The sequence below is a fragment of the Protomyctophum parallelum genome (genome assembly GCF_964188405.1).
Source record: "Protomyctophum parallelum genome assembly, chromosome: 14".
NCBI lineage: Eukaryota > Metazoa > Chordata > Actinopteri > Myctophiformes > Myctophidae > Protomyctophum > Protomyctophum parallelum.
Genome location: NC_139709.1, coordinates 26494780 through 26600118, shown reverse-complemented (window position 1 = coordinate 26600118; position 105339 = coordinate 26494780). Strand labels below are relative to the sequence as shown.

The window sequence follows — 105339 nt, the reverse complement described above, 5'->3', positions numbered from 1 at the left end:
TGTTACATTTCTTAATGGGACAAATGTATTCCTATCAGCGTCAGACGAGCAGGGGATGGCTTTAAGCAGTGAGTATTTATAGACCTAAACATTTCAAAGTTTGACCAATGACGATTTCAAAAACTTGAGTTATGTAGCCACCGCTAGTGATGGTGTGTGTGTGTGTGTGTGTGTGTGTGTGTGTGTGTGTGTGTGTGTGTGTGTGTGTGTTTGTGTGTACTTGTATATTACTATACTTGTGAGGGCCAAGAATTGGTTGTTTCATGGTTTAAAAGAGTCCAGTGTGTTAGGTTTATGGCTTACGATTGGAGTTGTGCCTGATAGCTGTGAGACATTATTCACACTGACAATAGCATATTTGCAAGCTCACAACGTGTGTGTGTGTGTGTGTGTGTGTGTGACGTGTGTGTGTGTGTGGTGTGTGTGTGTGTGTGTGTGTGTGTGTGTGTGTGTGTGTGTGTGCGCGTGTGTGTGTGTGTGCGCGTGTGCGCGTGCGTGCGTGTGTGCGCGCGCGTGTGTGTTCGTGCATGCATGCGTGCGTGTGTGCGTGCTTGCGTGCGTGTGCGTGCGCTTATCTAGGATGTGCTTGGTGGTCTGCTGCTTGGTGGTTCTGCTTGGTGGCCTCTGAACTGTGGGATGCTGAGACAAGACCCATAGACTTTGTGTGTGATAGAGACTCCAGGAGGGATATGAATACTGTGGCAGAAATGGAGGCTATACTGGTGAGAAGGCTTGCTATAAACATAAACCTAAACCTAAACGTAACCTTCCCTATATGTTACCCATCTGTCTGTCGTTCTCCCTGCAATTCTGTCAGTGTGTCTGTGTGTTTCTTTCACATTGTCATTTCACTTTGTCCCTTCCACACATTTATTTGTGTCCTTCTGCGTGTCTATTCCCCTTCCCTCCGCAGAGAGATTGCAATGGTTTGACAACTCTCTCCTCCCCAGTTAAGCTACCCTGCATCAAGGTTCATAAAGCATCTTGGGAAAGTAAAACGGTAGGTTATCCTGGTTTATTTGACAATCTTTTGAACATTTTCAGTTGACATGCCCAGGTTGATACTAGGTTAAAAACCTGTGCGTGTGCATGCGTGTGTATGTGACCGTAGCAACAGGAGAAGAGAGGGGACATCATTGCGGCACTTGGTGTTCTCATTGAGGCTGTGAGGACTGCTAGAGCGCTGGGCCAGTCACAGTGTGTTCCCACCTTGCTGCAGAGACTGGAGCGAAGCATAAACAACTACCTGCATATCCTCACACACCTGGAGTTGAAGGCAATCTTTTTATTTATTTTATACAGCTAAATCCTGGTTGTTGATTTCATTTGACTCTGAAAAGGTAAAGCTACATTTACAAATGTATTTCTGTAAGTGACACCGTCATACTATAGTATGAATTAGCAGGCTCCCATTATTTACACTCTCAGAGTTAAACCGATACTCAGGATTTTACTGTGTATATATGCAGTACAACTGCAGATGCAGGCATGATTTATCTCTTACTCTCTCCCTCTCTCTTTGTCTCCCTCTCTTCCTCTCTCTCCCTCCCACTTTCTCTCTCGTTGTCCATCTCTCTCACGTGCTCTCCATCTCTCTAGCCTCCTCCCCCCATTGACAACAGGTCACATAATGTATGTGAAGACATGTTTGTGTGTGTGTGTACAGTGTGTTTCACTTTCAGTGAAGTATCCTGCATGGCTTCCAGTAAATTCCCTGCCTTCTCTCAGTGACCTGTAGTCACCCACACCCTTCCTTCCTCAGGATATAAATAACAGATAAGAGAGCATACCGGTACTTTCATTAACCCTTACGTCTTGAAGACTTGTAAGATTCATTGCTTTATTTGGAATTCAGACCTCCCTTTCCCGCTTCTCTGTTTTTGGTGTGCCCTGTGTCCTGTAACTGTATGTGTATAGCCTTACGTTGCTTGCCACTATATTACCATTCATTGTAGGGTTGGTAGCCATTATCGTCTACATTCCACATGTTCTACCACCATTCACACATCTCATCCCTTCCACATTTGTCAGGACCAGCAGGGGTCATTGGAGAGTCCAGCCTTGTCCTGTGTGACTCAGAGCACCCAGAGTCCTGGAGCCATCCTATGGACCCTTGACCGACTGATCACTGGCAAGTTGGAGTGGCTCATGGATGCTCTGGCAGATAGGTGTACTATCCAATGAAGATGGAACAAACAGACTGGCCTAAACCAATAGAACTTCACAAAGAGAGAAAGAGAGGATCAAGCCCGTTGCCATATTTGAATTGCTGTCGCCAGTCATCTACTTCTACTATGTATTTATACTTCACTGGGACAAAAGAGGACAAGTGACCCCGACTACCCATTCATCATTTTACCTTTCCTCAGTATTCCCTTTTGTCACCAATGGAAGGATTTGACAAACACTCAATGGAGGGTACCAGGCCAGGACTTTATGCAGTAAAAAGTGGAAGAACACTCACCTCTGTTGGTCATTATGAGAATCTACAGCTGCCTTCTGCAAGCAAGGACAGAGCTCTGGAACTCATGTAGGAAAATAATAATGAGAGATGCAGTGAATATATATAATAGGCCAGCCAATATCATCACACTTCATAAAGAGGAGAGTGCATCAAAACTAAGAGATATGTAGGCCGCCTATGCAGTATCTACTAAATCTTGAATCACTGCCAAACCATCTAAAGTTCAAAGGCAGATCAGATCTAATGGATTATAATGCGCATAAGCAGCTGCCTCAGTGTTCCCACTCCCCAGTGTCAATACACAGTAAATGGAGGATGTAAAAATGGACCCAAATGGACCGATTCAGTTTTACATTGAGGATTATATTGTGTGCATGAACGATTTGCTGGCCTTGCCTTGTCCTTCAACCTGTATTTTCTAGATTCAGCATTTCCCAAACAAAACATAAATACCGGTAGCACTATGTAACTTTCCTCTTCTACCCCAGATTTGAACCAATTGTTTCCTGTGCTGATTTTAATTTACCATTGAGTTAATAGAGCTGGCCTGCTTGCTTGGAGGATAACTTGAATCTTTGTGTCAGATCATGTGTCTAGGTGAGACACACGCTGGGCAAGACCTACGCTGTAGAGTGTATAAACGGAAGTGCTGGACTTTGGCGGAAATACCGCTCAAGGAAATGACGTTGACGCTTTACAAATCTGTTTACATTCTCTGTGAATGAAACAAGTGTTGTCATTGGTCGAAAAATATCGTATCCGGAGGAAATACATCTGACGGATGTTTCGACCCGACAATTCCGGCTAAACATTCTCTGCCTTAGGTTGTGACCAGGTTTTTCTCTTTGCAGATGAGTAAGGCTGGGACTGTGGCTATAGGTGAGACATGACCTTTGACATAATCTATACGTCTCAATAGAAGAGCAAGGAGACAAAATACAACCACCGCAATTGTATACGTTTTATATATATACTTATATATATATATATACTTGTATATAACTTATACAATATATAGTATTCATTTAAATATGTGAAATAATGTGAAATATGAGTATAAAAAATATATATAAAATATATTAGAAGTGTCCAGAACATCGCTATTGTATTAGCCTAGATTGTGCTTTTGTTTGCTGTCATGAAAGGATATTCTGTGGTGTAAAGGTCTGGCAAAGCGGCTCAGTTTAACAAATAATTATATTTTAATGCAAATCCTGTATATCACGATTGGTTTTTTTAAATAATAATAATAATAATAATAATAATAATAATAATAATAATAATAATAATAATAATAATAATAATAATAATAATAATAATAATAATAATAATCATCATCATCATCCATATACATATTTGTCAAACATTCCTTATTATGAATGTAGATATTGAGTATGTCCATTTGCACTTTCAACCGCCTGGTCAAAACTAGAGAATAGCTCTACTGTATGTTTTAAAAATACACAAAAGCCATTATTATGTTAGGCTATATAACTTAACCTGACTGGTTGTATAGGCCTACTTGGGTAATTTAATTGTGTCAAGCTGGGCCCTTCATTGAACCAATAGGCTACAGGTAGCCAACGTCATCTTTCCAATTAGAATGGCAACTGGTGTTTGGTGCAGGACTGGGCTGGGGAGCTTTGCATGAGGAAGACAGTCAGTGAGTGACTGAATTAGTTTAACTGCCTGTTGAAGAATTCAGACACTCACTGCACCGAAAAGGGACATATTTGTAGTCAGTTATAGACGTCGTAGAATTACCATGGCAGATGAAAAAGCACCACTTCTTAACTATCGACTCACCCTCAGCAGGGAGTCTATAAATGCATCCAGAGAGATTGTCGAAAAAGACGGTCGTTGTTGCCCACAAGGCAAAACACCAAAGAAGCTTGGCGTAATCTTTGGAGTGGTTATTCCGACCTTCCTGTCTATGTTTAGCGTGGTTGGCTTCCTACGAATAGGTGAGTAAATATATATATGACTGTTGGCCAGTGTTTGGGACATCATCAGCCTGCAGTTTAGTGATTGATTGGATTTATTAACAGAAATACAAATACAGTACATTTCAAGTAGGCCTACAACTCAATATAAAAACTGTTAACTGTGAGTGGACGACAAAAGCATTACACTTGTTTAATAGGGCCCACCATTTTCAATTCATCAAAACATTTAGAGACGCACGAATATACACAACTAATCAACTATAGTCAAAACAGGAAATCCTCATAGGAGGTAAAAAGGGAAAAGCCTATACAGTGAGCCTGAGTGAGGGGGAACAGGGAAGCTTGTCAGCTTCACTACACAAGTGTGTTGTAACTGTTGTTGTATAATTAACCTCGCGTCAGACTCATCGCCGTCATGATGATCAGACGTTCCGCTGGTTTCTATTTACTGCTCAATCAGTGCTGCTGTTCACATTCACATTCTGTGTGCGTGTCCGCCTACTGTATCCGGTGGATTGCACCCACCGCACACCCACCGCACACCCACCCACATTCATGCACGCAGTGTCCGCACCATGACCGGATCAGCAACAGCAAAAAACAAACAAAACGATGTCATCCTATCCCTATGATTTGATCCCACGGTCTAGTGTAGAATTAATCTAAAAGTAGGCTTGACATTTTGCAGGGGACTAGTGAAGCAGTAGCTTGGTAGTTTAATTACATTCATAATTGCAGAAGTAATTCAAGAAGTGTTGCATTTTTTGTGTAATTAAGTTAACTACTGACACTATAACAATATTGATCCATTAAAATAAAGGAATTATTTTGTTTATTTTACCACTCCTTAGTTATTTTTCTTGTGTGCCCAATTCTTCCTTTTTTCTGACCGCTGTACTTGTTAGGACAAGTTGGACCCCAGGAAGCTGGATTGGTCAGCTCACCTGTGAAAAATATTTGACTATATATTTTCTAATATTTTGAACCTGAATTTGTAAAGTAAACTTGAAAATGTTCATGATCATGGTCAAACTCAGAATGTTGGATTATTTCAAATGATCAGAGAAGTTATTAACATTTTAGAACAGATTTCCTGCTTCCCACCTGAACTATAGTTTCTGGAATGCAGGTACCTGTACCATCATGTATACAAAACCAAAACTGTAATTCTTTCTTATACTTTTCCATGAATAATGCTGTCGTTTAAGTTTTCTTTTATGAGGTGGGATTTTGTTCGTTTTGTAGGCCTAACACTAAATTACAAATGTTCAATAGTTTGAACAACTATTTCTAGCTAGAATTATCCTAGCCCTAGAACGGCTCTTGTTGTTACATACAGTATGTACAGTATTTCACATACAGAGCCATAGAACACGCTCCTTGATTTCATTTGTGGTAGAACGTTAACATGTGCGGCATAAATGTGATAAATGCTCCGTTTGTACTCACCCATTAAATTATTCCAAAGACGTGGAGTGAAAAATGGTCCTCTAGTTTTATATCCATGTGAAAGTTCTGGCACAAAACGCGTATTTAGTGAATTATCTCCACTTTTTCAAGAGATGCACACGGACATCTTTCTCTCCACGCGAGGGGGGGCACTGGAATATCGATGAACCGATTTTAGATACTTCCTGTTGTCATCACAAATTGACCGGAGAAACACAAAAGTTTGTGGTCACACAATTGGCAGGTGGTGTGATTAATTACCCAGCACCTATCGCAAAGCACCTGCCAATTGTGTGACCCAAACTTTTGTGTTTCCTTGGTCAATTTGTGATGACGTCTTTGGTAAACAACAGGAAGTATCTAAAATCGGTTCATCGATATTCCAGTGCCCCCCCTCGCGCGGAGAGAAAGATGTCCGTGTGCATCTCTTGAAAAAGTGGAGATAATTCACTAAATACGCGTTTTGTGCCAGAACTTTCACATGGATATAAAACTAGAGGACCATTTTTCACTCCACGTCTTTGGAATAATTTAATGGGTGAGTACAAACGGAGCATTTATCACATTTATGCCGCACATGTTAACGTTCTACCACAAATCAAGGAGCGTGTTCTATGGCTCTGTATGTGAAATACTGTACATACTGTATGTAACAACAAGAGCCGTTCTAGGGCTAGAATTATCCCTATGGTATCTTTGCTATAGTTAATCTTCTTCCAGTGTGAAGTAATTGTTAGTAGCAGCTTTTTCTTTTTTTTCTCCCGGTGTGAAGTAATTGTTGGTAGCAGCTTGAAAAGCTATGCCTTCAGTATACGTACGTGGCGCCATTTAATCTTGTCTGACTGTCTCTCTTTAGGATTTGTGGTAGGACAAGCGGGACTCTACCAATCCATTGTTATGTTCTTGGTGGCATATTTCATCATCATCATGACTGTGCTGTCTGTTTGTGCTATATCCACCAATGGAGCTTTAGCTGCTGGAGGGGCCTATTGTATCCTTTAACTTAGAAAATGTGTTCAGGAAGAGTGCATCAGGAGGCATGCTCTAATAGGCCTACATCTCAGTCTCCATCTTTCACTCTGACATAAGACTGCTCAGACTGACTTTAATGTGTGTGGACATTAAAAGACAGAAATATTAGCGTGGCGTGTGATTACCATTACCGCTTTTCCCTTCCACTTAGACCTACGCTCACATACATTGATGTATTTTAATTTATCATTTTAAATAAGATGCAGAGAGAGATTACAGGGGAAATAATTGTCTCAAGCGTTTTTCCCTTTATGTTTGGAATATTTTCTAACTGAAATGTATCACCGCCCACTTAATCTAAGCTCTTGTGTTGCGTAGGCACAGCATTTTTATGAATTATTGGTGTAGTGAGGATACTGCTCTCAATTTCCAACTTCCTTCACAGCTGTGATTTTTCTCACTTTGGATACTCAGACATGATTAGTCGAGCCCTGGGCCCAGAGTTTGGTGGCAGTATTGGGATCATGTTTTTCTTTGCCAATGTGTGTGGCAGTGCCTTCTACATTTTGGGACTGGTTGAAGCTGTCACCACCACCTTTGCCATACCAGAAGGTAAGGTGTATGGAGGACAAAGGGAAGCGGGCTGTCCATTTACATGTACTCACATTTTAATCACACTTTGTCTTTTTCCCCCAACTAATACTTCAGACTTTGAGGCAAATCTAGCAGGTCCTTACCAGGTGTTGCCGTCTGGATACTGGTGGCATGTGCTGTATGGCACTGTCCTGCTCTTCCTGTGTCTCATCGTGTGCCTGGTGGGGCTCAGTGAAGTCTTTTAAAAGTAGTAAAGGAACATCTGTGGGATCTGTCGTTTTTCTTCCTTTCTTTCCTCTGTTTTTTTTAAATTACACAACAATGATTTTTGCCGTAGACTAGCACATCTCTGTTTTTACTCAGAGAAAGTGGTTTGTCGTTTCAGGTGGGCGCTCACATCTATGCCCAAGCCACATTTGTCATCGTCATCATTGTCACCACTGTGCTGGCTTCCGTCTTGATCAGCTTCTTCATTGTGAAGCCAAAGGGTGTGATCCTGCCCATTCACCGATTTGTCAACGCTACAGGACAAATCGGTGCCAATTACACACGCCCTCAGCTCCGTACCCTAGAGAGCAACCTATGGCGTAAGCGTTCTTATTCTTTTACATGCATTGATTTGGTATTTCATACATGTCTGTGAATGCGCTTACGCGTCTATTCAACCAATGTGGGGTTTGTACAGAACTTATTTATAGCCCACATGATTGTATTGGCCTTGACTTGTCTTCTCTGACCTGCTCTGTATTTATGCAGTCTATAGGGAAGAGAAGGCTGTGGTGATGGAGAATATTATTTATCCCTGCTGTCTTCCTTTCTATAAATAACCCTGCCACTCTCTCCAGCTGACTACACAGTGGACTACACCACTGGAGCCATGATGAGCTTCACCACAGTGTTTGCTGTCATGTTCAATGGCTGCACCGGCATCATGGCCGGGTCCAACATGTCAGGTGAGATGACTGATACTGTAGGTCATGACAATAACTTGTAAATATGAGCCCTGGGTGAAAAGATGGACAAAGGGATTTGTTCATGGGGGAATTGGAGACTGTCCGTATTTACATACAGATATGAGAGAGAAAGACAGACAGACAGACCTTCCTGACTCCTTTCCTTCCTTTATTGATCCCACAGGAGAAATGCAGCTGTCATGGGATTACAGAAGTTATGAAACGGGACAATTATGGAAAAAATAGATACAGCTACGAGTAACAAATGCTAGTAATTAGTAAAAGTAAAGAATTGGGACATAGTAGGCCTACTACTAATATATTGGGTCTAATGGAAAAAAGCCATAGGCTTTCTTGGGTTTTCAACCCTCTTGGCAGACCTTGTATTGAACTATACTTTCCTTTGCTTTTTTGCAAACTGTTAATAAAGTATTGTGAGGTATATTTGTGTGCAGGTGATCTTAAAAACCCCAGCTACTCTATCCCAAGAGGGACACTTGCTGCGGTTGTCATAACCTTCATTACATACAATCTGATGGTTCTACTTGCAGCTTCGTCCTGTGAACGGTGAGATACACAGGCAACATGGGTTGCAACTAACAATTGTTCTCAAACGATTAATCTGTCAATATTTTATTATGTTTTATTCATCTATAGAATTTAATTAGGATCATGAAATTACATCACAAGTTATGTGCAACCAAACAGACATCCTGAAAATGTTTTATATGTTCACCCTGCAGTGAAAAACATAACATTTCTGTTTATAAGATGCACATTTACTTAATAGGTGAAGTTTTAAATGGCACATAAAATGTTTTTTTTGTACGAGACAATGTATGTTACGTGAACATAGTCGGCTGAACATGGTCTCTCATACATACTGTATTTAACTTTCTCATTTCCATCCATTGTCGATGATTTACAAGATAAATCCAATTATTCAGTCACTAAAATGTTACATTTGTCGATCAATGATTTGATTAGTTGATTAGTTGATACATGCAACAGGAAATTTGAATTACATTTTAATTTGTGGTAACATTCTTAGACATCAGTACAACATCATCATTTTCCGTAATCCACTATTCATTTTTCTTTTGACAATGGTCTAGATGCAACCAAGACAGTGCTGATCACAAATATATAATTCATTCAAAGTGAAGTGCTTTCAAAGTGAAGTGCTGAGCCAGCCTGACGGTGTGCCCCGGGTTCGACTCCTGATCCCGACGGCCTTTGCCACGTGTCTTCTCTCCCCATGGGGAGAGAGCCCCATTTCCTGTCAGATTACTTTCAATCTAGTCTCGCGTTGCCAGACTGTTTGCAAATGCTTCCATCATACAGTCTGGAGCAATGGAAGCGCTGTCATGAGTAAACTATAAAGCGTAAGTGGAGCCTCCTCGCCACTTCCGTTTCGTCTTTACAGTCGCGCAAATGTATCCTAATATAAATAGAAAAGCATGTTGCTTAGCAGAAATGAAAATAAAAAACTAAGATAATTTTCGTGAACAGAAATGGCAGATTCCTTACTCTGATTTCGGGAGGTGTAGTTCCAGACTATATAGCATTCGGAGATTGTGGAATAGTTGTCTGCAGGTGACTACTTTCAACCTATCAATAAAGGCAGAAAAAAACCAAAAATATCTTTGAAAAAGAACAACTTCAGTGATGTAATGTCAGTGATGTAATCCATTATTTGTCTAGAGATGTGCTCAACATGGATACAGAGAGTTCTCACTGGAGTTGTGTCCTTCATCCTCTCTAGTGGCCTGCTCCAAAAAGACTACAGTTTCCTGGCGGATATCAACATTTGGAAGCCCCTGGTCACAATAGGCATCTACTCCTCCACCATGTCTGCGGCTATGAGTAACCTCATAGGAGCCTCTCGGGTCCTCTACGCCCTGTCCAAAGATAGTCTGTTTGGTGAGATACCCTCTCTGCCTGGCTTCCTCCACTAATATACAGTTTTGTTGTTTTGTTAAACTGCCTCCCCCTGGCCAGCCGGGGTGCCTGATGGAGGGGAAAGGAACTGGTTGGAATAACGTGTTCCTTCCACGCGCTACGTCCAACCAGGGAAACTCCCCCCTGTCAGGTGTAAAGGAGCAACTTGGACACTCAGGCATGAAGGAAGCATGAGTTCAAGTCCGTTGCTCTCCCCTTGTCCCCCATATATGGGGACAGTTTTGTTTCCATGCATCGGTGTGGCAAAAGAGGGTTCTTATGAGCCTTGACTAAAGGTTTTGTTTTTGGGCACTGGTAGAATTATTTATAAAACAATTAAATGGAACCCATGGAGAAAGTAGATAACCACTATGTTTTGACAAAAATATAATGGACAACAATGTCTATTTTTGATGTGTTAGAATCATGGATGGTAAGGGGAAGTGGGCCAAAAGACACTTGACATGCACAGCACCCAGAACGTCACGCATCTGGCTACAGGAATGATCTTCATATAACTGAGGAGAAATATGTATTTTGCAGCTGAAGCCATCTTGTCACCAGCTGTTTTTGAGTGATTAAAATAAAATAGTCTGTCACAAGGATGAAAGTATAATTGTGAAGCTGAGTAAATACTTTAATTGTGGCAAGCCATCTGCTGCAAATAAGAGGCCTGCGTCTTAATGTGAGAAGTCTCATTTTCATAGAACAGACAGCACCTTTCACCTTAGAACATTTGACCTTGTATAATTGCACTGGACGGAATGTACTGAAACCCGGTGATTTGGGGGTTCTATCCAACACAGGCTGTGAGAAATTGAAAGATTCCAGGCATCATCTAGATCAGGGAAATGTATCAAGAGGGTTTTTCCAAACGCATATCAACAAGCTAGTTCTTGTGCAGTTCTTTGTAGACTGAGAATAGCTAGATGTCTGCAGTAATTTCAAGGCCTAGGTGGGACATATGTTATTCAAGTAATGCATACAACTTGTAATCAATCCAATCCACTTTATTTATATAGCACATTTCACAACTCAAGGTTTACAAAGTGCTGTACAGAAAGTTAAATACACTATAAAGCTAAAACAAAAGACGCCAACAAACCACACAGTAGAAAAGGACACATAACAAAGCCACAGAAAAACACAGAACTCTCAAACGGAATTAAAAGCCTAGATGTACAGGTGGGTCTTAAGGCGATATTTAAAAGTCTCGATGGTGGGGGCCAGTTTCACATGGGAAGGGAGCTCATTCCACAGTTTGGGGGCTATGACAGAAAACTAAAATCAATAGTGAAAATGTCATGTTGTCGACACTTTGCTAAATCATAGCAGGAAAATGAATTGGCACAAATTACTAATAAACCAAAGTTGAATGATTTAAGTAGTACTTTTTGGCTTTGGGATCAATAGTCAACTGTCAGACTATCAGCTTTTAGTCCATTTGACCCAAAACGAAAGAAACCATATCGTCATACACAAGCCTTTACTGAGGCTAAGACTTTACTGTGTGTTGTCTACAGGTGGGGTCCTCCTTGCTTTTGCAAGGAAAACGTCTCTTAGTGGGAACCCCTGGGCCTCAGTTCTCATCTCCTGGGCCCTAGCACAGGTACAGTAGTATAGTATTAATGTGTCAACAGTTACACTTGGCAGTTTTCAGTTACTTGTGTATCATGAAGTTTAGAATTACTCCTCATTGGATCCAATTAGTCAGACCTTCCCTATCTTTTAACATGGCTCATGCAACAACTCATGCATATTATTTACTCGTTTTAATTACTTATTCAGTTGAGTTCTAATGCTCATTGGATTTGTGGTTGATTTTCCCTACCATTAGGTGGTGCTGTTCTCTGGGAAACTGAACACTATCGCTGGCATTGTAACAATCTTCTTCTTGCTGGTCTATGCTGCTGTGAACCTGGCCTGTTTGGCCCTGGAATGGGCGTCGGCTCCCAACTTCAGGTGCAATAGAGTTAAAGAAACGCCATAACTGTGGATAAAAATAAATTGTACATTCCTTAGGTGTTCATTGTAAACAGGAACTATTTTTCTTAAAGGTGTATTCAGTGATTTCACTCAAAAAACCTTAGGTTTCGTTTTTGGCTGTGGGACCCAGCCTTTCGTCCAATCAGGATAGAGAGTCAAAAACGAAACCTACGTTTTTTTGACCCCCAGGGGTTAACTGGGGACAGGGAGGAACTCCTTATATGGCCAGCACACTCTATAGTAGGGAGGATTATCACAACAAAACAAAAAAATAAGTGATATTTGAATTAAGTGAAATCACTGAATATACCTTTAAGCATGTTAGTTACTGCGAGAGTGAGGTCTAGCCTATACACAAGTAAGACGCGCAAACGCGTGAAGCGAACGCAGCTCGTGTGTGTGTGGTTGTGTGTGTGTGTGTGTGCTACAGCTGCGCCCTGTGTGTGTGTGTGTGTGTGTGTGTGTGTGTGTGTGCGTGCGTGCGTGCGTGCCACAGCTGCGCCCTCTGGTGGCGGGCCGGTGGTGTAACAGCGTGACACACACACACAGCGTGACACACAGACACTCAGCCCCTGCTGTCATAGTAAGTGGCTCACTGCGTTCGCAAACACAAACTCGGAATTCCTGGATCGCTACCCTCCACAATTTCCTATCTAACATCAGGTTTTGAGTTCAGTTCAGTTTTATTTTCGGAATGGTGGACATACAGTTCATACATATCGTTTCCATTTTTTCCTACTTTTGAGTGTCCGTTGCTTACAGTATGTCCTGTCGAATATCCGAAAAAGGCCTAGGGAGAAGCCATAGGCTTGTCGGGCCCTACCCCTGGAGTCAATTTGCATATTTAGGTGCACGTGTTGTAGACTGATGGAAATCTGTCTAACTACACAGTGCATACATTCATGTTGTCCTTAGATATATTCATTCACCTACACATATTCATATATAAACATACATATGAATATGTGTAGGTGAAGGTAGTGTTGTTTAATAGCTAAGCTGTTGCGCTGCAGTATGTCTACGTAGGTGGTACGCTGCTTTCCCCTCCTGGCTTTGCCCTGGTTTGGCTCCCATAGAGTTAATTTACTTGCCTCAAGTTCTGGGTGCCTGACCAGTGCCCTGCCAGCAGGGAAGCATGAAAATACAATAAAACTCTTATTTGTGTTGAGACTACAGGCAACAAAGATTCTAAACAGTGGCCACAATGTATCAGTAGTAACAGCAAGAATAATTGTTTCCTTAATTTACTGTAGGTCAAGCCACAGACATTCAAGAGAGAGAAGTGGGAAATGGTGAAACACCTTTATAGAAAATGCATCATTTGAGTGTTGAAATTATTATTTGTAACCATTCACACAGCACTGTATACTTACATGTACAGTAGCTTCATGTTGCCAATCATTGTTATAGCAGGGGTCCCATCTCAACAGCTCTTTAGTAAACAGGAAAAAAAATCAGGTGGATTGCCAATGTTATCCAATCAAAAGAGAACCCATTTGTGTGTTTTTTTTATTCCACTTGTTTGTCCTGTATAAGTTACCTTTTCCTGATAGGATGAAATCTGTATCCCAATCTGAAAATGTATTTTTGAGCTGGAGCAGTTATTGAACAAACCCTCTCTATAGCAATGATTACTATGGGAATATAAAGACACTTATTTTAATAAACTGTTCTTTCCCTCTGACGTTTAGACCTTCATTCCGTTTATTCACATGGCATACATGTGTCCTCGGCATCTTGGGCTGCTTGGTGATGATGTTCCTGATCAGTGCAATCTATGCCTTTGCCAGCATAGCATTCATGCTGCTGCTCTTGCTGCTCATACATTACCTCTGTCCCACCAACAACTGGGGCTACATCAGCCAGGCCCTTATCTTCCACCAGGTACAGTACAGACTCCATGCAGCATGTACATTCTAGTGTAGCTACCGGTAGTACTAGAATATTGTCGCTGTTGGCTGGAAACCTTGTATGTCCAAAACTGTTACTTTCATGAAATGGAGAAACATTGTGTCCCAATGGATCAATTTTAGTTAGTTGGTCACAAGCGGTTTACTTTTCGCTTTCAAATGTTTAAAAGAAATAGTGAAAATGGCAAAACTATAAGCTCACACAGTGTCAGCTTGCATATCTGCTATTGCTTGCACGACACTCTTGTAGGACAATGTACTGTAGGTCATCAATTTAAATAGAGCTATAAGGTTGCTGCTCGACAGAAACGATATACATTGAATAACAATACTGTATTATACTTCAATTCTCATGCTCTCTGTTCTCTCAGGTGCGCAAGTACTTATTGATGCTAGATGTGCGAAAGGACCATGTCAAGTTCTGGAGACCTCAGTTGCTGCTGATGGTAGCTAATCCACGCAGTGCTACAGGTCTTATCACCTTTATCAATGACCTGAAGAAAAGTGGCCTCTTTGTCCTGGGCCATGTACAGCTGGGGTTACTGGGTGAGTGTAGGGTTGCAACTATCGATATTTTCTTCTCTTCTCTTAATTATTTTATTAATAGAATAATTAAAAATCTTGTTTTTGTTTTATTTATCAACAAATGAAAGTGTAAAAATCATGTTATGTCGATATAAGTGATAACTGTTTTTGCAGGACCCCTTATGGGTAGGAGAATCTTGTTCATTTTGTAGAGTCTGTAGACTCCGGTTCATACCGGTTATTTCACAGTACAGTTAACTTAAGGACTTCAGCGTTCCGATGAGAAGGTGGCCATGTGTGGCCGCCTCAACCATGGATGTGAATGTGTAGCACATTAAAGTGTTTTGGGGTTATAGTAGCTGACTATATTATATAGTGCAAATGGTCTGCATTGCAGACCATTTGCCATTTTCCATGATGGCATACCTTCATCTGCATTGACCTGTCCTAATGTCAAAATGATGAAAAGGATCCGTTTTATCTTGGGGAACAAAAAGACTGTTGACTACATGAGACTTGGTGACACGTGTCTGTCTGTGTGTGCGTGTGGTCGTCCTCTAGATGGGTTGCCTACTGACCCTCTGCAGAACTGTTATGACTCGTGGTTGTCATTGGTGGATCATCTGAACATCAAGGCCTTTGTCAACCTAACCCTGGCTGACTCTGTCAGACACGGAGTCCAGAACCTGCTCTTCATCACTGGCTTCGGTGAGCAAGTTTACCAAATCATCACCAGAAATGTGTGTATTTGTTTGTGTATGTGTTTTTCACTTGACGTGTTTGTGTACAGCGTGTCACCCTCACAAACATGGTTGTTTTTGCAACATATTGAAATTGTATGGATGGCAGTACAGTAGCTGAGTCGGGAATCGGAAGGTCACCTGTGTACCCCCCTGCCCTCCCAGACTACGTTAATAAATGTGTCGAAGAGTCCCTGAGCAAGATACTTAGTTAACCCCTAACTGAATTTCCCCCCCAGATCAATAATATATATAACTATCTTGACAATTGTTTATTATATTTTTATATATTTCTTTATAATAATTTGTTATTGCACTTATATATATTATAATATATATAATATTTCATTGCCTGTAGTGTTGCCACAGCTTTATTGTAAGTGCATGTGACATTAAAAACCTTGCAACCTTTAGGTGGGATGAGGCCAAACACACTTGTCCTAGGTTTCTATGATGACTGTACCCCAGAAGACCTTCTGGAAGGCAAAAGCCTGAGCCCAACAAATGTCCATGGAGAACAACGGCTGTCCTTCCCAAATCTGAGGAAGGAAACCAAACACCTCCAGGCAGAGGAATATGTGTCTGTGATCGCCGATGCCATCAAAATGGGGAAGAACGTGACTCTTGGCCGCTACTTTGACCACTTAAACCGGGAAGAGGTTGTGGGGTCAGGCCACAAGTTCTGGGCCCGCAGTCGCAGGACAGGGCCATTTGTTGATGTGTGGCCTCTGAACCTCCTTCGACCAGACAACTGTGGCTATGTTGACACCTGCTCACTCTTCCTGCTGCAGCTGGCCTCCGTGCTACACGAGTCCCGTGCCTGGAAGCAGACTCGACTCCGCCTCTTCCTGTGTGTGGAAGCTGGCTGGAGCCTGCAGGCGGAGGAGGAGGAGAAGCTGAGGGGAATGCTGAAGGAACTTAGGATCTCAGCCCAGGTTGAGACTGTGGCCTGGGACCAGGTGGTGGCTCTTCACTGGCAGAGGAGACGAGAGAATGAGACGGGGAGCAGGAAACCTGATGAACAAGTTGAGAAAGAAGTAGAGTTGATAGAAGAGGAGGAAGGCATGCACAAAGAGCAGGAGGAGGAGGCAGTAGAGGATGGTGTACAGAGGTTCCCCAACAACGCTGCTCAGCTCACGGATGAATACATCTCTGCAGTCAACTGTTTAATTCGTCAGCATGGAGCCCCACCACCTGCAGTGCGTTTCTTGTACTTGCCTCACCCACCAGCTGACACAAACCGCTACCAGGCATACCTGCAACAGCTGGAACTGTTGAGTCGAGACCTGGGACCCACACTGCTCATCCACGGAATCACTCCTGTGGTCACCACACAACTCTAGTCTCCTGAGGACTATGTATGACATCAATCGGCTTTTGAAATGTGTGTATTGTCAGTAAGGAAAATAAACCACCATCCTTTATAGCACAGATTTTGTGATTTATGATTTCAAGAGAACGGTGTAAATACAGATAAGATGGCCACCAAAGAGCTGTTCAATGATACTCTCACGTCAGCTTTAGATTTTCACAGCAACTGAGATTGATGTATTAATACTGAAGAATATCTTACGTCTTAAACTGTTGCTTGTAGGGGACAGTATATGCTCATAATAGTCATCACAAGTTACACCACATAATAAATACACTGCATAAACATACTACGGAAAATATAAATAAAACCAGTTTCTATAGTCTAGAGACACTGGTCTAGACTAGATCGGGACTCAAACCCATACCAGCCTAGGTGCCTGGACCACTAGTTCCAGGCACAAGGCACTAGGCTGTAGGCTGGCCATTTCATTCATAATAGATGCAACTATGCAGGGGACAGAACCGCAACCTACAAATGTGAGTACCACCACAAATCAATGATAAATAAACTGCTCCTAAACAATCTTCATCTGATGCAGAATAGACAATGCTCCAACTGATGTTCACAAGGGCTCTGTATGTATCGCATGGCAACGAATGGTGTCTGTTTCCTGTTTCTGCACAAGGAGGGCGAGTGCATTTCCAAACTTTTTATTTTTATACCCAACACCCTAATCAAGGGAACTTGATTCAGTTGGAGGGGCACTTCCTGACGAGGGGACTGGTTTCAAAAAGGGGATGGGGTATCCAGGTCATTGAAATATTGGGTTTAAGTGGATAATTAGTGTGGCAACCAGACTATTGTAACACTTTATTTATTATTTTTATGCTAGAGTAACCTCTAGCGGAAAAAATATTTTTGGGGTATAAATCCCCTCCAAATTACTACACATGATCACAGGGGTGACATTGTAATTGGCTAGCAAAATTTACTTCCTGTAAAGGCTTAGCAGGTTCCATACCACACTGTGATTGTGTGATGGAGGATTTGTATGCTGTGTGTGTGTGTGAGAGACAGTGCCTTATGGACTGCATCTGGGTCACTTTCTTTAGGTGGTTGTAGAATTTACACACACACACACTCACACACACACACCAGAAAACGACAAAATGTAATCAACATAAATTGTATAACAACAGTTTAGAACAGTCTGTGAGCCAAATAGACAATGAACCACCAGGCTGTGTGGCATACATTTACTACGAGCCAGTGTTTTCTCGCGCTGCTCACGCTGGCTAGTGGCTGTAGTCTTGGGATTCCACGTGAAGAAGATGACGTCCTGACTGACAGCACGACGAGCCAGTCACCGTGCGGAACGACCATTTCCGTATAATTTCCACGGAGACGACGATCATCTTAACCAATGAACGCAGAGTAGACAAGAGACGAGGGAGGAGTCAGGAACGAGGTAATCTTTAGCGGTGTTGTTCACATTCACAACTTTGTGTGCAACTTGAACTAGCAGAAGTGTGTCGGTGTCAAGTTGTCAACCCGTCTACTGCTGTGCTCTGCTGTCTGGCTACGCGTTCCTTATCACTGGGTCACTGGGTGGTGGTCAACTGATGATCAGATGACCAGTTGACCACCTACGCTACGGACGAGCATAATGCATACTGCATCTGCTTTTTGGGATACAAGATACATACAAGATACACGGGAAGGATGTAACGCCGTTACGCCCCTGGCTGGACTGGTTCTAGAGGTTTGTGCAAAATGTATTGCATCAAGTTTGGCATTGTCGTGTTTGTATTATTTGCAGGGGGCGGGGGGCGCTTGGAGGTGCTTTAGCATATCCAAAGGAGCCCATGGCACCCCAGGCCCTAGTACGTACCCCCAAGAAATTGGCATGCAGTTTTTTAGTCTTTCAATTACTTATTTCATTAAGTTCACTCTCTCATTTCATCCTGCTGCATGAGTGAACAATAAATATGGCAGTGAAAGCCCCATTTGGGAGAGTGAGTGTGATAGAAATCCTTTTGTCACAGCCCATGGTCTTTTTTGTTTTATACAACCGAAGATACTAAAATACTAAAACTGTCATTAATAAATAAATAAAATGCTGGTAAGCTGCTAGGGGCCTTAAAAGCATTGTTTTTTATGTCTCTGACTTATTTTAAGGAATATTGTTTTTTGACAGCTTATTCAAGTTCAAAGTTTGTAGAACACAGATACTCATCTCCACCTCTGGTGGGTGGCTGTTAGCTCTTGTGTGGACTTCCAAATGGCATTCCTGTGGTTAAAGAGTGGAGGATACCAACACGATATCAAGTGAAGGGTCACACTCAGAACATAAACAGTATGAGCATTGAGCACAGGTTTCGTAAAAGGCCTATTGAGTCAGGCTACACTTGGCCTCGGAAACGGCTACACTTAATTGAACCAAGCCTTTTGATTAACCTTTTAATACAAAAAACACACCCAAGAACACAGATGAAATATATGTGATAACTCAATAGAAAGATAAGGACAGGCAGACAATGTCATCCCACCCAAACCTTAATCTTTCCTCTGACTTTTTCTTTTATTGTTCCACATGTCTTAAAAGCATGACAAATGTTTCAGCTAAGTATCAAGCCTTTGTCAGTGTCAATAGGCTGAGCACTGTGGTAGAAACAAGTTTATTAAAGAATGGAGGACAAATATAACCATGACCTTATCTGCTCTTTCCAGTGGAGCACTCCTCCACTTGACATGCAGTTGTCAGTTCTGTGTACTGTTTGCATCCAGGAAGTTGGGTAGGGCCTAATGGTGTGATTAGCTGTATCTGAATCTAGGAGGTTATTATGGTTTTGAATGTTCCAATTTCAATGTCTTTTGATGTCTTAATTTAATTTAAGTTTAAATACTAGTTCATTACTTGCGCAAGCAGAGCGCGCGTAATATTTTTGCCCGGTCCGTATGCACCGTCCCAGCCAACCCGCCACTTTTGATGTGTATGCAAATAAAACAGCAAATTTGTGCCTGATTTGCTGGGACCAGATTACATACATGACCATATTTCTTACGTCATCATTGAGAGCTAGTTATACATATACTATATATATAATCTGTAAAATAAAATAGCAAATTGTGCCTGATTTGCTGGGACCAGAGTACATGGTGTGTATATGTATGACTAGCTCTCAATGATGACGTAAGAAATATGGTCATGTATGTAATCTGGTCCCAGCAAATCAGGCACAAATTTGCTGTTTTATTTGCATACGCATCAAAAGTGGCAGGTTGGCTGGGACGTTTTTTTGGCGCAAAGTAACCACAGTATACCGCTAATCAACTTACAAATTATAGTATATGTATGACTCAATGATGACGTAAGAAATATGGTCATGTATGTAATCTGGTCCCATTATATATATAGTATATGTATAACTAGCTCTCAATGATGACGTAAGAAATATGTGGATTAAAGGACCCAATGCCAGAGTGTAATTGGTTTTCGATGGTGACGTAATGACGATATGTTTTAGTGTTGGGAGGATTAAAGGTAATGCTCCTGTGTATACATGTATGTAATCTGGCACCACTGCCGTATCAGGCACAATTTGCTGGGACGGTGCATACGCATCAAAAGTGACAGTTTATAACGGTCGAAAGTACTTGCGCGCTCTGCTTGCGCACTAGTTGGCCATTTATGGCCTACTAGTGTGCAACAAGCAAGTATGCACTCAACAGAGTGCAGTTCTAGTTTAGTTTGTTTTTTATTTATCAGTTGTGTTCTGTTACTCTGAATCCCACACATTTCCGCTCATTTCCCTCTCCATTCATTTTCCTATGAGTTCACTTCAAAGTCTGATGCTTGCATCCACCCTGCAATTATGTGTTCTTCCATAATATTATGTCTTATGTCGGTGTAATTTCAGTTATCCCTCACCCTGTTTGTTCCACCTTCCATGTGTTATTTTATCCATTCGATCCATTGCTTGTTGTCAGATCTCGGAAACGTTCTGTGATCAATAATGCCAGAACTTGCTGTGTTGCCACAGTCAGGTCTTTAATAAAGTTACAATTTTCTTGAATTGTCTGCCAGAAAAATATAATTTAGTGAGAAGGTGGGCCCTTTCAATATTTGGTCATGGTCACTCACTTCACCATTAGATATAATTCATTTAAGACTCACAACCTGCTTCTGGTTGAGCTTGAGCACCCTCTTCTCACAGATACAGGAAATTAAAAGAAATTACCAAAAAGTTTGGTCATTTTGGTTTCTCCCACTTTCTTTGTTTTTATGTAGAGTGTGTCTTTAGGTGCCCTAATCATGCAATCTAAATAAATAGTCATACATCTTATCTAACTGAATGCACCACGTCTCTGTGAGTGTGTACGTACTACATACAGTACGTCTGTAATCTACGTAACTCGAGAACCGTTCGCCCCAACGACTTCAAATTCGACACACGCGTTTCACCCCACCCCACGGGTGCAGGGCCGGTCGAATCGGTCGGACCCACGGTTGTCCAGAACTGCCCCAAAAAGGCCTCTGCCAGGGATGTGGACAGGGCCCCTGCCCAGTGTCCATATATGGAGCTGGCCTGTTCTGACATCATTCTGACGTCTGCATAGACTCCATATTTGGTCATGCCTGACAGAGAACTCCAAATATGTGCATAAAAGAGACACAGACATAATATCTGGGTCGGGCATGCATTTCCAACTTGCATCGTTCCAAGTAGGCCAGTGTCCAACGGGCACCGCTGTAGAGGCTCCAACGGGCACCGCTCTAGTATCTATAAATACACCAAGTCTCTGTACGTCTGACTGTATACGTACCTCTGTAATCCACGTAACTCGAGAACCATTCGCCCCACCGACATAAAAAAAGACCAATATTGGCAATATTAAACATAAAACCATGGGAAAATACAGCCAGACTAAGCCTTGAGCATGAATGTGCTGCTTAAGCAGTGTCTTTTTTTTGGTGCTGTTCAAGGAGCTAATTGCAGAAGAGACTCAATGGTTTTTGTTTACAATCAATTATTTGGAAACTGTAGGCTACTAACCTGGGAAAGCAATACAATGGTACAGTATGGCACAGTGCTCCATATTATATTGCTGAATGATTGCTGATAAGTTATCAGCCATTTTGGTGCGGTAGACACAACCATGCAGCAAGCACTTATGCAGCACATGCACGCACACTCAAGTGCAAAATAGATAAATACACACGTGATGGTGGAGACTAGAGGCAGTTACTTGATCAGTATAATCTCTCTGCACCTCTCTACACATTCTTCTCTGCTCAGGTCTCTTGTTGTCCCCATTCTTTCCGCATCAATAAAACATGCAATACACACAAATCACAAGAAAAAGGAGGAGAGCCCAAGGTCATGAACACACCTAAAACACATGACACTGTATATATCCCACGTCACACGCACCGATGCACGCAATTCATAAATATTTCCAGCAAATATGTCATGTATATGAATCATAGGTGCCCTCTGGTAACGTGGTGCAGTACATACAGTGTGTCTGCATAGGGGTGACCCTGGCTGGCCTGTTAACCAATTCTCACGATGACAGCCCATACTGATACAGCCCAGTCAGAAACGTACTCTGTGGCCTTTAGACACCTCAGTAAAATTATATAGTTCTTGCACATCGAAACAGTGGACATGAGAAAACATTTTATTTTCATGAAGTGATTATCTGAGTTCACAATCATTAAAAACAATTATATATAGTTAGTCCACCCAGAAATCAATGACTTATGTATTCCATCAAAATGTTGGCTATGCTTCCCATTCCCAATCCATTCCCAGTGCATCTATTTGGTAGTGGTGGATATTGCTTGCAATCTCACGATGGATATGTATGACGATACAGAGGCTATATATTGATATAGATTATACGTTTATTCAAAATAATGACCATGTTGCACAAATACAATAAAGCACTTTCAGGCCCACAGAGATCTTTAAATATAAAATGTCTAAACATCCTAACAAGGGGTCTGGGAAGGGAGTGCATTGCAACTTGCAAGGGGGGCTTTGATAACGTTAAACAGAGGTACGTTTGTCAACACTGCGTTACCCAGATAATTCATGCTGTTTATTGCCGTATCGATACAGCAGCCTCGATCGATTCACCTATTGTCCGGATGTTCTATCGATATATTGCCATATTGATTAATTGAATGCACCACTATTTGGTGCATGCGTTCCATTGTGTAGAACGTGACTTTTCCTTCTTTACATAACCTTGTGTCTCATGCGTTTGTACTTTGAGTTGCTTCCTTCCTCCTGCCCCCACATTATAGTGAATGACTGCACCAGTGCTTAATCAGCAATAATCATCAATGCCTGGTGGATAAAAGACATGGAAAGTAACCCTAGTGCACTTACTATTTGGTGCAGTGCAGGGATGATCTGAAGTGCACTGCAATAATAATGTTTTTCTCATTCCAAATGAGTCAGTGAACAACATGTCCACAGAAAGAGATGTACCACTCTGTGATGGCCTGAAAGCAGACTCTAATTGTATTACCTGGGCCCTAAAATAAACCATAATATTGTTACGTATACATTTTCTACTGCCTTTGTTCGCCACTGACGAAGGCTGTATAGCCGAAATGTTTGTTCTTTAATTGACAGACAATGAGTTATTGACAAGCAAAAAGTTAATTAGCATTTTATTCAGTATGTTATTAATTCACTAAGGACAAATGCCCACATTCTTTGTTCTGCGATTTCACACTCACACAGACACAGTAACACAAAAGCAGATCTCAGCTGCACTCTTGGGTTCATGTGAGGATAACAACATAAACTTCCATCTAAACGCTTGCCAAGCCCTGCAATCCTGCATCTCACTCCAGCCTGCCTGATTTTTATTTATTTTATTTTGTTCATTTTACTTTATGCACTATGCACTCAACTCGTCTGACAGATTTTGCAAGGAAGTTGAAAGGAACTTACTGTGCACCCAGTGGAATATCAGGAGTGCTCTCACTCCTCTGCAATATGGAAAAGTCATGGCCACTCATTTGGTTTTTCAGTAAACACGGAACGGAACCACAGGTGTCACTATTCACGTCATTGAAACGTCATTGAAAGAGAAAGGTCAGGCTGAATCATGACTTGTGCATCATAATCATATTCAATTATTTGTGTTGCTATGACTCCTAAACCGAGTTGACAGCTCAATGCTAGGATGAGGGATGACGTTAATCAAGACCAGCCTGACCGGGACCCACACATGCACTGTGAGAATCTTCCATCATCCAGAAATATCATTTTCTGTCTTAGAGAAGACCTGTTACTGAATAATGTAACGTTGTGTAGCAATGACTTTCTGTGCTGAGAAAGCGAACTTTCAACACACACAGAACACAGTGGGAAGGGTTGTGTTAAGGATTTGTGTTAAACATCTGCAAAGTTCCTCTTTAAGCCTGCAGCACAGCAAATGGAGTAAAATCTTAAAAATGTTACATTCCTAAAAATACATACTGATGTGCTGTATTCTTTGTCTCTCTATAGATACATCGTTCCATGACTCCACCAAAGTAGTTCATGGAGTGATTGTCCACGCCTCTCTCGGCTCACCACCAACCAGCCATCACCAGCACCTCCTTCATGTCGGAGGCTCAGGCTTCAGGTTCCCAACCTTATTCCTACCCAGAGCTGGAGGGCCAGGTTGAGGCCTCTGGGTGCAGGGGAGCCTCCTCTTACATCTCCATGCCTAAGAGGTCATCAGGACGCAGCTCCATGGCACAGCTACACCAGATGGATGGCTACAGCCACGCTAGGCCTCACCTAGGCCTCACCTCAGAGGGCAGCGATTGCAGTAGCCAGGGCCCCCTGGCCTCCTCTCACAGCCCCTGTGAGAGCATCATCTCCCCCTCGCTCCAAGAGGAGGATGTGGAGATGAAGAGCAACGGGTCCAGTGGAAGTGGTACGGAGTCACACAGCAATGAAAGCCATGGGAATGACTGTCACGGCAACGAGAGCCATGGGGAGTCAATGACGGGTAGCTCTAACAGCAACAGCAAAGACTCCGGCCTGCTGCGGTCGTCTGAGAGCAACAAGAGGTCAGTCGCTGCAGGAGTGGATTTTACATAGAAATGTAAATGTAAAATGTCATGGTATCCTATATATATATATATATATATATATATATATATATTTATTTTTAAACATTAAACATTATTTTATAGGGATTCGTTTGATTCCTTAGGAATTTCTACGTTGGTTCCTTTGATCGAAGCCGGAACACAATCGATCGATTGATCATTAAAATAAGAATGCTCTCAAACACCCCTGGGCGGGCCAGACGGCGTGCATTTTCGCTTTAAAGATTTTCAAGTGTGCAGTGATCCAGGAAAGGTTGGGTTTGGGGTTTGTATTAGTCCTAGTCCTACAACATAAACCAGAATAAATCGAGTTGACAATCAAATGAGGCGATGGGGCGGCAGTGTCTCAGGGGTAGATTGGCCGGTAGATCGGCTGGATAGCAACCACGAGGTTCCCAGTTCGATCCCGGGCTCCTCCAGAGTTGGTGTCGAAGTGTCCTTGAGCAAGACTGAACTCCTAATTGCTCCCATTGTGCAGGTTGGTGCCTTGCATGGTTTCCTCCGCCATCGGTGTGTGAATGTGTGTGTGAATAGGTGAATGTAATGCACAATCTTTGTAAAGCGTTGGTTGGCTTTGGATAAAAGCGCTATATAAATGCTCAATTTTACAATATACTTGTAATAACAGTAGTTAGAACATCCTCAAGTATTTTTGCTGTACTGCATAGCACTGCTATTAAAGTAACCCTCAATATATGTTTAGATATTTCTGCTGACCGTAGCAGTTTAAAACTCCAAGGTATTTTGGTTTGCGGTCTAACCTGTCTGAATGAATGCACTCAATGTAGTAATCAACAATGTAGGCTACATGTTTATTCTAAACTCATGGAGGCAAATATATAATCACAGAATTGAGGCACGTATGCTTTTAACATAGCTCAGCTGTAGGATGAGCTAAGTAAATTAAGAAGGTTACATTGGCAGTCTATGATATTTCCATATCTGTTGAAAGATTTATGGCTGCCTTAGATAGTGCTAAGGCGCTATACAGCAGATAATAGGAACGATCTTTCACTTGGTGATACAAGCGTGAAATTTGGCATGAACATGCCTCTGGGTCACCTCTTTAACTTTTTTAACCGAGCCAACGAAAAATCCAATATGGCGGTCATTTTTCAAGATGGCCGCCAAATAAAAAAGGCCTTTTGTGGCGGTTCTGGACAACCATGGGTGCGGCAGATTCGAGACCGGGCACTGCACTCCCTGTGGGTGTGTGGAACGTGTGTGTCGAATTTAAAGTCGGTGGGGCGAACGGTTCTCGAGTTACGTGGATTACAGCTGTACACATGCACACAAAATTCGTGCAATATAGCAGATCATTGGAACGGTTGTTCGCTTGGTGATACAAGCGTGACATTTGTCATGAACCTTCCTTTGGGTCAACTCTTTAACTTTTTTAACCGAGCCATCCAAGAATCCAATATGGCGGTGCTATTTCAAGATGGCCGCCACATCTAATTGTTAGCCTATGTCTACATTTCTTACAAATTTTAGGAAAAATTTCACCATTATAGATAGATAGATAGATAGTTTTTTTTATTTTTTTTATATATATATTCTTTATATTATTATTATTATTTTTATTATTATTTTCTTTTTAGTTTTCATACTGAAAATGGTAGCATGCTAATGCTAACTTAATGCTAACATGGTAGCATGCTAATGCTAACATAATAATGCTAACATGGTAATATGCTAGCATGCTAACATAGCATGCTAACATGATAATGCTAACATGCTAATTAGCATTAATAATAAAAAAAAAGAAAAAAAAAAATCTATCTATCTATCTATAATGGTGAAATTTTTCCTAAAATTTGTAAGAAATGTAGACATAGGCTAAAATTTAGATGTGGCGGCCATCTTGAAATAGCACCGCCATATTGGATTCTTGGATGGCTCGGTTAAAAAAGTTAAAGAGGTGACCCAGAGGCATGTTCATGCCAAATTTCACGCTTGTATCACCAAGCGAACAACCGTTCCAATGATCTGCTATATTGCACGAATTTTGTGTGCGTGTGTACATCTGTAATCCACGTAACCCGAGAACCGTTCGCCCCACCGACTTCAAATTCGACACACACGTTCCACACACCCACAGGGAGTGCAGTGCCCGGTCTCGAGTCGGCCGCACCCATGGTTGTCCAGAACCGCCACAAAAGGCCTTTTTTATTTGGCGGCCATCTTGAAAAATGACCGCCATATTGGATTTTTCGCTGGCTCGGTTAAAAAAGTTAAAGAGGTGACCCAGAGGCATGTTCATGCCAAATTCTTTCACAATTCTCTCACAATATGGCTGTTAGCCGCTGTACTACTATAACTAGAAACCGTTAAACCGTTAAACCATATTATATGATCTGTTGCTCAGAAATAGGAAGATAAAGTTTGGCCAATGTGTGAAACAGACAGCCCGCTGGTCTAATTAAGTACACAAACTCTGCTACTATCCGCACGCTGAGGGTTCTGTTTTCCCTCAACCTTACAGGGCAAACAAGTCGTGTCCTGAAATGAACTTGGGTTGAAACATCCCTCTGTTGACACTGGAAAGGCCTGTGCCCTAGAGTGGGCCACGTTATATTAAACGAGACTTTTTGAAGTTTATTTTAGAACTGATCCCTTCTGACAGTGCAGGGATTATATCGGAGTCTGACTTGTTGGGCCAGATTTTGAAATGCTTTGTTTGCATGCCCACCACTTGTTTTTCCCTTTGGTGGTGCCATAACAGGTCGCTTTACCTTTTGGCCTATAACTCTTGAACCGTAGGTCATACAATAAAATATTTTTTTAATTTAATTTAATCATTTAAATCTCCATCGTAACATTGGAGTAATGTTGTTGACATTGTTGAATGTTCATGGCTAGATTGTCATCTTTCTTTTTGATATTGCCTAGGTCAGATGCATAAATGGGTGAGATGAAATATATTTTGTGAATTGTGCTTACCATCCTACTGACCAGAACAGAGAGAGAACAGTTTTATAAATAGTCTCTGACATAATGAGTGCAAAAGAGAGATTCAATTCAGTGACCCTGCCCAATGAAACCAATGTTTTTCTTGGTATATCTCTCTCTCTCATAGCTACCTCCGTGCCCAGCTCCGCCTGTCTATCAACTCAGTACTGTTCACTGCGTGTCATGGATTTTAGACAAAGGGCTTTGCCTACGCATCTGAAATACGGTTGACTGAAACAATATTCATAATATTAACAGAATAATGATGAATAGGAGAATAATCTCTCTGTCTCTGTTATCTCACATTCCAGCTCATCTCCTCCAGGCAGCTCTGTGGCCTTCAGTCTGCTGAGCTCGGAACAAGACAGCCCTTTTACCAGCGGCTGCAGGTTAGCATTCCATAGTCGTCTTCTTCAATTAGTAATTAGTCAGGTTCTCATTAGTCTCATAACCTAACCTTTACCTGGATCAGCTACCATTATCCTGTATTTAGGCAGTTAGCTACTTTTCAGTACATTGCAAGCCTGTGTATTTTTGTTGAGCAATTGCTTTCTTCAACAATAAATTAAGCTATAGCGAAAGGTTGTAAAATCAAATCAAATGTATTTCATCTTACTTCCTTTGTTGAACCGTTGTAAAACCTGTTTTGTTCATAAAGGGACAGTCTCTCATTTGGAATGACAGTGTGTGTGAGTTGTTTTCTGACTTGTTTTGAGATATAGCCATTGCTTGCTGCATCTACATTTATGTGCATGTGATTTGTGCATCTTGCAGTAGTGAGGAGTCCGCCAAGGCCAAAAACCAGAAGGAAATGATTAAAACTCTGAAACAACTGAAGCGTCAGCTGCCCTCCAGGAAGAGCAACAAGGACAACACGACCCTCAACACTCTCAAATACGCCCTGCACTGTGTCAAACAGGTGGAAGGTAAGCACACTCACATCTCACATCTCATGGTCGAGTATAATAAATGGACAGTCTATGATGTCAGTTATGTTTAGATTTGGCCATATGGAGAGAGACATACAGAGATTCCTAGAATTTCTAGATAGATAGAAGATTATATTAAAGGATTTCATCAGTGTATATTCACTGTATATTATTTGCACATACAGTGAAATGTGTACTATGCATTTAACCGACCCAGAGCCATCTAATAGAAGAGTTGCGGGGGCAGCAAACAGTCCGGTCACGTTGTTCATGTACTCGCGCGAGCCCATAGACTCCAATGCATTCCGTAAACTTCCGGTTATCCCCATGCTCAATGGAAGTCTATGTAGAAGAGCCGCCATTGGACTGGCCCCATGAAGTTAACAGAGTTTGCGTAACTCATTTCCCCCGTACTCTATGGCTCTGAACCGACCCAGTGGGCATCGCCCGGGGAGCAGAACAGTGTCTTACTCAAGGACACTTCAAAACATAGGCCAGTGCCGTGAGCCTTGACACAAACCAGGGACCATCTTTTTCAAAGGTGGCCTCTCTAGTCTCTACCCACTCAGCTATGGCCGCCCTTGGGCTACATGGGCTATTCTTTATCTATCAGTCAGAGGAAAGATTAAGGTTTGGGTGGAATGACATTGTCTGTCTGTCACATATATATTTTATGTGTGCTTGGGTGTGTTTTTTGTATTAAAGGTTAATCAAAAGGCTTGGTTCAATTAAGCATAGCCTGACTCAATGGGCCTTTTCACAAAACCTGTGTACAATCAGAGTTTATCCTAAAGTGCTTATACAAGTGTTTGCACAAGTATAATCTGATTCAGCGTGAGGGGCACTTAAATTCAAAAAAGTAGTGCCAAAGTAAAACGTTTAATGTGCCCAACATTTGAAAAACAAAGGGAAAGAAATCAGCTTGTTTTTGAAGTAAGGATTAATAACTGGGCTCATAGACCTAAGGCAATTTAAAGATATTTTTTTTTGCGGCTTACGCCTTTTATTGATTTTTGAAGGGACAGACAGTAGGCTGACAGGAAACGGGAGAGAGATGGGGGGATGACATGCAGTAAAGGCCGTGTCGGGTCCGGGAGTCGAACCCGCGGCACACTGCGACTGGATTACCAGTCCGGTGCCCAGACCGTTACACTACGGCCTGGGCCGACCTAAGGCAATTTTAAACTGATTCTTCAGTTGAAGCATAACAGCTGCACCGAAATGGTGTTGGCCATCTACTAGAAGAAGAGGAAAGAACTCCATAGTACACTATTAACAGTACAAATGCAAATGATTCAAACATGTTGGATTTACGAGGAGGAGGAATTCATCTCATATACAACACAAATCAAGGCTGTACACACCCTTTCATGAAAGCGACATTGGTCTTTACGTAGACACAAATCTACCTCGAAATTTAACAAGAGCTTTGCGAATGAGTCCCAATATTTACATATCAGAAAGGGTTGACAGCGGCACAAAAGCTGTGTTATTAGCAGTGTAAAGAATCAATGCGTTTTTGGCATTGGGCTGTTTCTCACTGTTTACCTACATTTCAGGTCAGGTCAGGAGATCAATATTGCACTTGAATTTCCCTCTGGGGATCAATAAAGGATTATCTTATCTTATTACTCGCTGCAGCAGCTTGTTTACAATAAGAACTACTTTCTAAATGGTAAATGGTGCATTTATATGGCGCCTAATTCTGAGCTTTGTACCAAACAATTATCAGAATTAACAGTGACGCTAATTCTGACCGTTGTACCAAAGGTTATCATTATCAGTCTGTTTAGTAAGGAAATGTGGTTTTATTTCTGGGTAAGGTTCAGGCAAAACAAACACATACAGACGTGTGTTTGTCTGTCTGACTGTCCTCCGCATATCTCGACCAATCAACGTCAAACTTGCCATGAGTATCGGCAAGGACTCGACTGTGCGACGTGGGAAGTCTGTCGGATCGACGGCTGTCCAGAAATGTCTATATAACTAATTATTTAGGCCCCGTGACAATTATAAGAACTCTTCGTCTCTGGGTACAACTGGTAAAATGGTAATCGGCATAGTCTATCTATAAATTGCGTAATCTCTGCGTATCTGTCTGTCTGTGTTTCCACCACAATGGGTACTCAACAACAGGTAAGATGTGTACAGTAGGTACACTGACAACGGGTATAATGAGTAATGCATAATCGGAGGGGAATGCATTCTTGGGTATCATCATCTCCCATGTAATTTAGATAACTAACAGAATAAAAAAAAAAAAAAAAGGGGAAACACAATACGACGTCGTAGAAAAACAGACACTCGGCATGTATTTGTAAACTATGACGTTGTGCTCTACTTGTGTTTCAGCAAATGAGGAATATCATCAGCTGCTTATGAGTGGTGACAGCCAGCCGACGGGCCTGGACGTGTCTCGTTACACCATACAGGAGATTGACAGTATTACCTCTGAATACACCCTCAAAAACAACGTAAGTCACTGCAATCAATCCCACGCAACCTGTCTGTCTGTACAAGAAAGAAAGAAATGGGTCATATATCCTTTCTAACAATATGGTTTTACTGAAAACATTGCACCTGGCTACAGCTGCTATTGACAATGAATCTAAACAGTACCACAAATTAGCAAGATAGTTTCTCACTGCTCCACTTAAAACATTTTCTTCTAATCTAAACAAAAACATCCTTTATACCTGGATTGTTGAAATTAATATACCGGTAATCTGAAAAGAAGAACAAACACGCTTTTGGAATATGTAACGGTAATTTGCTATATCATATATATATTGCGCATGTTGATATTGCCATGATGATATATTTTGGATATATTGTGCAGCTCTATTGAATACACTTCTTTACATGTATTTCACATTGAGGTCAGGATCAAAATCACTGCCAGTTTCTGGCAATGTATTTTAAAATTAAAAGTCTGCTTCCGTCTCCCCGACAGGATATTTTCGCTGTGGCCGTGTCTCTCATCACGGGGAGGATTGTGTACATCTCTGACCAGGCTGCCTCCATCCTCAACTCTAAGAGGGACCTGTTTAAGAGTGCCAAACTGGTGGAGTTCCTGGCACCACAGGATGTCAGCGTGTTCTACAGCTTCACCACGCCTTACCGCCTGCCCTCCTGGAGTAGTGGAGCAGGTGATGGATGGCACCTGGGATAAGATATACCCGATCCTCTGCCTGGGTAGACTTTATAATCGGGTGATAATGCCCAATAAAGTGGGATTATTACATAAAGATTGACTTAGATGATGGGTCAGGATATTTCCAGACGAGAGGCAGACTGGAGCCGCATCACTGGATATAATCTACAATAATCTTTAAAGCATGCTTGCTAGCTTGTCTTGGCTTTCTTTTGGCGATCAGTTTAAATTTTCAAAGCACCGCTAGCCAATGCTCTCACCATTCTTGTGTGAATGAGGTGACATTTCTTTGCAATTCCAGTCTGTTTGCGTAGCTAGCGCTGGTTAAACTGAACACCCAAACTCGCTGAATCACTCGATATTAACAACCATGACTGGAACCCTGTCGGCTAGCTAGCCTATACCAAAGAAGAATAGACTCCTTCATTTTCCACCTAGATTGTTTCCCCCTTATTTTAATTCATGAAGCCAGGACTTGAGCTGTGAATCTCTGCTATGCGAGGGAGCAGGAGACTCAGCTGCCTGATAACTACTGGTATTTACTGTAGCTGGGTAATTTTCCACTTCCTCTCTGACTTTTGAATTTAACCTTGTCTGTTTCCCGCATCATAGAGTCCTCCCCACCAGACTGCATGCAGGAGAAGTCCTTCTTCTGTCGTATCAGGTGGGTGATTTTGCCAGGCCATCTGCTCCTCATGCGTAGTGTTTATTCACTGTCTCTTCCACTCTAAATGCTTTTCATTATTTTGTCCCATCTTACTGCATGTGAAAGGCAACCCAATTATTCTTCCAGGAGAGGGATATCCGGACGTGCATACATACAGACAGACATGTGCGCACACGCGTACTTACACAAACACACACCCACATCCACCCACAGACACGCTTAATTATACATCTCCAGTTCTCCACTCAATTTTTAAGTTGTTTTTATCACAAGTTGTTTTTTATCACAAGCCAAGTTCACCTTGTGGTGCACTTGGCTTAGCTGGTAAGCCGAGTGGAACCAGGTGAAACACCTGTTTTTCAGGAAATTCCAATAACACCTAGACAAGTGGCTTTTTTAAGATGTTTCTTTTGGCTTTCGCCTTTTTTCTTTTTTTTATTGATAGAGGGATAGGTGAAAGTAGGCTGATATGGTCTGTGTCTGCGGGTACAAAAATGGTGTGTGCAAATTACCACATACAGAAAGGCTTTAGACAGGATCAAACTGCTTTATTCAAAACAATAAACTGGATTTCCGGCTAAGCCTGTTGACATGAGTTTAGTAAACACCAGTTCAATTAATATCCGTATCCTGCACTAGCTCTTATGTTTTTACAGGAAGCAAATAGAAATACAGAATCTAATACCATGGCTGTTAGCCATTTCATTTGGGGAAAATAGCTTCACAGTTCCCCCTTGAGTCCAACAACTTGATATCCTAATTATAAAACTATTGAATTGTTTTTTTTAAAGTACACAGTGCAACAATTAAAAAAAAGCCAAAATTGATGAAATCACAAAAACGCTATAGGCTCGTTTATATTGCGGTCCATTTAAAACATTCAACATCTAGACAAACATCAGTGCAAAAAATGGCAACTATGTAAGACAAGAGTAGAATACTGTCATACCGTGTAGCTGTCCTTACAATTGTCTGAATCTCTGCTCTTGTCTCTATCCAGTGGCAGTAAGGACTGTGATGGAGACCGGCACTACTATCCGTTCCGTATCACACCCTACCTGATGAAGGTCCAGGACAGAGAGCATGCTGAGGAACAGTTCTGCTGCCTCCTGCTGGCAGAGCGGGCTCACTCGGGTTACGAAGGTAAGCACCCCAACCTGCCTTGTACCACCCTTAGAGTATAGAGACGGCACCGGATTTCTCCTCCCATCCACTTGCATTAAGTTGCTCAAAAGCGCATGAGGCGATTTCACTCCTCCTTCCGGGTAGGAACGGAGCGCATTCTGGGATTGATTGGGCCAAACACATGAAAGCGCTGGCCGTTGACTATCATTGCATGCGGTCACGTATGAAACGGCGTTCACGTGTCATCATGAACGTGCGCAATGATAGTCAACCTATATCATTGCACATTGAACCAGCACATTCATGTGTTTGGCCCAGCGCTGCAATGCCAAATTCGGCCACTATGTCCATTTTGCCTCAGGGATTCCTCCGGGTGCCGTCTCTATTAATATATACTCTAAGGTACCACCACACACTACAGTGTTAATTTAACTCTGTGGGCTCTGTCTTATACCTGGCAAAATACAGCGCACAGTGCAGTTAACCCCACTTTATTTAACCTCCTTTCTGTATGTTTTCAACTTGAGAGGGAAGGCATCTTTAAACTCATTACCTGCCTTTTTTTCTAATGTCATTTCCTGCCGATGAAGTCTTTGACACCTTTTGGGGATTATTATTCATCCAGAATAGCCTCTTATTTCCTGTTCAATAAAAAATCTGCGATACCTTGCGGTTACTATAATGCCTCTGATGAAAACGAAAGTGTCCAGCGGTAGATCGGTAATGGACGATAACTACTTATGGTTTACCAGGGTGAATTTTCGGGGGTTTTCAAAATAAAACTTCCGTCTGGAATCTCCGGCAGGGAGCGCCTTTAGACTGAGCAAACCGCAGCAGCCAATGAGATGTTTAACCTCTAAAGTAATCCTGGTGTACTGCTGACCACATAACTGCTAGAGAACTTGAATACTTTCTGTTTCCTTTCCAGCTCCAAGAATCCTACCAGACAAACGCATCTTCACTACCACGCACACTCCAAGTTGCCTGTTCCAGGATGTTGATGAGAGGTAAGACATAGTGTGAACTGTTTTCTTACCCTTGACCCAAAGTCCTTGACATTTTGCACAGAGATCGATCACAGACTTCCTTGGGGACTTGCTCATTCACTGATTTTCCTTATTGTCTCCACCAGCCGAAGGCATGGGGGAGAGTATGTTTTGCACTCCGTCCGTGTGTCCGTCCGTCCGTCCGTCCGTGTGTCCGTCCGTGAGCAGCTAATCTCGGCCACCGTTAACCCGGTCGATGCCACATTTTGCACACACACTCCCTGGATGCCAACCATGAACCTCTGCCCCAAACATTCCAGAACGGCCTGTAATAGCGCCACCAGGAGGCCGCTTTGTGCAAAACAAGTTTTTGCACAGTACACCTACAGATTTTGTCCAAACATCACGCAAATTGGTACACAGTCTCTCTAGAGCCATTCAACCAAACCGGTCTTTCACATTTACTCAGACTCCATCCTGATTGGTTAAGATTGGCTTCCAAAATTCACAAGAGTGCTCAGTTTCAAACAAAATGCTGCAAATCATGAACACATCGCGTGATTTCCGTGAAATTGTGCACCCACATTCCCACTATGCCGAGGACGAAATGCCACATGAACAATTTCAACTCAGCCTCAAGGTGGCGCTATAACTGGCCCAAAAGTGTTTTACCTCTAACTGCACGGATCTGTGGATAACTTTGTATGCCAACTCCCTAGAGGCCAAGGAAAAACCTTTGCCTGGAATTTTTCACATCTGCTCTTTATAGCGCCACCAGGAGGCCGACATATGTAAAACACATTTTCTATTATTACTCCTTCACATTTTATCCAAATTTCACGCAAATCGGTACACATGATCTCCATAGTCATGTGATCAAGACAGGTTTGTTTGATTTCTCATATTCCATCCTGATTGGCCACGATTGGCTCCTACAGTTTGGTCCGATTGCGATGAAACTGTGCACGCATATTCCCACTAGGCTGAGAAAGAATCCTGGTGGAGACCTGTGCCGATTGGCACTTTATCTAGTTTATTTTCAGTTTATTTTGTTATTGTTTGTTTACTCTATTATATTGTTCTCTATACTGTTTCAGGGCTGTTCCACTCCTCGGCTATCTCCCCCAGGACCTCATTGGTACCCCAATCCTCACGCACTTTCATCCCAGTGACCGACCGATCATGTTGGCCATTCACAGGAACGGTGAGTGGGGGTTTGGGTGAAACCATTGATGAAACAGAGAAAAGCTTAACCACATGGTCTAAGTAAGGGTCAAAAATGTAAATTAATTACCGGTAATTAATATACAAAGCAAAGAAAACCTTTGTTTTAACTGTTTTTAAATGATCCATTCGTTCCAAACAAATGTGCATATCACAGTTAGAGCTATAATTACCATGCACCTCTAAATGAACATAGAATTTATGATGATAAATGCTTCAAATATTTAGTTATTAGTATTATATGGCAATATTATTGTCTCCACCAGGCCGAAGGCATGTGGGGAGAGTATGTTTTGCACTCCGTCCGTCCGTGTGTCCGTCCGTCCGTCCGTCCATCCGTCCGTCCGTGTGTGTGTCCGTCCGTCCGTCCGTGTGTCCGTGAGCAGCTAATCTCGGCCACCGTTAACCCGGTCGATGCCAAATTTTGCACACACACTCCCTGGATGCCAACGATGAACCTCTGCCCCAAACTTTCCAAAACGGCCTGTTATAGCGCCACCAGGAGGCCGCTTTGTGCAAAACAAGTTTTTGCACAGTACACCTACAGATTTTGTCCAAACATCATGCAAATTGGTACACAGTCTCTCTAGAGCCATTCAACGAAACCGGTCTTTCAGATTTCTCACACTCCATCCTGATTGGTTAACATTGGCTTCCAAAGTTCACAGGAGTGCTCAGTTTCAAACAAAATGCTGCAAATCATGAACACATCGCGTGCACCCACATTCCCACTAGGCCGAGGACGAAATGCCACATGAACAATTTCAACTCAGCCTCAATGTGGCGCTATAACTGGCCGAAAAGTGTTTTTACCTCTAACTGCACGGATCTGTGGATAACTTTGTATGCCAACTCCCTAGAGGCCAAGGAAAAACCTTTGCCTGGAATTTTTCACATCTGCTCTTTATAGCGCCACCAGGAGGCCGACATATGTAAAACACATTTTCTATTATTACTCCTTCAGATTTTATCCGAATTTCACGCAAATCGGTACACATGATCTCCAATCATAGTCATGTGATCAAGACAGGTTTTTTTTATTTCTCATATTCCATCCTGATTGGCCACGATTGGCTCCTACACTTTGCAGGAGTAGCCCGCTTTGTACAAATCGCCACAACTCCTCAACGCAGCGTCCGATTGCGATGAAACTGTGCATGCATATTCCCACTAGGCTGAGGAAGAAATGCCACTTGACAGTTTTCAACAGCCTGATGGTGGCGCTACAACAAGCCAAGTCGCGTCATGCACTCGCACACACACACACACACACACACACACACAACCGGTCGATGCCACATTTTGCACACACACTCCCTGGATGCCAACGATGAACCTCTGCCCCAAACTTTCCAGAACGGCCTGTTATAGCGCCACCAGGAGGCCACAACCTGACCTGCCCTGGTGGAGACCTGTGCCGATTGGCACTTTATCTAGTTGGGCTTGTTTTGGCTTGTTTTTCGAGGGAAGATTTGGCTTATTTCTCTCGCCAAGAGTTGGCTTGTTTTGGGCTTGTTTTTGGAGGTGGGTTGGCTTATTTCTCTCACAAGAGTTGGCAACACTGATCTTCTCTGATCATGAGCATTACACACATAATGATAAGCAGACTGGGGAACCATAGTCCCATAGTGATGGAAAGGGACCTGGTCTGGACCGAATAATAGACCATAATAAATCATGAACCTGAACCTGTGTGTCTTGGGTATTGTCTCTGTTTTTTGTTTCAGGTGGACCTGTGAAGACCTATCTATGCTGTGCATCTGCAGAGGAAAATGGCTTATGCCATATCATTTGACCGTTTGTTTCATGTCCTTCCGTAGTCCTTCAGTATGCCGGCCAGCCGTTTGACCACTCATCCATCCGGTTCTGTGTTCGAAATGGAGAGTACATCGTCCTCGACACCAGCTGGTCGAGCTTTGTCGACCCGTGGAGTCGCAAGGTCTCCTTTGTCATCGGGAGGCACAAAGTCTGCATGTTTGTACCACTCTCCTATCTTTTTGCAATATAGGGTTATTATTACAGTGTCATAGTTTGCCAAGCCACTCTTTCTCTTTATTGCAGTAATGCCTTATTCCTCTGGCTTCCGTTTGTCTACTTTTCCCAGGGGCCCATTGAATGAGGATGTTTTTGTGGCACCAGCCACTGCCCCGGGCGAGACAAAGAGCACAGATTGTGACATTCAGGAGATCACAGAGCAGATCCATAAGCTTCTGCTGCAGGTAAGAAGATACAGAACAGGAACAAGAGGAAGCAAGAAAGTATATGAGACACAGTACATAAATTGTGCAATGTTCTATGCCTTCAGCTGTAATGCTGAATTCACACCAGCAGCAGTGAGTAAGTTTCCATAGTGCAACATCCTTAAATAAGCAAATTGAGGCCCAGCGAGCAGCTGCACCCAGCAGGAGAGCTCAAAAATGGAGGGAGGGGAATAAGTGTATGGACTCAGAGACAAAATGTTTTTATAATCGTCATGGGGGCCTGATCCGATCGTCCGCCCCCAAGAGGGGGAAAAAAGAGGTGTTAAGGTGCCAGACTTGGATGGTTAGAGCGGCGCAATTACATACAAAGTCAATGCAAGACGAGAATTGCGCGACCTGGTGAGTTACGGGACGAACCGAGTCGAATATAGGCTATATATATCCAGGTCCAATTCCTCATGGGGTCTGAGATCCCTGGTCCAATTCCTCATGGGGGCCCTGGCCCCCGGCCCCCACAGACTACGTCACTGTATGGACTGAATTCATAAAGTGCCTTTATTCAAAGCATTGTATAATGTATTTCACATTCACACACTGATGAAAATCATAAGGGGCACCAACCTGCTCCATCTCAAATAGTTGAGTGTTTACACTTATCTCGTACAACACCACGCTTCCAATAGGCTGCCGCTCTGTCTCACCGCACTACGGCAGCCACAAACATTTCTCAAATGTGCCATTTTGCTTTTTGATAGCTTCACCTCCTTGCATGGTGGGCAGTCGTCTCACTCCGTTGACAATGCATTTTCCTGTACTCTGTGTGTGCATGCATGCGTGTGTGTATGTGTGACAGCCGGTTCATAACACCAGCTCCAGTGGCTATGGTAGCCTCTGCAGCAATGATCATGTCACTGCAGCGCCCCCTTGTGGTGAGAGCACCAACAATGGCACTGGGAACAAGATGAGGCCAGAGGACAAGGGAGAGACCAGCAATGTCAAACCAGTAGGTGGAACCATGTATGGTTAAAGTTTTTTGTTGACAAAGCACAAATGACATACATTTGTCAGTCATTATAACTTAACTTATAATTTGAACAGACCGTAAAACTAGACAGGGCGAGAGCCGAGCCCTGTATGCAGATTCAAACAAACTACTACAGCAAACAACCTTTACAATTGTATTAGTTGCCTTAGGTTCGAGATTCATATTTCATAACTTGTAATATGCTATTGGCTGTTTGTATTCTTTTTGGAAAAATATAAAAAGATACTTCTATGGAAAGGCTATATTACTTATATATGTAAGGTTTTACCCACTCAAATGGTACCTCGTCAGATAATCCCCACATAGCCCCAACAACTTCCTGAACCGACTTAACTGTAATAGCCTTTTCATGAATTATATTTGTACTTAAGCTGTCTGCTGTCGTGAAGGTTTATAGTTAGAGAAATGTAAAGTTTCAATACCAAAGTAGTAGTAGTTGTTGTGAATTAGCAAACTGGACATCTGGACTGAATGCTTCCATTATCCTCGTGTTGCGCTTCGGTTTTCGCCGAAGATTCGATTTTTGCGCACATCCGTTGTACCGTTAAGTAAAGTTCCACAGCCCCTCTGCCGCCCCTCCCACCCCTCACTGCATGGGGAAAACGGGGATGCGGGCTGAAAGGGCATATGGCCTTGCAGAGCACGTCAGTGCAAAATCTCTGCATTAAGATGGGGCACTGAGCTGTAGTTTTTGCGGTCTCTCTGTATTAGATATGGAAGTCCTGCTGACATTGGCATGTGTCTGTCTCTCTGTTCTCCTTCCAGGAGCTTTGCAAAGGCATTCAGCTCCAAAAGGGCCTAGAGCAGCAGGTCTGCCTAGCACCGCATAGCAAGGATGGCAGTAAGTCTAACCAACCTCTCTCTCTTTGTGTGTGTGTGTGTGTGTGCATGTGCATGTGCGTGTGCGTGTGTGCGTGTGCGAGAGAGTTTCTCATTTATTCTAACAAATGCCCTTGCACTTAAATATTGCATTATGCAAAAAACAATGTATTTTAAATGGAAATGAATGCGATTAGAGTTGTCACAGGACACGGATCACGTTCTCAGAACAGTATACATTTGCCTTAACTCTTGGCCGTTTCCCCAGCAGAGTCACTCGAGAAGAGCTCAACCGTGGTGAGGCCCAAGGACTCAGCCTTGCCTCTCAGCTGGAGGCAAACAGGGGCCATGATGGATCAGAGCAGGGCCTTTCTCCAGGAGGGTCTGGCCTTCAACGACCAGACCGTCTACTCCTACCAGCACATCAACTGTCTGGACAGTGTAACTAGGTCAGTGGTTTTCAACCCTTTTCACATCAAGGCCCATTATTGTCTCCACCAGGCCGAAGGCATGTGGGGAGAGTATGTTTTGCACTCCGTCCGTCCGTCCGTCCGTCCGTCCGTCCGTGTGTCCGTGTGTCCGTGAACAGCTAATCTCGGCCACCGTTAACCCGGTCGATGCCATATTTTGCACACACACTCCCTGGATGCCAACCATGAACCTCTGCCCCAAACTTTCCAGAACGGCCTGTTATAGCGCCACCAGGAGGCCGCTTTGTGCAAAACAAGTTTTTGCACAGTACACCTACAGATTTTGTCCAAACATCACGCAAATTGGTACACAGTCTCTCTAGAGCCATTCAACGAAACGGGTCTTTCAGATTTATCAGACTCCATCCTGATTGGTTAAGATTGGCTTCCAAAGTTCACAGGAGTGCTCAGTTTCAAACAAAATGCTGCAAATCATGAACTCATCACGTGATTTCCGTGAAATTGTGCACCCACATTCCCACTAGGCCGAGGACGAAATGCCACATGAACAATTTCAACTCAGCCTCAAGGTGGCGCTATAACTGGCCGAAAAGTGTTTTTTCCTCTAACTGCACGGATCTGTGGATAACCTGGTGGAGACCTGTGCCCGGAAGGGCACTTTTTCTAGTTTATTCTGCATTTGAGCCACGGACCACCATTTGATGACATTCAGTCTCTGACTCAGACCCAAAACTAAAGAATATATTAGGTGTCGTTGGATAAGATTTTGTCCACAATTCCATGCTGTATTGATGTTGGTACCATTCGGAGAGATAACAGGCATTATCTACATTCTCTGATTGTGTAGACTTCTTGTAAATTTTGTATGTTCAACAATAATTTTACTCTTGAGGATGTAAAATGTTTACACCCTCAAGAGTTAAAGATCTATAAGGGTTCATTTGGTTACCAACTCCATCATTTAGCTGGGGACCACCTGGAACCCCCTCAGGGACCACTGGTGGTCCCCAGACCACTGGTTGAAACCACTGAACTAGGTAAATAGTAAACAAAAGTCATTTTGTGTGTGCCTTTCTGCATTTTATCATTGTACACATTATCGGTATGCTTATTCATTCTGGTCCTGCCACACTGCATCAGTATCCTGCTGTATTGCTGCAGTATTTCTTTCAGAACCTTTCCTCTTTAAGAATGGGTGCAGCCTTGCAGCGGCACTGTCTCAAACATGTGATTTTCTCTGATGTGCTGTTATGTCTGTACTCATTATGTCCTCATGATTGATAGTGAAGGAACTTGACTAAAGGGCTGAAGGAAGCAACTGGAAAGGTCAAGGAGACAAAATAAAGCATGTTTAGAAATGGAATATAGAATAGAAAGGTTGAGGTTAATATGTGTGCCATTGTGTTCAGGTACCTGGAGAGCTGTAATTTACCCCTCACCATGAAGAGGAAGTGTCCATTATCCTCCAACACCTCCTCCTCCAACTCAGACAAATACAAGCAGAAGAGGAGCAATGCCATGCAGGCATCCGTAGGTAGGTCCTTCTGCAGGAATTATAATATCATTAAAAGATACCGGCAACATATTGAATATAATATAATATAAATCACAGGTTGTGATTGCCAAAGAAAAAGCTCTAGCTCAAAAATAGTTTGCCTTATTCCCCCGGGAATCTCTCTCTTCTCTGTGGCAGAGCCAGTTTTGTTAAAGGATCGGTCTGACCTTCCTCCTTTGGACGAGGCAAACAAAAGCCAGCGTGACACGGCCACAGCAGTGGTGGGCACCTCCCTGCCCCTGCCTGTATCCAGTAAACCACAGAGTGTGGTGTCAGTAACCAGCCAATGCAGCTACAGTAGCACCATTGTGCACGTAGGAGACAAGAAACCCCGACGTGAGTCAGGTTAGCACTTGTGCTTTCAGATGAGTGTGAGCATGTGCCTTTGTGTACTACAGTTACCTTTCAGGAAAGAACCTGTGTTCCAATGGATAAAATGTCGCATCCTAATTCCCAAGTTAACGTCGCATGACCATGTGTTGTGAGCGTATAGATTAGCAATTTTCAATATTTTGGACAACACTTCCATACAACAATATATACAATTGGACATTAACAGTTTTAATGCCGTGATTAAACAATTGTGTTCCAGATCTCCCTGCCGTGTTTTCACTAAAAAGAGCCACTGCACCGACTTGATATTTGCTTGTCATGAAAATCCACTTTAAAACGGTGTAAACCGTGGCCATTGTAATGCAATTGGCCTTAATATCCCATAATTTAAAACAAAAAACTGAAACAGAAACACGAAATATGAAATATGGAGATACAAGTTTTCTGCTCGACAGCAACTGTATGCATAATTCTACCAGCATAAGCCATAGCTCTGATTGCAGTTCATTATACACCTCTGCCTCATTTGCCTGATTTCTGAATCCAACTATTCCCTTTAAAGGATACACGTTAGTAAGTCTAACATTGATAAAACAGTATAATGGCAATTAATTATTGCTTTCAAACTAATAACAGTTGTACTAGTAAGGTGTTTGATTTAATTTTAATTAAGACTTTAAGACAGATCAGAGTTTATCAATGTTTTATCATTAATAATAAGTTAGTAACATATTTTTGTTTCCATTTTCCACTTCCTCTCACGTACCCCGTGTAGTACCTCTGTGTGCCCTACACATACGGTACCCCGATATGAAAAACACTGCCATACAAAACAATAGTCCATATATTTAGCCATGTTAGCAAAGATTATGGTATGAAGTATGTGTGCTAGGCTAGCTTATATATGTATGTATATATATATATATATATATATATATATATATATATATATATATATATATATATGTACTTTGGTGATTCACATCATGTGTGACACTCATTGGCACCAGTCTAATTGTACTCCACTCTGTTTTCCATGCAGAGATCGCCGAGGATGTGTATGGAGTAGTAGGGGATACGACAGAGGGAAACCAGACCACTGGGCCTTCCCTCAGTGCTGTTTCACCGCCCATCCAGGAGAGGGAGCCCTATAAGAAACTAGGGTTGACCAAGCAAGTTCTGGCAGCTCATACTCAGAAAGAGGAGCAGGACTTCCTGCACCGCTTCAGAGAGATTAGAGGAGTCTGGGCCTTCAAGTTCGACTGCTCTCAGTACCTGGAGCGCCACAGGGGACCGATGCCAAGTGATGGTAATGCTGACCATGCCACAAACACAAACCTGCTGTATCCACCATTCACACACAAGATAGGACAGTTAACCACTTAAACCACTCGATATATTTCGTTGACCGCAGTCCCCCGGGTTCTGTACTTGTTTCCCTCCCTTTTCCCCCGCTACACCAAATCTACAGCCAATCCACAAGCTCACAACGTGTCTGGTTGTGATGCATTGTGAGCTCGTAGATCCGCTGTTTTCGCCAAATGTTACCCTGTTACGACAGAATAGGGATGCTACATGTGATTCATTGATTTTAGTTTGCTTTAATTAACCTGATCCTCTCATGCCAATAGCCGTGCCTGCTGCAAGGTCCTTCAAGCACGGTGCAGAGCCCATCACCCGCAGTGGCGCCCGCAACAAGAAGACCAGGTCTAAACGTGTGAAGCACACAGAGTCGTCAGACAGCACGGCGTCCCACCACAGACGGCAGCGGCTCCGACCTCCGCTTCTCAACCAGGGCCTCAACCAGACTTCCTGGTCTGCCTCCGACACATCCCAGTCCACCTTCCCCATGTCCTATACTACTATTATGCCAGGATATCCTCTACATGTGTACTCCAGAGAAAACACTTTGACAGAATTGACGCCCTGTCTAGACCCTTCGTTAACGGGCCTCGGACACAGCCAGTGCAGCCACGTTCTTGCTGGTATCCCAGCAACTCACCTCACTCCCTACGCGGCATCCATGGTGAGCCCTGTTGTGGCCCTTGTGCTGCCTAACTATGTGTTTCCTCAGGTGGGCAACGGACTTCCACCACCGCCTCCACAACTGCCTTTTTACCAGCAAGAGACTGGTGGCTTTCCTGTGCAGCCCCAGCCCTTTGATCAGACTGGCTTCCCAGGGCAGGGCGCCATCCCAAGTCTGCCTGCCTTCGCAGACCAGTGTAGTCCTCAGAATCCCATCTGTCCTCAGGCGTGGTGCCTGTCTCCCTTGTTCTCCTTTCCCATGGCCTCTGAAATGCCTATAGCCCCCACGAAGGGCTTGTCTCGCTCCTCCACGCCACAGTCTGGGGTTGGGGGCCAGGCGAGCCCTCCGCTGTTCCAGTCCAGATGCAGCTCTCTGCTGCAGCTCAACCTGTTGCAGCTGGAGGACAGTCAGAGGTCCCTGGAGAGACAGGACAGTACGGTGCTCTGTAGTGGAGGCCAGGGGAACAGCACTGCGGAAAGGGAGAAAGTTTCAAGCGGCAGCCAGGCCATGGGAACAGAACCGCAACAGGTAAATTACTGTGTGTGTGTGTGTGTGTGTGTGTGTGTGTGTGTGTGTGTGTGTGTGTGTGTGTGTGTGTGTGTGTGTGTGTGTGTGTGTGTGTGTGTGTGTGTGTGTGTGTGTGTGTGTGTGTGTGTGTGTGTGCGTGCGCTAAAATTAAAGATGGTAGATCTGGCCTGTGATATTCGTTGTGCGCCACAGGGTGTTAATCTAGGATGCCATTATCCCCTTACCCAATAGCCTTCTGTCAGTGTCCCTGGTCCACCTGGACCCTTGTATACTTACTGACTACATAACCTGCTTCTGTGAGAATTTGTCTTGGGATAACGTGTACTGTAGGAGACAGAAGCAGGAGACATGGGGGCATGAGGAAGCAGGAGAGACATGGGGGACATGTGCGTGAAAATCCCAGTAGATCAGTTTCTTATGTACTACTCAGTCTCATACCAGCCCATTTGGTGCTAACAAGTGTTCATAGTCATTTATATAGCTTTTATTCCCCATTATAATGCACAGTGCAGATCGTTTTGATCTGTGTCTAAGTGGACGGTGTTATGGAACTGCACTGAAGTGTACAGTCAGTGTGACACAGGTTTGCATCATGGGGTTAATGGTGTGATGGAGAATATTCTACTCAGTGAGAAGAAACATTAATTTGAGTCTAAAGAGATGTCACCATTCGGAATGCACACAGTAAGGTAGTCTGTCTGGAGCAGGTAGAGTCATGACTGATTCAGTACAGTTGGAGGTTGTGTTTACTAGAGCCTCCTCATGAATTCCTCTTTTACAGGCGAGCTCACTCAACGACGGGAACAACAGCGATGTCAACTCGTCCTCGTCTTCCATGTTGGACGTACTTCTCCATGCAGACTCGCATTCAGGCACTAGCTCGGCCACCTCAGGTTCCATGGGCTCTGGTGGACACTATTCCAGTGGAGCCTCCAGCAACGGAAAAGGTCTTTGGACTTCTCTGATGTTTACATACACATGTTTACATAGTGTGTGTGTGTGTGTGTGTGTGTGTGTGTGTGTGTGTGTGTGTGTGTGTGTGTGTGTGTGTGTGTGTGTGTGTGTGTGTGTGTGTGTGTGTGTGTGTGTGTGTGTGTGTGTGTGCGCGTGCATGCATGCATGCGTGTGTGTGTGCGCGTGAGTATACTTCATACTGTATGAAAACAATTACCTTTGTTCGGTTTGTAATGCGTGCCAATCCGAAAGCCTCGTACAGAACGGTTCAATATTATGTGTACCATTACACCCCTAAGATTTATGGGATATACTGTACAGTTTATACTGTATTCTTAAAGACTCACATACTGTACAGGTTTTTGGGGGCGTGGTTGAGTTTGCCATAATTGTCTTGTAGGTACAAACAACACAGATATCAGCATTGAGTTTTTGAGAGGGATTGTATACAGTGATGGATTTTTCTCTCCTAGCACAGAATTATAGTTGATAATTTCTGTAGCACAGGGACTTGGATCAACTGGCATCTTATGACATATGAAGACGGGGGACTAAATTGTCATTTTAAAGCTTCTGTGTCCCACAAACACATGGAAGAAGCACCTTTTGTTTGCACTTCCAACACAATCGCGAGATGTTGATTCCCTTCATTTGCACATAGGTTGTGACATCATTGTAGCTAAAATAATATAATTTAGAAAGCATGTGTACCAGTGTACAGTGTGCCATCAGTTCAAATTGAATGATATCCAACTTATTTGTGGGGCCCCCAGGAAGCAACGGCAGCAGTATCTACTTTGGCAGTGAGGACTCATCGCAGAACAGCCAGCAGGTCAAAGGTCATTTAAGCAGCAACGAGAGAAAGCCCATGGAGGTGGATCAGAGTGAAGACATAATCAAGGATGGACTGCAGGACCCACTGTGGCTGCTCACAGCCAGCATAGATGACACGGTTAAGATGACTTATCAGCTGCCCTCACGGTGAGTAGGAGGAGATGGGTGACAGCAGTGGTCTACACTCTACAGTCAGGGAGGGAGGGGGGGGGGGGTCACTGGTCAAATTGCCACATTGTACTTACCTCACACGAGCAACACACATGGCGTGACTACTTTTGGCCACTAGATGGTAGACAGAGACAAACTGCATCCTGGCTGATTGGTGTGGCTGATTGCCACTCACCATGGATTTCATTATTCCCTTTGATAGATGATCACATTTAGAGGATATTTCCTGCTACCTCTGACTCTGAACCACACCTTTTTGTGTGAAAACATAATCCTGAGATCTGTTTTGTGGTGTGTGTGTGTGTGTGTGTGTGTGTGTGTGTGTGTGTGTGTGTGTGTGTGTGTGTGTGTGTGTGTGTGTGTGTGTGTGTTTGGTCTCTAGTGACATCTAAACGGTGCTCAGGGAGGACAGAATGCTGAGACTTCTGCAAAAGCATCAGCCTTGCTTCACAGAAGACCAGAAGACAGAACTGGTGGGGATTCACCCCTGGTTATAGAAGGGAGGCCTGCCCAGGTCTATTGACATCAATGTAAGCTCTCTCTCTCTGCTGTGTTGCTTCTCTTTCTGTTGTGCCATCTCCTATCTATCTATCTTATTCCGGGTTGCGGACGCTTATCCGACACACCAAACGTCCGACATGCGGAAATCACCCGTTGCTCCCGACATCGTTGCCTCCCGCGTGCGTTTAGGGTTAGGTTTGGGTTTGGTGTAGGTCTAATGACTGTTGCTATGTCGGATCTTATGCCTGTACCCTCTTACTACTCCCAAGAGTAAATGTAAAAATGTGTACACTATATCTGAGTTAAATGAACACAGGGGATTTTTCTGTCTCTTTGTTTGAAACATGCTCACCTTTCTCCCCACTAAAACTAATTTTACTTGTTCGATGTTCGATCACCAGATCTGTTCATGGTGTGGCAACACCACGGAGCAGCTGCATGTGGACGACGGGCATACAGAGTCGTCGGTGTGGTCCACTGCCTGAGGAAAGGAGTCCTTGAACGCCATTGTCCATTATAGGTGATTCACTATCAACAGACACCTCTGTAAAGGACTTGACTCAAAGCAGCATCCATGAATGAACTGACTCAGAGCCCAAGTCTCCTTGTCCTTTGCCAGCAGCCATGACATGAAATGTTGCTGATGCCATCCGTCTGTGTGTGTTTGTGCGTGTGTCAGTCAGTCAGTCAGTGTGTCTGTGAACAGCTAATCTCTGGCACCGTTGGACCGGCGTGAGACTTTCCACGTACACTCTCAGTAAGCCAAGGAAGTACCTCTTGTAAAAGGACTTGTGGTGGCACTTAACAGATCACTTTATATTTTGGCCCATAATAACTATGCTATAATAGCTACAATTTTGTCCAAAACTCACACAAATCGGTATACTGTCTCTGCAGTCATGTGATAAAGATTTATCAGTCACATTTTTTCTGATTCCACATAGTTTGCAGGCCCTGAGTAGGCAACCCGACCTGGCGGAGTCCTCCGATCCAAGGGGCGCACTTTTCTAGTTGGTTCTGTAATCTTCAGGATGCTATATTTAAAAGAATAACGCAATGCTAAATTAAATACATTTAGTGCGTTTTCAGCTTTGACGCCACACTTTTTCTGTTGAGAATCCTGACACTGTTTAAAACATTGAGACACTCGACTTGTCTCCATAGACTTTGCATTTGAAACCTTATTTCCCCTTTCAGAATGTTCCAGCGCTGTGACGCTGTTGCATAATAATGATTTAATTTAGAGCCAAGACTCATGTAGAGACTGAACACAAACTGAGGTAAACAATGTGTGCATAATATGTAAATTTCATTGAAGAAAATAACCTGTATATTATTAATTCTCTCAAATCTACTATGCATGCATCAATCATAATGTAATCCTCCATGGAGGATTTTGTTATTCGAGAGCCGTTAAGACTGGGGAACATTGAATCAGTTTGAGCACAAGCATGATGCACCTTTCAGTTGGCTATTTCTTTTCTTTTTCCTTATATGTTTACAGAGTTGTACATTATAATATAAGACAGCCAGCAAAAAACAGGACCAACTAGATAAAGTGCCAATCGGCACAGATTCTTCCTCAGCCTAGTGGGAATATGCGTGCACAGTTTCATCGCAATCGGACGCTGCGTTGAGGAGTTGTGGCCATTTGCTACTCCTGAAAACTGTAGGAGCCAATCGTGGCCAATCAGGATGGAATATGAGAAATCAAAAAATCCTGTCTTGATCACATGACTATGGAGATCATGTGTACCGATTTGCGTGAAATTTGGATAAAATCTGAAGGAGTAATAATAGAAAATGTGTTTTACATATGTCGGCCTCCTGGTGGCGCTATAAAGAGCAGATGTGAAAAATTCCAGACAAAGGTTTTTCCTTGGCCTCTAGGGAGTTGGCATACAAAGTTATCCACAGATCCGTGCAGTTAGAGGTAAATTGATTGATTGATTGAAATATTTATTAACAGTTTGTAGAATTTACAGTACATTTTAAGCACAAACTCAATACAAAGACTGTCAACTGTGAGTGGACGACCCAATTAAGCATTACACTTGTTTACAACAGGGTCCACATTGTTCAATTCATCAAAACATTTAAAGACATACAGACATTTAGAGACATACAAATAGACATTTCTATGTAGCTAAAGTACAGAACAGGAATTCATCATATGGCTTATGGGAAGCAAAAAAGGGAAAAGATACAATATACAGTGAGGGAAAATGGGGGGGGGGGGGTGGGGGGGATTCAGATTTTACAGAGGCCAGTTTCGAATTGCAGCCATCCGTAGGTGCCCTTTGAGAGCGGTTTTGAAGGAGTCAAGGGATTCACATGTCTTAATGACTGTTGGTAGGGCGTTCCACATTTTGGTGGCATAGGAGCGAAAATAATTTAGTCCCTTGTTTGTGCCGAATCTGGGTTGTACATGGTTTGTTGCACTCCCTCTGGTGTTGTGGGTGTGGATTTCGTTTACATTAAGGAAGTATTTAGACAGGTACATGGGTATCTTGGTGGTGTATCAAATCTTGTGGACCAGACCCATTGCAAGATGCTGTACTCTGTCGTCGACCCTAAGCCATCCCAGCCTGTCAAAGTGGGCAGGGGTGAGGTGGGTTCGGGGGGTGAGGCCAAGTAGGAGCCTGACCAGTTTGTTTTGGGAGGTCTGGAGCCTTGTTTTAAGGGCCTTTGAGGTGCTGTGGTACCAAGAGGTGGATGCATAGTCAAAGAAACCTTGTACGAGGGCTCCGTAAAAACACTTTTCGGCCAGTTATAGCGCCACCTTGAGGCTGAGTTGAAATTGTTCATGTGGCATTTCGTCCTCGGCCTAGTGGGAATGTGGGTGCACAATTTCACGGAAATCACGCGATGTGTTCATGATTTGCAGCATTTTGTTTGAAACTGAGCACTCCTGTGAACTTTGGAAGCCAATCTTAACCAATCAGGATGGAGTCTGAGAAATCTGAAAGACCCGTTTCGTTGAATGGCTCTAGAGAGACTGTGTACCAATTTGCGTGATGTTTGGACAAAATCTGTAGGTGTACTGTGCAAAAAGTTGTTTTGCACAAAGCGGCCTCCTGGTGGCGCTATAACAGGCCGTTCTGGAAAGTTTGGGGCAGAGGTTCATCGTTGGCATCCAGGGAGTGTGTGTGCAAAATTTGGCATCGACCGGGTTAACGGTGGCCGAGATTAGCTGCTCACGGACACACGGACGGACGGACGGACGGACGGACACACGGACGGACACACACACGGACGGACACACGGACGGACGGAGTGCAAAACATACTCTCCCCACATGCCTTCGGCCTGGTGGAGACAACAACCTATGCGATTGTTGATATTTTATGTGTGTGTGTGTGTGTGTGTGTGTGTGTGTGTGTGTGTGTGTGTGTGTGTGTGTGTGTGTATATATATATATTGGCTACAATCTGTATTTGTAATGTCTGACTTTTAGGCGGTGACCACTGACCATCTCTACTCTACTTCTCATTCTCTGTAGCAAGTAGCAGAAGAGAGAGCGGTATAAACTAAGGTGACATTTGCATGATAATTATGAAAACAATATTTTGGTCATGTCAGCAGTGTGAAAGTGTCCTACGAAAGTTTGCAATCCATCTAGGCTACATGCAAATATTGTATATACAATTGACACCTTTCTGAGGTACGGTAGGCTATACAGTTTCCTGCTGTGAAGATGTGGAGGTCATGGGAGCTATAAGCCCATGGCATGCATGGATTGAAAGTCACTTTTGAAGTTGACTTTTAGGGTTATTACATGAGCGTAAAGCAATTGAAACAGATGTCAAAGTCATTTGTTTGCACTTCTCTGCTCTTAGTATGCTGCAGTTTGTTATTAAGTAAGCATTCTAACGTATATTTTAAATGGCAACTTGCACATTTCTTTTCTATTCTCTCCTGTTGCTAATTTTTCTAATTAAAATGTTTTTAAATAACTGTTTTGGTAGATTTTCTGATGTGAAGGCCTATAATGACTTAAGCATCGAAATGATATCAGACAATCTGTAGGCTATGCCCAGGCAAGCAGGCTTCAATTATTTCATAATGGTGCAAAAAAGTTAGTCAGCTTAACTGTTTTACAGAGACCATAACTGTTTGAAGAGTAATATAATAATTTGGACACATCTTGAAGACTGGAGAATTAAGTTGCTCAATAGAGTTGATCAATTAATGTTGCTGTGACTCATTGGGCTGCTATAGTCTAATCCATGTGATTAGCTTGCATGCATGTAGTTTGTAGTAGAACTTGGTGGCGGTGCCTTGTTCGATTTTGAAATGTTAAAACTAGCAGACCGTCGGTCTGTCTGTCCTCACAGATCCTCCGTGGCTTATTACAGTATACCGCATTTGATCAAAGCAGACACGCTGATTTACATCCCCTCTGTTCACACCTCAGATTCCCCAATGTGTATAGACGAGGAGGTGCGAAACATCCAAACTGCCCCCTGTAGTTATTTGCACCTTTGGAGTTCCGCAAATCCTGTCTCCCCGGGCTTCACGAATCACGACACAAATATGCGAAAAATAAAAGTTGAGAAGGCTTCTCTTCTCGTCGTCCTACTCTTGGCAATGAAAAATATAAACGGGACGGGGTATCTGGAGGTTTTTATTGGCCCCTAAACTAGTAGGCTACTAGCAGCCTGTCCTATTCGTGAATGGGGTGGGAAATCCCAGCTGAATGAAAGCTTTCAGTTTGTCGACAGTGTAAAAAGTAACACTTGATGACATTAGAACTTGATAGAGGTGCCGTTAATATTAGCCTAAAACCTTAACTACAGGTCATTTTCTTTTCGTATTCATTTGTAGCAACACCTGTGTAGCTGAGAATGGAAATAGACGTGCTTTAACTTCAGTCTGATATACCGTCCGTGTGTTTGTCTACAGGAGGTAGATGCCAACTAGGCCTACTCACGAAGAATAATTTGCCAATAATCTTCTAATTTATCCAAATTGACGTCTCAATAAGAGGCTAGGGGGTCATATATTTTAGCCATGACTTTAGCCTGTTAAGAAATCATCTATTCTATACCATCAGCTGTGCGTAACGTTCCTGTCACATTCCATGGCCTAATGGGCAATCGGGCATTTCTCTTAATCCAGACATCGTTCACACTGAAAAAGGCAAATGTTTAAACTTTAGACTAATAAACCCAATTTGACCCAATCCATTCTCATGCACCATACTGACCATAGCATAGGCTATATGAAACCAATAATTTGAAAACACTAAAGTGTTAACTTTAATATAGGCCTTTAGGTTTGCATATGATCGATTTGGCTTTAGCCAATAGCCTAAACTCATAGACACAGGCCTATATGGTAAAAATACAAAAAATAACATATCTATTTTACAATATCTACAAAAAGTAGGCTATATTAAATCAGTGGTGAAAGAACTTAGCATATATTTACTTACTATGCTAGGCTACTTAAGTATAACAACAATAAGCTACTGCATTAAAAGGCTATCAGGCTATAATTAATTGCCTCCCCTACCCTTATTCTAAATGTTAGCCCAGTTGAGTAAAAGTACAAAAATATAGGCTACTTAAAGAAGCCTACCAAAGTTAAATACTCAAATGTTTCAAAACTCTTTCGAATTTGTTCTACAGCTTATAGCCTATAAATGTAATTGTGGCATGGTTCTATAGTAGTGGTCCACCTTTGTAAGTCTATTGTAGGCCTATCTAAATCTGAAAAGAAGTAGCCTAACTAAACCTGTCAAAAAACTGCAGTAAAATAAAAAGTAGGTCTATATAGCCTATTTGCCTGGAGTAGGCTACAAGTACAGTATATTAGGCATACCTCAAAATTGTTCTTTACAGTACTTGAGTAAAAAGTAACCTATAAGTTATTCCACCACTGATTGTATAGGCTAAAATAATTCCTAGGCTACCACACAACTCGGGGCAGTAAAATTAGGTTTTATTTAAAAGACAAATTGAAAAGTCAGTGTAAGAGTTTATGAACTGGAAAATCAGCTGAGATAAAAAGAGACATTTATAAATACAAAAATTGTAAACACAGGCCTAAACATCGAAAATGACTTACAACTATATAACACTGGGACATGTATTTTTCTATGCAGCCATGCTGTAGTGTAGCAGGCCTATACCTGATGAAACAGGTGAACAACATATGGGTCTAATTATGGATCTCTGCGAAGTTGTTTTTAAATAGTTATTCTTAAATAAAGTCTAGTTATTAGTTTAATTGCAACACCAAAATAATTACGCAAAGAGCTTATCAGATGTCATTCAACAAGCTGACAGTTCTTAAAAACAGTATAGGCTATAGTCTTATCCTAACATGTCTATACACACAACAATTCGAAAACAAAAAGACAAAAAAAGATAGGGGAAAAAAGCAGTAGCCGTATGCCTTAATTTGTTTAATTGGCTACCATGGCCTCCACACAGATTCACAGTACGTTAAGGGTGACGGCGCACCCTGACTATCGGCGTCTTCCATGAAAATCTGGCTTTGATCAGAGTCTGAAGTCTCGTCCAGATCAGAGCACAAGTCGTCGGTGGATGTGGTCGAGGGAGCCGGGGACAGGGCCGACGAGCTGCCGCTGGACAAGCCCCTTCCCCCGGTCGGGGAGATTGCATACTCAGACAGAGGCCAAGTGCTGTTGTTGTTGTTGGGGCAACCGTTGTCTGCCGCGATGTCCGACAGCATCACCTGGAGGCGGTCCTGGTCGTTCAAGGGCATGCTTTCGAGGAGGTGGTTCAGGAGCTCCGCGGCGACGGTGGGGTCTATGCCCGGACAGTTGGAGATGAAAGTGTGCACCTCATGCATGCACTGGATGTATCCCGCGGCAAACCTCTCACACGCCTCCCGGTTCTCTGCGTCCTCCTCTGAGAAAACAAACACCAGACAAACTCAGTGAGTAGTAGCCTACAGTGTACAGACACATGCAGAAGCTGCTGAAATGCAAGTCCTCACAAGCATAGACATACATAACATGTAGGCTAGCTTAGTACACACTGTAGCGAATATAGCTAAAGTTTTACCTTGAGCCCGGCTTTGCAGAATACTCTCGACCCTTTTCACTGTCACCTCCAGCACTTCAGCGTTCTCCATCTTTGATTGCAACTGTAAATACAATATTATTTGTTATTGGTTCTATGATGATGATTCAGCCCCATTCAGGCTCACACAATAATGTTATATAAGAAAAATGTGTGCATGTATCTCAATTTACATCATCTGTGTCTGCCATAAGAACTCTGAGTTCTTGTAAACTTTCATTGATGCGAGCCCTCCTCTTCTTCTCAACCAGAGGTTTCCTGATCTGTAAATACACAAATAAAACAAGCAGATATGAGTGACTTTGCTTCCACCCCGGCGTCTCCTTATTTTGTGCACGCTATTATAAGCGAACAGTGGCAGATCTCCAAGCTCACACCGCGTCAAGATGCGATGCTTTTGGTGCCTGTACATTTTCGCTAATAGTAGGCTATGCGCGCGACACCGCCGTAAAACGAAGTGTAACATCGTGGTTAAAACAAACATAAACACTGTAATCACGTTGCATGGAGACACCACCACCACGGCATTACCTTTCTGTCCACCCTGGTGCCAAAATCCTCCTCATCCCTGTCCATTCCGTCTGTGTTATTGCGGATGGGGGCCATGTTGTTGAAGTTAACCCAGGCTCTGCCACACAACGGATTGTCTGAATCCAGCCGTTACAGCTCGTCAATGGGACAGATGGCTGGCGGTCCCAGCTGCCAACAAAGGTTGCAGACGGACGGGGTGCAGGACTTGTTATGCAGCTTCGAGCGAGGGGATGAGGGCACGCACTGAGTATTTATAACGGTTCATTTACATGTGAATGCTGGAGCTGGCTGCTCCAACCAGCCAATCGTCGGTCAAGGCTTTTATCTGTCTCATTGTAGGGGGATGACATTATAACATAAATTGAAGACAGTAAATTTCAGCAACCACAGTCATATATGCCTTATGATAATATGACCTGTGTCAAAGGAATGCGTCCAAATGTTGGTTGTAAAAACCCGCCAAATACTTTTTGGTCAGATAATATATAGGCTTTATAAAGTAACATTTTCAAAAAAAAAAATTACAACAAAGCACAATGCGAAAACACTATACTATAGAAGTTGTTTCTATGACGTTTACAGAGTCCTATTCTCACGTTATCACCTTTCGTGTTGGATTGTGAGCCATAAACTTTAAGGTCTGCATGTTGTTTCAACCGTTGACCATTCTCTGGCACTTTGCAGGAAAATGTGAGCCATTTGTCATGTCCAGCTCTGTGAAATGTCAATGCCTGATTGAGAAATCAATGAGCAACTAATACATCACGCATTATAAATGCAATCAATCATTCACATATTATGCTAAGCATATTAAAAGTATTCATTGACCAAACGCGCATATTATGATGAAAATCATAATGATTTTTATGAGGATCAGGACTTTCTTGATTTAATAGAGCCATAATTGAAACTGTAATGTTAAAACAGACTGGGAGATCTTTCGTTTTGCTTGTAAGGGGATTTCCTGTAAATAAATAGCTGCTCATGGCTTTTTAGGAGCAATTCCTATGTCATTATTTCCGGATGATCAGATGGAACCCATATCATCCATCCATGGATGTAACACTGACACACAGCAAATTAGATGCAGCTTTAAATTAAACACGGAACACTACCATATTTGGTGCCATGTTTGGAGTTAATCTTCAAAGTAAGAGACGTGGAGAGATTTGCGATTAATAAGATTTATTTGCAGTTGATTTAGGAGATTAATTTCAGTTCGCACTCCTCCTTCGACTTGATTGTGCGCTATTCCTTGGGACTATAAACAGCAACAATCATAAAGGTTTACCTTTGTTACGTATGAGTTTGTGTTGGATAATTGGATTGACTTTTATTTTGGCATAGGGCGCGGAGGATTTTCCTCCATTCCCACACACAGCTCGTTCGTCAGAGAATACGCGCGTCTGAGGTCACTATCCCTGGCTGTCCGGCGGGGGCGACATGTACTAGCCTGCCTATATATTATGCTTCTCTGTTCGGTAGCTGAATCCAGTGCACCCATCAGTTAGATAATAAGCAGATACAGGTTATTGCAGACATGGTGAAGATTACTTTCCAGACCGTTTCGGCGCTGAAGCCCGAGAAGGAGAGCGATGGAGACAAGATTATTATACCCCAGGCTCACGTGAGTTTGCAGTCTCATTCTTTGTTCCGTGTTAGTCTATATATGACTATATATGACATTTATTAGTTGTTTGTCCCATACGAATCTTCATTATTTTGTCATTTCATCTCCCTTTTACGCGTGACTGTACCGTCAGGACTAGGCATAGTAATGCCATTTGATTTGATTGGTTGATTGAATACTTTATTAACAGTTTGCAAAAAGTATAGGTACAGTACAATAATATGCTAAAAGGATAACACAAAAAGCCATGAGGGCTTGTTTCCATTGTGGTCCTAGTAATTTCTTCAAAAATAATTCCAATAGCCTATTTGAACGCAACTAGTCAGCATATCACCGTGACGATATTTAATTGCTTTTTTGGGTGGTTTAGTGGCTACTATAGATTTTAGTGTTGTGCAATGATAGTGTATAATTTATGATTATATTTCAATCATAACTAAGCGACTGAGTGACACTAGCCATCGATACAGGCCTGGGATGTTGTCATTACGTCACCTTGTTTGGGCTGCAGCCTGGGACACTGCCTGGAGTCAGATATCAAAGAAATCTATGCGCATATTTATAATTTATAAGAATAAAACGAGATTAGGTTTACGCTCAAGGTGCATACGTGTTTAAACATCCCATGTTCTTGTTAGTGGAATTGCAAGTTAGCAAATATTGTGGATGTGAGGAAACGAGTAAGTGTAGGCTAGGCAGAGGCTACTCTATAGTCTACACTGAGTATATTATGCTATCACTGCACCACTCCTTACGTCACTGCTGATGTGCTGGTTAATAGCTTAATACCCAGTCATTCCTGCAGATGGCAGCATCTAGATTCTAGAATGTCGAAATCATATGAAATAGGTCCAAATGGTGGAGCTGCTTTTAAATTCGACATGCAAACCCTTTTTTATGCACAAAAGACTATTGTTCCCTGTAGTGTGGCTGTTGTCAGAGGGCTACTTACAAGCCTGAGGTCTAACAAGACCATGACAATGACCCGATTATATGAGCATGTAATAATAATAGGTGAACATTGGGGAAAATTGCGGATCTACAAGCTCACAAGTTCAAGTTTTTAGATCTGCTATTTTCACTAAAGAGATTTAGTGTAGTGGGGGAAAAGGAGGGGACCATAGACCCTGGGGGATAAAGATAAGAACAAAACAAATGTAACCAAAGAGGTGCCCATAAGTAGGTCATGAACAAAATAGATTATTTTATATTTGGCTGTTAGATGTATCTTTAACTATTCTTCTGTGTCATAATATGATGCCTAAGGCCTAAGCGACCGCTAATCTTCTCATAAGTAGTCATTCTTTTTTGAGGCACCATGACCTAATATTTGACTGATAACCGGAAGAGTGGGCACACAATCTGTTACGTAGATCCAAGTCTGATCCTTTTCAAATCCATATGTACACAGTAGATTACATATGAGGCGTCTGGCACCAATACGTGGTCTGCATACACATCCAACCGCTAATTACGTCAGTGAACACAACGTGTGACGTGAGCTCTCTGGTGTGATAACATTGGCGGAAACGGCAGTTTCAGCGTCATCAGATGTGTGTGGAGGCATATTAATAGGAACACCTCTGTCATGGGACGCCTGTCCCCACGCAATTGTTCTGCCCCAGACAGCCATGTGCATCTTCGTCAGATGCTAGGCGCAATCTGCTCCCTCCTCTCTGGTTCGCCATAGCAACAGTAGTACAGAGAGGCAGCAGATTGATTGAGAGATTGTGGGTGGGTATTTGGCATCCATCCTCCCAAGCCAGCCTACGTTTACCAGATCTGATCATCTGACTAACTACTTGGCTGCCACAACCTTACAAGATTTGATATATAGAGTGTTCACAGGAAAGCGTGGTGATGTGAGAGAACATTATGCACACACAACCATTCTCAACTGCATGGTTGTATGCCATAACAGTGCCCTAAAGAATTTCAATCAATCAAGCAATCAATCAATGCAAGTGCCTCGAGTGAAAGCATACCCTGGCTGACATCAAAACCTTGCAGATAATTAAGCTGGCGAATTAAGCATTTCCTTGTCTACTGTTGTGTAAAAGAGTTTCTCCCCTTTTTGCAGGATGAGCTGGTTCTCCCCCTCAGCCCCAAGAGGTCTCTTCTGAATTGCCTTTGCTGTCTCACGTTTGGCCTGGTGATTTTCATGTCAGGATTGGTGCTGGCCTCCATCTACATATACCGCTATTACTTTGTATCTCAGGTCAGTTAACCTTCTTTATTTTGTAAACTGTAGCCTATGTACCATTGACATGGTATATATATATATGAATGATAATTAATCATAACATTTATGTCTTTTGGATGACAATGACACTCCATACAATGAAAGTTATGAATACATTACTGTAAAGCCTACATGGGTTAAATTAACTCTGACTTCACAACAGAAATTAGGCTAAAAGAATTGTTTCGTCCCACCAGCAGATCCCAGAGGACAGTATGTTCCATTGTCGGGTTGTGTACGAGGACTCCATATTTGCTCCTGTGAGAGGCCGACATGAGCTGGAGGAGAACGTTGCCATCTACCTTGATGATAACTACGAGCAAATCAGTGTACCCATGCCCCATTTTGGAGGCAGTGACCCTGCTGACATCATCCATGACTTTCAGCGGGTAAGAGGCTATGATCCTGAAATCCACCCCTCAGAACCCAGTTTATTATTGTATTTACTTAGTACTAATTCATTGCTATATATGTTACAAAAACATTCAAGAGAGTATTTTATTTTATTGTATATAGTCTGGTTGATCCAACTTTGACCAATCATATCACGACCAAGACTAACCAATCAGATCACACCCTTGACTGACCTCAATCGCCAAATCAGGTGTAATAGCAGCACTATAGCAGTCATGGCACCACATACAGAATATTCATACAGGGGAAACACATTATAAGTATAGGCATTATAAGTTGCTCAAAGTATTATAATCATATTCAAACAGCCAACAATATCCCCAATAGAGACCAAAAAGACACAATAGAAATTTACACATAAGTAGCTCAAAATACATAATCTTAATGATTAAAATCGTTTGGAGGCTTGAAAGAAAGATATTCTCTTGTTTATCTAAGCTCATCTCGCTCAAGAATCGCCTAAGGGTGGCGCCATTTCCATGGTGCCAACACAGAATAAATCCATATACTCACGAAACAATACTGATTGGGTCGTGCAGCTGTCTGTCACGACTGTGGCTGCAAGCTCCGCCCAGAGCCTATAAAGCAGCACACAGCCGGAAAAGACGTCTTTCCTGCCTTTTTCTGCGCTAACACAGATTTTCTAAGACTACCACTTCCATAACTCCGTTGAGACTTTTATTCCCCCTGGACGAGTGCTTCACTTGTACCCTGGAATTCGCGGTGGAAACCCGGTGGTCTTACACTCACGAGAACGAAACGCAGTAAGTTTCAGAAACAATAAAAAAGGGGCTTTTTTTCCTGTCAGTGCTGTGAAGCCTCTCGGACATAGCCCCGTTAGCCTTGGCTAACACTAGCTTAGCTTTAGCCTAGCTGTTGACAAACGCTAGCTTAGCTGTGGCTCAGCCTAACCAGTGTCGGGAGACCTCGCGTTAGCCGCGAAGCCCTGCCTGGACCGTGGAACAAGAGCCAGCCGACGATAGACAAGACACAGCCGCTCGTCGGAAAGAAGTTCAGCCCGGCGACCCGCGGAAGTCAACCTGCACTGCTCTGCTAACGGTGAGTTGATAAACCTCCGCTTTGCAACCCCAGTTAGCTCTGTTTTCTCCCCTGTTTTCTCTACACTATCGTCGGAAACCTTGAGGGACCCTACTAGCTAAAACGCAGTTTTCACAGACTCCCTCGGCCCGCGCTGACCCACGTTCTTTCCCGCCACGTTGTGTCGTAAGACCCCGTCGGCTCGGAAGCCCGTTCCACGGCTATCACAGGCTCCCACACGGCCGCAAGGCCTAGCGCTAGATCGGCGACGCACGTTGCTCCGTGCCGAAAGGCCCTAGCTACTAGCTAGCTACTATCTAGCTGCCCTCTGGCTACTTCTAGCCTCCTCTAGCTGCTATCAGCTACTCCTGTTGCTTCTAGCTACTGTTGACTGCCCCTGGCTCTTGGTGTGTGTTTCTGTAGCTGTTTATAGTGACTTCTAACGTCATCTGGCTACACCTAGCCACTTTGTAGCTGCGGATCTAGCGGATTCTAGCTACTTTTTCTCCAGACTTCTGGAGAACACTGCGCTTGGCCTACAAAACTCTCTCCGTGTGTCGGAAGACCCTGGTTAGTTTTCTAGCCTTTACTACACCTCAGTGGACAGTTGGAAAACTAAACTAGGCAACATGGCTACTGGCGGTGACGCTACACAACACAACCAGACCCAGGAGGACCCTCAGTGGGTATGTTTCAGTCGCAACTGCAACAGAACCCGGGCAACAGACAACCCGCATAAGCAGCAAGCTGCAACGCTGTTTCGCTTGCTACCGGTGTTTCTAGCTAATCCTCGGCCGCTAGGCGTTGATTTTAGCGCCACCAACAACAAGCAACCACCGTAGCCGGGTTACGACGCTAGCTTGCTATCCAGCCGCAGCTTCGCTAGCCTTCCTAGGTTAGCTAGCTCCCGCTAATGCAGCTATAGCCTTTTAGCTCCGCTAGACACTAGCTAGTTTCCAGCCGTCAGGCGTTAACTACAGCTTCTCTAGCTTCTCTTTGGCACGGTTGTTTTTGCTATCGAAGGCCACAGGCCTGCTCTACGCAACCCGCACTACCCGACGAACCGCCGCATCGCTCTGTGTCGTCAGACCTAAGCAGCACCAGCCCGACGGCCGCGCTACGCGAGCCCCAGGCTTTGCGGCCTTCCCGTAGTCCGGCGCCTTTTCTTTCACGCAACTAAACAGCTTCTCTGGCCACCACAGTTTCACAACGTGGTCGTCTCTGTTTAGACAGCTGATTTTCAGTGGAGCACCACGAGTCCTACTCTTCTACTCCACCACCACTTTTCCTTTTTTATAATTTTTATATTATAACTTAAAGGAGAAGTGCTTCTACAATGTCTTGAACTGCTGGTTCCTTCTTTAAGCTACAACTGTGCTTGACCTACAAGACTCTTCCCTGTGTCGGAAGACCCTGGTTAGTTTTCTAGCCTTATTACACCTCAGTGGACAGTTGGAAAACTACACTAGGCAACATGGCTACTGGCGGTGACGCTACACAGCACAACCAGACCCAGGAGGACCTTCAGCAGCGGTGACAACAGCCCTCCCGGGTTCCCGAGGAGGAACGCCACCGGGAATTTCTCATGCAACTGCAGCAACCTGCTGTCCCCTGAGGACAGTCACTCTCGCTGCATGGTTTGCCTGCTCGCCAGCATGCTCGCCAGGCTCTCGAGACCTCTGGTCTCTACCCCTGCTGCTTCTGCTTCGCGGACGGGGAGAAAAGCTGACGCATCTCACGCGTCGAGAGTCACCAAGACAGGTCCCTGGTCGACACCTCCGAGCCCGGCTGTCCCGACCAGCCCCAAACTTCGAGGCCTAGGCCCACCACCTCGTCCTCTCTCTCCAGACCCCTCAACCTTGACGCGTCTCAGAGACACCATGACGAGTCCTTCCTGGGCTCCTCCCCTGCCAGGAAGGCGGCTCGGACCGCCAGCAACAAGCTCCACACGCTCTTCACCACACTGGTAAACAGGCCTGTGGAGCCAGACCCGAGACATCAGCCAGGCCTCACCGGCTGGCTCTGGGTGCTGCTCTCCCTCCAGCGGGATCTCGTCGGCCCACCAACGAGGCTCCCCCGAGCCGGGTGGTTGCGACAACGAGATGTCGGATGCAGTCCTAGGCCTCCACCGACAACTACCGCTGCTACTACTTCACGCAGCGGCCGAAGGCACGAGTCTCACTCGACGTGGTTCCCCAGCGACCCTCGACTACCGACTGCTTCCCTCAACATTACAGGTATGTACATTGTGAAGCTAGGGTTGTTTAGCTATTTAGCTAACTTTTTCGAGGTCGGGAGTAGCAACCTCGTTGGATGGCCGATGCCACCCTAGCATGCTTAGCATTCTAGATAGGCTGCTTTTCAAGGTGGACGACGGACAGCGAGCTCCTCCAAGAGCTCCCTCCGCACGCCAACCCCGACACACCAGCGGTGGTAGGGGTGGCCGCTCTGGCTCCAAGCCCCACCAGGAGAGGGCAGGAGGCCAGCTGGCACCGTCCGGTGCCTCGGCCGGCACCCCCAACCGTGACAGACGCCCGGCTGGGCGTGGCCACGGCCGCCCGCCCCATGGCCCCAGACGAGGCCAGGGCAGAGGCCGTGGGGAGCCACAGAGCAAATGACGCCGTCCCCGTCCCAGGGGAGACGAGACCAGACGTCTCCCCTCCCCCCCCTGAGCCTGGATTTGAGTATTCTTCTCACACTCAGACCGCCCAGGAAGAGGCGGGGGCTCACGATGCGGAGCATCACCACGGGTGCGGCCGATCATCGACATGTTGTTGTTTCCAATGTTGTACCTGTTTTATTTCCTGTAATGAAGGCCTTCACGCCATTAAAACAAACAACGACAACAACATCGGGGGGACATGAACCCACTGCCAGGAGTAGCCCCCGGGCTCTCCGACACAGTGGGGCGGGACCTTGGCCTTGTGGCGGGCCTAAACGCCACTGGCAGGACGGGTCATGCCGAAAATTTCTCTGGTCCACCAGGAGGCGCCAGCCCTGCGCGACGACGCGCTCCCCTGGCGATGGAGAACCCCCTTGCGCGTCGCCTGACACAGTGGGAACTGTGCGGAGCGTCTCCTTGGGTTCTCCGCACCATAGCGAGAGGTTACAGGCTCCAGTTCGCTATGAGACCCCCTGCATTCGGAGAAATCCTCTACTCCGATGCACGCGGCGAAGCGGGTCAGGTTCTCCAGCAGGAGATCAACTCTCTGCTGGAGAAGAAGGCTGTCAGAGAGGTACCCCTGAGCCAGAGTCGCAGCGGGTTTTTACTCACGCTACTTCCTGGTCAAGAAGAAGGGGGGGGGGCTGCGTCCAATCATGGACCTACGAGCTCTCAATCGGTACCTCAAGTCCTTCCGCTTCAAGATGCTGACAGCCAAGTCTCTTGTGCGCTCTATACGCATGAACGACTGGTTCACATCTATGGACCTGAAAGACGCCTACTTTCACATCCCTATCTACCCACCTCACAGGAAGTTCCTGAGGTTTGGTTTCAAGGGGAAGGTGTACGAATACACGGTTCTCCCCTTCGGGATGTCCCTGAGCCCCAGGGTGTTCGTCAAATGCACCGAGACGGCTCTGGCCCCTCTGCGGCGACGAGGTCTACGTGTAGCAAGCTACATCGACGACTGGCTTCTGAGCGCAGGCTCGCCACAGGAGGCACTATGGAACACCACTCGGGTGGTGTCCCATATGTCCTCCCTAGGGTTCACCATAAATCACGAGAAGAGTGTTATGGTGCCCGCCCAGTCGATCAACTTCATAGGCATAGCACTGGATTCAGTCTCCTTCACGGCTCGGTTGAGCCCGGAGAGGATCGACGCCTTCCTGAAGTGCGTGGCCCTGTTCCAGAGAGGACACAGACTGCCACTCAGAATCTGCCTACGTATGGCGGGACTGATGGCGTCGGCCATCTCCCTGGTGCGGTTGGGCAGACTCCACATGAGACCCTTTCAGCGCTGGTTGAGGTCTCTACGGGTGCCCACCAGATTCCTCTCGCGGCGAGTGACAATCCCCGGGGAATGCACGCTCGCCCTGAGGTGGTGGTCGGACAGACGGACCCTGACGGAGGGAGTCCCCCTTGGTTTACCGTTGGCCAGGAAGGTCGTCACTACGGACGCGAGCCTGAGTGGGTGGGGGGCCACCCACGAAGGCAGGTCGGCCAGAGGGATATGGGATGGAACCTTGAGGTCCGCCCACATCAATTATCTGGAACTCCTAGCGGTCTTCCTCGCGCTGCAAGCGTTCGAGCCGCTCATACGGGGTTGTCATGTCCTCGTCCGTACCGACAACACGACAACGATGTGCTACATCAACAGGCAGGGTGGACTGAGGTCCTTACGCCTGCACACGTTGGCATACAGGCTTTTGACTTGGTGCGACGGGCGTCTTCTGTCACTGACAGCCTGCCACGTCCCGGGACTACTGAACGCGGGTGCAGACCTGTTGTCCAGAGGTCCCCTCCGTTACGGCAACTGGTCCCTACACCCGGGTGTAGTGGAACAGATCTGGGACAGGTTCGGGACTCCGGTGGCAGACCTGTTCGCTACAGACGAGAACAAGAAGTGTCCACTCTTTTTCTCCCTGAAAGGCTCGCCAACTTTGGGACTGGACGCGATGGCACATCGGTGGCCTCGGGGCCTACTCTATGCCTTCCCTCCACTAGAGCTGATTCCCTTCACCTTAGCCAGGGTGAGGGTTCAGGGCTCGGACGTGCTACTAGTGGCTCCAGCCCGAGGGTCCTGGAGACAGGACATTTTTTCCCCTCCTCTACGACCAGCCTTGGCGGCTCCCTCTGTGGAGGGATCTGCTTACCCAGGCGGGTCGCGAGATATTCCATCCGCGCCCACAGGACTTAGACCTCTGGGTGTGCCTGGTGAGGGGTCGACTCTAATAGCCACAGGCTTGCCCCCTAGGGTCATTGAGACGATCTTGGGGGCCAGGGCCCCTTCGACTAGACAGCGGTACAACACGGCTTGGAACGTGTTTGTGCGCTGGTGTGCGGCGAGGCCGGAACGGGCCGTTCATTTTCAGGCCTCGGTGGTTCTTATCCTAACCTTCTTGCAAGAATTATTGGATAGACACTTGGGGAACTCCTCAGTGAAACTCAACCTGGCGGCCATATCGGCCTACCATGTGGGTATGGACAACAGACCAATAAGTGAGAACTTATTGATTCGACAGTTCATGAGGGGTGTCAAGCGTGCTCGGCCGGTATCTAGATCCTTAGTTCCCTCCTGGGATCTGACCTTGGTACTGCACGCTCTGTCGAGAGCCCCCTTCGAACCGCTGGACACGGTGGGTTTGAAGTTTCTCTCACTTAAGACTGCCCTGCTGGTCGCCTTGACTACAGCGAAGCGATCTAGTGACATGCACGCGCTCTCGGTGAGTCCAAGCTGCATGAGATTTAGTGGGAACGGTACCAGGGTTTCGCTCAGGCCGAACCTGTCGTTCCTGCCCAAGAACTTTCCTTCCGGAGTTACTCCGGTAGACTTGGCAGCTTTCCACCCGCCCCCTTTCGCATCGGCGGAAGACGAGAGGCTGAACAGTCTCTGTCCGGTCAGGGCGCTGAAACTGTATGTAGACAGGACTGCTGCCTTTAGGAAGGGCAATCAGTTGTTTGTCGCATGGGACCCTCAGAGAAGGGGGAATCCCATAACCAAGGTGAGACTTTCACAATGGGTTGTGGAAGCCATACAGTTGACCTATGCCGAGAGTGGTACACAACCCCCGGAGGGTTTGCGGGCTCACTCTACGAGAGGCATGTCTGCATCCTGGGCTCTTGCGAAGGGAGCATCACTTCAGGATGTGTGTACGGCGGCGAGTTGGTCGTCCCCTTCGACTTTCGCCACGTACTATAACTTGGACGTGGCATCTCTTGGAATTGCTCACGCCGTTCTGGGAGCTGCCGCTAGGTGATGGGACAGTTGGGAACAACGGTCACACACGCGCACTTCAGGAGATAGAGCCTAGGGCATATGAGATGGGGAACCATCAGCCCGCGTCTGAGTGCTTAGACAGTTTTCACTGGCTAGCTCCTTAGGTAGGTTCTTGTCTACTGGGCCTGTGGTCCAGATAGCCTCCTTGCCTTTCCTTCTCCCCACGGGCAGGGGACTGCTGGGGGAGGGGTCCCGGGTCGGGCCTCCTTTTCAACTGGTGGTAGTGATACGGGGGGTTTATGTACACCCTTAGGCGATTCTTGAGCGAGATGAGCTTAGATAAACTCTGGGTTACTTTAGTAACCTCAGTTTATCAAGCGAATCGAGCGAGAGAATCGCCCTTACTACCCTTCTTGCTTAGAAAGAGCACAGAAAAAGGACTGGTTGATAGGAATGACGTCTTTTCCGGCTGTGTGCTGCTTTATAGGCTCTGGGCGGAGCTTGCAGCCACAGTCGTGACAGACAGCTGCACGACCCAATCAGTATTGTTTCGTGAGTATATGGATTTATTCTGTGTTGGCACCATGGAAATGGCGCCACCCTTAGGCGATTCTCTCGCTCGATTCGCTTGATAAACTGAGGTTACTAAAGTAACCCAGAGTTTCTGTCCACCCGTATTCTCAGATAATTATTTTGACATGCAGCTCATGTAATCTGAATACTGTTGTCTTCATCACAGGGCCTCACAGCTTATCATGACATTGCTTTGGACAAGTGCTACGTCATTGAGCTTAACACCACTCTAGTTATGCCTCCGCGAAACCTGTGGGAACTCCTCATTAACGTCAAGGTGAGTTTGCCTCATTCATAGCTGAGGCTATAGCATTTAGTGACGGCCTGAGTTATACTGGGTGTCACTGTCACGCACTGTGCGGGTCAATGCCGTAACCTTTGGGATGCATTCTTGTCTCTTTCTCCCATAGAGAGGGACATACCTGCCTCACACGTACATCATCCAGGAGGAGATGATGGTGACAGGGAGGGTGAGGAACATGAGGCAGCTGGGGCCCTTCATCCACAGACTCTGCTATGGCAAAGAGACCTATCGCCTCAGACGTCGCAACCCGCACCGAAGTGAGTTCAGCTCACATAGCATACAAACCACACTCCACACTCACGCATGAACACACACACAATCGCACATGCTAGTCCACATGCCCCTGCTCCGTGTTTATTCTGGATATACGGAATATATATATATGCGAGTGTGAGATGCCATGTTATGTAATAAGAGAGCGAAACATCTGGCCTGTCCACTCACCGCCTACACACATGTGTAACCACACTGCAGAACTGCTAAGTTGTACGAGTCTTCCGGAACCCTCTGTAAAGTGGTAAACACAAATTTAAATCGAGGGAAATCCGTAGCTGCTGTGGTGTGAGGAATTAAGACATGTGCCCATATGAATATGAACGAGAACAGCACCAAATAGGGACTTCCTGCTGTGTGTCCACATTGTAGATTCTTCTTTTCAAAGCTCCTTATATGACTATCATGACTGTGTGTGGGCTCAGCTTGGAAGCTGTGTGTGTGTGTGTGTGTGTGTGTGTGTGTGTGTGTGTGTGTGTGTGTGTGTGTGTGTGTGTGTGTGCGTGCGTGCATGCGTGCTCATGGTATTCAATGTGTGCCTGAGTCATTCCTACTATACAGGATAGAACCACACATTGTGTAGGAGGTAGTGTTACGCTCATTATTGTTGAATTTATTGGCTGGCTGAGACAGTGATGTAACACACTTCTACTCTATTTCTTTTCAGGAATCGATAAGCGCGAGGCGAAAAGGTGCCACAGTATCCGACACTTTGAGAACACCTTTGTGGTTGAGACTGTCATCTGTGACAGGATCTGACTCTCACACTGGACTCAGAAACATCCAACAATTAAGCCAACTGTTTAAAAACCATACCTCTTGGACGCTTTAGGCTTTTACTGCACTTTAAGAGCATGTATTTTGTCCAAAACCGTTTTTTGTTTTGTTTGTCTCAAGTTGAATTGTTAATGCTCTATTGTTTGTTCTCGATTTACATTTTGAGTCTTTTTTTATTCAAACGGTCTGTATATTTGAGTGAAGTTGTACATTTAATGGCATATAACCGTAGCTTATCATGACGTGTAAAAGATGATGACTGGTGTCTAATGTACACATTTATTTATTGGTTTTCACTTGATTTTTACATTTTTGTTTCATCAGTTCAGTGCAATGTAGGAAATTACTTGGAGGCATGAAAAGGCTTGCGCTGTGCACTCCCATGTTTAATTGTTGCCAAATGGCAAATGTGCATACCTCATGTAGTTTGGCCTTTTTGCCAGTGTCATTAATGAATTATGTAAGTTAGTTTCACTCTTCCTAAGCAATATATACTGTAAATTGAAAAATGTCTTCTTTTTTCATATTGTAACATGGCTAGATTTTTATCTGAAATTCAATTGTGAATGATCATTTCTTTTACATTTTGTCCTTCGAAGTTTTTCCATGTGGCATCTTCCAGTTTCCTATGGTCTCCCATGGCTTCAGACTGTAATTACTGTAGTAGCAGAGCTTTTGATGAAGGCAGACCAAACCAAAGTCTTCAATGACCAATGCTATACTGAGTGTTGCCTATAAACTATTTAGGAAGGATGCTTTATAGTGTAGATGGCAGAATATACTAGATGATACTTTATCAAAGGCTTTACTTCTGGTTTGTCTTGCTCTTCCTCCTGGTGGTTAGACTTACTTCTCATTTTTAATTGTGGCCACATTTCTCAATCCATAATCTCCTGTCATGTCCTTCTGTATCTCTTCAATTCCGCTCTGTCCCACTTGACGACTTTTATATGCTGGGTCTTTCTATTGTATAATATGGAGCTGTGCTGAGAGAGACCTGTGATAATGTGCCCATGAGTTCATTGTCCCCCAAAACAATCTCCTGCTGTACAGTTAACTGCTTGTAATATCTCATTCACTAAAGAATAAATGATCAAACATATTTTGTTTGTTGTTTCTAGAATTCTCAAACACCTGAGCCTGATAATTATCAGTCCAAGGGGGTGTACTTGCAATAACACATTATTTATTTTACACCAAAGACCAAACCATCAAAAACCCAAAATCATTTGGTATTTTATGGACCCTTCCTGTACACATGTTTATTGTCTCCACCAGGCCGAAGGCATGGGGAGAGAGTATGTTTTGCACTCCATCCGTCCGTCCGTGCGTGTGTCCATGTGTCCATCCATCTGTGAACAGCTAATCTCCGGCACCGTTAACCCGGTCGATGCCAAATTTTGCACACACACTCCCTGGATGCTAACGATGAACCTCTGCCAAAATGTCCAGAACGGCCTGTTATAGCGCCACCAGGAGGCCGCTTTGTGCAAAACAAGTTTTTGGACAGTACACCTACATATTTTGTCCAAACATCACGCAAATTGGTACACAGTCTCTCTAGGGCCTAGGCTAATTCAGCCTGGTGGAGCTGAATTATAAAAAGTGTGAATGGTGAAAGCACTATATTTCTAAAACTATGAAACATTTCAAAGATTCCTTTTCAGGCAAACATGTCCACCGTAGGCTAGAATGGGGTTGCTAGGTGTAAGTATGTAGGACTAGTAGCATGCCAAAGTTTGTGCTATTGCCATAGAGAATGCATTGGGCGTTAAAGTTAAATAACTCAGAAACTACAAAACATTTCAAAGTAAAAAGTTCCAGCATGTGTCTCCACAGTAAGCTGAATAATAAAAAAGTGTGAATGGTGTTTCTAGGTGAAAGTGCTTTTTTGACGTGCCTATAGAGCTGCCATTGAGCCCCATGTTAAATGTCTCAAATTTGAAAGCACTATATTTCTAAAACTATTAAACATTTCAAAGATTCCTTTTCAGGCAAACATGTCCACCGTAAGATGAACCTAAGTAGGCTAGAAGGGGGTTGCTAGGTGTAAGTATGTAGGACTAGTAGCATGCCAAAGTTTGTGCTATTGCCATAGAGAATGCATTGGGGATGGATGTATGAGAATGGGTGTTGCGGAGGATGAGAGGAATGCCTCTCATCCTCCGCAACACCCATTCTCATACACCGCTATACACCGCGAGGATATGAGCTATAGCCCATATCGTACGGCATACTATAGCACGCCGTTTTTCATCATTTTTGAGGATTTGAAAAAAATGAAGAAAAAAAAACCAACATGGGTTAGCCCATCGTTTTTTTAATTTTTAATTTTTTTTTAATCCTCGTTTTTCATCATTTTTGACCATGGGCTATACCCCATACCGTACGGCATACTATAGCACGCCGTTTTTCATCATTTTTGAGGATTTGAAAAAAATGAAAAAATGAAAAAAACGATGGGTTATAGCCCATCGTTTTTAGAATTTTGATTTTTTTTTTTTTATCCTTGTTTTTCATCATTTTGTATGTAGGACTAGTAGCATGCCAAAGTTTGTGCTATTGCACAGACTAGAATGCATTGGGCGTTTAAGTTAAATAACTCATAAACTACAAAACATTTCAAAATAAAAAGTTCCAGCATGTGTCTCCACAGTAAGCTGAATAATAAAAAGTGTGAATGGAGTTTCTAGGTGAAAGTGATTTTTGACGTGCCAATGTCTGCCATTGAGCCCCATTGTGAATTTGAAAGCACTATATTTCTAAAACTATGAAACATTTCAAAGATTCCTTTTCAGGCAAACATGTCCACCGTAAGATGAACCTAAGTAGGCTAGAATGGGGTTGCTAGGTGTAAGTATGTAGGACTAGTAGCATGCCAAAGTTTGTGCTATTGCCATAGAGAATGCATTGGGGATGGGTGTATGAGAATGGGTGTTGCGGAGGATGAGAGGAATGTCTCTCATCCTCCGCAACACCCATTCTCATACACCGCTATACACCGCGAGGATATGGGCTATAGCCCATATCGTACGGCATACTATAGCACGCCGTTTTTCATCATTTTTGAGGATTCGAAAAGAAATGAAAAAAACAAACAAACATGGGTTATAGCCCATCGTTTTTTTAATTTTAGATTTTTTTTTTAACCTCGTTTTTTGAAATTTTGACCATCCCACTGAGCAATAGCCGGCTATTAGACGTGCGTCTAAAAATTGTATAAAAAATGTCTAAAAATAGATGTCTAAAAACCGTCTAAAAATAGACGTCTAAAACACGTCTATTTTTAGACGTGTTTTAGACGTCTATTTTTAGACGTTTTTTATCCCATTTTTGACGCTCGTCTATTAGCCCATACCGTACGGCATACTATAGCACGCCGTTTTTCATCATTTTTGAGGATAAAAAAAAAAAAAAAAAAAAAAACATGGGTTATAGCCCATCGTTTTTTGAATTTTTGAAAAAAGAAATTATCCTCGTTTTTCATCATTTTTGACCATGGGTTATAGCCCATACCGTACGGCATACTATAGCACGCCGTTTTTCATAATTTTTGAGGATTTGAAAAAAAAGAAAGAAAAAGAAAAACATGGGTTATAGCCCATAGTTTTTTGAATTTTTGATTTATTTTTTATCCTCGTTTTTCATCATTTTTGACCATGGGCTATAGCCCATACCGTACGGCATACAATAGCACGCCGTTTTTCATCATTTTTGAGGATTTGAAAAAAAATAAAAACATGGGTTATAGCCCATCGTTTTTTTTATTTTAGATTGGTTTTTTTTATCCTCGTTTTTCATCATTTTTGACCATGGGTTATAGCCCATACCGTACGGCATACCATAGCACGCCGTTTTTCATCATTTAAAAAAAAACAAAAAACACATGGGTTATAGCTTATAGCCCATCGTTTTTTGAATTTTTGAATATTTTTTTATCCTCGTTTTTCATCATTTTTGACCATCCCACTGAGCAATAGCCGGCTATTAGACGTGCGTCTAAAAATGGGATAAAAAACTTCTAAAAATAGATGTCTAAAAAATGTCTAAAAATAGACGTCTAAAACACGTCTATTTTTAGACGTGTTTTATCCCATTTTTAGACGCTCGTCTAATAGCCCATATCGTACGGCATACTGTAGCACGCCGTTTTTCATCATTTTTGAGGATTTGAAAAAAACGGGAAAAAAAACATGGGTTATAGCCGATCGTTTTTTGAATTTTTGAAAATAGAAATTATCCTCGTTTTTCATCATTTTTGACCATGGGTTATAGCCCATACCTACGGCATACTATAGCACGCCGTTTTTCATCATTTTTGAGGATTTGAAAAAAATGAAAAAAAAACAAAACATGGGTTATAGCCCATAATGTTTTGAATTTTTGAAAAAAGAAATTATCCTCGTTTTTCATCATTTTTGACCATGGGTTATAGCCCATACCGTACGCGTACGGCATACTATAGCACGCCGTTTTTCATCATTTTTGAGGATTTGAAAAAAAAGAAAGAAAAAGAAAAACATGGGTTATAGCCCATAGTTTTTTGAATTTTTGATTTATTTTTTATCCTCGTTTTTCATCATTTTTGACCATGGGCTATAGCCCATACCGTACGGCATACTATAGCACGCCGTTTTTCATCATTTTTGAGGATTTGAAAAAAAACAAAAAAAAAACATGGGTTATAGCCCATCGTTTTTTGAATTTTTGAAAAAAGAAATTATCCTCGTTTTTCATCATTTTTGACCATGGGTTATAGCCCATACCGTACGGCATACTATAGCACGCCGTTTTTCATCATTTTTGAGGATTAAAAAAAAAAAAAAAAAAAACATGGGTTATAGCCGATCGTTTTTTGAATTTTTGAAAAAAGAAATTATCCTCGTTTTTCATCATTTTTGACCATGGGTTATAGCCCATACCGTACGGCATACTATAGCACGCCGTTTTTCATCATTTTTGAGGATTTGAAAAAAAAGAAAGAAAAAGAAAAACATGGGTTATAGCCCATAGTTTTTTGAATTTTTGATTTATTTTTTATCCTCGTTTTTCATCATTTTTGACCATGGGCTATAGCCCATACCGTACGGCATACTATAGCACGCAGTTTTTCATCATTTTTGAGGATTAAAAAAACAAAACAAAAAAAACATGGGTTATAGCCCATCGTTTTTTGGATTTAAAAAAAAAGAAATTATCCTCGTTTTTCATCATTTTTGACCATGGGTTATAGCCCATACCGTACGGCATACTATAGCACGCCGTTTTTCATCATTTTTGAGGATTAAAAAAAAAAAAAAAAACATGGGTTATAGCCCATCGTTTTTTTAATTTTTTAATTTTTTTTTATCCTCCTTTTTCATCATTTTTGACCATCCCACTGAGCAATAGCCGGCTATTAGACGTGCGTCTAAAAATGGGATAAAAAACTTCTAAAAATAGATGTCTAAAAACGTCAAAAAATAGACGTCTAAAACACGTCTAAAAATTTTTTAGACGTGTTTTAGACGTCTATTTTTTGACGTTTTTTATCCCATTTTTAGACGCTCGTCTAATAGCCCATATCGTACGGCATACTGTAGCACGCCGTTTTTCATCATTTTTGAGGATTTGAAAAAAATGAAAAAAAAACAAAACATGGGTTATAGCCCATCGTTGTTTGAATTTTTGAAAAAAGAAATTATCCTCGTTTTTCATCATTTTTGACAATGGGTTATAGCCCATACCGTACGCGTACGGCATACTATAGCACGCCGTTTTTCATCATTTTTGAGGAAATTAAAAAAACAAACAAAAAAAACATGGGTTTTAGCCCATCGTTTTTTGAAAAAAAAAAAAAGAAATTATCCTCGTTTTTCATCATTTTTGACCATGGGTTATAGCCCATACCGTACGGCATACTATAGCACGCCGTTTTTCATCATTTTTGAGGATTAAAAAAACACAAAAAAAACATGGGTTATAGCCCATCGTTTTTAGAATTTTAGAATTTTTTTTTTATCCTCCTTTTTCATAATGTTTGACCATCCCACTGAGCAATAGCCGGCTATTAGACGTGCGTCTAAAAATGGGATAAAAAACTTCTAAAAATAGATGTCTAAAAAACGTCTAAAAACGTTCCAGCATGTGTCTCCACAGTAAGCTGAATAATAAAAAGTGTGAATGGAGTTTCTAGGTGAAAGTGACTTTTGACGTGCCTATAGCGCTGCCATTGAGCCCCATGTTAAATGTCTCAAATTTGAAAGCACTATATTTCTAAAACTATGAAACATTTCAAAGATTCCTTTTCAGGCAAACATGTCCACCGTAAGATGAACCTAAGTAGGATAGAATGGGGTTGCTAGGTGTAAGTATGTAGGACTAGTAGCATGCCAAATTTTGTGCTATTGCCATAGAGAATGCATTGGGCGTTTAAGTTAAATAACTCATAAACTACAAAACATAAAAATAAAAAAAAGTTCCAGCATGTGTCTCCACAGTAAGCTGAATAATAAAAAGTGTGAATGGAGTTTCTAGGTGAAAGTGACTTTTGACGTGCCTATAGAGCTGCCATTGAGCCCCATGTTAAATGTCTCAAATTTGAAAGCACTATATTTCTAAAACTATGAAACATTTCAAAGATTCCTTTTCAGGCAAACATGTCCACCGTAAGATGAACCTAAGTAGGCGAGAATGGGGTTGCTAGGTGTAAGTATGTAGGACTAGTAGCATGCCAAATGTTGTGCTATTGCCATAGAGAATGCATTGGGCGTTTAAGTTAAATAACTCATAAACTACAAAACATAAAAATAAAAAAAAGTTCCAGCATGTGTCTCCACAGTAAGCTGAATAATAAAAAGTGTGAATGGAGTTTCTAGGTGAAAGTGACTTTTGACGTGCCTATAGAGCTGCCATTGAGCCCCATGTTAAATGTCTCAAATTTGAAAGCACTATATTTCTAAAACTATGAAACATTTCAAAGATTCCTTTTCAGGCAAACATGTCCACCGTAAGATTAACCTAAGTAGGCTAGAATGGGGTTGCTAGGTGTAAGTATGTAGGACTAGTAGCATGCCACATTTTGTGCTATTGCCATAGAGAATGCATTGGGCGTTTAAGTTAAATAACTCATAAACTACAAAACATGAAAATAAAAAAAAGTTCCAGCATGTGTCTCCACAGTAAGCTGAATAATAAAAAGTGTGAATGGAGTTTCTAGGTGAAAGTGACTTTTGACGTGCCTATAGAGCTGCCATTGAGCCCTATGTTAAATGTCTCAAATTTGAAAGCACTATATTTCTAAAGCTATGAAACATTTCAAAGATTCCTTTTCAGGCAAACATGTCCACCATAAGATGAACCTAAGTAGGCTAGAATGGGGTTGCTAGGTGTAAGTATGTATAGGACTAGTAGCATGCCAAATGTTGTGCAATTGCCATAGAGAATGCATTGGGCGTTTAAGTTAAATAACTCATAAACTACAAAACATAAAAAAAAAAAAAAGTTCCAGCATGTGTCTCCACAGTAAGCTGAATAATAAAAAGTGTGAATGGAGTTTCTAGGTGAAAGTGACTTTTGACGTGCCTATAGAGCTGCCATTGAGCACCATGTTAAATGTCTCAAATTTGAAAGCACTATATTTCTAAAACTATGAAACATTTCAAAGATTCCTTTTCAGGCAAACATGTCCACCGTAAGATGAACCTAAGTAGGCTAGAATGGGGTTGCTAGGTGTAAGTATGTAGGACTAGTAGCATTCCAAATTTTGTGCTATTGCCATAGAGAATGCATTGGGCGTTTAAGTTAAATAACTCATAAACTACAAAACATAAAAATAAAAAAAAGTTCCAGCATGTGTCTCCACAGTAAGCTGAATAATAAAAAGTGTGAATGGAGTTTCTATGTGAAAGTGACTTTTGACGTGCCTATAGCGCTGCCATTGAGCCCCATGTTAAATGTCTCAAATTTGAAAGCACTATATTTCTAAAACTATGAAACATTTCAAAGATTCCTTTTCAGGCAAACATGTCCACAGTAAGATGAACCTAAGTAGGCTAGAATGGGGTTGCTAGGTGTAAGTATGTAGGACTAGTAGCATGCCACATTTTGTGCTATTGCCATAGAGAATGCATTGGGCGTTTAAGTTAAATAACTCATAAACTACAAAACATAAAAATAAAAAAAAGTTCCAGCATGTGTCTCCACAGTAAGCTGAATAATAAAAAGTGTGAATGGAGTTTCTAGGTGAAAGTGACTTTTGATGTGCCTATAGAGCTGCCATTGAGCCCCATGTTAAATGTCTCAAATTTGAAAGCACTATATTTCTAAAACTATGAAACATTTCAAAGATTCCTTTTCAGGCAAACATGTCCACCGTAGGATGAACCTAAGTAGGCTAGAATGGGGTTGCTAGGTGTAAGTATGTAGGACTAGTAGCATTCCAAATGTTGTGCTATTGCCATAGAGAATGCATTGGGCGTTTAAGTTAAATAACTCATAAACTACAAAACATAAAAATAAAAAAAAGTTCCAGCATGTGTCTCCACAGTAAGCTGAATAATAAAAAGTGTGAATGGAGTTTCTAGGTGAAAGTGACTTTTGACGTGCCTATAGAGCTGCCATTGAGCCCCATGTTAAATGTCTCAAATTTGAAAGCACTATATTTCTAAAACTATGAAACATTTCAAAGATTCCTTTTCAGGCAAACATGTCCACAGTAAGATGAACCTAAGTAGGCTAGAATGGGGTTGCTAGGTGTAAGTATGTAGGACTAGTAGCATGCCAAAGTTTGTGCTATTGCCATAGAGAATGCATTGTGTTGCGGAGGATGAGAGGAATGCTCTCATCCTCCGCAACACCCATTCTCATACACCGCTATACACCACGAGGATATGGGCTATAGCCCATATCGTACGGCATACTATACTGTAGCACGCCGTTTTTCATCATTTTTGAGGATTTGGAAAAAATTAAAAAATTAAAAAAACGATGGGTTATAGCCCATTGTTTTTTTTTTTTTTTGAAAAAAATAATATCCTCGTTTTTCATCATTTTGGACCATGGGCTATAGCCTATATCGTACGGCATACTATAGCACGCCGTTTTTCATCATTTTTGAGGATTTGAAAAAAATGAAAAAATGAAAAAAACGATGGGTTATAGCCCATCGTTTTTTTAATTTCGGAAAAAAAAAAATCCTCGTTTTTCATCATATTGGACCATGGGCTATAGCCCATATCTTACGGCATACTATAGCACGCCGTTTTTCATCATTTTTGAGGTTTTGAAAAAAAAAATAATAATAAAAAAACGATGGGTTATAGCCCATGGTTTAAAAAAATAATTAACCTTGTTTTTCATCATTTTGGACCATATCGTACGGCATACTATAGCACGCCGTTTTTCATCATTTTTGCCATTGAGCCCCATTGTAAATTTGAAAGCACTATATTTCTAAAACTATGAAACATTTCAAAGATTCCTTTTCAGGCCACCGTCCACCGTAAGATGAACCTAAGTAGGCTAGAATGGGGTTGCTAGGTGTAAGTATGTAGGACTAGTAGCATTCCAAATGTTGTGCTATTGCCATAGAGAATGCATTGGGCGTTTAAGTTAAATAACTCATAAACTACAAAACATAAAAATAAAAAAAAGTTCCAGCATGTGTCTCCACAGTAAGCTGAATAATAAAAAGTGTGAATGGAGTTTCTAGGTGAAAGTGACTTTTGACGTGCCTATAGAGCTGCCATTGAGCCCCATGTTAAATGTCTCAAATTTGAAAGCACTATATTTCTAAAACTATGAAACATTTCAAAGATTCCTTTTCAGGCAAACATGTCCACAGTAAGATGAACCTAAGTAGGCTAGAATGGGGTTGCTAGGTGTAAGTATGTAGGACTAGTAGCATGCCAAAGTTTGTGCTATTGCCATAGAGAATGCATTGTGTTGCGGAGAATGAGAGGAATGCTCTCATCCTCCGCAACACCCATTCTCATACACCGCTATACACCGCGAGGATATGGGCTATAGCCCATATCGTACGGCATACTATACTGTAGCACGCCGTTTTTCATCATTTTTGAGGATTTGGAAAAAATTAAAAAATTAAAAAAACGATGGGTTATAGCCCATTGTTTTTTTTTATTTTTGAAAAAAATAATATCCTCGTTTTTCATCATTTTGGACCATGGGCTATAGCCTATATCGTACGGCATACTATAGCACGCCGTTTTTCATCATTTTTGAGGATTTGAAAAAAATGAAAAAATGAAAAAAAAACGATGGGTTATAGCCCATCGTTTTTAGAATTTCGGAAAGAAATAATCCTCGTTTTTCATCATATTGGACCATGGGCTATAGCCCATATCGTACGGCATACTATAGCACGCCGTTTTTCATCATTTTTGAGGTTTTGAAAAAAAAAATAATAATAAAAAAACGATGGGTTATAGCCCATGGTTTAAAAAAAAAATTAACCTCGTTTTTCATCATTTTGGACCATATCGTACGGCATACTATAGCACGCCGTTTTTCATCATTTTTGCCATTGAGCCCCATTGTAAATTTGAAAGCACTATATTTCTAAAACTATGAAACATTTCAAAGATTCCTTTTCAGGCCACCGTCCACCGTAAGATGAACCTAAGTAGGCTAGAATGGGGTTGCTAGGTGTAAGTATGTAGGACTAGTAGCATGCCAAAGTTTGTGCTATTGCCATAGAGAATGCATTGTGTTGCGGAGGATGAGAGGAATGCTCTCATCCTCCGCAACACCCATTCTCATACACCGCTATACACCGCGAGGATATGGGCTATAGCCCATATCGTACGGCATACTATACTGTAGCACGCCGTTTTTCATCATTTTTGAGGATTTGGAAAAAATTAAAAAATTAAAAAAACGATGGGTTATGGCCCATTGTTTTTTTTTATTTTTGAAAAAAATAATATCCTCGTTTTTCATCATTTTGGACCATGGGCTATAGCCTATATCGTACGGCATACTATAGCACGCCGTTTTTCATCATTTTTGAGGATTTGAAAAAAATGAAAAAATGAAAAAAAAACGATGGGTTATAGCCCATCGTTTTTAGAATTTCGGAAAAAAAAAATCCTCGTTTTTCATCATATTGGACCATGGGCTATAGCCCATATCGTACGGCATACTATAGCACGCCGTTTTTCATCATTTTTGAGGTTTTGAAAAAAAAAATAATAATAAAAAAAACGATGGGTTATAGCCCATGGTTTCAAAAAAAATTAACCTCGTTTTTCATCATTTTGGACCATATCGTACGGCATACTATAGCACGCCGTTTTTCATCATTTTTGCCATTGAGCCCCATTGTAAATTTGAAAGCACTATATTTCTAAAACTATGAAACATTTCAAAGATTCCTTTTCAGGCCACCGTCCACCGTAAGATGAACCTAAGTAGGCTAGAATGGGGTTGCTAGGTGTAAGTATGTAGGACTAGTAGCATGCCACATTTTGTGCTATTGCCATAGAGAATGCATTGGGCGTTTAAGTTAAATAACTCATAAACTACAAAACATGAAAATAAAAAAAAGTTCCAGCATGTGTCTCCACAGTAAGCTGAATAATAAAAAGTGTGAATGGAGTTTCTAGGTGAAAGTGACTTTTGACATGCCTATAGAGCTGCCATTGAGCCCCATGTTAAATGTCTCAAATTTGAAAGCACTATATTTCTAAAACTATGAAACATTTCAAAGATTCCTTTTCAGGCAAACATGTCCACCGTAAGATGAACCTAAGTAGGCTAGAATGGGGTTGCTAGGTGTAAGTATGTAGGACTAGTAGCATGCCACATTTTGTGCTATTGCCATAGAGAATGCATTGGGCGTTTAAGTTAAATAACTCATAAACTACAAAACATGAAAATAAAAAAAAGTTCCAGCATGTGTCTCCACAGTAAGCTGAATAATAAAAAGTGTGAATGGAGTTTCTAGGTGAAAGTGACTTTTGACGTGCCTATAGAGCTGCCATTGAGCCCCATGTTAAATGTCTCAAATTTGAAAGCACTATATTTCTAAAACTATGAAACATTTCAAAGATTCCTTTTCAGGCAAACATGTCCACCGTAAGATGAACCTAAGTAGGCTAGAATGGGGTTGCTAGGTGTAAGTATGTAGGACTAGTAGCATTCCAAATTTTGTGCTATTGCCATAGAGAATGCATTGGGCGTTTAAGTTAAATAACTCATAAACTACAAAACATAAAAATAAAAAAAAGTTCCAGCATGTGTCTCCACAGTAAGCTGAATAATAAAAAGTGTGAATGGAGTTTCTAGGTGAAAGTGACTTTTGACGTGCCTATAGAGCTGCCATTGAGCCCCATGTTAAATGTCTCAAATTTGAAAGCACTATATTTCTAAAACTATGAAACATTTCAAAGATTCCTTTTCAGGCAAACATGTCCACAGTAAGATGAACCTAAGTAGGCTAGAATGGGGTTGCTAGGTGTAAGTATGTAGGACTAGTAGCATGCCACATTTTGTGCTATTGCCATAGAGAATGCATTGGGCGTTTAAGTTAAATAACTCATAAACTACAAAACATAAAAATAAAAAAAAGTTCCAGCATGTGTCTCCACAGTAAGCTGAATAATAAAAAGTGTGAATGGAGTTTATAGGTGAAAGTGACTTTTGACGTGCCTATAGAGCTGCCATTGAGCCCCATGTTAAATGTCTCAAATTTGAAAGCACTATATTTCTAAAACTATGAAACATTTCAAAGATTCCTTTTCAGGCAAACATGTCCACAGTAAGATGAACCTAAGTAGGCTAGAATGGGGTTGCTAGGTGTAAGTATGTAGGACTAGTAGCATGCCAAAGTTTGTGCTATTGCCATAGAGAATGCATTGTGTTGCGGAGGATGAGAGGAATGCTCTCATCCTCCGCAACACCCATTCTCATACACCGCTATACACCGCGAGGATATGGGCTATAGCCCATATCGTACGGCATACTATACTGTAGCACGCCGTTTTTCATCATTTTTGAGGATTTGGAAAAAAATAAAAATAAAAAAAACGATGGGTTATAGCCCATTGTTTTTTTTTTTTTTTGAAAAAAATAATATCCTCGTTTTTCATCATTTTGGACCATGGGCTATAGCCTATATCGTACGGCATACTATAGCACGCCGTTTTTCATCATTTTTGAGGATTTGAAAAAAATGAAAAAATGAAAAAAAAACGATGGGTTATAGCCCATCGTTTTTTGAATTTCGGAAAGAAAAAAAAAATCCTCGTTTTTCATCATATTGGACCATGGGCTATAGCCCATATCGTACGGCATACTATAGCACGCCGTTTTTCATCATTTTTGAGGATTTGAAAAATAAAATAATAATAAAAAAACGATGGGTTATAGCCCATGGTTTAAAAAAAAAATTAACCTCGTTTTTCATCATTTTGGACCATATCGTACGGCATACTATAGCACGCCGTTTTTCATCATTTTTGCCATTGAGCCCCATTGTAAATTTGAAAGCACTATATTTCTAAAACTATGAAACATTTCAAAGATTCCTTTTCAGGCCACCGTCCACCGTAAGATGAACCTAAGTAGGCTAGAATGGGGTTGCTAGGTGTAAGTATGTAGGACTAGTAGCATTCCAAATTTTGTGCTATTGCCATAGAGAATGCATTGGGCGTTTAAGTTAAATAACTCATAAACTACAAAACATAAAAATAAAAAAAAGTTCCAGCATGTGTCTCCACAGTAAGCTGAATAATAAAAAGTGTGAATGGAGTTTCTAGGTGAAAGTGACTTTTGACGTGCCTATAGCGCTGCCATTGAGCCCCATGTTAAATGTCTCAAATTTGAAAGCACTATATTTCTAAAACTATGAAACATTTCAAAGATTCCTTTTCAGGCAAACATGTCCACAGTAAGATGAACCTAAGTAGGCTAGAATGGGGTTGCTAGGTGGAAGTATGTAGGACTAGTAGCATGCCACATTTTGTGCTATTGCCATAGAGAATGCATTGGGCGTTTAAGTTAAATAACTCATAAACTACAAAACATGAAAATAAAAAAAAGTTCCAGCATGTGTCTCCACAGTAAGCTGAATAATAAAAAGTGTGAATGGAGTTTCTAGGTGAAAGTGACTTTTGACGTGCCTATAGAGCTGCCATTGAGCCCCATGTTAAATGTCTCAAATTTGAAAGCACTATATTTCTAAAACTATGAAACATTTCAAAGATTCCTTTTCAGGCAAACATGTCCACCGTAAGATGAACCTAAGTAGGCTAGAATGGGGTTGCTAGGAGTAAGTATGTAGGACTAGTAGCATTCCAAATTTTGTGCTATTGCCATAGAGAATGCATTGGGCGTTTAAGTTAAATAACTCATAAACTACAAAACATAAAAATAAAAAAAAGTTCCAGCATGTTTCTCCACAGTAAGCTGAATAATAAAAAGTGTGAATGGAGTTTCTAGGTGAAAGTGACTTTTGACATGCCTATAGAGCTGCCATTGAGCCCCATGTTAAATGTCTCAAATTTGAAAGCACTATATTTCTAAAACTATGAAACATTTCAAAGATTCCTTTTCAGGCAAACATGTCCACAGTAAGATGAACCTAAGTAGGCTAGAATGGGGTTGCTAGGTGTAAGTATGTAGGACTAGTAGCATGCCACATTTTGTGCTATTGCCATAGAGAATGCATTGGGCGTTTAAGTTAAATAACTCATAAACTACAAAACATAAAAATAAAAAAAAGTTCCAGCATGTGTCTCCACAGTAAGCTGAATAATAAAAAGTGTGAATGGAGTTTCTAGGTGAAAGTGACTTTTGACGTGCCTATAGAGCTGCCATTGAGCCCCATGTTAAATGTCTCAAATTTGAAAGCACTATATTTCTAAAACTATGAAACATTTCAAAGATTCCTTTTCAGGCAAACATGTCCACCGTAAGATGAACCTAAGTAGGCTAGAATGGGGTTGCTAGGTGTAAGTATGTAGGACTAGTAGCATTCCAAATTTTGTGCTATTGCCATAGAGAATGCATTGGGCGTTTAAGTTAAATAACTCATAAACTACAAAACATAAAAATAAAAAAAAGTTCCAGCATGTGTCTCCACAGTAAGCTGAATAATAAAAAGTGTGAATGGAGTTTCTAGGTGAAAGTGACTTTTGACGTGCCTATAGAGCTGCCATTGAGCCCCATGTTAAATGTCTCAAATTTGAAAGCACTATATTTCTAAAACTATGAAACATTTCAAAGATTCCTTTTCAGGCAAACATGTCCACAGTAAGATGAACCTAAGTAGGCTAGAATGGGGTTGCTAGGTGTAAGTATGTAGGACTAGTAGCATGCCAAATTTTGTGCTATTGCCATAGAGAATGCATTGGGCGTTTAAGTTAAATAACTCATAAACTACAAAACATAAAAATAAAAAAAAGTTCCAGCATGTGTCTCCACAGTAAGCTGAATAATAAAAAGTGTGAATGGAGTTTCTAGGTGAAAGTGACTTTTGACGTGCCTATAGAGCTGCCATTGAGCCCCATGTTAAATGTCTCAAATTTGAAAGCACTATATTTCTAAAACTATGAAACATTTCAAAGATTCCTTTTCAGGCAAACATGTCCACCGTAAGATGAACCTAAGTAGGCTAGAATGGGGTTGCTAGGTGTAAGTATGTAGGACTAGTAGCATTCCAAAGTTTGTGCTATTGCCATAGAGAATGCATTGGGCGTTTAAGTTAAATAACTCATAAACTACAAAACATAAAAATAAAAAAAAGTTCCAGCATGTGTCTCCACAGTAAGCTGAATAATAAAAAGTGTGAATGGAGTTTCTAGGTGAAAGTGACTTTTGACGTGCCTATAGAGCTGCCATTGAGCCCCATGTTAAATGTCTCAAATTTGAAAGCACTATATTTCTAAAACTATGAAACATTTCAAAGATTCCTTTTCAGGCAAACATGTCCACAGTAAGATGAACCTAAGTAGGCTAGAATGGGGTTGCTAGGTGTAAGTATGTAGGACTAGTAGCATTCCAAATTTTGTGCTATTGCCATAGAGAATGCATTGGGCGTTTAAGTTAAATAACTCATAAACTACAAAACATAAAAATTAAAAAAAGTTCCAGCATGTGTCTCCACAGTAAGCTGAATAATAAAAAGTGTGAATGGAGTTTCTAGGTGAAAGTGACTTTTGACGTGCCTATAGAGCTGCCATTGAGCCCCATGTTAAATGTCTCAAATTTGAAAGCACTATATTTCTAAAACTATGAAACATTTCAAAGATTCCTTTTCAGGCAAACATGTCCACCGTAAGATGAACCTAAGTAGGCTAGAATGGGGTTGCTAGGTGTAAGTATGTAGGACTAGTAGCATGCCAAAGTTTGTGCTATTGCCATAGAGAATGCATTGTGTTGCGGAGGATGAGAGGAATGCTCTCATCCTCCGCAACACCCATTCTCATACACCGCTATACACCGCGAGGATATGGGCTATAGCCCATATCGTACGGCATACTATAGCACGCCGTTTTTCATCATTTTTGAGGATTTGAAAAAAATGAAAAAATGAAAAAAACGATGGGTTATAGCCCATCGTTTTTTTAATTTTTGATTTTTTTTTTTATCCTCGTTTTTCATCATATTGGACCATGGGCTATAGCCCATATCGTACGGCATACTATAGCACGCCGTTTTTCATCATTTTTGAGGTTTTGAAAAAAAAAAAAAAAAAAAAAAACGATGGGTTATAGCCCATCGTTTTTTGATTTTTTTTTTTTTTTTTTTATCCTCGTTTTTCATCATATTGGACCATGGGCTATAGCCCATATCGTACGGCATACTATAGCACGCCGTTTTTCATCATTTTTGAGGTTTTGAAAAAAAAAAAAAAAAAAAAAAACGATGGGTTATAGCCCATCGTTAAAAAAAAAAAAATTCACCTCGTTTTTCATCATTTTCGACCATATCTTACGGCATACTATAGCACGCCGTTTTTCATCATTTTTGCCATTGAGCCCCATTGTAAATTTGAAAGCACTATATTTCTAAAACTATGAAACATTTCAAAGATTCCTTTTCAGGCAAACATTGTCCACCGTAAGATGAACCTAAGTAGGCTAGAATGGGGTTGCTAGGTGTAAGTATGTAGGACTAGTAGCATGCCAAATTTTGTGCTATTGCCATAGAGAATGCATTGCGCGTTTAAGTTAAATAACTCATAAACTACAAAACATAAAAATAAAAAAAAGTTCCAGCATGTGTCTCCACAGTAAGCTGAATAATAAAAAGTGTGAATGGAGTTTCTAGGTGAAAGTGACTTTTGACGTGCCTATAGAGCTGCCATTGAGCCCCATGTTAAATGTCTCAAATTTGAAAGCACTATATTTCTAAAACTATGAAACATTTCAAAGATTCCTTTTCAGGCAAACATGTCCACAGTAAGATGAACCTAAGTAGGCTAGAATGGGGTTGCTAGGTGTAAGTATGTAGGACTAGTAGCATTCCAAATTTTGTGCTATTGCCATAGAGAATGCATTGGGCGTTTAAGTTAAATAACTCATAAACTACAAAACATAAAAATTAAAAAAAGTTCCAGCATGTGTCTCCACAGTAAGCTGAATGATAAAAAGTGTGAATGGAGTTTCTAGGTGAAAGTGACTTTTGACGTGCCTATAGAGCTGCCATTGAGCCCCATGTTAAATGTCTCAAATTTGAAAGCACTATATTTCTAAAACTATGAAACATTTCAAAGATTCCTTTTCAGGCAAACATGTCCACCGTAAGATGAACCTAAGTAGGCTAGAATGGGGTTGCTAGGTGTAAGTATGTAGGACTAGTAGCATGCCAAAGTTTGTGCTATTGCCATAGAGAATGCATTGTGTTGCGGAGGATGAGAGGAATGCTCTCATCCTCCGCAACACCCATTCTCATACACCGCTATACACCGCGAGGATATGGGCTATAGCCCATATCGTACGGCATACTATACTGTAGCACGCCGTTTTTCATCATTTTTGAGGATTTGGAAAAAATTAAAAAATTAAAAAAACGATGGGTTATAGCCCATGGTTTTTTGAATTTTGAATTTCTTTTTTAATCCTTGTTTTTCATCATTTTGGACCATGGGCTATAGCCCATATCGTACGGCATACTATAGCACGCCGTTTTTCATCATTTTTGAGGATTTGGAAAAAATTAAAAAAACGATGGGTTATAGCCCATGGTTTTTAGAATTTAGAATTTCTTTTTTAATCCTTGTTTTTCATCATTTTGGACCATGGGCTATAGCCCATATCGTACGGCATACTATAGCACGCCTTTTTTCATCATTTTTGAGGATTTGAAAAAAATGAAAAAATGAAAAAAACGATGGGTTATAGCCCATCGTTTTTTGAATTTTTGATTTCTTTTTTTATCCTCATTTTTCATCATATTGGACCATGGGCTATAGCCCATATCGTACGGCATACTATAGCACGCTGTTTTTCATCATTTTTGAGGTTTTGAAAAAAAAACAAAAAAAAAAAACGATGGGTTATAGCCCATCGTTTTTTGAATTTTTTTTTTTTTTTTTTATCCTCGTTTTTCATCATATTGGACCATGGGCTATAGCCCATATCGTACGGCATACTATAGCACGCCGTTTTTCATCATTTTTGAGGTTTTGAAAAAAAAAAAAAAAAAAAAAACGATGGGTTATAGCCCATCGTTAAAAAAAAAAAAATTCACCTCGTTTTTCATCATTTTCGACCATATCTTACGGCATACTATAGCACGCCGTTTTTCATCATTTTTGCCATTGAGCCCCATTGTAAATTTGAAAGCACTATATTTCTAAAACTATGAAACATTTCAAAGATTCCTTTTCAGGCAAACATTGTCCACCGTAAGATGAACCTAAGTAGGCTAGAATGGGGTTGCTAGGTGTAAGTATGTAGGACTAGTAGCATGCCAAATTTTGTGCTATTGCCATAGAGAATGCATTGCGCGTTTAAGTTAAATAACTCATAAACTACAAAACATAAAAATAAAAAAAAGTTCCAGCATGTGTCTCCACAGTAAGCTGAATAATAAAAAGTGTGAATGGAGTTTCTAGGTGAAAGTGACTTTTGACGTGCCTATAGAGCTGCCATTGAGCCCCATGTTAAATGTCTCAAATTTGAAAGCACTATATTTCTAAAACTATGAAACATTTCAAAGATTCCTTTTCAGGCAAACATGTCCACAGTAAGATGAACCTAAGTAGGCTAGAATGGGGTTGCTAGGTGTAAGTATGTAGGACTAGTAGCATTCCAAATTTTGTGCTATTGCCATAGAGAATGCATTGGGCGTTTAAGTTAAATAACTCATAAACTACAAAACATAAAAATTAAAAAAAGTTCCAGCATGTGTCTCCACAGTAAGCTGAATAATAAAAAGTGTGAATGGAGTTTCTAGGTGAAAGTGACTTTTGACGTGCCTATAGAGCTGCCATTGAGCCCCATGTTAAATGTCTCAAATTTGAAAGCACTATATTTCTAAAACTATGAAACATTTCAAAGATTCCTTTTCAGGCAAACATGTCCACCGTAAGATGAACCTAAGTAGGCTAGAATGGGGTTGCTAGGTGTAAGTATGTAGGACTAGTAGCATGCCAAAGTTTGTGCTATTGCCATAGAGAATGCATTGTGTTGCGGAGGATGAGAGGAATGCTCTCATCCTCCGCAACACCCATTCTCATACACCGCTATACACCGCGAGGATATGGGCTATAGCCCATATCGTACGGCATACTATACTGTAGCACGCCGTTTTTCATCATTTTTGAGGATTTGGAAAAAATTAAAAAATTAAAAAAACGATGGGTTATAGCCCATGGTTTTTTGAATTTTGAATTTCTTTTTTAATCCTTGTTTTTCATCATTTTGGACCATGGGCTATAGCCCATATCGTACGGCATACTATAGCACGCCGTTTTTCATCATTTTTGAGGATTTGGAAAAAATTAAAAAAACGATGGGTTATAGCCCATGGTTTTTAGAATTTAGAATTTCTTTTTTAATCCTTGTTTTTCATCATTTTGGACCATGGGCTATAGCCCATATCGTACGGCATACTATAGCACGCCGTTTTTCATCATTTTTGAGGATTTGAAAAAAATGAAAAAATGAAAAAAACGATGGGTTATAGCCCATCGTTTTTTGAATTTTTGATTTTTTTTTAATCCTCATTTTTCATCATATTGGACGATGGGCTATAGCCCATATCGTACGGCATACTATAGCACGCCGTTTTTCATCATTTTTGAGGTTTTGAAAAAAAAACAAAAAAAAAAAACGATGGGTTATAGCCCATCGTTTTTTGAATTTTTGATTTTTTTTTTTATCCTCGTTTTTCATCATATTGGACCATGGGCTATACCCCATATCGTACGGCATACTATAGCACGCCGTTTTTCATCATTTTTGAGGTTTAAAAAAAAAAAAAAAAAAAAAAAAACGATGGGTTATAGCCCATCGTTAAAAAAAAAGAAATTCACCTCGTTTTTCATCATTTTCGACCATATCTTACGGCATACTATAGCACGCCGTTTTTCATCATTTTTGCCATTGAGCCCCATTGTAAATTTGAAAGCACTATATTTCTAAAACTATGAAACATTTCAAAGATTCCTTTTCAGGCAAACATTGTCCACCGTAAGATGAACCTAAGTAGGCTAGAATGGGGTTGCTAGGTGTAAGTATGTAGGACTAGTAGCATGCCAAATTTTGTGCTATTGCCATAGAGAATGCATTGGGCGTTTAAGTTAAATAACTCATAAACTACAAAACATAAAAATAAAAAAAAGTTCCAGCATGTGTCTCCACAGTAAGCTGAATAATAAAAAGTGTGAATGGAGTTTCTAGGTGAAAGTGACTTTTGACGTGCCTATAGAGCTGCCATTGAGCCCCATGTTAAATGTCTCAAATTTGAAAGCACTATATTTCTAAAACTATGAAACATTTCAAAGATTCCTTTTCAGGCAAACATGTCCACCGTAAGATGAACCTAAGTAGGCTAGAATGGGGTTGCTAGGTGTAAGTATGTAGGACTAGTAGCATTCCAAATTTTGTGCTATTGCCATAGAGAATGCATTGGGCGTTTAAGTTAAATAACTCATAAACTACAAAACATAAAAATAAAAAAAAGTTCCAGCATGTGTCTCCACAGTAAGCTGAATAATAAAAAGTGTGAATGGAGTTTCTAGGTGAAAGTGACTTTTGACGTGCCTATAGAGCTGCCATTGAGCCCCATGTTAAATGTCTCAAATTTGAAAGCACTATATTTCTAAAACTATGAAACATTTCAAAGATTCCTTTTCAGGCAAACATGTCCACAGTAAGATGAACCTAAGTAGGCTAGAATGGGGTTGCTAGGTGTAAGTATGTAGGACTAGTAGCATTCCAAATTTTGTGCTATTGCCATAGAGAATGCATTGGGCGTTTAAGTTAAATAACTCATAAACTACAAAACATAAAAATTAAAAAAAGTTCCAGCATGTGTCTCCACAGTAAGCTGAATAATAAAAAGTGTGAATGGAGTTTCTAGGTGAAAGTGACTTTTGACGTGCCTATAGAGCTGCCATTGAGCCCCATGTTAAATGTCTCAAATTTGAAAGCACTATATTTCTAAAACTATGAAACATTTCAAAGATTCCTTTTCAGGCAAACATGTCCACCGTAAGATGAACCTAAGTAGGCTAGAATGGGGTTGCTAGGTGTAAGTATGTAGGACTAGTAGCATGCCAAAGTTTGTGCTATTGCCATAGAGAATGCATTGTGTTGCGGAGGATGAGAGGAATGCTCTCATCCTCCGCAACACCCATTCTCATACACCGCTATACACCGCGAGGATATGGGCTATAGCCCATATCGTACGGCATACTATACTGTAGCACGCCGTTTTTCATCATTTTTGAGGATTTGGAAAAAATTAAAAAATTAAAAAAACGATGGGTTATAGCCCATGGTTTTTTGAATTTTGAATTTCTTTTTTAATCCTCGTTTTTCATCATTTTGGACCATGGGCTATAGCCCATATCGTACGGCATACTATAGCACGCCGTTTTTCATCATTTTTGAGGATTTGGAAAAAATTTAAAAAACGATGGGTTATAGCCCATGGTTTTTTGAATTTTGAATTTCTTTTTTAATCCTCGTTTTTCATCATTTTGGACCATGGGCTATAGCCCATATCGTACGGCATACTATAGCACGCCGTTTTTCATCATTTTTGAGGATTTGAAAAAAAATGAAAAAATGAAAAAAACGATGGGTTATAGCCCATCGTTTTTTGAATTTTTGATTTTTTTTTTTATCCTCGTTTTTCATCATATTGGACCATGGGCTATAGCCCATATCGTACGGCATACTATAGCACGCCGTTTTTCATCATTTTTGAGGTTTTGAAAAAAAAACAAAAAAAATAAACGATGGGTTATAGCCCATCGTTTTTTGAATTTTTGATTTTTTTTTTTATCCTCGTTTTTCATCATATTGGACCATGGGCTATAGCCCATATCGTACGGCATACTATAGCACGCCGTTTTTCATCATTTTTGAGGTTTTGAAAAAAAAAAAAAAAAAAAAAACGATGGGTTATAGCCCATCGTTTTTTGAATTTTTGATTTTTTTTTTTATCCTCGTTTTTCATCATATTGGACCATGGGCTATAGCCCATATCGTACGTCATACTATAGCACGCCGTTTTTCATCATTTTTGAGGTTTTGAAAAAAAAAAAAAAAAAAAAAACGATGGGTTATAGCCCATCGTTAAAAAAAAAAAAATTCACCTCGTTTTTCATCATTTTCGACCATATCTTACGGCATACTATAGCACGCCGTTTTTCATCATTTTTGCCATTGAGCCCCATTGTAAATTTGAAAGCACTATATTTCTAAAACTATGAAACATTTCAAAGATTCCTTTTCAGGCAAACATTGTCCACCGTAAGATGAACCTAAGTAGGCTAGAATGGGGTTGCTAGGTGTAAGTATGTAGGACTAGTAGCATGCCAAATGTTGTGCTATTGCCATAGAGAATGCATTGGGCGTTTAAGTTAAATAACTCATAAACTACAAAACATAAAAATAAAAAAAAAGTTCCAGCATGTGTCTCCACAGTAAGCTGAATAATAAAAAGTGTGAATGGAGTTTCTAGGTGAAAGTGACTTTTGACGTGCCTATAGAGCTGCCATTGAGCCCCATGTTAAATGTCTCAAATTTGAAAGCACTATATTTCTAAAACTATGAAACATTTCAAAGATTCCTTTTCAGGCAAACATGTCCACCGTAAGATGAACCTAAGTAGGCTAGAATGGGGTTGCTAGGTGTAAGTATGTAGGACTAGTAGCATTCCAAATTTTGTGCTATTGCCATAGAGAATGCATTGGGCGTTTAAGTTAAATAACTCATAAACTACAAAACATAAAAATAAAAAAAAGTTCCAGCATGTGTCTCCACAGTAAGCTGAATAATAAAAAGTGTGAATGGAGTTTCTAGGTGAAAGTGACTTTTGACGTGCCTATAGAGCTGCCATTGAGCCCCATGTTAAATGTCTCAAATTTGAAAGCACTATATTTCTAAAACTATGAAACATTTCAAAGATTCCTTTTCAGGCAAACATGTCCACAGTAAGATGAACCTAAGTAGGCTAGAATGGGGTTGCTAGGTGTAAGTATGTAGGACTAGTAGCATGCCAAAGTTTGTGCTATTGCCATAGAGAATGCATTGTGTTGCGGAGGATGAGAGGAATGCTCTCATCCTCCGCAACACCCATTCTCATACACCGCTATACACCGCGAGGATATGGGCTATAGCCCATATCGTACGGCATACTATACTGTAGCACGCCGTTTTTCATCATTTTTGAGGATTTGGAAAAAATTAAAAAATTAAAAAAACGATGGGTTATAGCCCATGGTTTTTTGAATTTTGAATTTATTTTTTAATCCTCGTTTTTCATCATTTTGGACCATGGGCTATAGCCCATATCGTACGGCATACTATAGCACGCCGTTTTTCATCATTTTTGAGGATTTGGAAAAAATTAAAAAAACGATGGGTTATAGCCCATGGTTTTTAGAATTTAGAATTTCTTTTTTAATCCTTGTTTTTCATCATTTTGGACCATGGGCTATAGCCCATATCGTACGGCATACTATAGCACGCCGTTTTTCATCATTTTTGAGGATTTGAAAAAAAATCAAAAATGAAAAAAACGATGGGTTATAGCCCATCGTTTTTTGAATTTTTGATTTTTTTTTTTATCCTCGTTTTTCATCATATTGGACCATGGGCTATAGCCCATATCGTACGGCATACTATAGCACGCCGTTTTTCATCATTTTTGAGGTTTTGAAAAAAAAAAAAAAAAAAAAAAGATGGGTTATAGCCCATCGTTTTTTGAATTTTTGATTTTTTTTTTTATCCTCGTTTTTCATCATATTGGACCATGGGCTATACCCCATATCGTACGGCATACTATAGCACGCCGTTTTTCATCATTTTTGAGGTTTTGAAAAAAAAAAAAAAAAAAAAAAACGATGGGTTATAGCCCATCGTTAAAAAAAAAAAAATTCACCTCGTTTTTCATCATTTTCGACCATATCTTACGGCATACTATAGCACGCCGTTTTTCATCATTTTTGCCATTGAGCCCCATTGTAAATTTGAAAGCACTATATTTCTAAAACTATGAAACATTTCAAAGATTCCTTTTCAGGCAAACATGTCCACCGTAAGATGAACCTAAGTAGGCTAGAATGGGGTTGCTAGGTGTAAGTATGTAGGACTAGTAGCATTCCAAATTTTGTGCTATTGCCATAGAGAATGCATTGGGCGTTTAAGTTAAATAACTCATAAACTACAAAACATAAAAATAAAAAAAAGTTCCAGCATGTGTCTCCACAGTAAGCTGAATAATAAAAAGTGTGAATGGAGTTTCTAGGTGAAAGTGACTTTTGACGTGCCTATAGAGCTGCCATTGAGCCCCATGTTAAATGTCTCAAATTTGAAAGCACTATATTTCTAAAACTATGAAACATTTCAAAGATTCCTTTTCAGGCAAACATGTCCACAGTAAGATGAACCTAAGTAGGCTAGAATGGGGTTGCTAGGTGTAAGTATGTAGGACTAGTAGCATGCCACATTTTGTGCTATTGCCATAGAGAATGCATTGGGCGTTTAAGTTAAATAACTCATAAACTACAAAACATAAAAATAAAAAAAAGTTCCAGCATGTGTCTCCACAGTAAGCTGAATAATAAAAAGTGTGAATGGAGTTTCTAGGTGAAAGTGACTTTTGACGTGCCTATAGAGCTGCCATTGAGCCCCATGTTAAATGTCTCAAATTTGAAAGCACTATATTTCTAAAACTATGAAACATTTCAAAGATTCCTTTTCAGGCAAACATGTCCACAGTAAGATGAACCTAAGTAGGCTAGAATGGGGTTGCTAGGTGTAAGTATGTAGGACTAGTAGCATGCCAAAGTTTGTGCTATTGCCATAGAGAATGCATTGTGTTGCGGAGGATGAGAGGAATGCTCTCATCCTCCGCAACACCCATTCTCATACACCGATATACACCGCGAGGATATGGCCTATAGCCCATATCGTACGGCATACTATACTGTAGCACGCCGTTTTTCATCATTTTTGAGGATTTGGAAAAAATTAAAAAATTAAAAAAAAATGATGGGTTATAGCCCATTGTTTTTTGAATTTTTGATTTTTTTTTTTATCCTCGTTTTTCATCATATTGGACCATGGGCTATACCCCATATCGTACGGCATACTATAGCACGCCGTTTTTCATCATTTTTGAGGTTTTGAAAAAAAAAAAAAAAAAAAAAAACGATGGGTTATAGCCCATCGTTAAAAAAAAAAAAATTCACCTCGTTTTTCATCATTTTCGACCATATCTTACGGCATACTATAGCACGCCGTTTTTCATCATTTTTGCCATTGAGCCCCATTGTAAATTTGAAAGCACTATATTTCTAAAACTATGAAACATTTCAAAGATTCCTTTTCAGGCAAACATGTCCACCGTAAGATGAACCTAAGTAGGCTAGAATGGGGTTGCTAGGTGTAAGTATGTAGGACTAGTAGCATTCCAAATTTTGTGCTATTGCCATAGAGAATGCATTGGGCGTTTAAGTTAAATAACTCATAAACTACAAAACATAAAAATAAAAAAAAGTTCCAGCATGTGTCTCCACAGTAAGCTGAATAATAAAAAGTGTGAATGGAGTTTCTAGGTGAAAGTGACTTTTGACGTGCCTATAGAGCTGCCATTGAGCCCCATGTTAAATGTCTCAAATTTGAAAGCACTATATTTCTAAAACTATGAAACATTTCAAAGATTCCTTTTCAGGCAAACATGTCCACAGTAAGATGAACCTAAGTAGGCTAGAATGGGGTTGCTAGGTGTAAGTATGTAGGACTAGTAGCATGCCACATTTTGTGCTATTGCCATAGAGAATGCATTGGGCGTTTAAGTTAAATAACTCATAAACTACAAAACATAAAAATAAAAAAAAGTTCCAGCATGTGTCTCCACAGTAAGCTGAATAATAAAAAGTGTGAATGGAGTTTCTAGGTGAAAGTGACTTTTGACGTGCCTATAGAGCTGCCATTGAGCCCCATGTTAAATGTCTCAAATTTGAAAGCACTATATTTCTAAAACTATGAAACATTTCAAAGATTCCTTTTCAGGCAAACATGTCCACAGTAAGATGAACCTAAGTAGGCTAGAATGGGGTTGCTAGGTGTAAGTATGTAGGACTAGTAGCATGCCAAAGTTTGTGCTATTGCCATAGAGAATGCATTGTGTTGCGGAGGATGAGAGGAATGCTCTCATCCTCCGCAACACCCATTCTCATACACCGATATACACCGCGAGGATATGGCCTATAGCCCATATCGTACGGCATACTATACTGTAGCACGCCGTTTTTCATCATTTTTGAGGATTTGGAAAAAATTTAAAAATTAAAAAAAAATGATGGGTTATAGCCCATTGTTTTTTTTTTTTTTTTTTTTTAATAATATCCTCGTTTTTCATCATTTTGGACCATGGGCTATAGCCTATATCGTACGGCATACTATAGCACGCCGTTTTTCATAATCTTTGAGGATTTGAAAAAAATGAAAAAATGAAAAAAAACGATGGGTTATACCATCGTTTTTTGAATTTCGGAAAAAAAAAATCCTCGTTTTTCATCATATTGGACCATGGGCTATAGCCCATATCGTACGGCATACTATAGCACGCCATTTTTCATCATTTTTGAGGTTTTGAAAAAAAAAAAAAAAAAAAAAAAACGATGGGTTATAGCCCATGGTTAAAAAAAAAAATTAACCTCGTTTTTCATCATTTTGGACCATATCGTACGGCATACTATAGCACGCCGTTTTTCATCATTTTTGCCATTGAGCCCCATTGTAAATTTGAAAGCACTATATTTCTAAAACTATGAAACATTTCAAAGATTCCTTTTCAGGCCACCGTCCACCGTAAGATGAACCTAAGTAGGCTAGAATGGGGTTGCTAGGTGTAAGTATGTAGGACTAGTAGCATTCCAAATTTTGTGCTATTGCCATAGAGAATGCATTGGGCGTTTAAGTTAAATAACTCATAAACTACAAAACATAAAAATAAAAAAAAGTTCCAGCATGTGTCTCCACAGTAAGCTGAATAATAAAAAGTGTGAATGGAGTTTCTAGGTGAAAGTGACTTTTGACGTGCCTATAGAGCTGCCATTGAGCCCCATGTTAAATGTCTCAAATTTGAAAGCACTATATTTCTAAAACTATGAAACATTTCAAAGATTCCTTTTCAGGCAAACATGTCCACCGTAAGATGAACCTAAGTAGGCTAGAATGGGGTTGCTAGGTGTAAGTATGTAGGACTAGTAGCATTCCAAATTTTGTGCTATTGCCATAGAGAATGCATTGGGCTTTAAGTTAAATAACTCATAAACTACAAAACATAAAAATAAAAAAAAGTTCCAGCATGTGTCTCCACAGTAAGCTGAATAATAAAAAGTGTGAATGGAGTTTCTAGGTGAAAGTGACTTTTGACGTGCCTATAGAGCTGCCATTGAGCCCCATGTTAAATGTCTCAAATTTGAAAGCACTATATTTCTAAAACTATGAAACATTTCAAAGATTCCTTTTCAGGCAAACATGTCCACCGTAAGATGAACCTAAGTAGGCTAGAATGGGGTTGCTAGGTGTAAGTATGTAGGACTAGTAGCATTCCAAATTTTGTGCTATTGCCATAGAGAATGCATTGGGCTTTAAGTTAAATAACTCATAAACTACAAAACATAAAAATAAAAAAAAGTTCCAGCATGTGTCTCCACAGTAAGCTGAATAATAAAAAGTGTGAATGGAGTTTCTAGGTGAAAGTGACTTTTGACGTGCCTATAGAGCTGCCATTGAGCCCCATGTTAAATGTCTCAAATTTGAAAGCACTATATTTCTAAAACTATGAAACATTTCAAAGATTCCTTTTCAGGCAAACATGTCCACAGTAAGATGAACCTAAGTAGGCTAGAATGGGGTTGCTAGGTGTAAGTATGTAGGACTAGTAGCATGCCAAAGTTTGTGCTATTGCCATAGAGAATGCATTGGGCGTTTAAGTTAAATAACTCATAAACTACAAAACATAAAAATAAAAAAAAGTTCCAGCATGTGTCTCCACAGTAAGCTGAATAATAAAAAGTGTGAATGGAGTTTCTAGGTGAAAGTGACTTTTGACGTGCCTATAGAGCTGCCATTGAGCCCCATGTTAAATGTCTCAAATTTGAAAGCACTATATTTCTAAAACTATGAAACATTTCAAAGATTCCTTTTCAGGCAAACATGTCCACCGTAAGATGAACCTAAGTAGGCTAGAATGGGGTTGCTAGGTGTAAGTATGTAGGACTAGTAGCATTCCAAATTTTGTGCTATTGCCATAGAGAATGCATTGGGCTTTAAGTTAAATAACTCATAAACTACAAAACATAAAAATAAAAAAAAGTTCCAGCATGTGTCTCCACAGTAAGCTGAATAATAAAAAGTGTGAATGGAGTTTCTAGGTGAAAGTGACTTTTGACGTGCCTATAGAGCTGCCATTGAGCCCCATGTTAAATGTCTCAAATTTGAAAGCACTATATTTCTAAAACTATGAAACATTTCAAAGATTCCTTTTCAGGCAAACATGTCCACCGTAAGATGAACCTAAGTAGGCTAGAATGGGGTTGCTAGGTGTAAGTATGTAGGACTAGTAGCATTCCAAATTTTGTGCTATTGCCATAGAGAATGCATTGGGCGTTTAAGTTAAATAACTCATAAACTACAAAACATAAAAATAAAAAAAAGTTCCAGCATGTGTCTCCACAGTAAGCTGAATAATAAAAAGTGTGAATGGAGTTTCTAGGTGAAAGTGACTTTTGACGTGCCTATAGAGCTGCCATTGAGCCCCATGTTAAATGTCTCAAATTTGAAAGCACTATATTTCTAAAACTATGAAACATTTCAAAGATTCCTTTTCAGGCAAACATGTCCACAGTAAGATGAACCTAAGTAGGCTAGAATGGGGTTGCTAGGTGTAAGTATGTAGGACTAGTAGCATGCCAAAGTTTGTGCTATTGCCATAGAGAATGCATTGGGCGTTTAAGTTAAATAACTCATAAACTACAAAACATAAAAATAAAAAAAAGTTCCAGCATGTGTCTCCACAGTAAGCTGAATAATAAAAAGTGTGAATGTAGTTTCTAGGTGAAAGTGACTTTTGACGTGCCTATAGAGCTGCCATTGAGCCCTATGTTAAATGTCTCAAATTTGAAAGCACTATATTTCTAAAACTATGAAACATTTCAAAGATTCCTTTTCAGGCAAACATGTCCACCGTAAGATGAACCTAAGTAGGCTAGAATGGGGTTGCTAGGTGTAAGTATGTAGGACTAGTAGCATGCCAAATGTTGTGCTATTGCCATAGAGAATGCATTGGGCGTTTAAGTTAAATAACTCATAAACTACAAAACATAAAAATAAAAAAAAGTTCCAGCATGTGTCTCCACAGTAAGCTGAATAATAAAAAGTGTGAATGGAGTTTCTAGGTGAAAGTTACTTTTGACGTGCCTATAGAGCTGCCATTGAGCCCCATGTTAAATGTCTCAAATTTGAAAGCACTATATTTCTAAAACTATGAAACATTTCAAAGATTCATTTTCAGGCAAACATGTCCACCGTAAGATGAACCTAAGTAGGCTAGAATGGGGTTGCTAGGTGTAAGTATGTAGGACTAGTAGCATTCCAAATTTTGTGCTATTGCCATAGAGAATGCATTGGGCGTTTAAGTTAAATAACTCATAAACTACAAAACATAAAAATAAAAAAAAGTTCCAGCATGTGTCTCCACAGTAAGCTGAATAATAAAAAGTGTGAATGGAGTTTCTAGGTGAAAGTGACTTTTGACGTGCCTATAGAGCTGGCATTGAGCCCCATGTTAAATGTCTCAAATTTGAAAGCACTATATTTCTAAAACTATGAAACATTTCAAAGATTCCTTTTCAGGCAAACATGTCCACCGTAAGATGAACCTAAGTAGGCTAGAATGGGGTTGCTAGGTGTAAGTATGTAGGACTAGTAGCATGCCAAATGTTGTGCTATTGCCATAGAGAATGCATTGGGCGTTTAAGTTAAATAACTCATAAACTACAAAACATAAAAATAAAAAAAAGTTCCAGCATGTGTCTCCACAGTAAGCTGAATAATAAAAAGTGTGAATGGAGTTTCTAGGTGAAAGTGACTTTTGACGTGCCTATAGAGCTGCCATTGAGCCCCATGTTAAATGTCTCAAATTTGAAAGCACTATATTTCTAAAACTATGAAACATTTCAAAGATTCCTTTTCAGGCAAACATGTCCACCGTAAGATGAACCTAAGTAGGCTAGAATGGGGTTGCTAGGTGTAAGTATGTAGGACTAGTAGAATTCCAAATTTTGTGCTATTGCCATAGAGAATGCATTGGGCTTTAAGTTAAATAACTCATAAACTACAAAACATAAAAATAAAAAAAAGTTCCAGCATGTGTCTCCACAGTAAGCTGAATAATAAAAAGTGTGAATGGAGTTTCTAGGTGAAAGTGACTTTTGACGTGCCTATAGAGCTGCCATTGAGCCCCATGTTAAATGTCTCAAATTTGAAAGCACTATATTTCTAAAACTATGAAACATTTCAAAGATTCCTTTTCAGGCAAACATGTCCACCGTAAGATGAACCTAAGTAGGCTAGAATGGGGTTGCTAGGTGTAAGTATGTAGGACTAGTAGCATTCCAAATTTTGTGCTATTGCCATAGAGAATGCATTGGGCGTTTAAGTTAAATAACTCATAAACTACAAAACATAAAAATAAAAAAAAGTTCCAGCATGTGTCTCCACAGTAAGCTGAATAATAAAAAGTGTGAATGGAGTTTCTAGGTGAAAGTGACTTTTGACATGCCTATAGAGCTGCCATTGAGCCCCATGTTAAATGTCTCAAATTTGAAAGCACTATATTTCTAAAACTATGAAACATTTCAAAGATTCCTTTTCAGGCAAACATGTCCACAGTAAGATGAACCTAAGTAGGCTAGAATGGGGTTGCTAGGTGTAAGTATGTAGGACTAGTAGCATGCCAAAGTTTGTGCTATTGCCATAGAGAATGCATTGGGCGTTTAAGTTAAATAACTCATAAACTACAAAACATAAAAATAAAAAAAAGTTCCAGCATGTGTCTCCACAGTAAGCTGAATAATAAAAAGTGTGAATGTAGTTTCTAGGTGAAAGTGACTTTTGACGTGCCTATAGAGCTGCCATTGAGCCCTATGTTAAATGTCTCAAATTTGAAAGCACTATATTTCTAAAACTATGAAACATTTCAAAGATTCCTTTTCAGGCAAACATGTCCACCGTAAGATGAACCTAAGTAGGCTAGAATGGGGTTGCTAGGTGTAAGTATGTAGGACTAGTAGCATGCCAAATGTTGTGCTATTGCCATAGAGAATGCATTGGGCGTTTAAGTTAAATAACTCATAAACTACAAAACATAAAAATAAAAAAAAGTTCCAGCATGTGTCTCCACAGTAAGCTGAATAATAAAAAGTGTGAATGGAGTTTCTAGGTGAAAGTTACTTTTGACGTGCCTATAGAGCTGCCATTGAGCCCCATGTTAAATGTCTCAAATTTGAAAGCACTATATTTCTAAAACTATGAAACATTTCAAAGATTCATTTTCAGGCAAACATGTCCACCGTAAGATGAACCTAAGTAGGCTAGAATGGGGTTGCTAGGTGTAAGTATGTAGGACTAGTAGCATTCCAAATTTTGTGCTATTGCCATAGAGAATGCATTGGGCGTTTAAGTTAAATAACTCATAAACTACAAAACATAAAAATAAAAAAAAGTTCCAGCATGTGTCTCCACAGTAAGCTGAATAATAAAAAGTGTGAATGGAGTTTCTAGGTGAAAGTGACTTTTGACGTGCCTATAGAGCTGGCATTGAGCCCCATGTTAAATGTCTCAAATTTGAAAGCACTATATTTCTAAAACTATGAAACATTTCAAAGATTCCTTTTCAGGCAAACATGTCCACAGTAAGATGAACCTAAGTAGGCTAGAATGGGGTTGCTAGGTGTAAGTATGTAGGACTAGTAGCATGCCAAAGTTTGTGCTATTGCCATAGAGAATGCATTGGGCGTTTAAGTTAAATAACTCATAAACTACAAAACATAAAAATAAAAAAAAGTTCCAGCATGTGTCTCCACAGTAAGCTGAATAATAAAAAGTGTGAATGGAGTTTCTAGGTGAAAGTGACTTTTGACGTGCCTATAGAGCTGCCATTGAGCCCTATGTTAAATGTCTCAAATTTGAAAGCACTATATTTCTAAAACTATGAAACATTTCAAAGATTCCTTTTCAGGCAAACATGTCCACCGTAAGATGAACCTAAGTAGGCTAGAATGGGGTTGCTAGGTGTAAGTATGTAGGACTAGTAGCATGCCAAATGTTGTGCTATTGCCATAGAGAATGCATTGGGCGTTTAAGTTAAATAACTCATAAACTACAAAACATAAAAATAAAAAAAAGTTCCAGCATGTGTCTCCACAGTAAGCTGAATAATACAAAGTGTGAATGGAGTTTCTAGGTGAAAGTGACTTTTGACGTGCCTATAGAGCTGCCATTGAGCCCCATGTTAAATGTCTCAAATTTGAAAGCACTATATTTCTAAAACTATGAAACATTTCAAAGATTCCTTTTCAGGCAAACATGTCCACCGTAAGATGAACCTAAGTAGGCTAGAATGGGGTTGCTAGGTGTAAGTATGTAGGACTAGTAGCATTCCAAATTTTGTGCTATTGCCATAGAGAATGCATTGGGCGTTTAAGTTAAATAACTCATAAACTACAAAACATAAAAATAAAAAAAAGTTCCAGCATGTGTCTCCACAGTAAGCTGAATAATAAAAAGTGTGAATGTAGTTTCTAGGTGAAAGTGACTTTTGACGTGCCTATAGAGCTGCCATTGAGCCCTATGTTAAATGTCTCAAATTTGAAAGCACTATATTTCTAAAACTATGAAACATTTCAAAGATTCCTTTTCAGGCAAACATGTCCACCGTAAGATGAACCTAAGTAGGCTAGAATGGGGTTGCTAGGTGTAAGTATGTAGGACTAGTAGCATGCCAAAGTTTGTGCTATTGCCATAGAGAATGCATTGGGCGTTTAAGTTAAATAACTCATAAACTACAAAACATAAAAATAAAAAAAAGTTCCAGCATGTGTCTCCACAGTAAGCTGAATAATAAAAAGTGTGAATGTAGTTTCTAGTTGAAAGTGACTTTTGACGTGCCTATAGAGCTGCCATTGAGCCCTATGTTAAATGTCTCAAATTTGAAAGCACTATATTTCTAAAACTATGAAACATTTCAAAGATTCCTTTTCAGGCAAACATGTCCACCGTAAGATGAACCTAAGTAGGCTAGAATGGGGTTGCTAGGTGTAAGTATGTAGGACTAGTAGCATGCCAAATGTTGTGCTATTGCCATAGAGAATGCATTGGGCGTTTAAGTTAAATAACTCATAAACTACAAAACATAAAAATAAAAAAAAGTTCCAGCATGTGTCTCCACAGTAAGCTGAATAATAAAAAGTGTGAATGGAGTTTCTAGGTGAAAGTTACTTTTGACGTGCCTATAGAGCTGCCATTGAGCCCCATGTTAAATGTCTCAAATTTGAAAGCACTATATTTCTAAAACTATGAAACATTTCAAAGATTCATTTTCAGGCAAACATGTCCACCGTAAGATGAACCTAAGTAGGCTAGAATGGGGTTGCTAGGTGTAAGTATGTAGGACTAGTAGCATTCCAAATTTTGTGCTATTGCCATAGAGAATGCATTGGGCGTTTAAGTTAAATAACTCATAAACTACAAAACATAAAAATAAAAAAAAGTTCCAGCATGTGTCTCCACAGTAAGCTGAATAATAAAAAGTGTGAATGGAGTTTCTAGGTGAAAGTGACTTTTGACGTGCCTATAGAGCTGGCATTGAGCCCCATGTTAAATGTCTCAAATTTGAAAGCACTATATTTCTAAAACTATGAAACATTTCAAAGATTCCTTTTCAGGCAAACATGTCCACAGTAAGATGAACCTAAGTAGGCTAGAATGGGGTTGCTAGGTGTAAGTATGTAGGACTAGTAGCATGCCAAAGTTTGTGCTATTGCCATAGAGAATGCATTGGGCGTTTAAGTTAAATAACTCATAAACTACAAAACATAAAAATAAAAAAAAGTTCCAGCATGTGTCTCCACAGTAAGCTGAATAATAAAAAGTGTGAATGGAGTTTCTAGGTGAAAGTGACTTTTGACGTGCCTATAGAGCTGCCATTGAGCCCTATGTTAAATGTCTCAAATTTGAAAGCACTATATTTCTAAAACTATGAAACATTTCAAAGATTCCTTTTCAGGCAAACATGTCCACCGTAAGATGAACCTAAGTAGGCTAGAATGGGGTTGCTAGGTGTAAGTATGTAGGACTAGTAGCATGCCAAATGTTGTGCTATTGCCATAGAGAATGCATTGGGCGTTTAAGTTAAATAACTCATAAACTACAAAACATAAAAATAAAAAAAAGTTCCAGCATGTGTCTCCACAGTAAGCTGAATAATACAAAGTGTGAATGGAGTTTCTAGGTGAAAGTGACTTTTGACGTGCCTATAGAGCTGCCATTGAGCCCCATGTTAAATGTCTCAAATTTGAAAGCACTATATTTCTAAAACTATGAAACATTTCAAAGATTCCTTTTCAGGCAAACATGTCCACCGTAAGATGAACCTAAGTAGGCTAGAATGGGGTTGCTAGGTGTAAGTATGTAGGACTAGTAGCATTCCAAATTTTGTGCTATTGCCATAGAGAATGCATTGGGCGTTTAAGTTAAATAACTCATAAACTACAAAACATAAAAATAAAAAAAAGTTCCAGCATGTGTCTCCACAGTAAGCTGAATAATAAAAAGTGTGAATGTAGTTTCTAGGTGAAAGTGACTTTTGACGTGCCTATAGAGCTGCCATTGAGCCCTATGTTAAATGTCTCAAATTTGAAAGCACTATATTTCTAAAACTATGAAACATTTCAAAGATTCCTTTTCAGGCAAACATGTCCACCGTAAGATGAACCTAAGTAGGCTAGAATGGGGTTGCTAGGTGTAAGTATGTAGGACTAGTAGCATGCCAAAGTTTGTGCTATTGCCATAGAGAATGCATTGGGCGTTTAAGTTAAATAACTCATAAACTACAAAACATAAAAATAAAAAAAGGTTCCAGCATGTGTCTCCACAGTAAGCTGAATAATAAAAAGTGTGAATGGAGTTTCTAGGTGAAAGTGACTTTTGACGTGCCTATAGAGCTGCCATTGAGCCCCATGTTAAATGTCTCAAATTTGAAAGCACTATATTTCTAAAACTATGAAACATTTCAAAGATTCCTTTTCAGGCAAACATGTCCACCGTAAGATGAACCTAAGTAGGCTAGAATGGGGTTGCTAGGTGTAAGTATGTAGGACTAGTAGCATTCCAAATTTTGTGCTATTGCCATAGAGAATGCATTGGGCGTTTAAGTTAAATAACTCATAAACTACAAAACATAAAAATAAAAAAAAGTTCCAGCATGTGTCTCCACAGTAAGCTGAATAATAAAAAGTGTGAATGGAGTTTCTAGGTGAAAGTGACTTTTGACGTGCCTATAGAGCTGCCATTGAGCCCCATGTTAAATGTCTCAAATTTGAAAGCACTATATTTCTAAAACTATGAAACATTTCAAAGATTCCTTTTCAGGCAAACATGTCCACAGTAAGATGAACCTAAGTAGGCTAGAATGGGGTTGCTAGGTGTAAGTATGTAGGACTAGTAGCATGCCAAAGTTTGTGCTATTGCCATAGAGAATGCATTGTGTTGCGGAGGATGAGAGGAATGCTCTCATCCTCCGCAACACCCATTCTCATACACCGCTATACACCGCGAGGATATGGGCTATAGCCCATATCGTACGGCATACTATACTGTAGCACGCCGTTTTTCATCATTTTTGAGGATTTGGAAAAAATTAAAAAAATAAAAAAACGATGGGTTATAGCCCATTGTTTATTTTTATTTTTGAAAAAAATAATATCCTCGTTTTTCATCATTTTGGACCATGGGCTATAGCCTATATCGTACGGCATACTATAGCACGCCGTTTTTCATCATTTTTGAGGTTTTGAAAAAAAAAAAAAAAAAAAAACGATGGGTTATAGCCCATTGTTTAAAAAAAAAAAAAATGTAACCTAGTTTTTCATCATTTTGGACCATATCGTACGGCATACTACCATTTTTGCCATTGAGCCCCATTGTAAATTTGAAAGCACTATATTTCTAAAACTATGAAACATTTCAAAGATTCCTTTTCAGGCAAACATGTCCACCGTAATATGAACCTAAGTAGGCTAGAATGGGGTTGCTAGGTGTAAGTATGTAGGACTAGTAGCATGCCAAAGTTTGTGCTATTGCCATAGAGAATGCATTGGGCGTTTAAGTTAAACTAGAAAGCAGTTCCCTGCAGAAACTGCGTGGGCTCGCCAAAAGACGCAATGTATATAATGTACAGTAGAAAATGTATTAAAGCTGAAGTAAAAGTTTAAAAAATAATGTATAATGTAAAAAGAATAAGCATAAATAACTGCATAAAGCGGAATAAAGTATGTGGAAGTAGTA

At 41.2% G+C, this 105339-nt stretch overlaps 4 protein-coding genes across 5 annotated transcripts; 3 read left to right on the top strand and 1 right to left on the bottom strand.

Moving 5' to 3' along the window:
- Positions 1-4229: 4229 nt before the first annotated feature.
- LOC310871210 (solute carrier family 12 member 9) lies at positions 4230-16824 on the top strand (the record flags this gene model as incomplete). Its single annotated transcript, XM_083782701.1, has 14 exons — positions 4230-4428; positions 6716-6850; positions 7306-7443; positions 7540-7646; positions 7811-8012; positions 8271-8378; positions 8834-8945; positions 10144-10301; positions 11843-11928; positions 12157-12281; positions 13997-14189; positions 14587-14761; positions 15302-15448; positions 15895-16824. 14 exons carry the CDS (start codon positions 4230-4232, stop codon positions 16821-16823), a joined length of 2814 nt encoding a protein of 937 aa, XP_083638827.1. The 3' UTR covers position 16824.
- Positions 16825-18422: 1598 nt separating this feature from the next.
- per2 (period circadian clock 2) lies at positions 18423-48401 on the top strand. The gene is made up of 21 exons (XM_083782516.1): positions 18423-18557; positions 24331-24881; positions 28187-28264; positions 28650-28801; positions 31157-31278; positions 31758-31953; positions 32571-32622; positions 33626-33768; positions 34679-34757; positions 35834-35940; positions 37781-37934; positions 38065-38179; positions 39015-39164; positions 40311-40474; positions 41866-41990; positions 42150-42356; positions 43387-43653; positions 43976-44898; positions 45680-45845; positions 46626-46833; positions 47793-48401. The coding sequence occupies exons 2-21, from the start codon at positions 24427-24429 to the stop codon at positions 47857-47859; spliced, it is 3930 nt and encodes a 1309-aa protein (XP_083638642.1). The 5' UTR covers positions 18423-18557; positions 24331-24426; the 3' UTR covers positions 47860-48401.
- Positions 48402-53297: 4896 nt separating this feature from the next.
- hes6 (hes family bHLH transcription factor 6) lies at positions 53298-55400 on the bottom strand. Its single transcript, XM_083782514.1, has 4 exons — positions 54945-55400; positions 54587-54676; positions 54396-54477; positions 53298-54239 (listed from the first exon to the last, which is right to left on the bottom strand). The coding sequence occupies exons 1-4, from the start codon at positions 55017-55019 to the stop codon at positions 53779-53781; spliced, it is 708 nt and encodes a 235-aa protein (XP_083638640.1). The 5' UTR covers positions 55020-55400; the 3' UTR covers positions 53298-53778.
- Positions 55401-56385: 985 nt separating this feature from the next.
- Positions 56386-69121, top strand: itm2cb (integral membrane protein 2Cb). 2 transcript variants are annotated; one of them, XM_083782513.1, is made up of 6 exons: positions 56386-56571; positions 58655-58792; positions 59017-59205; positions 66887-66997; positions 67131-67281; positions 67965-69121. In XM_083782513.1, the coding sequence occupies exons 1-6, from the start codon at positions 56485-56487 to the stop codon at positions 68054-68056; spliced, it is 768 nt and encodes a 255-aa protein (XP_083638639.1). In that variant the 5' UTR covers positions 56386-56484; the 3' UTR covers positions 68057-69121. The 2 variants fall into 2 exon arrangements, with proteins under 2 accessions (XP_083638639.1, XP_083638638.1); XM_083782512.1 differs by having other exon boundaries at positions 59014-59205.
- Positions 69122-105339: the final 36218 nt, after the last annotated feature.

Coding starts and splice junctions, on each gene's coding strand:
- per2 (XM_083782516.1), top strand. CDS start 24,427: ATGTCGGAGGCTCAGGCTTCAGGTTCCCAACCTTATTCCTACCCAGAG. Junction 31,279..31,757: donor AATACACCCTCAAAAACAAC/GTAAGTCACTGC, acceptor TCTCCCCGACAG/GATATTTTCGCTGTGGCCGT. Junction 34,758..35,833: donor TTCCAGGATGTTGATGAGAG/GTAAGACATAGT, acceptor ATACTGTTTCAG/GGCTGTTCCACTCCTCGGCT.
- itm2cb (XM_083782512.1), top strand. CDS start 56,485: ATGGTGAAGATTACTTTCCAGACCGTTTCGGCGCTGAAGCCCGAGAAG. Junction 56,572..58,654: donor TTATTATACCCCAGGCTCAC/GTGAGTTTGCAG, acceptor CCCTTTTTGCAG/GATGAGCTGGTTCTCCCCCT. Junction 59,206..66,886: donor TCATCCATGACTTTCAGCGG/GTAAGAGGCTAT, acceptor TCTTCATCACAG/GGCCTCACAGCTTATCATGA.
- hes6 (XM_083782514.1), bottom strand. CDS start 55,019: ATGGCCCCCATCCGCAATAACACAGACGGAATGGACAGGGATGAGGAG. Junction 54,677..54,944: donor GCACCAGGGTGGACAGAAAG/GTAATGCCGTGG, acceptor GTGTATTTACAG/ATCAGGAAACCTCTGGTTGA. Junction 54,240..54,395: donor TCTGCAAAGCCGGGCTCAAG/GTAAAACTTTAG, acceptor TTGTTTTCTCAG/AGGAGGACGCAGAGAACCGG.